Source organism: Vicugna pacos, chromosome 14 (genome assembly GCF_048564905.1).
Source record: "Vicugna pacos chromosome 14, VicPac4, whole genome shotgun sequence".
Lineage (NCBI taxonomy): Eukaryota > Metazoa > Chordata > Mammalia > Artiodactyla > Camelidae > Vicugna > Vicugna pacos.
The window spans coordinates 14,972,786-15,107,429 of NC_133000.1; the positions used below are offsets into that span (position 1 = coordinate 14,972,786).

The 134,644-nt window shown below is 38.3% G+C and overlaps 2 protein-coding genes across 2 annotated transcripts; both read left to right on the plus strand.

Annotated features, from left to right (window-relative positions):
* Nucleotides 1–12,291: 12,291 nt before the first annotated feature.
* KPNA3 (karyopherin subunit alpha 3) lies at nucleotides 12,292–92,274 on the plus strand. The gene is made up of 17 exons (XM_072976212.1): nucleotides 12,292–12,774; nucleotides 47,203–47,247; nucleotides 60,373–60,462; nucleotides 60,649–60,678; nucleotides 60,765–60,817; nucleotides 60,954–61,049; nucleotides 63,892–63,977; nucleotides 70,281–70,367; nucleotides 70,734–70,903; nucleotides 72,202–72,246; nucleotides 83,103–83,234; nucleotides 84,194–84,322; nucleotides 86,533–86,637; nucleotides 86,732–86,803; nucleotides 86,971–87,133; nucleotides 89,180–89,274; nucleotides 89,693–92,274. Exons 1-17 carry the CDS (start codon nucleotides 12,706–12,708, stop codon nucleotides 89,789–89,791), a joined length of 1,566 nt encoding a protein of 521 aa, XP_072832313.1. The 5' UTR covers nucleotides 12,292–12,705; the 3' UTR covers nucleotides 89,792–92,274.
* Nucleotides 92,275–98,869: 6,595 nt separating this feature from the next.
* Nucleotides 98,870–121,669, plus strand: EBPL (EBP like). Its single transcript, XM_015244280.3, has 4 exons — nucleotides 98,870–99,054; nucleotides 114,260–114,329; nucleotides 115,772–115,910; nucleotides 117,255–121,669. The coding sequence occupies exons 1-4, from the start codon at nucleotides 98,884–98,886 to the stop codon at nucleotides 117,493–117,495; spliced, it is 621 nt and encodes a 206-aa protein (XP_015099766.2). The 5' UTR covers nucleotides 98,870–98,883; the 3' UTR covers nucleotides 117,496–121,669.
* Nucleotides 121,670–134,644: the final 12,975 nt, after the last annotated feature.

Here is a 134,644-nt window from a genome sequence, read left to right on the forward strand (position 1 = left end):
TTTTCTGGGAATTTCCTGGAAGGCATCTTGGTCTTGTTGTGGGGAAGGTCAGGTCTGCCAGTTAGGAGCTGAGAGACCTTGGACAAATCGCTTAACCTCTCTGATCCTTAGTTTCTGCACCTAAGAGAATAGGAGAGAGAATTTTAAAAATTTTAATGTTTTTAAGTGGGAAAATGGAACTATCTACCTCACAGGATTATTGTAAGCTTTAAATAAGATAATATATGCAAATTACTTACTACATTGCATGAAGTAACATACATAAGCCATGTGAAGTGTTCCATAAACCAAGCTTCAAAACAAACAAAATCCTGAAATTTACATTTAGAATGGCTAAAATATTTTCCTGTAAACCAGTTTGGAAGGAAATCTTTTCAAAACGTTTCCCCCACCCTACCTTGTGTAACGGTGTGTTCTGAATTCAATTTAGCTCTTTCCTCATGACTCAGGGTCCTTGTTTTGAACGTGAGTGACTGCACTGACCAGGAACACAGGCATGACCTCAGTCAGGGTGATGATGATCTTGGTTTTTCTGTCATCCCCCCTCTCACCCCTCTCCCCGACTAGCACTCCCACAGCCTTCTCTTCATACTTCCATAATAGCTCTTACCACACAGAGGCAAAAATATCTATTTACCCAGCTTCTTGGCCTCAGACCTTCTTTTTTGGGGCAGAGGCCAGGTCCTCAGTGAACGTTTGCTGTTGAATAAAGATCTCCCCAGGCCCCACTTAAAGGGTTGGGTGTCAGGAACTCAGAAGCACAACTTGTGTTCATTCATTCAGATACTTTAAAACGCCTTCATGTTCTCAGCCAAGTGCTAAAAAGCACTGCTCTGTTTTATCTTTTAAAGATAGCCAAGGACAGAAATTACATCCCTCCTTAGAATCTTGTGATGGTTTTTAATTATTACAGGGCCAAGAAGTTATTTAGCCTTCTGGTAAATTTTAAACCCATTCTGGCTTCTTTGGCCCTTTGTTTTGGTTCTTTGTTCTGCTTTCATTGGCAGCAAGGACATTGGAGCCAGACAGCCCTGGATTGAAACACTGATCTACAGTGTGGTGGTTGTTGGACTCTGGGCAAGTCACTTCAAGACTCTGCTTCTCAGTTTCCAAATCTGTATGTTGGGGTAATAACACTCAGTCTGCAGAATTACTGTGTGTATGCAGATGGCAGGAAAGGTATTTCCAGAAGTCCTTTTAGGGAGGAGTTTTAATTTCCTCTGCTTTGATAATCCCAGCAGGGTCAGGGGGGCTCCCTAAGTAATATTAGATGTCTGTGAGCTAGACTTCCAGGAGCATGGCCTGTTAACAGTTGGGCATTTTACTCTGCAAAGCACAGAAGTGAGCAGGACACCAAGCTGCTTTGTATAGCCAAGACTGGTGGATCTCTTCTCAACAACCATCCTCTTCCACCCTTTGTCTTTGCTGCCAGAACCCACTTCCCAACTCCAGAGACTAAAAATGCTAATATTTGTTACTACGAGTCTATAACTTTTCCCTACTAGATGAGTTTAAAGATAAATCTTCTGAGATATTTCTGAGAAACGTTTCCCTTTCTGATTTAGGGTGGGAGGCAGGGGATGTAAAGAGAAATGTTTCTCTTCCTACCTTTAGATGTAGTTATCTGCAGGTATAATTCCTGGAGCTCTGGCAGCCATCTTGTGACCATGAAGGACAACTCTGAAGATGAAAATCCACAGAGGTAAGGCAGAAAGCACCAGTTGGGTGCTTAATGACATCGTTGTGCCTCTGAATTAACTAAACCTGGAAAAGATACCTTCAGAGATGATAAGCCTTATTGTTATAAGCTATATTTACTTGCATATTCTGTTACATGTTACTCTATTATACGTTCAATATAAAATTGAGGAGGCTAAGCCTGGGAGGTGGGAGGAAAAGGAGGAGACATAATGGTAGCACAGCAGAAGAGGACATCAGAGAAAAGCCACTTCTGTTGAAGATTTTTGACTTGGATGTGCAGTGTAGAACTCTGTTGCACTCCTCTGGGGAGGAATCAGCACATCCCACGTTGCTTGCAAATACTTTTAGTGCTAATGAATTGCTCTGTGGTACTTGAGGAAGGGTTGAAATCTACATCAAGAATGGTGCCTGATGAAAACAGAGACTTTCCTGGGAATAGCAGTACCTCTAGGTTATGTAAGGGTTAGAGATCCTATCTGTCAAGCATCTAGAATGATGCCTAGAATTTAGGAGATACGCAATAAATGATAGATGCCATTATTACCTCATATTACCCATGTTATTATCTCAGTTCCTGAGTTGTAGCCAGAAGAGAGGCAGAAAGTAGATGTTCATGGGTGGGGCTGTGACTGGGGGCAGACCCAGTAGTAGGCTTGGAGAAGAAGCTCTGTGATGAAGGCTGTATAAAGACAGCAAGGAGCTGAGCATCACTTGGCAGCAGCCCTGGCAGGTGAGCAGGGAAGTCCATCAGAGCTACCATGACCCTACAGGTGGGGCAATAGGCTGGATTCAGAGGCTAGAGGGAGAGGGAAATGGGGAGTTGTTGTTCAATGGGTATAAAGTTTCAGTCATGCAGGATGAAGAAGTTGGGGAGATCTGTTGCACAGCAAGGTACAAGTAACACTACTGTACACTGAAAAATGGTTAAGGTGGTAAATTTCATCTTATATGTTTCTTACCATGATTTTTAAAAAGGGGAGGATCCCAGTTACTAAAACTAAGGCCCATAATCAGAACAGGCTCAAGAGAAGCCTGATAATTGTTTGGAGAGAGGCTTCCAGAGTTTCCCCTGGTTAGAAAAGACCTGGTCCTGGATCTCAGGTTGAGGCTCAAGAGTGGCATAATCCTATATTGTGTGCATGTGTGCATCTATGTATCTCCTTATCTTAACCTATCAAAAGGGCCTTGAGTGTCAACCTAATTTATCCTGACAGCTATGTGGAGCCTTCAAAGCTAGGGACTTGCTTTGGACAATGGGGTATGAAAGGACATAGTGTAGACACCATTTGAACTGAGGGTTTAGGGGCTATTGTGGATGCTTCCACCTACTTTCTTGCTTTTTTCTGTTCTGCCACAGGAATGGCATGTCTCAAATAGGAGTTGGTCCTGCAGCCTTGGTCCCAGAATGTGAAAACATGGAGCAGAAGCAGAGCCTTCACCGATGCGATGGCAGACGTGATGGCAGAGCAAGGAACATTTGTTGTTACAAGCCACTGGGAGCAGGAAGTCCATCCTTACTATGGTAAAGCTGACTACTAAATCTGGACTATCGCCCATTGCCAATACGCAGAATCAGGAAAAATAATAATATATCATTGTTGTTTTAAGCCACTACACGTTAGGGTCCTTAAAAGGTAAGAATAGACAGGAATATCCTGTAAAGAAGGGATGTCAGCTTGATTCAAGGCAGAGTAGAAAGAGAGAAGGTAAATTTGAGAAATTTAAAGGAGTATATTTGAACTCTTTCAATCACTAATGGTAGAACTTAAGCAAAAAATAAACTCTGTTGGCTAAAGGCACTGAAAAGGGTTTAGGAGTCAAATAATGTCACAGGGTTGTTTCCATTTCTTGACTCTACCTTCTCTTCGTTGAGTTGGTACCCTGAACTCCATACGATGAATTCCAGCACCCTGGAGTACAGCATCTCTAGGCTTATGTCTTCCCAGGTTCAAGTTCAGTAGAAAGAGAGCTTCTTTTCTGATCTTGCCTACAAAAGTCCTGAGATTCACTCTGAATAGATTGGCTGAGGTTATAGGCCACCCCTGAGACCGTCCGTAGGTTGGGTAGAGAGGTCAGTGGCTGCACAAAAGGGTGTACTGGTTATGGGTCTTTCTGTTTAAAACTCTAACAGATTTCTTAAAGGGGGAATTTATTCATTCACAAAAGAAAAGAAAGAAAAAGAAAGAGAAAGAAAGAAATTAAGAGAGAAAGAAAGGAAGGAAGGAAGAGAGAGAGAGAGGAAGGAAGAGAGAGAGAGAGGAAGGAAGGAAGGAAAGAAGGAAGGAAGGAAGGAAGGAAGGAAGGAAGGAAGGAAGGAAGGAAGGAAGGAAGGAAGATTGAAAGATCCACGGACTATTCCAGCTTTAAGTGCAGTTTGATTTAGAGCTAAAAGAATGAGACCAGGATTCACCTCTTGACTTTTCAAAATTACTGCCAGCTGAGATACTCTTCCTACTAGGGATTTTGAAAACCAAGGAGCAGAGGGTTTGATGACAATAATAGGCTCCAATCAAATGTTTGGGGTTCTTTTTAGCTGATTTCTGCAAACAACCATAGCTATAAGATATTCGTCTTGGTCTACAATCGTAGGTTTGTGTGTAGTAAGGGATTGGTGTTTGTGTAAGTTCGTCATTGTTCCAACTGCCCACAGAGGCAAGAGTGTGAAATGAATCCAGGTTGCCCAAGCTTAGATCCTGGCTCTCACAGTGATCAGCTGTGTGACTGGCTGAGTCATTTTTACTCCCCTGTGCCTCCATTAACATGTGTGTAAAATGGGAAACGATATTATCTACCTACTTTGTAGGGTCGTTAATAACACAAGTGAATCACTTAAACAGTGCTTAGAACATGGTAAGTGCTCAATGTTAGTAGTCATTATTCTCATTTCTACAGTAAACAAATGACTATTAATGAAGACAGTTTTTCAGAATTATGGCTATTTCATATGGCAGGGCTTGGCTTGGTTCAGATTTTTCTCTTGGCAGTGAGTGACTAGAAGAGAATCTGCTCATATTGTGGATCAGAAAATATTCTTACAGTATTTTTCTATGTATTTTTAAAAACTTTTTTGGGGGGAGTTCATTAGGTTTTTTTTTTATTATTATTATTATTATTATTATTATTATTATTATTATTATTATTATTATTATTATTATTATTATTATTATTACTATTTTAAAGGAGGTACTGGCAGTTGAGCCCAGGACCTCATGCATGCTAAGCATGCACTCTATCACTTGAGCTATACCCTCCCCCTTTCTATGTATTTTCAATGTATTCATCTGCCCCAGCCACGTTCCCATCAGTTACTGACCTATAATCTTCCAAGAGAGATAACTCCCTTCATTGTTCTTCTTTGATATGAAAGAAAACCTAAGCAAAGCTCAACTAAAGTTGAAGGAGAAACAAACTAAAGGCTTCTTTAATTAGTCTATTTTGCAACCCAGCTTTGAATGTAAGGACATAGTATTGTTCTCTGTCTTATCGTCTCCTTGCATAATCTTGCTTCTCCTTTTTTTTCGTTGAGAAGCTTAGAAAAACCGGAATTTCCAAGTAAGTGTGATGTTAGCAATTCATATCATGATGAGTTGTAAGTTACTCATAGCTTCTCCTGGTTATTTTTGTTTGGGTTGTTTTGTGTAGTTGTGGTTGATAGAACAATTGTCCTGTGAGTCTGGAATTATCTTGGCTCTGGCTGCTCGCATTCCTAACTGTAATGTGTCCCTCTGTGAGAGTGGCGGGGATTAAGCTCTGCGGGCACATTGTCCATGGCTGGCTCTCTCAGTTTCGGATGCTGTTATACAAGGCTCCATATTGATCTGAAAGTGGGGAGAGTGGGTGGGGCTGGAGAGACGCTTAGATAAATTGAAGCACTTTCAAAAGTGCTGGAATGTGCAACTTGCATGGATTTTATCCCCAAGCTAAAGGGTGATGGGGAGAGGGGAGTGGGAATTTTGTCTCATTTGCTCTGCAAGCCAGACTTAGATCACCAATAGACTTCCTGTTCAAATGCAAACATTTGCTTAACATGTTCTTGAATTAAATTTTAGGGATGGTTTGGGAATCAGAAATCTCCTGGGTCAATTTACAGGTTTCATCAGTTACCCACGTCTTAGGTTTCTCCAGGGCAATTCAACTTCTTTTTCTCCTATAGAATTTTGATGTCATAAGTAAGGAAACAAAAATAGGAATGTCTTATGATGTTTTTAAATTGTTGATTTAATTTAATCTTTTTGACTAGCCAGCAAGATTTATTGAGTCCTCATGGAATGAAGAAGATTTGAATTTGAGTCTCAACAGCTTGGATTTTTTTATCCCTAAGCATTAATAATCATAGTTTTATTAAGCAATCAAAATGTGCTGGCCATTAACTGACTATAGGTATAGGTATTTCTAGCTCTACTTTATAATTTAAATAACTGAAGTTTTGAAGGTTTAAGAACTTCCTAGTAAAAGATGGGAATTGAACACAGATCTGTCTGTTGCTAACTAAATCTGTGTTCGTTCTAAGGCAGTGCTGTGCCATGGAGCTTTCTGTGATAGCTGTTCTGTATCATTGTGGTCCAAAATGGTAGCCACAATATTGGTGGCTATTGAGCCCTTAAAATGAGACTAGTGTAACTGAGGAAATCAGTTTTTAATTTTATTTAATTTTAATTAATCTTAATTTAAATTTTATAGCCACATGGGGCTACTAGCTGCACAGCTGTAGGATATCATATTGTCTGGTCTATAAATGCTCAAGCTACTGTAATCTCATGCACAGTAGATCTGGATATCGAAGAGAGCAAATGTGAACAAGTAGTTGGAGAAAAAAATAACCTTTTATCCAAAGCAAAGTCATTTAAATTGCAATATTTAAAGGGAGATAGACTTCAAAGTTAAGAGACTCAAAATTTAGGTAGGAAAAACTTCTTTTGGAAAACTTCTATTGTATATTTTACTTAGGGATTATGAATGTATTGGTAGTGTTAAGGGACATAGCAATTTGAAAACCTGGGAAAAATTTTTGCCTAGAACTATATTCTTACTGAAAGACCCAGTTCTCTAGGCATTTTCCAATCTAGAGAATCACAAATTCCCCAATTAATAGAAACATAGGAGTATGTTTACAGTCAAAGTAATTAACCAAGCTTTTTTGATTTCTTTTTTCAGGTGTCTCCTGCCTCCAGTTATCCTGTTTTCCATGAGTGGTTTTAGAGCTGAATATTTACAAATGAGAGCCTTTAATGCTCAATATTAATAAACAGATTACATCTCCTACAAAGAGTGATATGCAAACAAAACATAGATGCTTACTTAATAGAACTCTACATGGTAACCCCCCTTTTGTCTGACCTCTGGACTTAAACGATTTGTCTGGCTGGGTCGTCTCCTAGCTCTGCTGACTGGACTGTAAATTCTCTTTTCAGTAGAGACTAACTTTTCACACTTGTTTAATTTGTTTCTTGGTAACCAGTCTAGAGACTTTTCTTTTTTTCTTTTTAATTGACTATAACTTCACTGTCCTGTGGAAACACTTTTCTTTCTACTAGATCAAGGGGGTGTCTCCATACATTGTGGGCCAGAACAGGGCTGTATCTGCTGCTACTAACTGTCACGGGTTATGAGATGGTTGTGCTCCTGGGCACAGCTATTTCCAGTGCTGATGCCCCCTCAAGGAGGAACGCTCCTAGGAGAGCAGTTTTGCTTTCCTTGACCCCAGGACTGTATCTGTTCTTTGGGGAAGCTGGAGGTCTTCATCAGCATTCTCCCTTTGCTCTTGCTGGCATCACAGAACCTCGTTTGGCCTTGGAACCATAGCTTGGAGCTCCACATGCCCAAGAGAGATGGAGATGATTATTCCAACCATGCAGGGTTCTCAGGAGGGTAAGAGGTGATGTATATAAATGCCTGGCATGTAGTTGCTTTTCAGTAAATGAGAACTCATGATTTTAGATTTCTTTGCCACCAAACTTTTTACGAGTAGTGCTAGGTAGTTGGATTGATGAAGTTAAATGTCATTTTCTGCAATTTTCTATATTTGCTTTTTGCTTCCAGCACAAGCTGCAGCAATATGAAACAGTAGGTAAGTTCTTCTGAAGATCAGAGAAAGATATCAGTCCCGATTGGAAAGAGTAACAGCTAATATTAATATAGCAATTTCAAAGCTCTTCTGCATTCATTTTAGAACTCAATTCCCATAAAAACCCAATGATTCAGAATCCTCATTTGTAAATGAGAAGATGCTTCAGGGAAGGTAAGTGGCTTGCCTGGCTTGCTCTGATAGGAAGTCAGCCTTACTGTCTGAGTTTTTAGATTCTGAAATTCCCGCCACTGTACCATGCTGGGAAAGCTTCATGGAGAAGGCAACCTCTTGGGCTGAGTCTTTAAAAACGGACCGATTTCGACAGGCAGAGATAGGTCTGGGCCTCCTAGGTAAATCAGAAAGCAAAGATATGCTGTTGGTGGAAATGTAATTTGCTGTAGCCACTATAGAAAATAGTATAGAGATTCCTTTAAAAAACTGAAACTAGAGCTGCCATATGATCCAGCAATCCCACTCCTGGGCATATGCAGCCCAATGTTCATAGCAGCACTGTTTACAATAACCAAGATATGGAAGCAACCTAAATGTCAATCAATAGATGATCAGATAAAAGATGTGGTATATATACACAATGGAATACTACTCAGCCATAAAAAAGAATGAAATAATGTCATTTGCAGCAACATGAATGGACCTAGAGATTATCATACTAAGTGAAGTAAGCCAAAAAGAGAAAGACAAATACAATATGGTATCCTTTTTATGTGGAATCTAAAATATGGTACAAATTAACTTATTTATAAAACACAGACTCCTAGACATAAAGAACAAACTTATGGTTACCAAAGGGGAAAGGTAAGGGGAGGGACAAATTAGGAATTTGGGATTAGCAGATACAAACTACTGTATATAAAATAGATCAACTACAAGGTGCTACTGTATAGTACAGGGAACTGCATTCAATATCCTCTAATAAACCATTATGGAAAAAATACGAAAAAATATGTATATCTGAATCACTTTCCTGTACACCAGAAACTAACACAACATTGTAAAGCAACTATACTTCAACAGAAAAAAAAAAGAAATCAATCTGTTAGTATAAAACAAGATGATAAAAGATCCAAACGTATCTGCCATAACAATAGCAAATATGCAAATAGCATATATTCATATCAGTTAGAGTCCAAAAAAAAATGATGTGAAGGCTGGAAAGGTTAAGGCATACTACTTGGGAAATAGGTGAGTGAAACATGTTAGCTGAAGCACAAGTTATGCGTAGGTGAGTCAGAAAAGAGAGACATGTACTGCAGTGTGGCTGGATCCCACATGATCTTAATCACTAGACTGAGGAGTTCAGAAATGATTTGACAGACAACGGCAGAGGGGGAGGAGTGTACTGGATTATGGGAGAAGAGGTAAAATCAGGAAGATCTGGAGAAGTGAGTCAGAGTGTTGTGGAGAGGATGGAGGAGGCAGAGGATCCGGTTAGGAGGTGTTGAGGTAGACTTGTGGGTGGCATGGGAAGAAGAGTCAGATTCAAGAAGTACTGAATGGCGAATTAACATGGTGAGGGAGTTGAAAGAGGCAGGGATTAAAGATGGTTCTTAGCTTTGAGTGGAGTCCCTGAAAGAATGGTTATGCCATTAACAGAGTCAGTGAATTTGCAAAAGGAGCTGACCTAGGGGGAAAATCATGAATTCCTTTTTGGATCTGTTGTGTTTGTGTTGCCTTCTGTCTCTTGTCACCTGACTGTCCACTGGGAAGGTGGGTGGTGAGTCAGAGGAAGAAGAGTTTGATTGACCACCCAGGCAAAGGGCCCTTCCTTCCTGTCTCTGCCCTGCTCCCTACTCCCCTGCCCCTTAATGTAAGTGCCTGATGAATACAATGCTTGGTAGATGGTGGACAAAGTATGTTTGGAAAAGAAATTCATTTAAAAGAAGAGTTGTCAGAAGTTTCAGAGTAAAGACAAATCTAGAGTGAGGGAAAGGAAATGGTGGCTAACAGTGAGATACACCAAATTTGAGTCACTGGAGATAGTTATTTCCCAGAAATCAAGGACTTCAAAGCGTGGTGGGGCTTTCAAATGGTAGAAACCTGGTTCAGTTTAGAATGTGGAGTGACACTGGGGCCAGGGTAACAGATGTGTGGATGTTGAAGTCACCAAGGATAATGGCAAAGAGTAAAACTGACTAAGTTAGACCAGGGAAAGAAGGGACCCTGCTCTGGATGCTACCCTTTACAAGACCTCACTCTGGCTTTCTTCTGCTGCACCCAAGGGAAGTCCATGGGGCCAGTGTTCATGCTCACTGAAATCTGTGCTCCTAGACACAGCTCTGGGTTCCAGGGCCCTGGCATTCCCTGCTCAAATGACCAAGCCTGCTTCCAGGGTCTTCCCAGGCCTCTTTCCTGGGTCTGTCCTGGGGATACACCTGATTCCACTAATTTGCACACTCTAGGCCTGAGCAGTGGCCAGGGGGCATCTCTTGAGGTGAGAAAGGGGATGTGAATAGAGCTTTGGAGTGAGTGGCAGGACTTGAACATCGTAGGTAGGAGTATGCATGCATGTTTTCAGGGTGTGTTCCAGTGTGAGGAAGAGCCAGGACATGAAAGAGAAGGGGAACATAAAGTGGGCTAGGGGCTGGCTTGCATCCTTCTTTGCACAGCCACATTCTAAAGCAGAAGTCAAGAACACAGGAAATTTACATTCAAACCCAGACTTCCAGGTTGTAAAGAAAGTGCATTTGTCAATGTCAAAGGTTAGAATATATTTTAAGTTTGTAAACTTGATTTGTAACTTTTAAATTTTAGATAAGTGTTATGTGGACCTCTGCCCTCATATGTTAGGATCTTAGGAATCAGCAAGTTGTAAGGATCTCCCTGCTGTGAGCCTTGACACCCACCACACTTTGGAGGTGATAACTTATTTTATTGTCTGTGTGTTCTGATAGACACAAAGTTGTGTGGAGGCAGGAACCAGGTTGTCTTGTTTACAAATATATCCCAGTGTTAGCGCAACAACTAACACATGGTATGTGCTCACTAAATATGTCTAAAACTCTAAAATGATGACTTACACGATTGATGACAGCAAGTAGGGTGAAGAAGAGAGGTGGAAAGGTATAAAGTAGCCTAAACAGAGAAGGCCTTGCTAAGTTGTTACAGAGATTGAGCAATAGCATGAAAGTTTCTCTTCAATTAGGGAGAGTGGTAGACATGCAACTTCTATCGCCTTAGGAACAAGAGTTGAAGTAATCTATTTATTCATTCTAAGCTTTAGGTGTTTTTTTTTTTCCTGTCAAATGGGTGGTTGGACTAGGATCACATAACGTGAGGGCCTGCAGTTCTTAAGTGACTAACTGCCTAAAGTGCATTAAAAAACATGAATCGACATTTAAGGAAAAAGACATGAAGGAAAAAGAACCCAGCTGTTTGGCTTCCCTTGAAAACTTGGAGCTTTAGCTAGACTGGCCCATAGTCGGATATAGCGACAGTGGCATGAAACCTTTAAATGAGCCTGTTTACTGACAGGCTCACCCACCCCTCACCAAAATGTCCTGGACATAGCCTGGCCATCAAAGGCTTCTAAATTAATGACCCCTGGACCTCGGATTCTCTATAAAACTAATGTTTTCTTTAATCTCTTTATGGTTATATTTCTCCCAACCTTTAAATGACCTGTGTCATTTGAATTGTACTATAACATCTCATGTATCTGCCATAGATTCTGAAACTAAGTTATTTCACATACATTCAAAGAAGCCCATTTGCTCCAGAAGGCAACTATCAGGGTTACGGATCCAAATTTCCCTTAATCATTTCTACGATGACCCTAAAGGGAGAGGCTATACTCTGGAGCGTTTGTGGGCCAGGACTTGACTACTTCCTGAAAGCTAAGAAGATTATGTGTCGAAGTGGAACAAGAAGCACAGCGGGTACAGAAATGCCAAATCTGCCAGAGTGCAGGTCACAGAACCGGGTTTGGGAGGATGAGAAGGAAACGGACGCTACAGAGCTAATCTGTTCAGGTGTTTCTTGAGTATTCATGACGTGCCAGGCACTGTATTAATAGAGGTATTCAGCATTAGAACCCACCACTGTCCCTACTTGGAGCTAATTTCGGTGCAGTAAGCCAGGTATAACACATACATAAACACATATATCACATACATATATATGTACATGTCAGGTGGAAATAAATGTTAATTATAATACCAAAGCAGAGCAAAGGAATAGCGAATGAGGGTGGCTACTATTTCAGGAGACCCTCTAAAGAGGCAATGGAGCAAACCACAAAGCTTGCATCCGTTTCTAATTTTCTAGGCTATGCGAAGCGAGCTGCTCCTCCCAGGGAGCCCCGCCCCCTCCTCCCAATAGGGCGCAAGGTGCCTTCTCCGGGGAAGCCCCTCCCACTCCCCGCCCAGAGGCGGCCTTGGGGGCGGAGCCTCGAACTGCGCAGAAAGCCGCGCGCTTAGGGTTCCCGGCATCCTCCTGGTTCTGTCAAGAGCAGGAGTTACCCCTGCTAGAGAGTGGCATGCTGGGAACTGTAGTTTCCGCCTGCAGCTCCGCGTCTCGAGGCCAGTAAAATCCGCTAAGTCGCTTTATTGCTGCCACAGGACTTGTAGCCCTGAGGGGTTGTGGGGAGGCTTTGCTAGGAAGGGGCGGGGGTCATCCCGAGAACCACAGGGCACATCTAGCCAGGCGAGCGTCCAGGCCGGAGGCCGCCTCCGGTCACGTGACGCCAGCCTCCTCAGGCGCGCGCGGCTCTTCAGGGTTCCCGCCCCATCCCGCCAGTCTGTCGGCCTGCACCTCCCCCGGCGCTGCTGCCACCTCGCGCTCGGAGGCGTCACGGAACGTGCTCGCCTATCCCCCTCCCCCTCCTTTCCCCTCCCGCCCTCCTCTACCTCCCCCTCCCGCGCCGAGACTCGCCGCCGCCGCAGCCGCAGGAGTAGCCGCTGCCGGAGCCGCGCGCAGCCATGGCCGAGAACCCCGGCTTGGAGAACCACCGCATCAAGAGCTTTAAGAATAAGGGCCGAGATGTGGAAGTGAGTGTGCTTCCGCGGCTGGGGCCCGCCCGGCTCGCCCGCCTGGCCGCGCCGGCCCTGAGGCGGCGGGGAGGGGCAGGGGGCCGGCGCCGGGCTGGTTCTCGCCGGCTCGCGGTGGGTCGGAGTTGGCCGCCGCCTCCAGTCACCGCGGCCCGGGGCTGGGCGGAGCGGGCGGCGGGACGCGGGCCGGGCTGCCGCCGCCCTCCGGAGCTGCCGACGCAGAGACCGGGAAATGCCGGGGTTTTCGGCCCCGTCACGCGGGCGCGGCCTGCTGTCGGCGAGGAAGGGATGTGGAGCTGAGGCGGGGTCCGTGGGCCGGGGCCTCGCGGGCCAGGGATGCTGCCGCCCTGGGTTGTCGACCGCCCCGCGGAGGGGGCGGCCGCGGCTCGCGCCCGCTACCTATGCAGCCTCCCGCCCGGCTCAGCCCCCTCAGTGCCTCCCGCGCTGCCGCACATGGAGCCTCGGCTCTGCCGGTCCCCGCGCCTACCTTCTGCGAGCCGGGCCCAAGCGGGCGGTGGCGGCCCGCAGAGGGGGGTGGGGACCAGCCGGGTAACTGACTTGTTTGAGGGTGGTGGATGGGGGAGGGTAGGATGCGCCAGGACCATTTTCTTATATTCCAGCGCTGTTCTCTGGACCAGTCCTGCTGAGCTGTTACAGCTCATACTCTTGTTACTGCTGGCATTTGGAGCAAACCGAAGGTGGACAATAGTTTACCATCTATTGTGTTGAGGCTTTGGAAGAGACGTTGTTCCTACCTCCGCTCGCAGGATGTGTTTTCTTAGCCTTTTCTTGTAGTGGTGGTGTGCATAGGGTAATCATTTTCTTTGACATGTTTTACTGGAATAAATTGGATACATAGGTTCATACGGCCTTGTGTGTATCTCTTGCTCTAAGCTGGTAGAATTTCCAAGTGGTTGCAAAACTGTAAACATTCATCGTGGTCAGTCAGTTCGTTGCTACTCAGCATGTTGCCATTGTCTCGTTAAGGTGACATTAGCAGGTACTATTTGCAAACTCGGCTTATCCTGGCAGCGCTAGAGGTCTCTCTGCAGCTACTAAAAGCAATGTAGTATAATGCACAAACTTCACTGAGAGTCTGACCTCTGGATTTGTTAGGAGGAAAGTGTTTTCAAGTCCACAGCCTCCTTTTCTAATACTAGGTGACATGATTTGCTGTTTTGTCATTCTTGCTAAGGGGGCCAGTGTGACTAAGAAGTGTGCATTTTATCCTGTCTAAAAGAGAAAAGGTGGTGGGGAATATATACCATTCAGCGTTCTGTTTTGTAGAAAAAGATGAAATTCAGGCCATGTTTCGTTAAATACCATTTGGAAAACATTAAATACCAATTGGAAAAAAACCTAAGGAAATACTGTGGAATTCCCATTTGATTGAGACAAATAAAGGTCATCTATTTCTGTCCTGAAGAAATGGTTAAATTTCTTCTGTGAGAAATATTTATAAGCAAGGGTGAAACTTAGAAATAGCAACAAGAAATTTTGGAACTGCCTCTTGTTATTGGTCCACTTGATGATAGGAGTTAATTTTGAACTTTTCCCATCAGTGATTGTTCTTGAAGCTTACTCCCTATTATAAAGCAAAACTAAATGTAGTTTGAAAAATACCCATATTTGTATAGAAGAACTAACATTCTTTCCCCTATTGGATATTGATACAGGTTTTTGGCTTATTATTTGCCTCTGCTGTGTTCTGGGAGCTCTGTGGTACCTATTAAGGACTCTTGCACATAATACACACATAGTAAATATATGGTGATAATCAGAATATAATCAATGACTTCTAGATGCCTGAAAAAGATGCATGGTTGCTAAGCCTTTCAGGCTGAAAATATTGGTCACAACATTACAATTCCCAGGATACACGAAGGTAACAAAAGCATGAAATAGCAAACATTTAAATGGTGGTTCCATGTGGCAGACACTATACTAAGAGCTTCATGATACCTCTTTTAATCCTAATGACAGCTTTATGAGCTAGGTGTAGCATTATCCCCACTTTACAGGAGGAAAGTATTTTAGATGAGGAAATTCACAAGTGCTTATACAGCCTGCACAAGGTCATGGAGTGGGTATGAGCATTCATTCATTAGTTGTCTATTGGGTATCTAACAATGTTCAGTCTTTGCCTCAAGGAGTTTATCTTCACAGTTCAGCAGGAGTGACGGAAAAGTAAACTGTTAGTTATGATGCAGTACATCCCTAAGGGTATCCTCAGAAAGCATGAGAAGATACTGACTTGGAGCTGAGCGTTCAAGGGAGATGTTCTGTTTGATTCCTAGTCGATGAATGGGAGTGAGTTGATCCTGAAGGATGAAAGAAAGTTGGCCAGGGAAAGGGAGAGGGCAAGGAAGGGGCATTCCAGACGTGAGGGAGCAGTAATTGAAGAGTCCTGAGAGAATGCAGTAGGACTGCTAGAGAGGGATGCTAGAAATGTGACTAAAGGGTGAGCTGGGGTCAAGTCTGATCAGGTGCCTTTATTGTGGAATTTGGTATGAGTAGACACCCTATCTAATTTAGTCTTATCCATTAGAAACCATATTACACTAGAGACTTATGTTGCAGCCTAGCTCTGTGCCTAAGTAGTAGTGATTATCAGGCAATTTCAGAAACAATGAGGTGTACTTTGATGAGGTATCATTCCTACCTTTCCACATATAGGATAGATACAAGATAAAATATATTGTAAATTATATAGCCACCTGATACACAAATAAGATGCCAAGTGCTAGAATAAAATACATATTTCCTAAAGAAAGTAAAAGTGTGAAGTTATACCAGGGAATTGTGAATAGGAAGAAGATTGAAGAAGAAAGTAGTTTCATGGTCAGTTCAGTAGGAAATCACTTTGCAAAAGAAAGATTGGTGAATTTTATAGGAAGTATGTACTAAACTTGAACAGGGCATAAGAGCAATTAGTAACTAAAGATCTAGGTAAAAAAGAAGAGATTAAAAAGTGAAGAGATGAGAATTCTGAGAGTATTTCTGTGGCAGAGTTCCTTAGAAACTTCTTGATGAGGAAATCTGAAGGGATTTATTTCCAGCGTAGAGTTAGAAGGTGTAACATGATTACAGCAATGGAAAAAAGTGACTGGTAATAGTATCTAGAATTAATTCTAGAGGAATAGTGCTGTTATTCATATGCAAGGAGGAATTTTCCCAACAATTGAGACTTTGAGTGGTCCTAACATGGAATGAAGATTTGAACCTCCTCTTCCTTTCTCTTCCTCTTCTCTGTAAAGCTCACAGGAGAGAAGGAGATAAAGATTGTCCTGAGGTTTACAGATGGAGATGGGGAGGGAGTGATTATCACAGACCACACTATAGGGCTTGGCTGAGGGGAATGGATTTTGTGGCTAAAACTAGAAAATACATAGTGAAGAGGAAACTCTTAATTCTTTTATTTGAGGTGGAATGTGTATTTTAATACCAGACCTTATGTAAGGCATTGGTTCTTAGACTTTTTTCCTTTTTGAAAAAGTATTTAAAACTTTTCAAATATACTTATGGAAGAGTGCACAAAACAGAAATGATCCACTTAGTGAATACTTATAAATCAGACATGTAGGTAACTGCCATCCAGTCAACTTTTCTTTTTCTTGCTCCTGTATACTTCAAGGATGTGACATTTTCATCAGTGACAATAACTAATTACTATTTAAAAATTTTTAACATTTATTGAATATTTACAATGTACCTCTACCAAGTACGTTATATGGATTATTTAGCTAGTCTTCATAATCCCATGAAGTATGTATTATTACCCACATTTACTGCTGAGGAAACTTGAAGCCTACAATTCTTAAGTAGCTAGCCCTAAGTCCTAGGGTGGCTTAAGTGGCAGAGCCTAGACTGGTAGTGAAGCAACATGACGCCAAAGCCAGAACTCTTGCTCCCTGTGCTTTACTGTCTTTTCACCTAGTAGTGCCTGAGACTTGACTTACATCGTGCACATCTGGAAGTTAATTAATGGGGAAAATATTTAAGAAATTTTGACTATCAAAGAAATTCTTATTTTGATATTTTAAAGCCTTGCTAATAAAAACTTTTGACATCTTATTTATCATTTGATTTATTTGCTGTTTGTTTTTTCACTCTTGCAAAATTTCCTTATTAGTAAGAAGCCAGTTAATTGGTTTCACTGAAAAATAACCACTCATATCCTTGGCCTTAACACTTAAACTTTATGCTTCAGTTTCTAACACTAGGGATAAAAATCTTCTCATCCACAAATTCATCTAGCACTACCAAAGTTGCTTCTCTCTCTCTCTCTGGAACCTCTGTTGGTAAGAGGTCCTACCTGAACGTTCAAGATTAAAACCTTTTCCTTGACTTTGATTCCCTTCTTCCCTTTCTTCACTTTTCTGTGTTAATCATCTGATATTTTTACCTATGTTACCAACCTTACCACCCTGCCCTAATTTAGGCCTTTGTCATTGTCACTTATACAAGTATGACAGTGCACTTGGTTTCCCTATAACTTCCCTCCCCAGTGAATCTTACAGATTGATCTTCCTGAAATCTTTTTGTGTTATTCCTGGCAAATCATCCCATTGCCTTGAGGATAAAATTAAAAGTCCTTAGCAATGCCATACATAATTTCACAAAAGACTCTGCCTTTTCTATCTCATCTACCACTTTTCCCTCTATTTTCTGTATATTTTATATTGTCATCCATGATAAAACACCTGAGATGGTGGGATAACCAATCCATTTCCTTTCTGTGCCTTTGTAAATGCTGTTCTCCTGTATACTTTTGCTGTTTTGTGGGGCTCACTCTGGCAAACTCTTTCTTCACTCAGACTCATTCATGTATTTGTGGAACACCACGATTATAATTCTGCTGCATCATGTCATTATAGTTCAAAAAACCCTTCAAAAATTCTCCACAGGGTCTTTCCTGACTAATAACATACTCAGTACTATCAATTCCTATTTTTTAACTTCTCTCTAATGCTTTTCCAAGTGAATTTTTCTTTGCCTCTTTGAGGTAAATTGCTGTGATGTACAGCAAATTCTGAGTATATAGCAGCTGTTAAAGTATGTGTTCCCTATCCAGAAGCCCACTGAGGGTAGGGACCTTGGGCTGTGATGGGTCATTTAGTGACTAGTATATAGCATTTAATAAATATTTAAGGGACTGAATGATATAATTGAAAACACTCTACATTTGGGAATGAAAGGTATAATATTATCCTAAAATGTTAATAATTTCTTTTGTTGTTGACTTTATGGCGCTGAAACTTGCCTGACCTCCTTTGACAATCTGTTTTGGTATAACGTATTTCTGTAACATGAACTAATTCAGACTTGAATGATGAAAAGGAATGATGTTAGTTCATGCAAAATTCATGTTGGTTTCATATTTGATTTTTACCAGCACATTAATCGTTTAGCCCTCCCAAGTAACAGCAGTTGAACACAAGCAGTTGAAGTGCAGAAACACAGTTGAACGTAAGCAAGCACAGGAGTACACGTCTTGGCTCCATTTAACTAATACTCTGTCTTAAAGGTGCTTCTTGCCCCAACCATATTGATATATTTCCCTCTTTCTTCCTAATTTTGCAGAATATGAAGTTTTTCAGGAATCTATATGTCATATAGCAGATATACTATATCTTTTCTTGAATTCACCAATGTGGCATATGATCTCTCCTGGTCCTTCTACTTCATTGATTTACTCCTTTTTGGTTGGCTTTGCCAACCCTTCTTTCTGTCCATTGAGTATAGTCATGTCTTGGGATTCTGTCTGCTGCTCACTTCTCTATAGACTTTTTCTTGCCGGATATCAGCAATTCCCTTAGTTTTAGCCATCATTTCAGTGTGAGGAACTTAAATCTGTTTTAATCATCTGGTGGAAATTAATCACGTGAGCATCACATCAGCTTCTCAAGCTCAGAGTGTTTAAAGCTATGTCCTGTCTTTGTTTTTTTCTTTTTTCTGTTTATGGCATCATCACTCTCGCTGTGACCTGAACTTGAAACTTGAGAGGCTTCTTGGACTCCTTCCTCATCTTCCACATTCAGTCAGATGCCAGTCATGTAGCTTGAATCTCTGCTGTCTCTGGATTTGGGCCCTGCCTCTCTATTCCACTGCCTCCAGCCTACTTGCAGCCTTATATTTATCACCTAGTAGTTTAAAAGTTGCCTCCAAATTGTGTTCTTTCTCCAATTCTTGAGATTTTTCAGTGAGGCTGTACCTGATTATTTCTCCAGGTTTTGTGTCCATCCCTCACACACCTCACCTCTGGCTCTTTAAGCTCTAGCGACACTGAACTTCTTATATGCTTATACGTAATCTGGAATCCCTCCCTCCCTTGCTTGCCAGTGCTATTTCTATTCTCAGGGCTACCCTGCTGACTGGAATATCCTTCCCTGCCTCCTGTTGCCTGACTAATTCCTACCCCTCTTAAATACTCAACTCTCAGTTTAGCTCTTCTGAGAAATCTTTCTGAATCCTTCCTCATCCTTCTAGATTGAGTTAGGAACATTTCTTTGCTCATTGTAGCTATGATAATATATTTTAATTATATTTTACCTGTTCCTCATATATATACCTCCATTGTCTACTTCTTAGTACAGTGGCTGAAACAAAAAGGACACTATAATATTTCTTCAGTGAGTACATCTGTTCTAAGTACCACTGGCACAGTAATTTTCCTATGGTATGTTTTTTAACTGAACCTTTTAATCTTTTAGTGTCTTTTCTTACTGCTTCCCTAATCAAGTCTAAACTTTTTATTCTGATAGGTAAAATACTGGGAGATTAAGACACATGCATAGTGAAATAATTTTTAACAGTTTCTTAGACATTATGACAATTAACTCCTGAAGACTTAAGGCTACCTCTCTAAAAAATAAGAATGCATTCTTAAATACCACATCACCCCAACACAATTAATCATTTCCTAATAGTATCTAATGTAGTCCACATTTAAATTACCTTTTTTAAAATTTAATTTTTTTTGCATTTGGTTGTTAGAACCATGATTACAGAAGATCTGATCACATTTGGTTATGTTTCTTAAGTCTCCTTTAATCTAGAACAGGTTCCTCCTACCATTTTTTATGTATTGTGGTAAATATACAGAACATAAAATTTTGACCATTTTAAGTGTACAGTTCTGTGGCATTAAGTACATTCACACTGTTGTGTAACCATCCCCACTATCCATCTCCAGAATTTTTCATCTTCCTCAACTGAAACTGTGTCCCCATTAAACAATAACTGCATTCCTCAATCTCCCCAGTCCCTGGCAACCTCTCTTCTTTCTGTCTTAATGAATTTGACAATTTAGGAACTTCATATAAGTAGAATGACACAGTGTTTTTCCTTTTGTGACTGACTTTTTTTCACTCTGGTAACATCTTCAAGATTTATCCATGTTCCAGCTTATGTCAAAATTTACTTCCTTTTAATGGCTGAATAATATTCCAGTGTATGGATATACCACATTTGGTTTACCCTTTCATCCACTGACGAATCCTTGGGTTGCTTCCACCTTTTGGCCATTTTCCCCCACCATTTTTTAAATGACATTAATTTGTTGAAGAAGTCATGTCAGGTTTCTTATATTAAACCACATGAAACTGTCATTTTTGAGGTTCAGAACAGCTAAATATCATCAGTTTCATATGGTTCAACCTATTAGAATGTCCTAATTACTGAATTTGTCCTTCTTTGTGGTGTTGCTTAACTTTTTCCTCCTATTTCTTAGCAACCTCTGGATTTTCTGTAAACTGGAGGTTGATTTTGAAGGCTTATCTTTAGTTTAAGCATTTTTTGATAAAGAAAAAAAAACTTCAGTTGGTGATGCTTTGTGCTTCAGAATATATCCTAATAGTGATGATAAGCTTGATCAGATGGTTCAGATGATAAAGAGTAGTTTCATGTCATGATGTCATAAGTTACTACATTTGGTGAAATGAATTTTGGTTGTTTAGATGAAATGTGATAAAAGCTTGAATAACATTTGAAGTGAAAAAGTCACTTGATTTCCTGGGACCCAGAAATGGAGTTAGAGAATATATCTAGAAAATCTAATTTCAGAGTCAGTGACATTCTTTTTCCATGATTGACAGCACTCCTAATTTGACTTTTTGTTTTTTTAGCATAAGATTTGTCTATCTGCACATTTCCAAGTCTCTATTCCTTTACTCTGAAAGTAAAGCAATATTAAACATGTAAGGAGAATGTAGCTATACTTTGTGGCAGTTTTGCCATTAAGAAAAATTTTGTCACAGCTTAGGATACCAACATTAACAATTAAAATATGGTAAAATAAATCGTGAACGTATTACTTGGAATTAATCTTTCTGAACTGTTGTGTTTTCTGGGTTATAAGTTTATTTGTTTATGTACTATTTTTTTTTTTCATTTTGGAATGCCAGTGTTTCTGAATATGCCTACTACATGTCTCGCCTTCTTAAAGAGAATATAGTTTAGTTGTTCTCTTGGTTTTTAAGAATCACCATTATGCATATGGCTATCAGTTGTTACTTTTATGTAAGTGATGCCTTCAACTTCTTAGGTTTGTCAGAAAATTTTGGCCTTAATTTCTATGCTTGTGGAGTTTTGCTTATAATTTTTTTTTTTTTTTGGCCTGTCCTTCCCATGCTCTTAGTCTGTCAGCTTTCTTTTTGTTATTGTCAGCACGTTTACCTGTAGTAGCTCTTCTATTCCCTTTTAATTTGTTGTTTCATATGCAGTTTATATCCTAGTGACTTGGATAACAGATTTATTGAACATTTATCTAGCATTTGCTATGGGCCAGGCAGGCATTGTTCATTCCAAATATTATAAATATGAATAATACTGTCCTTGCTTTAAGGAAGTTCAAGTTGATGGGAGAGACTGATACATAAGCATATACTTAGTATACAGTATTAAGTTCTAAGATATAGGTCCATAATTTGCAAAGTACTTTGAGTGCATGGAGAAAGGGAGTGACTGTATCTGCGGGAACTGAGTAAGATTACACAGAAGATCACACTTGAGCTAGGTCTTGAAGGAGTGGGAGTTTGCCAAGACAAAAAGAAAAATAATATGAATAACAGTGACTGTCACGGAGTGTTAAAGGCATGGCGTGTTCAAGCAACAGTTGATATGGTAACCATACACGTATTCCCCCTTCTTTTGGAAATAGCATTCTGATTTGGCCTTTGGAAGCTACTCTTCTGCCATTGGATACCTCTTGGTGGGATTTTTAATCTAAATGCTCTGGCCTCCTTTGCTAAATTAAAGTGCTTCACCCTTTCTGGATAACACAAAAAAGGCTAATCAAATGCTGTCCCCTGGCATTTAAATCTTGAGTGAGCTGACACTGCAACCTAAGTGATTCATCCTGGCAGAAATACTGTGAAGAAAAATTTCATTAATTCCTGCTACCGAGATCCATGGTTGCTTTCATCCTGATTTTTTCATAGATCTGATTCTTTAGCTTTTCCTTTGGTTCTCTGAATTGCTCTGTATTTTTCCAGTAAATTCTCCTGCCCACCCCTCTTTGCTTCTTAAGTTAACTCATTTGTTTCTATTGTTTGCAACATAACTCTAATTTAAGGTGATAATTGTCCTGGTTTGCTTAGGACTGGGGGAGTTCTCAGGACACAGGACTTTGTTCAAACCAGGAAAGTCCTGGGCAAACCTTAAACCAGGCTCTATTCTAACTGAAACAGTTCAGGAATAAGGATAATGAGTTTTGGGAGCCAAATATTCAGATGGAAATATCCAGTATGCAGCTGAAAATAATGTGTGCAGAACTAGCTTGCTTCAGTTACTTCACTCAGCAGTTATCTGAATTCTGAGCTAAGTGTGAGAGATAAAACAGTGAAAGTAATGATAACCAATAATTGCTGAGTACTTACTATGTCCAAGGTACTCTGCTTAAAAGAGTAATCTTAAATAATCCTTACAAAGTTGCCATTATACAGATGAAGAAAATGAATTAAATAATTTGCTTAAGAACATACAACTAGTAAGAGGCAAAACTGGCATTCAGTCCTAGGTTTCCTGCTGTAAAAACTTGTGCCTTTAGTAACCATTCTCCTACTCTGCCCCAGGGCCCTGCTCAAGGAAGACTAGTACGGAAATGATGTAAAAACAAACAAATAATTATTATAATGGAATTAGTAGAGAGTACAGTGGGCACATAGGGAAAGTGCATAGGTGAATCGGGAAAGGCTTCAAGGAATTGATTGTGCTTAAGCTAAAACTAGAAAAATATTTAGTTATTTCTTTGATAGTAAATCTTGGGTGGGCCTGGAAGTAAGAAATAGCATCATATGTTCTGGGGGAACCAAATTCACTCAGTATCTTTTACAGGTGGAGTGATTAGAGAGTTGGAAAAGATAGGCAGGGATCAGATTGTGAAAAAGCTCTCCTGTGGGGAAAATTTGAAATTGGGAAGTGGATTTCATGCATTGAGAACTGTTGCTTTGGTTGCGCTATAGGAGATGGATTGGTGAAGGTGGGAAGGAGCTTGGGAGGAACAGTTAGAAAACTCTCAGGGATGTCAGAGATAGGTAGGTGGCATTCAGGTCCAAAGGCAGGACATTATTAGGACTATTTACTTGGTGTATTTTATCTTTTAGGACAGAGGTTAGCAATCTTTTTCTGCAAAGGGCCACAATAGTTTTAAAAGCCTAAATATTTTAGGCTTTGAGGGCCTTACTGCTTATATCACAACTATTCAGCTCTGCTGTGAGCATTAAAGCAGCCATAGACAACAGGCAAACAAATAAAACTTATTTACAAAATCGGGTGGAGGGCTAGATTTGGCTCGTAGGCCCTAGTTTGCCTACCGCTGTTCTAGAATGATGCATCAATGGTGAAGTTTTAGAAAATAGCTCAAGCAGTGATTGGAGTGTTTAAGATGGTAGTATAGAATTATCTTATAGGGATAAGAGGAAGAGAGGACTAGGGGAGGAAAGAATCCCAGGAACGACATCATTTTAGGGCACTAAAGAAAATCCCCTGAAGAATGTGTCTGTAGGAACCTTACAGCATAGTGGTAGGTCAGAACTTTAGTGGAGAAGAGCTTCCTGAAGGAGGGATAATAGTTGTGTATCAAATGCTACAGAGGAGAGAGGTATGATGAGGGATGAAACAGTGAAAGTAATGAAATAAGCTGTTCATTGTAGTTGGAGGCCACTGATAAGGGGAAAACCCAGAGAGAGGTGGGGGCTGGGAGCTAGATTATGGTGGGGTAGGGAGTGAGTTGGAGTTGACGTAGATAGGATCAGGCAGTAAAAACTCAGTTTAAAAATTTGGTAGCCATGGGAAGGAGGGATCACAGCTGAGTTTGAGGAGGAAGTAGCGTTAAAGAAGGCTTTTTGCTTGTTATTTGTTGAGATTCGTGGGACTAACTACTGTGTGTTGGCTAAATTGAAGAAACTAGAGCATATGAGACTTAACCTGGCTAGAAAAGGAATGAATGATTGAGTCTGGTGTAGTGGGGAGCTGTTAGCCAGGTGAGGTAAGACATGAACACTGTGGTTGGGTTTTGAAGCAGCCTCAGTTGGAAAGGACTTAGAGAAGTACAGACAGAAGTGAGGATGGGCTGCAGTGGGGTAGGGAAACTGGAACAGATTATGCCTGATGATGGCCTCTGTTTTCTTTAGTTACCTCCAGAGAATAAAGGGTCTAAGAGAGGTGATACTGGAAGAAAAGGTGTTTAGGGGAATGTAAAATATCTAGAAATGAAGACCCAGCTGAGATTAGTACAGCCGTCCCTTGGTGTTGGTGGGAGATTGGTTCCAGGAGCCCCCTTGGATACCAGAATCTGTGGGTACTCAAGTCCTTTTTGTAAAATGGCATATATAGTAAATGAATACAGTTGGCCCTTCGAATCCAGGGATGTAGAGGACCAGCAGTACTGTAGTAGTATTTTGGTAACAGCTGTGAATAATTTTCAATTGATTGTTATCAGATTTAGCTAAGAATGCATTCTAGATTATAGTTAGAATTGTTAGTTGAGACAAATATAAAGAAATCATACCTAGTTCAATCATAAAAAAAAAATTTGAACTAGCAAGATGTAGAACTTGAATCCAGACCCTTTTTCCCACAGATGTAGAAACTAAAGGCATAGAGAAGTAGTGAATGTGGTCCACTCACCTAGTTGCTAACCAGGTTTTCTGATTTCAGTACTTGGATAACACAACACACTTAAAAGCAAAAACTATATTTTAGAAACCTTTGAAACATACAATAGTAGAGAGAATAATGTATCAAACTCCTGGGTACCATTTTAAAACAGTTTTAATTTTTAGCCAGTGTTGTTTCATTTGTATCCCTACCCACTTTTACCCTTCTCTGGAATGTTTTGAAGCAAATTACAGACATCCTGTCTTATATGTCAATATTTTAACATGTATGTCTAAGAGGTAAGTCTGATTCTGACACCAGTTCCATTGTGAGGGTTTTTTCCTCACACCAAGCAATTCTCCCACATCAGCTAGGTGCCCTACAATTCAACTAAATTCTGACACTGTGGAGATAGCGTCATAAAATCTACAGGTTAAGGGTTCAGTTCTATAAGACTGCCCCCTACCCCCACCCTCACCCCTGCACGCCTCTAAGCAACTGGCCATAAACCTCCTCGAGTTGGATTAATTTGGCTCAACGAACCCAGAGAAACATGTTACTTACTAGATTACTGGCTTATTATAAAAGTATACAACTCAGGAGCAGTCTGATGGAAGAGATTCATAGGACAAGGTGTGTGGGAAAGGAGTGGAGCTTCCATCCTCTCTCAGAGCGCACTAGTCTCCAATAATCCATATATTCACTAGCCCGGAACTGACCTTTCAAGTTTTTATGAAAGCGTGATTGATTAAATTATTGGCCACTGGTGTTAGAACTCAATCTCCAGCTCCACTGCTCTCCCTGGAGGTTGAGGGGTAGGGCTGAAAGTTCCAACCCTCTAATGACAGATCTGGTTCTCCTGACGGCCAGCCCCCAATCTTAGGTTACCTGAGGCTGTCAAAGGAGGGTTATTAACATAACAAAAGACACCTTTCCTGCTCTCCACACTTAGGAAGTTACCAAGGTTTTAGGAGTTCTGTACCTGGAACAGTGGATAAAGACCAACTATGTATTTCATATTGTAAATCACAGTGTCATAGTAAGACATATAATATTATTATACTTTAAAAACCCCAAATAATAATTGTCATATTAAATACGCAGTTAAAAACACTTGATATGAAATTTCAAAGTAATAGTACTCACTATTATACCGCACATTTGTAACCGAAAGGAGCCTTCTTGTCCAAGGTTAGAATGTGACATAGTAAATAGTATTTTTAATTTTTCCCTCTCTACTCTCTAAGAAAAGAAATAAAGAAATAATCCTATCTCCCTCAAAATATGTTGATAACATGTAGTTAATTTTTAACTTCCAAAGATAGTATACAAATTATTATAGAATGAGGAGAATTTATGGAAATAAAGGCTTATTCATATTTATAATATTTTGATAGTGATTTTTTTCCACTTTTTAAAATGAAAATGACTAATGAATGCTACATATTATAAGAAAGATGTTAAAACACTTTGTGTCTCTTGAACAGCTTGATATATTCAGTTTGTTACCTTGACTAAAAAAACACAACAAAAAGTTTTCTTATTAACTAGGTGACCTGAAAAGGAGGATCATGTTCACTAAATATCAGGCTATCGGTAGAGATGCATGCACACCTATGCATACCTAACCTAGAAGCTGGGTGTTACACAGTATTAATCTGTGTAGCAGAGAGCCATGGACTATATACAGTTGGTATCTTTTTGTAAATTGGAACCAGTTTTGATAACTTGAATCTAGTTCCATGAATATCATATATATGTATCTTGGTTTTGGAATAATTTATAATTAGGAACACTGATTGAAGCTTTTTTTTTTCTTTTTAACTTTGCAAAGTAACTTTTTAATAACTTAGGCCACCTGGTGTTTTAAACAGAAACATAGGCTAGAACACTCCCTCACACCATATACAAAAATCAACTCAAAATGGATTAAAGACTTAAACATAAGACAAGATACAATAAACCTCCTAGAGGAAAACATAGGCAAAACATTATCTGACATACATTTCAAAAATTTTCTCCTAGAAGAAATAAAAGCAAGAATAAACAAATGGGACCTAATGAAACTTACAAGCTTCTGCAGAGCAAAGGAAACCAGAAATAAAACAAGAAGAAAACCTACGGAATGGGAGAAAATTTTTGCAAGTGAAACCGACAAAGGCTTGATCTCCAAAATATATAAGCAGCTCATACGACTCAATAAGAAAAAAATAAACAACCCAATCCAAAAATGGGCAGAAGACCTAAACAAGCAATTCTCCAAGGAAGACATACAAATGATCAATAAGCACATGAAAAAATGCTCAGTATCACTAATTATCAGAGAAATGCAAATCAAAACTATAATGAGGTATCACCTCACACCAGTCAGAATGGCCGTCATTCAAAAATCCAAAAATGACAAATGCTGGAGAGGCTGTGGAGAAAGGGGAACCCTCCTACACTGCTGGTGGGAATGCAGTTTGGTGCAGCCACTATGGAAAACAGTGTGGCGATTCCTCAAAAGACTAGGAATAGACTTACCATATGACCCAGGAATCCCACTCCTGGGCTTGTACCCAGAAGGAAATCTACTTCAGGATGACACCTGCACCCCAATGTTCATAGCAGCATTATTTACAATAGACAAGATGTGGAAACAGCCTAAATGTCCATCAACAGGTGACTGGATAAAGAAGATGTGGTATATTTATACAATGGAATACTACTCAGCCATAAAAACCGACAACATAATGCCATTTGCAGCAACATGGATGCTCCTAGAGAATGTCATTCTAAGTGAAGTAAGCCAGAAAGAGAAAGAAAAATACCATATGAGATCGCTCATATGTGGAATCTAAAAAACAAAAACAAACAAACAAACAAAAACAAAGCATAAATACAGGACAGAAATAGACTCATGGACAGAGAATACAGACTTGTGGTTACCGGGGGGGGGGGGGCGGGGTAGAGGGTGGGAAGGGATAGACTGGGATTTCAAAATTGTAGAACAGATAAACAAGATTACACTGTATAGCACAGGGAAATATACACAAAATGTTATGATAAATCACAGAGAAAAAAATGTGACAATGAGTGTGTATATGTCCATGAATGATTGAAAAATTGTGCTGAACACTGGAATTTGACACAACACTGTAAAATGATTATGAATCAATAAAAATGTAAAAAAAAATAAAAATAAATAAAAAATAAACAGAAACATAGAAAGTGGATAGAGTATTTTGGAAATAGTGCTGCATAACATTAATTTGTGTACTAATTCATATTGGAAGTTAATTATCTATTAACTTACTAGTTTTACTTCTGTTTATTCTATTTGCTATTATTTAAAAGTTAAATATATTTTAAAGGGAAAGAGAAGATAAAATATAAATCATGATTCTAAATAAAATTTCAGATGTATTCACAAATTTTATGGAGAAAGTTCATAAACTGGTAATTCTTAATTCAGATTTACTCTTGTATGAAAATAAATTCTCATTGGCTAAAATCCTTTCATAGGAGTGACAGTAATTTAAAATGCTTCCTCAGTCCCCTTGGACAATATAAAGTTACTGTTATGGACTATGACTGGTAGCAGCAGTGTGTTTTTCAGTTATGTGTTGAGATTTGGGAACATTGTTTTTGATTGGAATAAAGGAATTGACACTTGGTTGTTAGAGTTCTATAATTGTTGGACATTTGCTTTTGTTTTCTAAGTTTTATGAATGTGAGACTAATACAAACAAACATTTTTGTGTATCCTTTTGCAACTCTGGGAAAATGGAATATTTAAGGAGTTGAATTAATGAAATTTTGGAATACAGAGGGAGAAAGTTCATGTGATTATGGTAAAGTACAAATAGCATTGTTACTGAGTGACTCACTGCAAGTTCAGATTTAACATTAATTGTGCAAACTACCTTTTTTTGATATTGTGGAGCATAGGGTAATAAAAATGAATGAAATGAGATCCCTGCCTTCAAGGGGGATTTAATCTAATAGAGTAAATAATACAGCTATAGGTAATGATAAGACAATATGATAGTTTGATAAAAGTAAAGGTGGTTTGGGAATTCCAGCCTTAAAGATTTGACAAAGGTTTATTGTGGAGATAACATGAAGTAGGAATGTTTCAAGGTTTGAACAAGATGTGTAGGTTAGTTATATATATATATAGCAGAAATAATTTTTTTTCTTAAGCTAATTGCTTGATAACAGTGTATGAACGACCTTCCCTCTAGTTTGTTGCAGTGACCCAGAGCATTAGCACAAGGATCTCTTAGATCACTGTTTCTCATCTGGTATGCAGCCCTCAGGGTGGCCCGCCAGGGATCTGAGTGGTGGAGCCCTTGAGATTTTGGCCCTTAATGTCAGTGTGCTGTACAAATATTTTCGTGTGTGGCCTATGATCTGACAGAAGTTGGAAAGCACTATTTTACACTACTTGATAATTCTCTTCTTGTAATCAGCTCTTTAGTATATTGTTTAGCTTTTGTGAAAAACAGCTAGAATATTTTCATAATAAGAACACATTCTGGATAAACTGTATTGGGTACCAGTGCAGACAGAATTTTCTACTAAATTAGACATTAGCTCCATGCACTGGAGGTTTTTCACTCCACTACCAGGGAAAAACTGGGCCCTACCAGGTTTTTCCAATTTAATTCTAAGGTTTTGTATTTGTGAACATGATGGCATTTAGTGAGGATATGATGTTTGGGGTCATGGCTAAACTTTAAATATAACATGACCAAAATATCCCTCCATATGCTTTTCTTGTGGTGCTGGACCTGTTTCTGAGAAAACTACGCTTCTTAGGAGGACAGGTATTTGAGAGGAAGGGAAGTTGACCAAATATACTTACGTTAGGGACAAGCTTGACAGGAAGTCCAGAGCTGCCTCCCGAAAAGGGCAGAAAAAGGAGAAGGAAGCGGAAGAGAAACTTAAAGTTCTGAGTTTATAACTGGAAAGAAACCAGACATCTGGACACCCAGGTCAAGGTGTTACAGGAGGGTCCTATTAGTGACTGCCACCAAGTGTTGCATATAGCTATAGATTTTGAGGGGCTAGTGTGGCTTGAAATAACCCTTTCCCTGAGGGTTTGAAGAGGAGAAATTTGAGTCCCAACTCTCTTAAATCAGTGAAAGTGTCTCAGATGACTGTAGCAAAGGGATAGTTTTGGTACTACAAACTTTCAGAGGATGGCTACCTTTTGTTTTGTTTCGTTTTTTGTTAGTGAAATAGAAGATACCTGGTGTCCTCGGGTATTTTAGGAATCTTAAGAAAAGATCTAGCGTCTTCCTGCTCTTCTTGTCAGTTCTTCTGCCTAGTAAACTTTAGTAATGTCAGTTTGGCTATGTAACAGTACTGTAAATAAAATCACTTTTACATAAAATAAATAAGCACAGTATTAAATAAGTGTCATATGAACATTATTATAAGTTTTATTTATAACACTGGTAAGAGTTAGTTATTGACTGCTTACAAATTTTTTTAACTACAGGGAATATGTATCAACTGCTACAGTGGTGATAAGAAACACCAGTCTGGTGCACAGAACAGTTTTTAGTAGGAGAAAAAAATTAGAATGTTATGGTAGTTATACATTATAGAAAAATTAATTTTTGAAACAAATTAATTTAGGAAGGGTTTTAAATAATTTGAGTACTTTTCAGTAGAATAACGAACCTGTTTTAAATTACAGGGATAATATACACAACTGATAGAATAAATTCAAAGGAGAAAATGAGACATGTCACCCTTACCACCTCTCTTTCTGCAAGTAATAACTGCTTTTAATAAATTTTGTTGAGGTATATTTATCCATTTTAAGTGTTTAACTTGATGAGTTTTGACAAATAATTACTCCCTTGTAACCACAATCACAATTAAGATGTAGAATATTTATTTCCCCTCAAAGTTCCCCCATGTCCCTTTGCAGTCAGTTCTCCCTTTCCCCCAGCTCCAGGCAAACACTAATCTGCTTTCTGCCACTATAGATTAGATTGCCTTTTCAACAATTTTATGTAATATAATCACAATATGTACTCCTTTGGGTTTGGTTTCATTTTGTTTACTATAACATGTAACATTAATATTGTTTTGTTTATACTTTGAGTTCATTCTTTTTAATTGCTGATCCATATTCCATTGTGTGAATATGTCACAATTTATTTATCCATTCACTTGTTATTGGATATATGGGTTCTGGCCAGTTTGGGGCACTTATGTGTAAGACTGCTATGATACTTGTTTACAAGCTTGTGTGGGGGGCGGGTGCGTGTGTGCGTGTGTGTGTGTGTGTGTTTCCTTTGATAAATACCTGGGAGTAAAATGGCTGGATTACACGGTGAGTTTGTCTTTAAATTTGTAAGAGACTTTGAAACTCTTCTCCAATGTGGTTGTAGCATTTTACATTTCCATCAGCAGTATGTGAATTCCAGTTGCTCCACATCCTCACCAGTATTGGCAGTCTTTTGAATTTTTGTCATTTTAGTGAGCGTGTAGTGGTGTCTTGTTATGGTTTTAGTTTGCACTTTTCTCCTGTGTTTCCTTCTGGAATTTGTTAGTTTCAGCTATTACACTTAGGTTTATAATTCATTTTGGATTAGTATTTGTGTATACTTTTAGATAGGGGTTGATGTTCATCTAGAACTCATTGAATAACCTTGGTACTTTTGTTGAAAATCAGTTGATTGTATATGTTTGGGTCTGTTTCTGAACTCCATTCAGTTTTATTGATATGTATGTCTATTCCTATGCCATTATCTCACTGTCTACTGCTGTAACTTTATTGAAATCAGCTTATGTAAATCTTCTAACTTTGTCCCTTCTTTCAAGATTGTTTTGGCTACATAACAGACACTTGTAGATCATTCACTCAGCAACAGCAGAATACACATTCTTCTCAAGTTCACATGGAACATTCCACACGTTATGGAACATATGTAGAATGTTTATATATTATGAAAATTCTAGGATAGTTCATATGTTTGGTCATAAAATAAGTCTCAATATATTAAAAAATATTAAAATCGCATTAAATATGTTCTCTGACCACAGTGTAATAAAATTAGAAATCAATAACAAAGGAATTTAGGAAATTCCACAAATAACATAGAAATTAAGCAACACATTTCTCAATAACAAGTGGGTCAAAGAAATCACAAGGGAATTAGAGAACACTTTGAGATGAATGGAAATGAAAACACAACATATCAAGACTTCCTGAATGAAGCTAAAGCAGTGCTCAGGAAATTTATAGCTGTAAATGCTTATATTGAAAAAAGAAGTATAAACTAAACTTAAAGCAAGCAGAAGGAAGGAGAGGAAGGAAATCACAAAAATTAGATCCAGTGTAAATAAAACAGAACAGAGAAACAATAGAGAAAATCAATGAAACCAGAAGTTATTTCTTTTAAAGTAGCAACAAAATTGGCAAACCTTTAGCTATACTGCTGAAAAAAAGAAGACTCAAATGACCTTACAGAAATAAAACATAATAAGGGAATACTGTGAACAGTTATAAGCCAGCAAATTATATAACTGAGATGAAATGGAGAAATTTCTAGAAAGACACAGATTATCAAAACTAACTCAAGAGGAAATAGAAAATCTGAATAGACTTGCAGCAAGTAAAGAGATTGAATTCATAATCATAAAACTTCCCACAAAGAAAAGCCCAGGACCATAAGGCTTCACTGGTGAATTCTCCCAAATGTAGTGTATCCATTCAATGGAATGCTATTCAGCAACAAAAAAAAGTACTGAAATATGCTACAACATAAATTAATCTCAAAATCATTATGCTAAGTAAAGAAGCCAAGACAAAAAAAAAAAAAGGCCACATACTATGATTCCTTTTAAATGAAATGTCCAGGCAGTAAGATTCATAGATACAGAAAGTAGATTTGTGATTGCCAGGGACTGTGGAGTAGGGGTAGGGGAATGAATGACAAAGGACATGTGGCTTCTTATAGGAAAATGTTCTAAAATTAGATAATGGTGATGGTGGCACAACTCTGAATATACTGAAACCTGTTAAACTTACACTTCAAAGAAGTGAATTTTATGATATGTGAATTATATCTGAATAAAGCTGTTATTATAGAAGAAGGTAAATTATGCCTAATACTAGCACAAATTACCTTACCTACTGAAGGCATTTTCAGAATGGAAAAGTGTGTGTAATAAGAGTAACATGGAGTTCTGTCTTTCAATAATAGTGTAGTACCAGACTGAGTTACTGGACAATTAAAAGCTCTGGACAAAATATATTAAATATTTCACTTAAAGGTATTAGAAAGTGATCAGAAGTAGGCAGAAACTGGAGGGGAGCCTATTCTTAAAACATAACTATCTGATGAAGTTTGTGAGTTAGTGTCTGAGGATCACTCTGTAATCCTCTCGCTTCTTGGGGCAGGATACTGCAGCCTTATTGGCTTGAAGTATGAGTACAGAGTTCCAGGATGACAAAACAGCTGGAAACTTAGGTGGAAATCCTGGAAGATCAAGGGCTATAAAAAGAGTGAGTCCTGCATTTTCCAATAAAGACATACAGGTGGCCAATAGGCACATGAAACAATGCTCAATATCACTCTTAAGTTATCAGAGAAATACAAATCAAAACTACAATGAGGTGTCACTTCACACCAGTCAGAATGACCATCATTAAAAAGTCCACAAACGATAATGCTGCAGGGAGTGTGGAGAAAAGTGAACCTTCCCACATTGTTGGTGGGAATATGATTTGGTGCAGTCATTATGGAGGACAGGATAGATGTTCCTTGAAAACTAAAAATAGACTTACCATATGATCCAGCAATCCCATTCCTGGGCATATATCTGGAGGGAACTCAAAAAGATACATGCACCCCAGTGTTCATAGAGCACTGTTTATAGTAGCCAAGACATAGAAGCAACCCAAATGTCCATTGACAGATGACTAGATAAAGAAGCTGTGGTGTATTTATACAATGGAATACTATTCAGCCATAAAAAGAATAATATTATGCTATTTGCAGCAACATGGTTGGACCTAGAGATTATCATACTAAGTGAAGTAAGTCAGACAGAGAAAGACAAATATCATACAATACCACACAAATGGACTTATTTACAAAACAGAAATACATGGAAAACAAGCTTATGGTTACCAAAGGGGAAAGGTTGAGGGAGGGATAAATTAGGAGTTTGGGGTTAGCAGATACAAGCTACTATATATAAAACAGATCAACAACAAGATGCTACTGTATAGCACAGGGAACTATATTCAATATTTTGTAATAGCCTATAATGAAAAAGAATATGAAAAAGAATATACATATATATGTATAACTGAATCACTATGCTGTACACCAGAATCTAATACAACATTATAAATCAGCTATATCTCAATTAAAAAAAAAAAAGAATGTCCTAAAGTTTGCATGTAAGATCTGCCCGAATGCTTGGCAATCTGCTGTACTATGCATGTGCAGTGCGTGCACACACACACACACACATGCTGGGCTATTTAATGGAAATTGAGTAGTAGGACATTAATTCTACATAGATTGTTTTAAGGTAGTTTCAAATTGTAATCCCTAGTGAGAAAACTAATAAAATGAAAAATAGCAAATCTAAAAGGCTAGTAGAGCAATCAAACAGAATACTTAAACAATTTGATTAACCTAAAAGAAGGCAGGCAAGTGGGAATAGAGGAACACAGAAAATAGATTGAGACAGTAGAAAACAAAAATAGCACAGCAAATGCCTAACTTCAGCTACACAATTACATTAAATATAAATGGACTAAAGTACTCCAACTAAAAGTCAGAAATTATTAGACTGGATTAAGCAGGACCCAACTGTATACTATCCACAAGAACTGTATTTTATATACAAAGATGCGAACAGTTTAAAAGTAGAAAGATGAAAAATAGTAATAGAAGTATGTACATTTTAGACCTTGATTTACATGTATGTATAAGTTAAATATATATGCTATTGGTACTCACATTGAAACTTCATGAGTTAATAAGTCACAAGTTTGAATGAATTGTTTGTATAGGTATACCTACCTCACTTTGTACAGTAAATAATCCTATTCGGTAGACATTCATTAAGGACCTGTTATTGCACATACTTTCACTTGAAATAATAAGGAAGATAGATCATGGTATCTTCATTTCTTAGAAAAGGAATCTGGGGTTCAGTGAGTTTCAGTAATATGTCCAGGATCACGTAACAAGTTGGTGACAAAGCCATTCATGCACTCTTTCCATTGCATCACCCTTGCTTTAATACCTAATAAGGTACATAGAAATTTTTTTTTTACCAGTTTGAATCATATTCTCTAAGGCTTATTTTTTTAAAGCAGCTTTGTTGAGGTATAATTAACATACAATAAACTGTACATATTTAAAGTGCACATTTGATAAGTTTTGACACATACAGTCATGAACCCATCACCACAGTCAAGATAATGAACATACTCATAATGTGCAACAATTCTCCTTCCTCTATTTTGGGTGGCATTCTTCTTGCATTAAATTATTTCATGGTATTGCTCAAAAATTTTAAATTCTTGAGACATGAAAATCAATCTTCTAGTCCTATCTTTCCAGCCTTCTTGTGTCTTAAAGGAATACCATTGCAGAGTTATTTGTAAAGTGAAAAATCTCACTCTCCTCAATTTTAAAAAATTCTAGTTGATATTTAGGACTACAGGTGCAATGAAAATTTGTTTGCAATGGAATTAGAATAGACGTTTTTGAGGAATTGAAACAAGTTTCAATTTTTTGATATTAGGTTTACTAGTAAACTCCATCCTCTGTGATATTTTTTAAACTATAGCTAGCAGACCGGTGATACTTGGTAGGGAAGGAGGTTTTGAGTTCCCTACTCATTCTTAATTTCCCATACTTAATAAGACCTTTTAAGTCAAAATAATGTTTATCTTCCAGACATGATAAAATTCAAATAACAAATTTAACATAATGTTCTGATTTTTAAATTCTAAGTTGTTTGCTTTTTAATTACTACTAGAAAAAGGCTAAATATTTCAAATTTTGGACAGTCCCTCTAGCACAGGAAAAGGACAGGAAAGTCCTTTTACCCCAGATTCATAATTCAAAATTATAAGGCAATGAGGAAATAAATCTATTATAGGTAATGTACAGATACCAAAAATACAGTCTTAAATCTCCTAAGAAATTCAGTAATACAGATATCAGAGAAAGACTATAAAATAATATTTTTAAACGATTGAATCATTTAAAGAAGGAATCAGAAACATGAGGGAAATATGCAGAAGTAGATCAGGCATATTTGAAAAGGACTTAATATAGCTAGAAATGAAAAATAAAATCATTGACATGAAATACTCTGGACAGAAGTGAAGGATTTAATAATGGAAATGCTGATAACAACCTGTAGAAAAGGGAAATGAACATAGATAACTACCTACTTTGTGATGCAAACTGTGCCTGGTACTTTTGTTAGTGTTTATCTCATGTAATCTTCATAACCACTTTTTGAGGTGGTTTAATGTCTTACGTTTAAAGAGTACTGTTTTCTACAGATAGGGTAAAAACAGGTGAAGCGAAATCAGTGAGGAAACTGATGAACTCAGTTTTGAATACGCCAAGGAACTGATGAGGTATTTGGGGAGGTGATCTAGGAGACACTCCAGCTCAGGAGAGAGGTCTAGGCTTAAAGTTTTAAGCTGCTTAAATTCCCAAGGTTGTTGGATGTGGAATATACCAAAATCTGTTTATTTACAAATACAGTGATTTACTTAAAGGATGCTGGCTAAAGGGAGCTACAGATGAAGGGATGATTCAAGTCTGACATCTGAAATTTACTGTCCATGTTGAGTGCTTTTCCTTCTCAGAAACTAAACCTCCTTACAGATACTCCCTTCCTGCCCCCATCATACATTTTATTCATTTCTCATGGGTAGCAGCTTAAAAAATATAGTTATGCACGTAAACTGTCATCAGCTGGTGAGGATAATCCCTTTACCTTCAGTTTAAAATAATTTGATATTTTCTTGTGGGGCTTATCCTTGAATGAGGTCTTCACATATGAGTAGTAGTACTGTTTTAACAGTTTATCAATCAAAAGTAATGGTTTATTCATCTGTGGTACTGGCATAAAAAGGCATGTAGATCAATGGAATAGAATTAAGAGTATAGTAAAAAAACTTTTACATTTACAACCAATTGATTTTCAACAGGGTGTCAAAATAATTCAACAGGGGGAAGTTGTCTTATTATCAAAAAGGTGTTGGGACAACTGAACTGGATATCCTCATGTAAAGGAATGAACTTAGGCTCAAACTATGTAAAATTAACTCAAAATGGAACAAAAACCTAAATGTAAGGGCTACCATACAGGAAACTCCAGGAGAAAACAAAAGTAGGTATAAATCTTTGTGACCTTGTCTTGGGCAATAGTTTCTTAGTGACATCAAAAATACAACCAACCACATAAAAAATAGATAAACTGGACTTCATTAGAATATATATTTGCTTCAAAGGAGATCATCAAGAAAGTGAAAAGAAGTCCACAGGATGAAAGAAAGTATTTGCAAATCATGTTTGATAAGGGACTTGTATCTAGAATATATAAAAGATTCTTAAAACTCAATAATAAAAAGACAACCTGATTCAAAAATAGGCAATGGATTTAAATGGACATTTCTCAGAAAAAAAAATACACAGATGGCCAATAAGCGCATGAAAAGATACTAAACATCAACAGTCACAATGTGATGCTACTTCATGAAGCCTCTTGCACGGGTGTTGAGATAGGATGAAAGGAGAGGAGGATGTTTGAGGATACAGTTTACTGGGGATGGGACTGAGGAGGAAATTTGAATCTGCATAATAGGAAGTTGAGGGAATTGCTACTATTTAATTGTCTCTGTTTTCTTAATAAATACAAGGCCTGGTTTTCTGTGGAGAGGAAGGAGGATATGGAAAAAGAGGCTTGAGAGCAGTAGCTTTTTGTACAAAATCTATCCTGAGAAGACTGGGACGATTTCCAAATAGCAAGCACTGAGAGCCTAACGGCGATTAGAGACCTAGAATAAATAGATAATGCCCATATTGGAGGTTGAGGGGTTTTGCTTGCTTGTTTGTTTTTGTTTGGTTTTTCTCTTGTAGCACTTAGCAGCTCCGCTCTTGGAGTGAGAATTGAAATGACCCGGGGTTAGCTTTTTACTGGGGCAACAAGATACAAGTTTGAGGGGCAGAGGTGTTGAGGTATGAGGACTATGTAAGAAAGGAGAAAAACAGGAAAGGGTTAATAAATTGGGAGAGAATCAACGAGCTAAGGGACTAAAGTAATCTTTGTGGATCTAGGTCAGTCTTTCGAATGGCTAATTAATGGGAAATTGTCTAATGCCTTAATTGGATCTAGGGAGTTTTGCTGCTAGGGTCAAAGAGTCTTCAAATTAGAGAACACTGTACATAGTATTTAAGAGAAAGCCTACCCATTTCATATTAAAATTTGAGTATTTCATAGTTTTTGAATGAAATGTAAAACCCCAAAATTTATCCCAATTGGACTGGCACATCTGTGGCTGGTTCTTAATGAAAGGATTGCTAGAAACTTAGAAAATAAGAACCCTAGTCTGCACCTGGCCAGCTTTGTGAACTGGGCTGTTTGAAGGGTTGTTGAAGACACCAAGGATATTATCAAGACTTGGTTTGGACAGGAAAACTAAGCCAACTGCTAGAGTCTTCAGTGATTATAAGGGTGCTGGTGATAAATGAGAGTAGGTACAAGGTGATACGGTTAAATGGTATAAGCCTTTTCCATAGCTGGGTAAAAGCAGCAGTCTTGAACTGGTATAGAGGTAGATGTGACTTTGACCCTGACACGTGGACTATGGCAGCGTCATTAATGATGATGAAAACAGCTAATGTTCACTGAGAACTTCCTGTGCCAGACACTGTCTCTGTTGTAAACATTTACCATGAATTTGACTCATTTGTTGCAATAATCCTATGAGGCATTGTTATCATAATTTTTCATTAAAGAAGCTGAGATGCCAGTAACATTCCCAAAATATCAGTAAGTTTGTGTGGGAGGAGCCAGGATTTAAACCTATACCAAAGCTGATGTTTCTAACCACTGTGTTTGGCATTATAAGGTAGCATACTAATGTAATTTGTCTAATATGGATGTATTCAATGTGCGTTAAATAATTTACGTAAGTACCTTAGAGGAAAATTGTTCAGCATAATTTTGAATGCCTTCTACTTTAGTGATAATTGTGTTTTATATTTTATGTGAGTGTTAACCTAGAGCAATGGTTGAGAATGTTCCTGGACCAGCAGCATCAATATCCGATATCACCTAGGATCTTGTTGGAAACAAATTCTTAACCCTTACCCCAGACCTGCTGCTTAAGAAACTCTGGGAGTGGAGCCCAGCAGTCTGTGTTTTAACAAACCAGATTATTCTGATGCAGGCTAAAATTTTGAGAACTACTAACCTAGAGCAAAGTGTAGCATGAGAAGGTGAATGAGAGTTTTAAATTAGACACTGGAGTGCTGTTGAGATTGCCATTGTTTTCTGGATCACTCTGAGGATTGAAATCTGATGGGGAATTATAGGCATCAGTTTATGCTTTGTATGACTGCAGCTTGGTATGTTGATGCTACTGGGCACAAAGTGAGATGGCAAAATGTCAGTGGATTACTACTGTTGACAACTCAGAATGCATGGTGGAATATCAGTTGTGTTCTTTCCTCTCCTTTAAACACGAAAAATTATATATTATCTATACAAAAATAGGTAATGTAGATAGAAGTTTTGAAGCAGCAATAGAACAAGTATCCGTGAATCCAATATTCAGTTTAAGAACTAGAACAAAACCTACCCCTATGATTCCATCCCTAGCTTCCTACCAAAAGTAATCCACTGTTGGATGTGTAAATTATTACTTTGCTTTTCTAAATTTACTGTACATGTCTGTATCCTGAAATGACATGGTTTTTCGTTTTACTTGCTTGTTTTTTTTATAATTTGAAAAATTTGTACTGTATTTGTAACAAAAATTTTTTTCAACTTGTTTCGTTCATGTAATGTTACATTTCTTGATTTATTCATGTAGCTGTAGTTTAATCATCCACGTTGTGCTGAGTAATGACTGTCTCACAATTCATGTATTCTCCTTTTAATGAATATTTGAGTTGCTTTCAATATTTTTGTTTTTGCTTTTTGCTATTACAAACCAATGATGTCAGAAGCCACTTATATATATCTTACAGTACATATATGCAAGAGTTTCTGTAGGAGTTATACTTGGAGTAGAATTGTGTCCATAGATATTTTTCAGCTTTACCAGATGTTGCCAATTTTTTTTCCCCAAATATGGTTGGACAAACAGACATTTCACCAGTTGCTCTGCATCTTTATGAACACTTGGTGATGTTATACCTACTAATGCTTTGGCAACCTTAAGTGCAAAATGGTATCTGGGTGTGGTCTTAATTTGAATTTTCTTGATTACTAAGGCTGACCACCTTTTCTTGTTGGCTGTTATTGTTTTATCTTCTATGAAATGCCTTTTCCTGTCTTTCTCCTGTTTTTTCTGTTTTTGTTTCTTATTGATGTGTGAGTACTTTATATATTCTGGTTATTTATTACTCATACTTCAAGTATCCTTCCAGTTTGGCTTGTCTTTTCACACTCTCTGTGGCATCTTTCAAAGTATAGAAATTCTAAATTTTAATGGAGTTTTTCTTTTCGTTTTAGCATTTTGTGTCCTCTCTCTTCACTAAGGGATCATAAAGATTTTTTTTTAAAGTTTAAAGTATTGCTTTAAACTTTAAACTTTAAACTTTTGTAAGTTTTCAAACCACTTGGAATTGATTTTTGTGTAGGGTGATATAGTAGGTATCCAGTTTCTTTCTTTCTTTTTTTTTTTTTTTGGCACGTGGATAATTACTTGGTCTTTTTTCCCAGCGGTCTGCAATGCTATCTCTATCATATCAAGTTTCCATTTGTGTTTGGGTTTATTTTGGGGCTCTGTTCTATTGGTGAATTTATTTTCTACTTTAATCTTTATATATTTTATTATGTATCTTTAAAAGTAATTTTTAAAATTACAGCTAAACATAATTAATAGTAGTAACTTACTATTAAATATCGAGTGTTCAGATTTCCCCAGTGTTCTTTTACATGTAGTACACACACACACACACACACACACACACACGCGCCAATCTATGTGTAAAACACATTATAGTTTATTTGGATCAGTATCTAAATAAGGTCCGTATATTGTGATTGATTGATATGTCTTTAAATCCTTTTTAATCTATAGGCTCCTATGCCATCCCAAGCCAGTCATCCTTCTCCCCTTCTTTTTTGCCTTGTAGCTTGTTTTTGCTAGAGAAGTGGGGATTTTATTCTGAATTTTGATGGCTGCAACCTCATGGTGTTTAGTATGTCCTGTTCACTGCATATCCTGTAAATTGGTTGTTAAATGTAGAGGCTTGGTATGCTTTATTCATTTATTTTCCAAGAGTGGTTTGTATGTGGTATTATATGCATTAAAAAATTTTTTTTGAAGTATAGTCAGTTTACAATGTTGTTTCAATTTCTGGAGTATGTATAATGTTTTAGTCATGCATGTACATACATATTCCTTTTCATATTCTTTTTCATTATAGGCAATTAGATGGTATTGAATATAGTCACCTGTGCTATACAATATAAACTTGTTGTTTATCTATTTTATGTATAGTAGTTAGTGTCTGCAAATCTTGAACTCCCTTTTTATCCCTTCCCCACCCTCTATCCCCTCTGGTAACCCAGACTGTTTTCTATATGTGTGAATCTGTTTCTGTTTTGTAAATAAGTTCATTTGTGTATGTGTGTGTGTGTGTGTGTGTTTGTGTGTTTTAGATTCCACATATAAATATCATATGGTATTTTTTTTTCTCTTTCTGGCTTACTTCACTTAAAATGATGATCTCCAGTTCCATCCATGTTGCTGCAAATGGCATTATTTCATTCTTTTTATGGCTGAATGATATTCCATTGTATAAATATACCACAGCTTCTTTATCCAGTCATCTTTCAGTGGACATTTAGGTTGCTTCCGTGTCTTGGCTATTGTAAACAGTGCTGCTATGAACATTGGGGTGCATGTATCTTTTAGAATTAGAATTCCTTCCGGATATGTGCCCAGGATTAGGATTGCTGGATCATATGGTAAGTCTGTTTTTAGTTTTTTGAGGAATCTCCATACCGTTTTCCATGACTGCACCAAACTACATTCCCATTCTCTGACAATTAGCAATATTGAATGTTTTCATGTGCCTATTGTCCATTTGTATGTCTTCATTGGAGAATTGCTTGTTTAGGTTTTCTGCCCATTTTTGGATTTTTGTTGTTGTTGTTGTTGTTATTAAGTTGTATGAGCTGTTTATATATTCTGGAAATTAAGCCCTTGTCAGTTGCATTATTTGCAGATATTTTTCTCCCATTCTGTAGGTTGTCTTTTTGTTGTGCTTATGGTTTCCTTTGTTGTACAAAAGCTTATGAGTTTAATTTGGTCCCACTTGTTAATTTTTGCTTTTGCTTCTGTTGCCTGGTTAGACTGCCCTAGGAGAACATTGCTAAGATTTATGTCAGGAAATGTTTTGCTTGTGTTTTCTTCTAAGAGGTTTATAGTGTCTTGAATTATGTTTAAGTCTTTAAGCCATTTTAAGTTTATTTTTGTATTGGATATGGTATTATATGCTTAAAAATTTTTATTGAGATATAATTTGCACACATTTTCACGTCTTCTCAATGGTTTTTAGTAAATTCATACTAAACATAAGAATTGTGCAACCATTACCACATCCAATTTTTAAATATCTTCATTACCACAAAAAGAAACTTTATGCCCTATTATGTGCATTATTTAAGTTGGTTGTAACTTCTTCCTCTCCTTCTCGGTATCTGATGTAAAGTATACCCTGTTTTTACAAGTTTTTTTTTTTTAATGAACTTTATTTTCAGATAATTGTCAATTCACATGAAGTTGTAAAACATAATACAAAGAGACCTTGTACTCAGTTTCCCCCAGTGGTAACATCTTGCATCATTATAGTAAAATATTAATATTTATACAGTCAAGATATAAAACATGTCCTTCATCACAGGAAACTCTCCTGTTGCCATTTTGTAGCCATGCTTACTTCCTCGCATCCCGCCCCCTCCTCAACCCCTGGCAACTACTCATCTCTTCTTTATTTCTATAATTTTGTTATTTCAAGAATATTATATAAATGGAATGACATGGTATATAACCTTTGGGGATTGGCTTTTTTTTTTCTCTCAGCATAATCTCTGGAGATTCTTCCAAGTTGTTGCTTGTATCAATAGTTCATTCCTTTTTATGTTGAGTAGCATTCCATGGTATGGATGTACCACAATTTGTTTAAACTGTGAAGGATATCTGGGTTGCTTCCAGCTTTGGGCTATTATGAATGAAACATTTGTGTACAGGTTTCTTGTGAACATAAGTTTTTATTTCTCTGGGATAAATGTCCAGAAGTAAAGTTGCTAAAACTCTATGGTATTTGCATGTTTAGATTTTTAAGAAAGTTTTCCAGATACCATTTTACATTCCCAGCAGCCATGTATGAGTTTCTGCACATCTTTATCAGCATTTGGTGTTGTCACAGTTGTTTAATTTTACTTTTCTGACAGATGTGTAGTAATAACTCATTTGGTTTTTATTTGCATTTCTCTAATGGCTAATACTGTTGAACATCATTTCATGTGCTTATTTGCCATTTGCATGTCCTCTTTGATGAAATGTCTCTTCATTTTTTTTGTCCATTTTCTGATTAGTTAATTCTTCTAATATGGAGCTTTTCTTTGAAAGTTCTCTATATATTCTAGATACTAGTCCTTTATCATATTTATGTATGGTTTGCAATTTTTTCCCCAGTGTCTAGCTTGTCTTTTCATCCTCTTCACATGGGAGCTTTCTCAGAGCAAAAATTTTAAACCTTTGATAAGGTCCAGTTTACCAAGTTATTCCTTGTATGTATCATACTTTTAGGGGTAAGTCTAAGAATTCTCTGCCTATTTTCAAATCCCAAAGGTTTTTTTCTTAATTTTTTCCTACAAGTTTTATGGTTTTACATTAAATGTGATCTATTTTGTGTCTTTTTTTGTGTAAGGTATGAGTCTTAAGTTGAGGGTCATACATTTGTCTGTCAATACCTAGCTGAACAGTACCATTTGTTGAAAAGCTGTCTTTCCTCTATTGAATTGCTTTCACACCTTTGTCCAAAATCAATAGAGCATATTTGTTTAGGTCTATTTTGGGTTCTCTGTTTTGTTCCATTAATCAGTGTATATATTCCTCCACCATCACACAGTGTTTGTTACTGTAACTATATAATAACAAATCTTAAAGTTGGGTGGACTGATTCCTCCTACTTTATTTTTTTTTTCAAAATTATTTTAGTTATTCTAATTTCTTTGACTTTCTATTTAAACTTTGGAGTAGTTGTTTTTGTTTGTTTGTTTTTTGGTTTTTGTTTTGTATCTACAAAAACTATTACAGGGTTTTGAGAGGAATTGTGTTAAACCTGTATGTCATTGTGGGGAGAACTGACATCAAGTTGAGTCTACTAATCCATAAACACAGTGCCTCTCCAATTTTTTGATCTCTGAATTCCTTCATCAGTGTTGTATCATTTTCAACATATTTGCCCTCTACATGTACTGTTAGGTTCATACCTAAGTATTTATTTTTTGAGAGATTATAAATTATATCGTCTGTATTTTTAATTTCAGTGCCCGTGTGTTCATTGCTAATACATAGACATGCAAATTGATTTTTGTATTTTTATCTTTTATCCTGTGACCTTGTTGAACTCACTTACTAGATCTACCTTATAAATCATTAGATTTTCTTCTTATTTGGCCTGATGTCCAGAGGCATTTTCCCTTCCCTTCCCTTCCCTCCCCTTTCTTCCCCTCCTTTCCCTTTTCTCCTTCTTTTTTTTTTTGAAATCCATTAGTCTTACTAATGTATCTTAGTATTGGTTTTTCTGGGTTGATTTCCTGGGTTTTTGGTATGCTCTTTCAGTATTTCATTTCAAGTCTGTTAGTTTCAGGATTTTTTTCCCTTTAATTATAGATTTTAATATTTGCTCTGTTTCAGTGCAACATGCTGCTCCTATGTCTTATGGCATAGAATTTGACCCTAATCCTTTTCTGTTGTTCATTTTATAATAGGTTTTCCTAAACTTTTTGGAGCAAGGGATCGATCAGGATAGCTTTTCTAGCTTTACCACTCTAGATCCCTTCTTAGTTGTTTTTTTTTTTTAACAGAGTGACTAGGGTGTGTGTGTGTGTGTGTGTGTGTGTGTGTGTGTGTGTGTGTGTATTCCTATTTCCTGAGATCTGGTTCTGTTTCACTAAACCACTTTCATCTGGATCCTCTCTTTCCTTTGCTGTTCTCTTGGAATTCTCCCAGAAATTTCTTTTCAGTTGTAGAGAGTCTACTCTCATCATATCTTAACAATGTGGGCATGTGCAAAAAGATCCCTTCCATTTGGAAATTTTACTACCCATGAGTTATATTATAATAAAATAATAAAACAAGCTTTAGACAGAATTCGCTATTTATACAAACATGTATTAGCAAGCAGTCAAAAAGTCATACAGCTTGTTTTGTGGGTTTAACCCTTTTAGACTCCAAACTACCACCTTGCAGTAAAACTTCAACCCTAAGCAGATATCACAAAGATCTGACTAGGATTAGGGGACAGAATCCTCGAAGGTGGGGTAGGACACAGGATCAAAGGGAAGCTTAGCCTCAAAAACTTCTCTGAAGACAGACTGCAGGGTTTGCCAGATTCTTAAACTGCAAACAGGTGAGAATCAAGGCACCTAGTTAATCAGTGTATCTTGAACAATTCTATTTCAGCAATAAAAAATTATTTCCAGCATCTGTTATACTAGTTAACAAACCAGTGTCTAAATTCAGATGTTGATATTGGAAGCACTAACTAATTGAGAGCAAACTCATGATTTGGGTGCTTCAAATGCTAACCCTCTCTGAGGTGTAGATTCCTAATTTAGAGTACTTAAGAGGTTAGCTCACCACCTCTATCCATGCTGAAGTAGTATTTTAATAGGAATTGCAGCGTGGCAGTAACTTGATCATATTTTGGAGGGAATAGGCTGCCTGGGTCTTTTTTGTTATGTATTATCTTACAACAATTTATAAACAGTTAAGTGTCGTAGTTATTGCAGTAAAACATTTTTTCTTTTTAGTTCCAGTAACAATTGGATTAGATGCCCATATAGGCAGATTTTTAACAGTAGTGCAATTCTGATCTTCAAGTGAAGAAAGACAAAGCTCTACAGAATGATCAAATAGCAAAAGAATCATTAAATAAAATAATAGCATACTGGATGTGGCAGTGTATTAAAATTATAATATACCATGACATGTAGCCTTTATGAGCCTCTATTCTGAAAATGTAAGCATTTACCATACTTACATATGTAATAAAATAATCCATCATACCAGTATGTCAAGGGGAGAAGGGATATCTAGTCATTTCAGTAATTCCTGTTGAGACACTCCGGATAGATTCTCTTATTAAACTTAGAAGGATACTTCTTTACCTTTTGATGAAAAGTATCTATCCCAAACTTACTTTTATTTTTATGTGATTTTTAAGGCTATGACAAAGAGTCACTTTTTTAAAAAAATGAGTCATTTGAGATAGAATACACTGATGGCAGGCATCAGAGATCAGCTCTGGCTGACTTAAGCAAAACCATAATTTATTGGAAAAACATGGGGAAGTTCATAGAATGAGTAGGGACACCAGTTAATTGGGAATACAAGTCCAGGACATAGGCACAATTCACTGTCTTGTCCAAATACTCCCTTTAGAAGTTAATGTGCCCTTTTTTTTCATTCCATCTTACTCAAGGTTCAGAGTTATAGGAGAGAGTTCTGTTGGCAAAGTTTGAGTCTTAATGCTAGGAGAGAGTGAGATTCCATCAAGACTGTACACAGTGGAGAATATATTAGATCCTTGAAGAAACCTGAGGGTAGTTCAGAAAGGAGAATGGATCCGAGGCAGCCATGCTTCACCTCCCACTCCTCACAGAACTAATCAACAGATACCCAGTAAAATAGACAGGAGTTCTGGCTTTTTAACCTCCTGTAGTTCATCATTTAAAGTCTAAAACTGATTAATACTTAAGAATGCAATCTAAAAACATTTTTAATCTTAAATGCCTAAGACCTTAATTTATATAGCAGTATCAATATTTAGATATTTATGAATTTTTGGTTTTTCTTTTCAGACAATGCGAAGACACAGAAATGAAGTGACAGTTGAACTACGAAAGGTAAGAGTGATTTGTGTTTAATAAAAAGTAATTGGATTTTTCTGAAGTTAAAATTTTATATAACTCGAGTAATGAAAATACTATGGCAAATCAGTGGTCATCCCTAAAACTACACAGCATAAAACTGTATTATTAAATAGTTTATAATGGCATAGACTTATAATAGGTTCCATTTATTGAAGTACCAGGTACTGTATGAAGTTACTTGATCACTGTCACTGAAATTTTCACAACATCTGTTGTAGTTCAGATGTTTTCTTAATATCCTCTTTCTATGGGCTATGTGCTGGACAGAATTCCTCCACCTTCCTTATACAAAAGGTATATACATAACTTGTTAAAGATGTTTTAGAAAAATAAAAGTAGAATTGCCTTATATCTTTTTTTTAATTTTTAAAAACTGAAGTACAGTCATTTACAATGTGTCAATCTCTAGTGTACAGCACAGTGTCTCAGTAAATGCATATATTCATTTACATTTTTTCCATTAGAGATTACTGCAAGATATTGAACATAATTCCCTCTGCTATACAGAAGAAACTTTTTTTAAAAATCTGTTTTTATATATAGTGGCTAACATTTGTAAATCCTAAACTCCCAAATTTATCCCTTCCCACCCACTTTCACCGGTAACTGTAAGATTGTGTACTAAAGTCTGTGAGTCTCTTTCTGTTTGTAGATGAATTCATAGTGTCCTAGAATTGCCTTATATCTTACCAATTGAATGCAACTGCTGTTAAAATTTATTTTATTTTCTTCGATTATTTTTGAATTATCTTCATCAGATTGTGTTTTCATACAAGCACATTTTAAGCAAATTTTAACTGTCGTTGAAGAAAGTATGCATAATAAATTCTGTCTATTTACATGTACATTTAAAAAAATAGATTTGAAACTTATTTCTAAATCTTAGTGTTTGTCTTGGATTAGATCCTTTTCTTGATCTGATTTACTCGTGAAACTCATATATTAAATTACTGCCTTGAAACCTTTCAGTTTTAGAGAGAAGGAAGGTCTTGATTCTGAAAGTACACATACTCTCAGTGAGTCATTAGAATTAAATAAACCTGTGCATTTATTTACTCAATAAGTATTTATTTAATACCCACTTTGTGTCAGGAATTTTTGTTCAGCATCGATGATATACTCATTGGTATAGTATATAGTTCCTGAAATCTTCTGTAACCCTCTCCCCCATTTTTATTGAATTTAAAAAATACTTGCTAATGCCTGTGTTCTTTCAACTCCTTAATTTCTTCATGAATACTTACAGATGAATAGCAGTGATTTGGCAATCATATTTCAAGTTTTTTCAGATCCTTAGGTCATTTGGACCGCAGAAGTGAACTAAGCCTTAGCTTAATGAAGTGAGTAAGGTGAGCTCCTTGCCAGTCTTAGCACTTTGGACTTAGCTTTTTTTTTTCCCCCCTTTTTAACTTTTTGTTAACATACAACATACATGCAAAAAAGTCAATACAACTTAAGTGTATAGCTTAATGAATTTTCACAAAGTAAACACATCTGTGTAACCAGCTCCTATATCAAGAAAGAAAACATTACCTGTATCCCAAGTTCCCTTCTCAGGTGCATCTGTCCCCTAAAGGTAACCATTATCCTGATTTCTAACACTGTAGATTATTTTGCACATTTTGCACTTTATGTAGACTGGTGTGTGTCCTTTTGTGCCTGGTTTTTCATTCATCATGTGAAGATCATTCTCTTTGTTAGAGGCAGTAGGAATAAAATTGGAAGCAAGTAATTATTCTTTTTTTTTTTTTTGTCATCTCTTTATGAAGTACATATGAAGAAATACACCAGCAACCCCCAGATCCCCAGTAAAATCCGCTTTACTTTCCCTTAACTTTTTGTGCTTGGAATACAACTCTAAAACTTTTGTATTGATCCTGGTATTTTTCAGAACCTTCCCCTGTTTTAAGTTGTTTAGCCCTTCTGATATGCTTATAAATCTAAGCTATTCACTTATATTTATATTTGGTGATTTGTTCCTTACAAAGTTGTGCTGACTTCTATTTAATTTATAGAGTTAAAATTTTTTGCTTGTCAGAGTACATCTTTTTAAATACTCATCTTGATTACCTTAGAGACCTTTCATCTCATCTTTTTTTTTCTCCTTCTGGATAACATTATTTCCTTTCTAATTACTCTGATTAATTCTTGAAAATCTTTGTAGGAGGATCTAAATGAAATTAACTAAAGAAATCTTAAGCAATTCCTTATTTCACACTTAAGAATTCCCTGAGTAAATAGCAGAAAGTGAACCCTTCCTGAAACAAAGCCTAAACATTAGACAAAACTTAATTGATTTTAATGCGAGTTTACAGAAGTGTGGAGAGCCCTTCAAGAGAAGATTCCTCCATTCTTTATAGTCAGAGTGTCTGCCTCTGATTCCAGCCTTGCTATCTGTACTGCTCCTTTGAGGAGAAAATCACAGCATTGTTATTACTGACATTGAGATTCTTGAAAACACAAGAATAGAGAACTAGTCCCCAGTGTTTCTTAGATGAGCTCTACCTCTTTCTATTAGATGGTAACCTTCTAACATGAAGATAGTAATCACACTTCCCCCAACCTCTCGCCTCATCCCAGGTCTCTCTCCCAGCCCACCTGAAAATACCTACTCAAATTCTCGACATGCAGTTGGTACTCATTAAATGCTCAAATCCAAGAATTTAATTGAATTATAATAGCTTAAAATTCTTCTTAAATTTAAATCATTTATTGAAATTTTAAGAAAAACATTTTAGATATAGAACATTGCTACTCAAAAGTCCTGATATGTGACAAGTTAAGGAGCTTGTGTCAAAATATTAAACAAGACACTACTTTCTTTACTGAGAAGATCTTTCTCCCTAAGTAAATAAATGATGGAACTAAATGGTGTGTTTAGTTTCACAGTTGGTTTCTAGCACAAACTCCTTATCTTGTAACAAACTTGTAACAGTTCAAGGACTTCTGGCCAATCTAATAATCATACTTAATGATGCTGATACTAATCTATCAAAATTGAAGGTGAGATCTAGTTATTAATATATACTGCTTTACTGGCCTCAAATTCTTTTTGTTTGAATTCTCTTTTCTTCCTTTACCTCCTTGATTTCTTGCTTTCTTATTTAATTAGGCCCTTATGCATTCATACTTATGCAGAAGTCTAAACTTCTGTTTTATATCATGCTGTAAACAGAGTTACATAGGAATTAAATAACTTGCCTAAAGTCATACAGCTGAAAAATGTCAGAGCTGAGCTCTTAACCATTATGTTATGATGCCTCATACATTTACAGTGGTAAATGTTTAACTGAATAATGCTTCATAAATTGAAAATCAGTCCAAAACCTGTCACTGGCATTTATAACTTTGACACATTTATATTATATTCTCTTGATGATTGATCAGTCATATATGCCATAGGGCTTTACTGTCATTAGATCTGGGGTTACAGCAAGTCAAGTTCTTACATAAAGAAAAACACCACCAGAATGCCCTGTTGGACAGATCAGACTAGTTGTTTGACTTTTTAGTAAAATATCTCTTTTTTAAAATATCCTGAATTCCCCATGTTAACAAGCTAAAGAAGAAAAATCATATGATCATATCAGTTGATGCTGAAAAAGCATTTCATACCCTTTCTTGATAAAATTTTCAAAAAATTATACATAGAAGGGAAAATTACCTAGAGTTGATGAACAGCATCTGCCAAAAACCCATAGCTAACATCTTATTTAATTGTGAAAAACGAAATGCTTCTCTCCTAAATCTGGGAACAAGACAAGGATGTCCATTCTCACCACTCTTATTTAACATTAGTGCTGAAAGTTCTAACCAGTGCCATAAGTCAAGAAAAAGAACTAAAAGATTGGTTTGGAACAGAAGAAATAAACTGTCCCTATTTGCAGATGACGTGATAATCTATGTAAAAAATGCTGAAGAATCTACAAGAAAAAAGCTTCTAGAACTAGTAAGTGATTTCAGCAAGATCACACATAAAAGTCAGTCACTTATAAATGCTAATAATGAGCTTTCAGCAACCAAAATTAAAAGCACGATACCACTCATTGGTCACTCCAAAGAAAATAAAATGCATTGGTATATTTTAACAAAACATGTATAGAATCTATATGCTGAATATTATAAAATGCTGATGAGAGAAATCAAGTAAGACTTAAGTAAAGGGAGAAACATGCACTGTGGTCATGGATTAGAAGACTTAATATAGTAAAGATATCTATTCTCAAATTTATCTATTGTTACCAAAATCTCACCAAGGTTCTTTGTAGACATAGACAGTCTTATTCTAAAATGTATATGGAAAGGCACAGGCTCTGCAAGAGCTAAAGCAAATCCTGACAAAAAATAAAATAGGAGTCATTGCTCTTTCCAATATTAAAGCTAATGGAATAGCTAGGATAATGAATACTGTCTGGTATTAGCAGAAGGATAGATCTGTGGGACAGAAGACAGAATTCAGAAATAAACCCACACGAAAACACCCAAATGATTTTTAGCAAAGGTGCAAAACTAATTCAATGGAGGAAGGATAGTCTTTTCAACAAATGGTACTAGAACATCCATATGCAAAACAAAGGGAAAAAAATAACCTCAACCTAAGTTTCACATCTTATACAAAACACAAAATGGATTCTAGACTCAAATGTGCAGCATAAAACTTTGAGGAAAAAATGGAGGCAACTGACCAGGATCTAGAGCCAAAGAGTTCTTATACTTCACCATAAACTTGTAATTCATAAAAGGAAAATCAACCATAGCAAATTAAAAAATACTGCTTTGTGAAAGCCCATGTGAATAGGATGAAAATATAAGCTAGAAACTGGGAGAAAACCATATATCCATTATAGGACTAGTATCTAGCATATGTAATAAACTCTTAAAGCTCCACAGTGAAAAAACAAACAATCCAACTAGAAAATGGGCAAAAGATATAAAGAGACATTTCATTGAAGGAGATAATACAGTTGGTAATGATGATGATTAATGCATCATTAGCCATCAGGGAAATATGGATTGAAACCAACTAAGCATATATCAGGACAGCTTAAATAAAAAATAGTGATAATGAGATTGGGGTATAGCGCAGTGATAGAGCACATACTTAGCATACATGAGATCCTGGGTTCAATCCCTAGTACTTCCAAAAAGAAAAAGAAAAAAAAATTGTAAAAAAAAAAAAAAAGCAGTAACACCAAATACTGATGAGGATGCAGAGAAACTGAATCACTCATATGTTGCTGGTGGGAATGTAAAATGGTACAGTCAGTCTGGAAAACATGTAACTAGTATATGTATCACCAGCCACACTCCTAAGCATTTACCCAGAGATAAGAAAATGGGTGTTCATACAAAACCTATACACAGATGTTGATAAAAACTTTATTTTATAATAGCTGAAACCTGGAAACAACCTGATGTCCTTTAGAGGGCAAATGGTTAAACTATGGTATATTCATGAAATACCACCTAGCTATAAAAAGGAACTATATTGATAGGAGCAACAGCTTGTATGAATTTCCAGAGAATTATGCTGGGCAAAAAAAGCTCGTAAAAAAGATTATATATTGTATAATTCCATTTAGAGAGTATTTTTGAAATGATAAAATTTTAGAAATGGAGGGAGAACAGATTAATGGTTGCCAGGGGTTTAGTTGGAGCAGGCAAGTGAGAGGGAGATGGTTTGCTTATAAAAGAGCACCAGGGGGGCATCTCCTGGTTTTAGAACTTTTCAGTATCCTGACTATAATGGTGGATACAAGAACCTATACAGGTGTTAAAATTGTATAGAACTAAATACACATAAACACACATACAGTGAATGCAAATAAGACCTAACATCTGAATAAGATCAGTGAATTGTGTCAGTGTTACTGTCCTGGTTGTGATGTTATACTATAATGTTGCAAAATGATACCATGGGGTGGTATTCTGGGCAAAGTGTATAAGGGACTTCTGCATTATTTCTTAAAACTGCATGCAGATTTACAGTTATCTCAATAAAAGTTTCCATTTAAAAAAACCCTGGATTGGTAAATTAGAGTCCAAGAAAAGCAGCCATTTGATAAGATCAGCTCAGTGTTCCTGCGGGAAAAGTAATTTGTGTTAGGTTGTCAGATTTTTACCTGATTGATGAACAAGTAATACTTTGGTGGGTTTTTTTTCTTTTAATTTTCAAAGTATGACAAACTGAGCAGACTGCTCCAAATGTAAATATAACATATAAAACTCATGGGATGAATATTCATGTAACCACCCAGCAGTAGTGTCTCTTCATAAATGTTAATATTGAGGGGAAAGTCTCTCTTTTGAGCATTTTTTTCTACCTCTTTACAAGCATTTAGACACAGCCAGAATTGGGCTACTTCTTAGAAGAAGCAAGCCATTGAATATCTTTAAGAAATAAAAATCTGTAGCCACAACCTGGGTTCAAATCTTAACTGATATTTCCTAGGTATATAATTTAATTTAGCCAGATTCTCTGTGTCCCCATTTACTTATCTGTAAAATAAAGATTTAAATTTTACAGGAACTAAAACTAGATAAAGATTTAAGACAATGAAGATATTGCTGGGTAAAAACAGATTTAATTATTTCAGGTTTGAAATGTGGCTGGTAAATAATTATCTATCTTTTTCATAATATTTAAAAGAAGTAACTGCTGACATCAGTTCCACAAATTTAGTATAGAATTGCAAGCCACTTTTTCTAAGATGAAATGAAAAAGAAGAATTTCAGGATATAAGATTAATAATACAGAATTTATTAACTCAAAAAAATTAGGTTAAGTCATAAGAAATTGCCCATAATTAACCTTTTTGATATACAGAGTGGCAATTCCATGTGGTTCAACCAATTATCAGAAAACAGAAGATCTAAAAAGCGTTAAGTATATGCACAGGTTAATAGATTAATAATGGATTTCTAAAGGAACTTTAAAAATGGATCTAATCTATGTGTGTGTTTGTAGATGAGATAGATGTTGAAACCAGGCTAGTTCCCATATCCTCTGAGCTCCCCTCCCACTTGACAAAAGAGAAAGATACCTTCTCTGGATGCTGAACTTGTGAATTATCTAGGAGGGTAAAAATCTCTAAATTATCAATTACAAGTTGAAGTTACTGGTTTTGATGAAGCCTCCTTTAATGATTAATCAAATCACCAGAAACCTACCCAAAGACTGATTATCTTTCCTTGGCTAGTAAATTAATTTTATTAAGAGTAAAAAGTATAACTTTCATGCCCTATTTGGGACTATGTTAGGATGTTTTCAATTCAAATGCAAAGGTTGTTACTTAATTTTTGATAAAAGAAACATTTACTAAGAAGCTATAATAACAGTTAACTTGTATGCACCTAATAACATATGTCCAAATAGATATAAAGCCAAAATTGACAGAATTACAGGGAGAAATTTGTCAAAGACATAATCATTGTGGGAGGTATTTTAGTCAACAATAAACACCCAATTAATAGGAGATTAAAAGGTGGATAATTTAATTTCCATATATTATCTAATGAACACATATAAAACCCCACACAAATTTGAAAATTGGTTTTGTAATAGTATAAAGCCATATTTGTTGCACCGTATATTGTATACACTCCATAATGAACTCAAAGAGATATCTTAGGATATTCTAAAATTTTTGACAAAAACACAGTGACAACTTAACATTTCAGATACCACAGAATTATTAGACCTTGAGATAGTTCACAATTTAAACATTAGATTGCACTGTCTTTTTCAATCACATATTTTGTCTGAGTGAAATAAATTTTTTTTCTTTTCATTTCTATGTTTCTACTTCAAAGTACTATTTGTTGTTTGGACCTAACTACTCAATAAAGGAAACTAGTATTATCTTTTGCCTACACTATGAACTGAGAAAATTTGGGAAACTCTGGAATAAAGCATATGTCAGCTAATTTCAGAGTGTTGTACAAACTGTGTTCTATTATCACAATAAAATTAAATTACAAATCAGTGAGTAAGGCAGTTACAAAAACCTTAAAATTGTGAAAAGAAAAAAGTAAGCGCTTCTAAATACCTTGGGCATCAAGAAATGCTAATGGAAATTAATAATGCCAAGATATGATCAATAGGAAGATATTGCATGTCAGAACCTGTGGAATACAGTTGAAGTGATATTTTACAAGAGAACTTTATAGCAAGTAGAGAGAAAGGAATATAAAAGACATTAACTCATATATAGCATAGGTTTCAAAATATTAGTACATGACTTAGTCTTTGCTCCATGATGAACCACTCCAAAACTAAGTGTCTTAACACCACAGCCATTTTATTCAGCTAACAATTCTTTGAGTTGGCAAAGTGATTCTTCTGGTCTGGGCCAGTTCTCTCTCTGCTGGGCTCCATCATTCATCTCTAGTCAGTTGGTGGGTTAGCTGGTGACTGGATGAGCTAAGATGGTTTCACATGTTCCAGCTGAGACTTTGGTTGTCCTTCATATAGCGTCATCCTTGAGCAGACTTACTTAGAGTTGTTCACATGGTAGTTCTCTAATTGTAAGAGCAACAAGAGAGGACACGCTCGGTTGTGTAGGTACTTTTCAAGTCCATTTACTTAATGTCCCATTGCCAAAGCAAGTCACACAGCCAACCTAGAATAAGTGCAGGACCCAGCTATCCAGGGGCATGGATATGGAAAAGGGAATTATAGCCATTTTTGCAAACAATCAACCACAATTTGAATGTGAGCAATTTTATGCCAATAAATTTGAAAACTTAGGTGAATTTTAAAATAATGAAAGAAATTATATCAGTAGCTAAAAATTTAACCTCTCCCACCCCCTGAAAAGAAAAGGTAACCTTACAGATGGAACTCTGGCAAACATTCAAGGAACAGATAATTTCAGCCTAATTAAATGATTTCAGAGAAGGTAAAGAGGGAACACTTAACCAGCTCATTTTAGGAGCTAGCAAACCATGACACCAAGAACCAGACCAGGACAGCATGAGAAAAGATGCTTATAAGCTAGTTTCATTTATAAACATAGGTGAAAAAAATCCCCAATAAAATATTAGTAAATAATCCAGTAATGAATATATATATGTGTATGTATATTTATTTTTTAATTCCAAGAAAGGTTTATCCCAGGACTTACAAGGTTCTGAGTTTAACATTAGAAAATCAATTAATTTACCACATTTATAGATGAAATGGGAAAGTTATATGCCTGTTTCAATAGATGCAAAAAAACACACAATTTAATAAAATTCAGCACCTATTTGCAGCTTAAAAAGATTTTTTTTTAATTTAGCAAATTAGGATTAGAAAGGAGCTTCCTTACCAAAAAAAAGACAGCAAACATAGCATATAATGACAAAATGCTATTCCTGGATTGGGTGTCTGTGTATAGAGGAGGTTTTAGTTGTGTTTTTGCTTTGTATTCCTTTTAAGCCTGAAATACGTGGGAGAGTAGGAGGAATGGAGGGAGTAAGATCTCTAAAAGGCCTTTGGAAGCTTGATTATTCAGGCTTTGGAATAGTTAGAGGGAGCAGAGCATGAAAATAGAATAGGATCAGGGTTAGAATAATTTTTGTTTTATCTTTTTTAACTCTGCTGAAACTTTTTAAATGGATTAAATTCTAAGAGATGCTAAAAGTTATTATATGATATAATAGATTTTAAGATTAACTGTTACAGATCACAAACTACAAAGCATAGTTTTTTTTTTTTAATTTGGAAACAATTTCAAACTTGCAGCTTGAGATTCAGAGTTGCAAGAATAGTACAAGAAAAACCATACACTTTTCACTCAGCACCCAGCTTCCTTGATTCTTAGCATTTTTTGATAGTTGTCTTATTCTCACTGTCTCTCTGATTTTTACATATATGTAACTATATATATAGTTTTATACACACACACACATGCACACACACACACACACACACACACACTTTTTCCCTTGAACCAGTGAAGCTGCAGCATGGTGCCCCTTATATACCCTTATATCTCACAAAAACGTATAACTTCCTATGTAATCTTAGTGCATTTGTCAAGTTCACATGGGTAGATTTCTACTATCCAAATCCATAGACTCCATTCATGTTTTGCCAGTTTTTCCCAATAATGTCCTTTAAAATTCAAGACCTGATCTAGGATTAGACATTACAATTAGTAGTCATGTTTTTTAAGTCTCCTTCAATCCAACAGTTCCTCAGTTGTTACCTTTCATGACTGTATTTCTAAAGAGTACAGAGTGGTTTTTTAATAGAATGACTGATTTGGATTTGTCTGACTTTTCTCAGTTTGTTGTTATTATTACTACTACTACGACTACTACTACTACTACTACTACTATTATTTTAGTCCAGAATACCACAAAAGTGATATTGTTTTCTCAGTACATCAGAGCAAAAGTCACAAAATGTTAATTTTTCCTTTACTCTTGATGGTAACCTTTGCCACTTGGTCAAGATTCTGTCTGCCAAGTTTTCCCAATATAAATCATTAAGTATTTTGTGGGAAGCCTCTTGAGGCTATAAAATATCAATGCATGGATTTTAATATATGTGGAATGCATAATTTAAAAATACTGTAGAATTAATTATTTAAGTAGTTACTAAAGAAGTATACTGTGCTATAATTGGAAATTGGTAATCTCCTAAGGATTAGCATGTATATAAGTATCAGTTTGTTTAAACATGCTTGCTTATACATAGTACAAAAGTAAATGTCATGCAGATAAGCCACTAAGCTTCAGATACATATTTCTAGCTTTAACTTTCTATTTGATCTGAATTATAACATTAATTTTCATACATCATCAGTAACTTTCTATTATAATCAAACACTTCTATAAATATTGTATTGAGGACTAGATAGTAAACCCTTGGAAATTTTACACCAAAAAGGATCTTGAATTGCCAAAGCATTACTGAAGAGAAAGAAAGAAAGACTGGAGGAATAACTCTCCCAGACTTCAGACAATGCTATAGAGCTACAGTCATCAAGACAGCATGGTATTGGTACAAAAACAGACATATAGACCAATGGAACAGAATAGATAGCCCAGAAATGAACCCACAAACTTTTGGTCAACTAATCTTTGACCAAGAAAGCAAGATTATACAATGGAATAAAGACAGTCTCTTTAGCAAATGGTGTTGGGAAGACTGGACAGCAACATGTAAAACAATGAAGCTAGAACACTCCCTTATACCATACACAAAAATCAGCTCAAGATGGATCAAAGACTTAAACATAAGACAAGATACAATAAACCTCCTAGAGGAAAATATAGGCAAAACATTATCTGACATACATCTCAAAAATTTTCTCCTAGAAGAAATAAAAGCAAGAAAAATGAAGCAAGTGAAACCGACAAAGTCTTGATCTCCAGAATATATAAGCAGCTCATACGAATTAATCAGAAAAAAACCAAACAACCCAATCCAAAAATGGACAAAAGACCTAAACAAGCAATTCTCCAAGGAAGACATACAAATGATCAATAAGCACATGAAAAAATGCTCAGTATCACTAATTATCAGAGAAATGCAAATCAAAACTACAATGAGGTATCACCTCACACCAATCAGAATTGCCATCATTCAAAAATCCACAAATGACAAATGCTGGAGAAGCTGTGGAGAAAGGGGAACCCTCCTATGCTGCTGGTGGGAATGCAGTTTGATGTAGCCATTGTGGAAAACAGTGTGGAGATTCCTCAAAAAACTAGGAATAGACTTACCGTATGGCCCAGGAATCCTATTCCTGGGCTTATATCCAGAAGGAACCCTACTTCAGGATGACACCTGCACCCCAGTGTTCATAGCAGCACTATTTACAATAGCCAAGACATGGAAACAGCCTAAATATCCATCAACAGATGACTGGATAAAGAAGAGGTGATATGTTTATACAATGGAATACTACTCAGCCATAAAAACCAACAACATAACGCCATTTGCAGCAACATGAATGTTCCTGGAGAATGTCATTCTAAGTGAAGTAAGCCAGAAAGAGAAAGAGAAATACCATATGAGATTGCTCATATGTGGAATCTAAAAAACAAAACAAAAAACAGAAACAAAAACAAAAAGCATAAATACAAAACACAAAGAGACTCATAGACATAGAATACAAACTTGTGGTTGCCAAGGGGGCAGAGGATGGGAAGGGATAGACGGGATTTCAAAATTGTAGAACAGATAAACAAGATTATACTGTATAGCACAGGGAAATATACACAAGATCTTATGGTAGCTCACAGAGAAAAAAATGTGACAATGAATATATATATGTTCATGTATAACTGAAAATTGTGCTCTACACTGGAATTTGACACAACATTGTAAAATGATTATAAATCAGTAAAAAATGTTTAAAAAAAGGATCTTAGAAATCATTTAGTCTTTTATCTAATTTATTTTGACTTAATTCTATAAACAAACTAAAACCTTAGAGAAAATTGTAATTTATCCAGTTATATATTATGTGAAAAGGCCCAAGTTGCCACTACAAAGAGTTGAAATCCCGTAAAATGTAGAAATATTTTTGTTAGTAGAGAATTCTTGTTGTAAAAGCCAGATAGCAAGAGTTTAAATCTGAGATAATGGCAAGTAGATGGCATTTATGCTAATGAATTCCCATTCTCCACACTCCCAACAAACGTACAGACCTTAACATTTGAACAGTGAACTTTTTCTCATTAACCTGACTTCTTAATGAATTGCTTTAGGCTACCAATAGCAATAAGTTGATGAAAGCTAGCATACTAGTTGAAATATATTTGTTAGACTTTTGTAATAATAATAATGTATCCCCAAATTTAAATCTTCACTGCAGATTAGGAGGCACAGTATTAGTCAAAACAGTTGGTGCTTAATAAATTGAGTGTGTGTGTGTGTGTGTGTGTATGAAAGGTGGTCTTTAAACCAGTTAATTTTGTTACCATATCCAGAATGTGGCCTGTCATTGGTTTGCAGCATACACACTTAATTCATATTATCCTTAGGTAGAGATTTAATGTTTGTTTCACAATTGCATGATAAAACTGAAATAATTTTAATAGATTTTTGACTAATAGTAACCTTCATGACTTCTTAACCACTTGTTGATTGCCTTTCAGAACAAAAGAGATGAACATTTACTGAAAAAAAGAAATGTTCCCCAAGAAGAAAGTTTAGAAGATTCAGATGTTGATGCTGATTTTAAAGCAGTAAGTTGCCATGTTCTTATAAAGTGTTTTTAAAATATTTTTTATAACAACGGGAGAACTTCATTTTTAGTCTAAGACCAATTTTACAATAATTAAAGTATATTAACTCTTAACTTTAGTAGACTATTTAATAAGTATAATTTTGCTATTAAACTCTTTGCTGAACTATTTTTTTTTCTTTTTAAGCAAAATGTAACACTAGAAGCTATATTGCAGGTATGTTGTTAATTTAATAGCCTCATTTCGAAGTATTTTGAAATTGATTTATTTTTAATTTCTGAAATTTACATTTGGTGTTGCAGAATGCCACAAGTGATAACCCAGTGGTCCAGTTGAGTGCTGTCCAGGCTGCAAGGTAAATACTAATTTGTTCAGAGAAAGAATTATGTCACACCTAGGGAGTCTTAGCTGATGGTCTAGAAGTAGTGCATTGTTATTTCTGTTCACAGTTTGAACATTGTAGCAGTTAATTTCTTATATTTCTTTTCTAGAAAGCTACTATCCAGTGACAGAAACCCCCCAATTGATGACCTAATAAAATCTGGGATTTTACCAATTCTAGTCAAATGTCTAGAAAGGGATGATAAGTAAGTATGAATTTGACTTCCTGTTCAGTTTTTCAGCTAACTGAAAATTAGTGATTGTTAACTTAACCAATGGGTTCAGTTTGGTTTTGCATTTATTACATTTCTCATTTGTCATGCATTTTAATGTAATTTCCTTATTCTCTGATCATACTCAGCAGAGCTAGAGTTTCTCTTTTTAGTTTATGAAGTGTGTGTATATTTTCTAGGAAAATTTTAGCTTATTTATTGTCTATTATAACTTATCTCAAATATTTATAGTCTTTATTTGCTAGTTGTTTTTTTAAGTAATATTTTAAAACAACCCAAATAGTGTTTGAGTCACTCTTTGCTTATGCGTCTATATATAGATTATCCTCATGACTTGAGTCAACATGAATGGCTTCCAGAACTGAGTAGCTCTTTCTTACCCTGGGAGTATTCCAGCTAATTCACTGATACTCTACAAAGTCTTTAACAGAACTCTAACTGTGATTAGTTATCTAACATCATGCTTTTTATTTGTGATAGGCTAAAAGTAAGAGGGCAGATTATAATTTTCCAAAATAGAAAGGGGAAAACACCACTTGATATCTTTTGAGGTACTGGCCCCATTTCTGTTAGTGTTTAGAGATATCTCAATGTGCTATATCTTAAACCTCATCAGTTTGGATTAACTGATGAGAATATAAGTTTGAAGTCCAAGATATATTAAAACAAAGGCTAATGTTGCATTTAAGGCACATTTAGACTAAAACTTGGAATATTTTGTTAAATGTCTATGGGATTTTCATTTAACTAGATAAAAATAGTGGTATATAAATGCTGCCACTGAGGGTTCTTATTATTTAAAAATAACTTTCTTCTGCTTCCATGGTGTTCCATAACCATCCCTCCAAAAGCCCTTACCACGTTTTTATACTATCATATATATTTCCTGTAACATGATTTATTTAAGTAAAAATAACTGTTATTTCAGTTCTTAAAAAAAGTTATATGTACCTCGGCCTTTAGGGCATTCTTTGTTTTTGGTCTGCTTTTCTTTCTTCTCCTTTTTTTTTTAACTTTCCAGTCTTTGGCATAGACTCATTTGTGTGGGTATGTCTGTGAAATACAGCATATATACAGAAGAGTATATGAAAATATGTACAGAACTGTGTAACTACCACCCAAAGTAAAAATAGAAAATTGTCAGTAGTTTTGATCTGACTTGATGGATTTGTCATGGAAAATTGTGTTATAATATAAAAGACCATAGACTTTGGAGCCAAATAGACTTGGTTTAAATTCAGGGTTTGCTGTGGACCAAACCCAGGTAGTTTCTAAGCCGCAAATACCTCATCTATAAAATTTGGGTGGTTGTGAGGAATGAAAATAATATATATAAAACACTACACAATACCAAGTTTATAATAAATGTTCATTTATTGTTTACTTGCTGCATTCATTATTTATTTTTTCTCTATCTTCTCTCTCTTTTTTCAAATGACATCTTAGAAGACTCCTTGGCTTTGTAATTGTACTTTTTACATCTTTGTTTTCTCATTTAAGACCTTCATTTTCAGTATTTTGCCAAACCACCTAGCATAACCTAAAAACCCTTTCTTCTTCCAGTCAGGGACAACATACACTGTCTCATCTTTGCTCATATCATCCTTTTATTTCTCCTCTGCCCTGATACCCTCTTATTTTGCCAAAATTCATCATGTAGTTCTTGTCTGCTCCTCTGTTCTCCCTTCTGTGCCATCTTTTTAACCTCACCACCTGCTGTATTGCTGACATTTATTCACCATAAAACCTTGTCCTTCTTGTATCTCTCTAACCTTTTGATATTAACAACCTCACTCTCTTTCTTTGATATTTATAGTTTCTTCTAAGTCCCTAACCTGAATCTTCTTGTTTTTTGCTCTCTATTACCTCTTCCCCCTTTGGTATTCTATTTAAAGGAATTTATGTTTTTCAGCTATATCCTAATTTAATAAATATAATTTCCTTTTAACAGATTTTTTCTACATCAGTCTTTAACATTTTTTAATCTGTTCTGCACACCATGCACTCCAATTTTATTTTCTTTACTTTTCAGTGGCACTCTATACTTAGTATATCTATAGAATAAATTTCAAGTTCTGAAACCTGAGATTTGAGTCCTGCCCCCCTCCACAACTCACACACTTAGATAACCTACCTTTCCAGTTGCATCCCATATTATATTTTTGCATATCTTCTTGGCTTCAGCTCTCTTGACCTCTTCCTAGTCTGTACACATCATGATTATCCCACCCATGATACTTTTATTTGTATTTCTAGCTATCAGTGCCTTTTTTTCTTTATTATTCTTTGAAAAGCTAGTTCAGTTTTCACTTTCTTTGTGAGGTCTTCCATCACTATTCCAAATTACAATGATCTTATTCTTTCAGCAAAATTATGAAGCCTTGTAATATCTCCAGTGTTTAAAGCAGATGGTGTGGTGGAATCAGAGCTTTAAGACCAGTCTAGAAGTTGTGGCAATGATTCAGATGAGATGGTGAGGGCCTCAGCTAGCACAGTGATATTAGGGTTGGTGCTATAAATATAATGAATATTTATGAGGTAAAATTGACATGACCTATTAATTAGATGTCTGTGGGAGAGGAAGGAGTCAAGGAAAATAAAGACTGACTGAATGTTGCAACTATTGATGGACATAAAGAAGTTGGTTTATATTGACTGACTTTGAGACCCAGTGGTGGACTTTGAGACATTCAGGTGTAGATGTCCAACATGGGACACAGCAAAGTGAAACTCAAAGACAAGGTAAAGGATAATCTATGGGTCATAAATGTAAATGGTAGTTATGTGTCTAAAGATTTTTTATTGTTCTTTACAGTCCTTCATTACAGTTTGAAGCTGCTTGGGCATTAACTAATATAGCATCAGGAACTTCTGCACAGACTCAAGCTGTTGTACAGTCTAGTAAGTACATTAACTTCCTTACTCGTTGGGCCTTTTTTGTTAAGGAAGGAAGTGGAGTTTTAGTGTAAAGTTTTATCTTACAACATTTTTAAGCTTGTGACTATTATAAGTTACTTTTGATAGTTGATATCTTTACCATAACTATCATTAATCTATCATTAAATAACTTTAATTGTGGTTACTAAAAAGTAAATAAGAGTTTTTTCTTTTTGGGTAGAGATCATCTCCTAATAATTTAAATTTTTTTGTTTCTGGTACCTCCAAGGTGCTGAGTAGCTTAGGCCTTTTAGCTTGTAACATAAATATTTTTAAAATTTTGCCTACCTTAAGATGGGCTATTAGTGTGTTGACCCAATCTGACAAAAGCTCTTTGAAAGATGTCACCAGGTAGTCTGAAGTGTGGCACTTAACAGACTTTAGGTGGTACTCAAGATGATGCTAAATAGTAAATGATATAGCAATAAGTTACATTGAATCAGGGAGTGAGAATACTGTTCTCTTCCTCTTTTGTTTTAGATATTTCAGTGATGTCAGGGAGAAGATTTCCAGTTAGATATTGATTGTAACAAAAGTGGAACAGATTTCTAGACTAGGGCTTTCAGTAGAGATTAGTGGGTATAATTTAATAACAGTTTTTTGTTTTCATTTAAAGTTTTTGATTATTTTCTATATGTGGTAAGTGATACTGGGATTCTATTTACAGAAGGGATAAAATGAGTTAAAATACAAATATGAGTCGATTGAAACCCTCATATATTGCTGATGAGAATGTAAAATATTGCAGCCTTTCTGAAAAACAGTCTATTGAAAGGTTAACCATAGAGTTATCATATGACCCAGCAGTTCCCCTACTATGTAGAACCAAGAGATATGAAAAACAGAAAGCCTTGTACAGAAATGTTTGCAACAATGTTACTCATAATATTCCCCAAATAGGAATAACCCCAGTATCCATTAGCTGATGAGTAGATAACAAAATGTAGTATACTATGGAATATGATTCAGCAATAAAAAAATGAAATTTTTAAAAATAAAAAGAATGAAATACTGATATGTGCTACAACATGGATGAACTTCAGAAACATTATGCTAAGTGAAAGAATCTAAACAAAAAAAACACATACTATACGATTTCATTTATATGAAAATGTCCAGAATAGGAAAATCTCGAGGACTGAAAGCAGAGTAAATGGTTGCCTAGGGCTGGGAGTGGGTAGTAGTACTGTTCTGGGTATGAGATTTCTTTTCGGGGTGATGGAAATGTTGTAAAATTAGATTGTGGTGATGACCACACAGCTCTGTACAAATACTAAAAATCATTGAATTATACACTTTAACAGATAAATTATATTGCATATAAATTATATTTCAATAAAGTGGTTAAAAAGTGAGTCAATTTTAATTTAAATGTTAAATAAATAATACAGGTAGTGCATAGATACAGCTAAAAATCCCAGAGGTAGTATACAATTGACTGAAATTTAAGAGAAAATGATCTAACTTATGCTTAGTTTCCTACTGGAATCAGTATGATACCAGTGTTTTAGAATTTGAGTTAACGTGTAAGTTATGTAAAGAGTAAGCATTATAATGATATATTATTGTGAAATATAAAGTAGGCCTGATATGAGAATAATCAGTTCTTTAATTAATCTCATGTCAGTGATTGGGATCACATTGACTGAAGTATTATATTCTAAGTTTACATGTAACATTCAGGGTAGAAACTTTTATTTAATACATTTTAGATAGAATTTCATGCTGCTGTTTTCTTCTAATAGCACAATAGCAACTTTTAGACACTGTCAGTAGGTCTGTTACTTGAGTATTACTAGAAGAAAATACTAAAGTTTATTATTCTTAGGGTAAATGTATTTGCCACATTTATCATTTAATGAACTATATTGGGCAACTGTAGTGCTCCAGGCTCTGTATGTTTTATCAGTTTATTTAGGCTGAAATGTGTAAACTCATCACTTGCAGTATAAATCGTTTTTCTTTTCTTTTTTTTTTTTTTTTACATTTTTATTGATTCATAATCATTTTACAGTGTTGTGTCAAATTCCAGTGTTCAGCACAATTTTTCAGTCATTCATGGACATATACACACTCATTGTCACATTTTTTTCTCTGTGATTTATCATAACATTTTGTGTATATTTCCCTGTGCTATACAGTGTAATCTTGTTTATCTGTTCTACAATTTTGAAATCCCAGTCTATCCCTTCCCACCCTCTACCCCGCCCCCCCCCCCCGGTAACCACAAGTCTGTATTCTCTATCCATGAGTCTATTTCTGTCCTGTATTTATGCTTTGTTTTTGTTTGTTTGTTTGTTTTTGTTTTTTAGATTCCACATATGAGCGATCTCATATGATATTTTTCTTTCTCTTTCTGGCTTACTTCACTTAGAATGACATTCTCTAGGAGCATCCATGTTGCTGCAAATGGCATTATGTTGTCGGTTTTTATGGCTGAGTAGTATTCCATTGTATAAATATACCACATCTTCTTTATCCAGTCACCTGTTGATGGACATTTAGGCTGTTTCCACATCTTGTCTATTGTAAATAATGCTGCTATGAACATTGGGGTGCAGGTGTCATCCTGAAGTAGATTTCCTTCTGGGTACAAGCCCAGGAGTGGGATTCCTGGGTCATATGGTAAGTCTATTCCTAGTCTTTTGAGGAATCGCCACACTGTTTTCCATAGTGGCTGCACCAAACTGCATTCCCACCAGCAGTGTAGGAGGGTTCCCCTTTCTCCACAGCCTCTCCAGCATTTGTCATTTTTGGATTTTTGAATGACGGCCATTCTGACTGGTGTGAGGTGATACCTCATTATAGTTTTGATTTGCATTTCTCTGATAATTAGTGATATTGAACATTTTTTCATGTGTTTTTTGATCATTTGTATGTCTTCCTTGGAGAATTGCTTGTTTAGGTCTTCTGCCCATTTTTGGATTGGGTTGTTTATTTTTTTCTTATTGAGTCGTATGAGCTGCTTATATATTTTGGAGATCAAGCCTTTGTCGGTTTCACTTGCAAAAATTTTCTCCCATTCCGTAGGTTTTCTTCTTGTTTTATTTCTGGTTTCCTTAGCTCTGCAGAAGCTTGTAAGTTTCATTAGGTCCCATTTGTTTATTCTTGCTTTTATTTCTTCTAGGAGAAAATTTTTGAAATGTATGTCAGATAATGTTTTGCCTATGTTTTCCTCTAGGAGGTTTATTGTATCTTGTCTTATGTTTAAGTCTTTAATCCATTTTGAGTTGATTTTTGTATATGGTGTAAGGGTGTGTTCTAGCTTCATTGTTTTACATGCTGCTGTCCAGTTTTCCCAACACCATTTGCTGAAGAGACTGTCTTTATTCCATTGTATATTCTTGCCTCCTTTGTCGAAGTTGAGTTGACCAAAAGTTTGTGGGTTCATTTCTGGGCTCTCTATTCTGTTCCATTGGTCTATATGTCTGTTTTGGTACCAATACCATGCTGTCTTGATGACTGTAGCTCTATAGTATTGTCTGAAGTCTGGGAGAGTTATTCCTCCAGCCTCTTTCTTTCTCTTCAGTAATGCTTTAGCAATTCTAGGTCTTTGATGGTTCCATATAAATTTTATTATGATTTGTTCTAGTTCTGTGAAATATGTCCTGGGTAATTGGATAGGGATTGCATTAAATCTGTAGATTGCCTTGGGCAGTGTGACCATTTTAACAATATTGATTCTTCCAATCCAAGAGCATGGAATATCTTTCCATTTTTTAAAGTCTTCTTTAATTTCCTTCATCAATGGTTTATAGTTTTCTGTGTATAATTCTTTCGCCTCCTTGGTTAGATTTATTCCCAGATATTTTATTACTTTGGGTGCTATTTTAAAGGGGATTGTTTCTTTACTTTCTTTCTCTGTTGATTTATCGTTAGTGTAAAGAAAGGCAACTGATTTTTGAACATTAATTTTGTAACCTGCTACCTTGCTGAATTCTTCGATCAGCTCTAGTAGCTTTTTTGTGGACCTTTTAGGGTTTTCTATATATAGTAACATGTCGTCAGCATATAATGACACTTTTACCTCTTCTTTTCCAATTTGGATCCCTTTTATTTCTTTCTCTTGCCTGATTGCTGTGGCTAGGACTTCCAGGACTATGTTGAATAGGAGTGGTGATAGTGGGCATCCTTGTCTTGTCCCAGATTTTAGTGGGAAGCTTTTGAGTTTTTCACGGTTGAGAACTATGCTGGCTGTAGGTTTGTCATATATAGCTTTTATGATGTTGAGATATGTTCCCTCTATACCCACTTTGGCGAGAGTTTTTATCATAAATGGGTATTGAATTTTATCAAATGCTTTTTCTGCATCGATTGAGATGATCATGTGGTTTTTGTCCTTTCTCTTGTTGATGTGATGTATTACATTGATTGATTTGCGTAAGTTGAACCAGCCTTGTGTCCCTGGGAAGAACCCCACTTGGTCATGATGTATAATCTTTTTTATGTGTTGTTGGATTCTATTTGCTAAAATTTTGGTGAGGATTTTGGCGTCTATGTTCATCAGTGATATTGGCCTATAATTCTCTTTTTTTGTAGTGTCTTTGCCTGGTTTTGGTATCAGGGTGATGGTGGCTTCATAGAATGAGTTTGGGAGTATTCCCTCCTTTTCAATCGTCTGGAAGAGTTTGAGAAGGACTGGTATGAGTTCTTCTTTGTATGTTTGGTAGAATTCCCCGGTGAAGCCATCTGGTCCTGGACTTTTATTTGTAGGGAGGTTTTTAATTGCTATTTCTATTTCCTTCCTAGTGATCGGATTGTTCAAGTGTTCAGTTTCTTCTTGATTCAGTTTTGGTGGACAGTATGTTTCCAGAAACTTGTCCATCTCCTCTAGGTTATCCAGTTTGGTTCCATATAGTTTTTCATAGTATTCTCGTATGATATTCTGTATTTCTATTTTGTTTGTTGTAATTTCTCCATTTTCCTTTCTTATTTTGCTAATTTGTGCTCTCTCTTTTTTCTTCTTTGTGAGTTTGACCAGAGGTTTGTCGATTTTATTTACTTTTTCAAAAAACCAGCTTTTGGTTTGGTTGATTTTTTCTATGGTCTTGTTAATCTCTATTGTATTTAATTCCTCTCTGATCTTTATTATTTCCTTCCTTCTGCTGCTTTTTGGAGCTTTTTGTTCTTCTTTTTCTAATTGATTTAGGTGGTGGGTTAACTTGTTTATTTGAGATTGTTCTTCTTTTTTGAGAAAGGCCTGTATCGCTATAAACTTCCCTCTTAGCACTGCCTTTGCTGTGTCCCATAGGTTTTCAGTGGTTGTGCTTTCATTATCATTTGTCTCAAGGTATTTTTTAATTTCAGCTTTGATTTCCTCATTGATCCATTGTTTTTTCAATAACATATTGTTTAATCTCCATGCTTTTCTTTTTTTCTCCTTTGTTTCTCTGTTGTTGATTTCCAGTTTCATGGCATTGTGGTCAGTAAAGATGCTTGAGATAATTTCTATCTTCTTAAATTTGTTGAGGTTTCTTTTGTGTCCAAGTACATGATCGATCCTGGAAAATGTTCCATGTGCACTTGAAAAGAATGTATATTCTATTTTTTGGGGGTGTAAAGCTCTGAAAATATCCACCAAATCTAGTTTTTCTATTGTAGTATTTAATTTCTCTGTTGCCTTGTTTATTTTCTGTCTGGAAGATCTGTCTAGTGATGTTAATGCAGTGTTAAAATCTCCAACTATGATTGTATTCCCATCAATATCCCCCTTTATCTCTGTTAGTAATTCTTGTATGTACTTAGGTGCTCCTATATTGGGTGCATATATGTTAACGAGTGTAATATCTTCATCTTGTATCACTCCTTTAATCATTATAAAATGTCCTTCTTTATCTTTCTTTATGGCCTTTGTTTTAAAGTCTATTTTGTCTGAAATCAGTACTGCAACACCTGCTTTTTTGGCTTTTCCATTTGCATGGAATATCCTTTTCCATCCTTTCACTCTCAATCTATATGTGTCCTTCTCCCTAAAGTGGGTCTCTTGTATGCAGCATAGTGAAGGTTCTTGCTTTATTATCCACTCTGCCACTCTATGTCTTTTGACTGGAGCATTTAGTCCATTAACATTTACAGTAATTAATGATAGATGTGTGTTTATTGCCATTTTGAACTTATCTTTGCAGTTGAATTGGTATATCCTCTTTGTTCCTTTCTTCTTCCTTTTGTGGTTTGGTAATTTTCCTTTGTATTATCATGGATTTTATTTAATTTTTGTGACTCCCTTGTAAATTTTTGACTTGTATAAATCGTTTTTCTTTATCGTAGATGCCGTACCTCTTTTTCTGAGACTTCTCCATTCACCACATCAGAATGTTTGTGAACAAGCAGTATGGGCTTTGGGAAACATTATAGGTAAGTTGCATTTAGGTTTGAAAAGATTCCAATTAAGTATCTCAGTTAACTTTTTTCCTACATTGGCATAGCCATTACACACTATGTTTCCTCTAATTTTAACATGGCTTGACTGTCTTTTTGCCTCATAAATACTAATGTAAGATATGGTACCTTTTTGAAATGGATATGCAATTTGCTATCAGGATTGGTAGGTTAAATTTGTGTTCCCCAAATCAAAATCTGGAGAAACAGCAGCCCTTGATGCCCTTGACTAATGGTGAGGAAACATAGAACATCAGTGTCCCAACATGAGTCATTGCATACATTTCAGACTTTCTCATCCTGAATGTAATTTTTTTTTAAATACAATTTTCATTTCTGTAGGTGATGGTCCTCAATGTAGAGATTATGTCATATCACTGGGAGTTGTCAAACCTCTTCTGTCCTTCATCAATCCCTCCATTCCCATCACCTTCCTTCGGAACGTCACATGGGTCATTGTCAATCTCTGCAGGAATAAAGACCCCCCACCGCCTATGGAGACAGTTCAGGAGGTAAATGAAGAATTGCAAAGGCCAGATGGTATATTTTCCCTATGTTTATGCTTTAGATTTTCATGTACAGGGAATGAAATAATGCATATTCTGATTTCATTGCAGGTATGAGATTTTTTTAAGTAGCATATCATATTTAATTTTTGATTCCTGTGAAATGAAAGTTGAGATTCTTGGGGCACCTAAAAGAATGTCAGTCCACACTAACTCTTATTTTTAAACGACTATGTTCATAAAAGGAAAACTGAAAAATACAAAAGAAAAAAATAAAATCTCGAAAGTTTTATTACTACCTTGCACTGTTGGTTTAGCACTAAAAAAATAAGGGACTGCTATAGATAAAAGTAGTGTACTTATATGCAAATATTCTTAAGTGATTTTGCGTTAAGTCCAATTGAAATTTCTCTTGATCCCTGACAAAATTCATGTTCTCAATATGATGGCACTGAACGGGTTATTTATTCTTATGCTTTTAATAATTGTCAACTTATATCTTATTAGCTTATCAATATGTTCTCAATATGCTTTGTGTTAAATCTGCTAATTAAAACAAAGTAAAATCTTGTCTGTTTATGCTAATTTGTAAACGGGTCTGAATATTTTAAGTTTTTAAAAGTCTTATGTAATCTTTAATCATTTAAACATTTCTGTGTAGAGAAATGTTGACTGTGAATCTTTAAGCTTTTTAATTGACATCTTTCACCATCTTCTGCCACCTCTTGCTCTTATGGAAAGGGTACTTAGTGATTCCCCCCCCTTTCACCCCCTTCTTCCTGATTTTAAAAAAGATCTGTAATATCTTGAGTGCAGCAAACTTTATACTTTGTACTTGTCATAATTTTTTTTTGACTAAATCTAAGGTCAAAAATTTTAATTTGACTCAAGTAATTTATTAATTAAAATCTTATTTTTTACTTTAAACAGGTAGGTGAGACAATGATGGCAGTTTTAAGAATAGCTTTTTAAAAATAGTTATACTATATGCTTGTATCTCCATTCTTTCCAGTTAACATTGTATATCATAAAGAAGATTATTGAAAACAAATGTTTTCCTTTAAGGTACATTAATCTCTTCTAGATTTATCTGGATATTTTAGACATCTGAAGTGTATTTTTGGTTTTTCAGATTGAACTTAATCAGATTTTCATTTTCCTAATACAAATTCAAACAAAATTAATGTTACTTTTCTTGCCCTGCAAATAGTATTTACTGCTTTTTAAAAAATCACAGTTAATCATTTTTACAAAGACATATTCATCAACTCTAGTGTTACTTGTTGTTTATCTTCTTTCCTCAGATTTTGCCAGCATTATGTGTCCTCATATACCATACAGACATAAACGTAAGTAAAACAAGCTTTGATTTGGGATTTTGCCCTTGATGGCACTGAACGGGTTGTTTATTCTTATGCTTTTAATAATTGTCAACTTATATCTTATTAGCTTATCAAGCTTCCACAATATATATGTAGTTTTCAGAAATAGGATAAAGGTTAAATTAAGTTTATTATCTTAAATCAGACAACAAAAATGTTAACTTTAGAGAAATTATCACATAGGTAGTTAGTTTAGTCATTTGTATCATTATTATTAGTGTTTTTAAGTGTTAATATTTATAAAGTGGTAAAGCACCTTAATTTTTAAAAAATCTTATTTGATTCTTATAATACATAGGCTACATATTAGTGTCCCCATTTTAAAGAATAAGAAATTGAGCCTTAGGGAAAGATGAAGTGACTTACCCAAAGTTGTAGAGCTTGTAAGGGTCAAAGTTGGTATTTAAAACAGATCTTCTGATGACAGATCTTGTTTAATTTCTGTGAAACTACACTGCCTGCCATGCCACTGCCTTTTGAGATACAGTATTGAAGGATATCAGGTATAGTTTTAAATGCAAAGGCATTTTTGGATAATCTGTTCTTACATGGGATTTAGTTAAACATTTAGTATATGTATTCTGGCAAACTTTGTTATTGGGCAATCTAAAAATTCTCCTAATGTAGCAAGCAAGGCTAAATGTTATTCTTCTACAGAGTAAAACAGTGGATAAGTTTCCGTGAATTTAGAATTAATTCTGGTGTTGATCTAGCATTGATTTGGCTTCTCATGTTCTAACTAAGATCTCTTTCTGATTTGTTGTATGTTTGTGTTTTTATAATCCTATCTTTGTCTACACACATACATAATGTGTGTGTATGTGTGTCAGAATTATGTGTAATTTATCATTGGGATGAAGAAAATACATCATCGCTAACATTTCTAAAGAGGCAATATAGTTATATAAACTTTGAACCACACATTTCCCTAGTTAATTTTAGGCCTTAGGCTCTTAGAGAAGAATCTTTTAAAGGTAACTAAAGTAACTTTTTATTTGTGATGTGTTAGTCTAAACTGTCATAGAAATTCAGTGAAATCTGTTTAGTTAATATACTGTTCTATTTCCAAAATGGATATAAAAGGGGCTTATCAAAAGATATAAGATAATAAATATCTTAAAAGAAAGGAGGAAGAGGCAAATTATTTTTTAAAACATATTTGTTGCTTTTGAATGCTAAAGTTAGTCCTAAGCTTTCTGAGAGCTATGATTAAAGGGGAAATAAGCAAAATACCTGATATTTCCATTAAGGCTTTTCCCCTAGGACATTATGGAATTGATTATAGGTGAAATAAAAGCTTCTAGCATCTATTGGTCATATTTATTTGAAAACTAGAGGTATTAGAGTGACAAAGTACTATAGTAATAAGTATATCTATCAGGTTTAACAAACACAGATTATTCCACATAAACCAGAATTGTGCCAAGAATTGTAGGCTCAAAGGTGAAGAAGACATGGAGGCTCTGCCCTCTAAGACCTAAACATTAGAAGCAGATAAAAAGAGTGAAAGGAGGGAACTTTTGTCAATGACTTGGTGTGCTGAAATTGTTTCTATAATCTCTTTTATCTTACAAGCTCCCTTATATGTTTTGTTGTCCTATTTTATAAGTAAGGAGATTGAAACTCAGTAAAGTAAAAGAACCTAAGTAAACTCATACAATGAATAAGAGCCATAGCTGAGAATTGTATGCTCTTTCATACTATGATCACATAAACACACAATGTGGTTTGCAAATAATCAAGAAAAGTAAAATAGGAAAATGACCAAAATGCTAGAATTATGAAAGCACATATTCTCTCTGGCAACCAGAATGCTTCACTAAAAAGGTAACATTTGAAATAATCATTATAATAAGGAGAAGGATGGTTGTGGAGTGGTGATAGAGGTGGCAGGGATGAGTATGTTCATAGCTGGCATTTATTAAGGGTTTAAAATATAGAATGAGTAGGATTTTGTCAGGTTAAAAAAGTCATTTCAAGTATATAAGGAAAGATACTAAGGACTCAAGAGAATACATGGAGGGTTGTGGAGAATATGGGTAGTTAATACCCCCAACACCCTTGCTGGGGAGTTAAGCTGCAGGATTTTGAATCCTGTGTTAAGGAGTTTGGGCTTTATCTTTTAATCAGTGCGGAGTCATTGAAGATTTTTAAATAGAGGAGTGATGTGCTTATGTGTGTTATAGTCAGATAACTTGGACGAGGTAAGGAAGGTCTGGAACGGGGAAAGTTTGAATGTAGGCTGGCCTATTATGCTATCATAGTAGGTTTAAGGAAGTTGATGAAGGCATGAACTTGAAGCAGTTAGGGGAGATAAAGTGAGTAGAACTTCAAGAGGAAAGGATCAAAAAGAAGGAGAAATAAAAGTTACTTTGGTTTCTACTTTGGCAATCTATATGGGTGAAAATGCCATGAACCATCATCATCAGGAGTCAAACAAAAGGATGAGACTGGTCTAGGAAGATGATGAGGTTGTTGTAGGACAGACAATTGATTCTGATTTACTTGCTGTTCATGCGTAGTAATGTTTTTAAGAAAGAAAAGGCAATACAGATTTGAGATTTATCAGTATTTAAGGGATTCCTGAAAATATGGACATTGAGTAAGATTCATAAGAAGGGCTAAAAATTGAATTCTGTGGAATTCTCTGCATTTGAGCAGTGGCAGCAAGGGAAAAAGAACCAGCCAAGGACCAACTGCTTTTTTCAAGAAGAAAGAAGGAAGCATAACTTACAAAGCAAAGATTAGGGAAAAAAGTAAGGCAGAGATTCAGCAGGTTCTAGATCATACAGAGTCTTGTATACCACCTGAAGATCTTGTAGTTGTTAGGGAACCAAAGAATAATGGTCTGATTTTGTATTATGGATTGATAGTTCATTCCACTGAGTGGAGTGTAGATTTTAGAGGAAAGTGGAGTTGAGAAGACAGATCAGTGATAATTTTGTGATATGGATGAGAGAAAATTAGGACCAGTACTAGAGCTTAGACATTAGGAATAAAAAGACTAGGGAAGACTCGAGAAATGTTTAGATGATAAATTTGCTGGTTTTGATGTGCGTGGTGCGAGAAAAGAGGAGATGGGAATAATACCTGGCTTTCTCACTTGGATCTTAGGGTAGGACACAACCAAAAACAGGAATAGCAGCAAGGAGAGACACAGAACAGCAGGAATGACTTCATTTATCAGACAGTGACTAGTGAGACTGATGGAGAAATGGGGTTGGAGTCTGGAGAGAATTAGGTAGCTTCTGGACTTTAATATGCCTTTGTGACATTAAAAAAAAAATTAAGTATTGACCCCAAGTAGTAGAGAAAAAGTCTGGACTGATTCAGGTCAATCTGTGTTCATTTGCTTTCTAGTTATTGTGCTTCTTGAAGTGCAGTTGTGATTCCGTAGCATTTGATTTACCTATCCTTTTTGAAGTTGTTCATCCATGGCTTGACATGCCCAGGCAGTGTTGAGTGTTACCCAACATTTGATACAAATCTACCTTATTTTGCTCCTGGTACAAATGAAATTAGTCAGTTGTAGCAGATTGGTTATGTGCTAAGACTTGATTGTTAGTGATACTCGGTGATAAATGTTTCGGGGTCCCCCAAACCACCCTCAAGTTCAGTAAATTGCTGGAGGGAATCACTGAAAAAGCTTTTACACTCATGCTTAAAATTTATTACAGCAAAAGACACTGGGTATCCTACAAGTTAATTCAATTCTGACACTATCTACCTACCTGAAGATAGTGTCAAATCCTACACTCAAGATCTGGTGCTCAGTCCCACATGAAAGCCCCTCCTTCCCCCTACCCACTGCCCCACTTCAAATGCCAGTCACAAGCCCAGGTTGTCACCTCTTCTTCTGACCAACTAGCTATAGACTAGAGGTTTCCAAGACCCTTTCCTTGAGTTCAGTTAATTTGCTAGAGTAGTTCAGAGAACTCAGAGAAACAGTTACATTTACCAGCTTTTTAAAGGAAATGATAAAGGATACAGATGAAAGCCAGATGAAGAGATACATAGAGCAAGGGCTGGGAGGGTCCAAAACAAAGAAACTTTTATCCTCTTGAAATTAGGGTGTTTCACCCTCCTGGTGTGGATGTGTTCACCAGCCTGGAAGTTTGTCAACCCCCAACTGTTGGGATTTTATGGATGTTTTCAAATGTAGCCATGACCAATTATTAACTCCACTTCTAGCCTCTCTTCCTTCTCCAGAGTTTGAAGGGCAGGGCTGCAAATTCCAAGGGTCTAATCATGGCTTCTGGTAACCAGTCTTCATCCAGGAGGCCATCCAGAGTTGCCTCATTAGAGCAAAAGATGATCTTAATGCTCTTATCACTTAGGAAATTACAAGGGTTTAGGAGCCCTGTGTCACGGATAGGGTCAAAGACCAAATATTGGAGCAAGAAATGATCTTAGTGTTCTTATCACTTAGCAATTTGTAAGGGTTTAGAGCCCTATGCTAGAAACTGGGGCAGAGACCACTATATTTCTTATTTCACAACATTAAAATCAACAAAACCAAAAGGCACATAGGGCAGAGTTTAGGAGAAACCTGGTGCAAGTTTCCAATTGTCTTCTCCGAGTAGATTGGTAAGGACAGTGCTTTATTCTCCCAGCAATCATGTATGGCGAAATAAATATTACCAACCAGAAAGCTCCTGAACTTTGGTGTCCAGGGTTTCTGTTGAGGGGTCAGTCACATAAGCTTGGACAGCTTGCATGCTTATTTTTAACTGCTCGATCTCTGTCCCCTCCCAGAAGTCAAATTGATAGAGTGTGGCTCAAGGCCCTAGTCAAACAAAAAGATATTTACCACGGAATCACATTGTTAGCATAAGCTGTCTGTCTGGTCCAAGATCTAAGGAATGCAGTGTTATCAGGCAGGATTATCCAAGGGCTCAGAGGTTATCTTGAAGGAGCTGATCAAGGGCCTATCCTTTGCAATGTGTAGGATCTGAGCACACCAAACATATAAAGATTAATTGTAAGTATATAGTAACTTGGTTCAGCTCTAGTTGTCTCTAAAGCATGTGTGAAGTTAACATTCCATAGACATTCCACAGACATCTATCTTCTAGGAAGTGTTATACATGTTAATTGCAGTTTTCAGTAGGGGTGCCTAACAGCACATTATTTGTTAGCATATTTACTGGAGGTGATAAAAATCAGTAAAGCTCTTTGAGCTGAGTATGTTCTTGTTGGAAGGCTTTGGGTTGCTAGAGATTTTCCTTTGATTCATATGATGCCAATTTTCAAGGAGTTTGTTAGTTCAAAACCTTGACCTTCTGAGCTATCTATCTTTTGCATGTGTGTATGTGTCTCCTACTGTGTATTTAGAGATCAGCTTTCTACCATTCATCAATTGTCTGGAATATTTCTCAAGTAAAAAGTTTTAACACTTTGTAGCAGAGAAAAACAGACATGAATAGTGAAAAATAAAGTAACTCAGGATTGCTGAAGACTTCATTGGCACATGATTAATCTGATTATTAGCTGGAAGGAAAAGAGTATACTCGGACTGTTAGTGGCTATAAAAGCCACATAGTTTAGCATAAAATCTAGAAAAAGGGAAACCAAGAAAAAAGAATAGTAGAGGGGGAAGGTGTGACATAGGAGAATCAGCTTAGATGGGAAAAGGCAGCAAAAGGTAAAATTACAAACATCAGATATTGAGTAACTGTTAGCCTGATAACAGAGATGAGGAAAGCAAACTGATAAAAATAGAAGGAACTAGAATAGCCTGATAATCTTGTGCTGTGAATTTCAACATTTTAAAACTTTTTTAAAGTGACATTTTTCAGTGAAGGCCCAATATATTATAAAACAAAAGTAAAAAGACTTTAAGAGTCTGTAATTTCAGGGGGCCTGAGGCCTACCTGTAGCTTACTTTCCTCCATCAGCCTTTCAGTTGTTCTCATGGAGATCCCACCAAAAACCACTAACTGATCTCAGCTTAGAAACCTTAAATATTTTATTTTTCTAGGCTCCTGTATATTAGTTAGGAAAAAAAAAAAGATTCTCTGCTAGTAATTAGAGGCTATGTAATGGAAAAACAGTTACGTTTCATTTAGTGGCCTCCTAAAACCTCCCAGACCAAAGCACCCAGTATCATTCTGCACGGTATTCCATTTTGTGGACATGATTTATTCAAACACACTATTTTGGGTAGGCATTTAGGCTGTTTCCTGAATTCTGAAAATACAAATAATGGAGCAGGAAGTAATCTTGTGTATCTTCATATTATTGGAGATATACTTCAGGGTGAATTCCTGGAAACAGGATTGCTAGGTCAGAGAGGGAGCATATTGTAGTTTTTTGTTACATACTGCCAAATTCCCTGCCATAGGGGCTGTGCCATTTTGCATTTCCAGCAGCAACATACAAAAGTGACTTTCTCCATAGCCTTGCCAATAGAATGTGTTGTCACATTTTTAATTTTTGCTAGTCTATGAGAAAATGTATCTCATTTGTAATATATGTTTTACCTTTTTGAGTGAAGTTGAACATGATTTCATATGTTGAAGAGCCATTTTTATACTTTTGCAAATAGCCTGTTCATATCTATTGCTCATTTTTCTGTCAGAGTTCTGGTCTTTTTTCCCTTAGCTTTTAAGATCTCTTTATGTATTATGGATATTAACTCTTTATTTGTGATATATATTTAAAATATTTTCCTAATTTGTCTTTTGGCTTTTCTTTGGCTTTGATATATTGAGTTATAAGTTTTTGGTTTTTGGTTTTGGGTTTTTTTTTTAATGTTAAGGAAATATCCATAAAATTCTGTTTTGAGTGTTGATGTCAAGAAGGGGTGTTGGAATTTTTTATTGTGTATGAAGACAATCTTGTGATTTTTCTCCTTAAATCCATTAATATGACATACATTGATATTCCTAAAATTGAACTGTCCTTGCATTCCTTGAATAATCCCACTGATCATCATGTATTATTTTCTTGATGTAGTGTGGTATCACTAATAATTTATTTAGAATTTTTACATCACTATTCATATAAGTGATACTGGTTTGCAATTTTATTCTTTATGCTATCTTTATTTGGTATTAATATTATATGTTTATTGCATTTTGAAAGTTTAAATATTAACATTATGCTTCATTTATTTTGTAAGCTCTGGAACAATTTATATAGCATGGAGTCTGTCTGATCTTTGAATATTTGGTAGTTTGCCCCTTGAAACCTTTTGGGTCTTGATACTTTGTGGGATTAGTTCCTTGATAATTTTCTGTTTTTGCTATGTAAATTGGCTTGTTTAAGCTGTCTCTGTGGGGTCAGTTTTTTGTTAACTGTTGTTATAAGAAGTTGCTCATTTCACCTAGGTTTTCAGCTTTGCTTGCATGTAAGTATGCAAAGTTGTCTCTATGTGTTTGTTTTGTTTGTTTTTAATTTATTGTTTCAAGGGTCATTTTCTTCATCATTTCTTATTTTGTACATTTGTGTTCTCTGCACCACTTTCTTTAATTATGTTAGCTGGGACTTCTTTCCATTTCAGTTTTTCAACGAACCAGGATTCCAGTTTATTAATTAGATCTGTGATTTTTCTGTTCTTTACCTCATTACTTTCTACTTTTGTATTTATTGGGGTGTTTTTGTCTTGTTTTACTTTTTTTTGGTTTGCTCTGTTCTTTTTCTAGTTTTTTATTTGGGATTTCTTTTCAGTCTTTTAAGTTCTATTGTATTCTATTGTATACATCTTTAAGGCTATGAACTTGTCTTTGAATACTGCTTTGAATAAATCCTGTAGATTCTGATATATGATGTTTTTATTATAACTTTCTAGAAAATTTTTTGTATTTTCTTTTTCATCCAAGAGTTGTTTGATATAAGGCTCTTAAATTTCCATATGGAAAGCCTTTTAATATTTATTTTATTTTTATCTAGTATTTTATTTATTATCTAATATTTTATTTATATTTATAAAATATTTTACATTATATCTAATTTTATTGTCTTATAATAGTTTTATAATTTCTGCTTTATATGCTTGATATTTCTTTGGACCTAATAATATTTTTGTTCTCCATATACAAGTTACAAGCTAAATTATCTACTATCGAGGTTTAAATTTCAATGTATATTCATAAAATCTATGTCCTCATTTTTTGTCTACTTGACCTCTCATACTGACAGTAGTGTGTGAAAAAAATCTATATCAGTATATTTCTTTTTCTTGCACCTTTTTAGTTTCTCCTTTGTAGTGGTGTTTGCAGAGTTACTTGGTGAATAGATGTTTATAACAGTTATATATTCATTGTAAATTGTGAATTTTACAAAGTAGCTTTCTTTGTTCTTTGTAGTACTTTGTAGACTGAATTCTGCTGGTCTGCCAACAGGACAGAAGTCTCTGCTTTCTTATCATTTACTTGGTACACTTTTGCTTGTACCTTTATATTTAGCCTTTCTGAATGACTTTGTTTTAGGTGTGTCGCTTATATACAGCATAGAGTTGGGTTTTGTTTTGGGAACCAGTTTGAAAATCTTTTTCTTATTATAGGTGAGTTAAGCCCATTCAAATTGTTCGATACATTTGGTTTCAACTCTGTCCTATTATTTTATTATGATTTCTGTGTGTTTTATTTTCTACTTAGTGTTCTTTCTTTTCTTCTTTTAAAATTTCTATTGGTATTTGGGAAGGTTTATTTTTGTTCTAATGTTATTTTTATACTTAAACCTTTTATAATGCCCTTTACTTTTTTACCATCTGGTTTGAGAGGTTTGATGGTATTCTTTGACTCCTATCTTTACCCACACAGCAAGTGATGAGCTTATTCTATTTTCTCTCTTCTCTGACCTCATCTTCCCATTTTTGAGTCTAGGTTTGTGTCTTTTGCCTAGTTTGGAAAGTTTTCTGCAATCATCTCTTCAAATGTTTTTTCAGCTTCACCTCTCTTTCTGGGACCGTAATGATACAAATGTTAGATCTTTTGTTACCATCCCTATACGTTCTTGCAATCACCTCCCCCCCACCCCCCGCCGTTGGATGATTTATACTGATCTGTCTTTGAGTTTGTTGATTTTTCTTCCTCTCTCCATTCTGCTACTGAGTCAGTCCTTCCAGTGAGTTTTAAATTTGGGGTACTGAGTTTTTTTGTTTTAAATTCCATTTGGTTCTTCTTTATGTCTCCTGTTTCTTTGCTGAGACCTCCAATATTTTATTTGTTTCAAATGTGTTCATAATACCTTGCTGAAGTATTTTTATGACAGTTACTTTTAAATCCTTGTCAGATAATTCCAATATCTGCATCATTTCAGCATTGGCATCTGTTGACTGTCTTTTCCTTTTTCAGTCGTGATGTTCCTGGTTCTTAATATGAGTTATTTTTGGCTGTATCCTGCACATTTGGGGTATTATATTATGAAGCTCTGATTTCTGTTTAAATCTTATTACCTGTTACTGCACGTGGGCACGTGGGTAGTAGACAAGCCTTGCTCACACACACAGCATCTGCAAACACCCTCCAGGAGGGAGGCCTTCCTGCGGGTGGGGGATGGTCCTTGGGTGCAGCTTTCAGGCATAGCTTCTGTCCTCCCATTTTGAAGTTGCAATATTTCTATTTTTCCAGAACATGTAACATTTATAAATTATTCTTCTGCTTGTATCTTCACATTTGTACTAGTCTTTGATCTACAATGAAATATTTCCTCACTTATCTTTTAGTTGAATGAAGCTCATCCTCTAGTAAAGGTGTCAGCAGATTTTTCTGTAAAGGACGAACAGTAAATATTGTAGGATTTGGGGGCTGCATAGTCTCTGTCCCACAGCTGTGGAGCAGCTTTACTGGGATGTGTTACTTTAAGCTTTCTCCTCTCCTCTCCGCTCTGGTCTCACATAGACTTAGGGCAAGAGGTCCATACAAAAGCTAGAATTCAGTTTTTTATCTTCTTAAAATTTGAAATGTATAGTATTCTCGTAGTCCTAGTGATGTGGAAGGTGTGGGCTATATGTTGTTTTATTTGCTCTTCTTATTCATCTATATGGTTTTTTGAAGGATGCATGAAGGGATTTGAATTCAGGTGGCTGCTGTTACTTTAGAGCAACAGAATGTCTTTAATTTGAATACTCTACTAGGAAACATCTCTGGATTTCACATGAGATCAGACCTGTGGTTACATTCCTCAGTAAAGACACCAAGGAAAAATACACACAAGCTCTTTGACTTTGAATGAGTCAACAAACCTGAGCTTGTTTTGGGGTTTTTTCTATTATTTGCAAAATTAGATGGGTGTAAGGCATGGTTTATACTACATGCTCTTCATTTAGGGACATTTTTCAAGGACTTTGCAAATAATTAACTTTTTTTCAAAGTTAAAATGCCAAATCATTTTTTAACCTATTTACTTTAATAGTCTGAAAAATTAATTAAACATGCTAATAAACATGTCTGAAATCACCAGCATAGATAGATGATCTTTCTGGTCTCTTCTAGACTTGAAGCCACATGAAATATTGATCTGCTGATCTCATTCTATATATAAAGTGTTTACTTGTGATTATTGGGTATGCAATTTGTGGTAGGAGGGAGAATTACTTTCTGCCTGTTTTAAATTTATCTACTTAATATATAAATGTGGAAGTTGGGATAGAAGTTGTCCCAGACTTCTGTGTCTCATTTTTGTGAAGAGTGACCTGACGTAGCCATTGAGAAAGTTTTATCTAGCACTTAATAGATTTATCAGCCAAGCAAGCTAAAGCCACCAAGCTAAAGCATAAAATTTCATAATTTTTATGTCACCATCCCATAAGTGTGTTACGTATTTTAAGCATTCAAACAAATACATAAAAAGTGTTCATCCTTTTTTACTTCCTGTAGATTCTTGTAGATACGGTTTGGGCACTGTCCTATCTGACAGATGGAGGTAACGAGCAGATACAGATGGTTATTGATTCAGGGGTTGTGCCATTTCTTGTGCCCCTTCTGAGCCACCAAGAAGTGAAAGTTCAAGTAAGTATTTAGGCTTTTTTTTTTTTACTTGTATAAAATTGTATTTGCTATAACCAGTTAACTTGTACAACCAGGCTGCAGTTGTGTCTATATGCACATATCTTCAATATTTCTTCTGCTGTTTTACTGAAGCTGATATTGTGGGTTTCCAGATCTTTATCTCATCCAGATTCCTTGCTGAGTTTCAGACTCATATAGCCAGTTGTTCTTGAATCCTTAGACATATCCTGTAAGAACTCCTTCAAGCACTCCATTCTCATTTCAACCAGATAGAAATGGAACATCTCATCTTCTCCCACACACTTGCTCCCCTTCCTACGTCCCCTCTCAGTGGACAGAAGAGTCCAAGCCAGGAACCCTAACTCCTCCTTTTATTTCCCCTCCATTACAAACCCTGTCAGTCTTTATTATATAGCTTTCAAATCTGTTTTCTTCTCATATCTAGAGCCCCTGGTTTACTTCAAGATTCATTTTCTTTTCTCCAGATAATTGCAACAGTTTCCTAACTGCATTTCCTCCTCTCTCTCTAGGTTCTCCTAATTAGGGGTAGGTGGCTGATAAATCTGTTCATCCCACTTCTGCCAAAGTGACTTCTAGATAGAAATGTGTGCCCATTCCAGGCCTTTATTAAAATCTTTCTGTGGTACCAATTTAGTAATAGATAAAAATAGCTGTTAAAAATGGACCTTTACATTTTTTTACTTTAATTTCCCTTTATTTTTAAGTCTTTTTTCCCAATAATTTTCCACTCAATTTTTCCACAGTTCCAATTTTCACAAGACTGTTGATTAAAATTCAGAACTGCTTCTAAATTCTGCAGAATGCTTTGTGTAAGAATGCAGTAAATGTTAATCATGCACCCCTTGCATTTTTACATTTTCTCAGGATTAGAGAAAAACATAGCATCAGTTTCATCATAAACAGATACATTTATGGAAAACATTTTATCCCCACCCCAGACAGCAGCACTCAGAGCGGTTGGCAACATAGTGACGGGTACCGATGAGCAGACCCAGGTTGTTCTCAACTGCGATGTCCTGTCACACTTCCCGAATCTCTTATCACACCCAAAAGAGAAGATAAATAAGGTAAGGCACATAACAGCCTCATCCCTGCATTTCTTTCTTTTTGTATGTCTTATTTTTAACTGCCTCCTTGTTTCTATCGCTACTTGTTTGTGATTCTCTTCAAAATCACTGCAGTTAAGATGAGAATTATTTTGAATCGCCCCTGCAGTTACTTTGTTACAACTGCTTGCTGTAAGTGCTTCCATGATCATCACATATTAAAAATTATTTTTATATTAACTAGTGTTTTTATTTCAGTAGATTGAGCAGTAGCAACAATCAGTAAATTAGTAGCCACTGTGTGAGAGTGCATACAAAATTTTCCTTTGGGTGACTGGTACCTGTTTTTTGGGAGGAGGGCTGCTATCTTTTATAAAAAAATGGAGAGATCATAATTTAATCTCCCTACAAAATTAGGTTGGACATAATACAGTGCCTAAATTAAAGGATCATTAAAATTGCTTTTTAAAAAGATTTTTAAGCTTGAGATGTAAACTTACTGTTAAATATGTGCTTAAGTTCAGTCTTCATGTCAGGCTTATTTCACATTGCATAATGTTTTCAAGATTCATCCATGTTGGAGCACATATCAGAACTTCATTCCTTTTTATGGCTGAATAAATATTACACTGTGCATATATACCACATTTTGTTCATTCATTCATTCATTGATGGACAGTTGGACTGTTTCTCCCTTTTGGCTATTGTGAATAATGCTGCTATGAACTTTGGTGTACAAGTGTCTGAGTCTCTGCTTTCAATTCCTTTGGGTATATATCTATGAGTAAAACTTTCACGTCATATGGTAATTCCATATTAGCTTTTTGAGGAACTGCCAAACTCTTTTTCCATAGTGGCTGCACCATTTTACATTCCCACAAGTGATGTATTTGGGTTCCACTTCCTTGTTTGTTTTGTTTTGTTTTTTATAGCTACCCTAGTGCTGTGAAGTGGTGTTTCATGGTTTCAATTTGCATTAATTTAATCTAGTTTCATCTACTGAAATACTGCCATCCCCAAACCAGCAGAACTGATCATTTCTTCTGTGTCATAACTATATTTATATAATTGCTTGACTATAATTTGACAATTGGATTCTTATAGAAAAGTATGCTGTCAGAAATCACATTTATAGGTACTTTTGTTCCAATGAAGGGAAAGAAGCCAGTGCCTTTTAGACTCTAGGCCAGTTATTTTTACTGTAGAAATTCCAATAACATAGGTGATTTTTACAGCTAAACGTATTCTGTAATTGGAAGCAGAGCAGAGAAGTGAGGAAGCTGGACAGAGTGGGTAGAGACAAGGTCTGGCCTGTGATCCGAGATGCTCTGTGAAAATATCATGGGGCAAAGGAAAAGGGTTCATATGGATACCTGCTCGGCTTCGGCAAGTAGGTAGTTGGCTTCAGAAGTTTTTCACTTTGAGTATTTGTGCTGTTTGCTTCTTGGTTACATTATGGTTCCTTGGAGGTGTAAGTTACCAAGTCATTTTTTTCTTTTACCCTCAACATTTTAGTTTGAAAATTTTCAAACCTACAAGAAATATGCAAAAATAGTGTAGTGAATACCCATATACTCTAAACACCAATTCACCAGCCATTAACATCCTACCACAATGGGATGGCAAAATAAATTTACAATCTTGAGGAAGAGGACATACACTGACACAATTTAAAATTGCAATAAACCTATTTGTTTGTGACATAAATCCTTTAAGGTTACAATAAAATTTGTTATATAGACCATCCTAGACTAGTTAGAAGCTGAATTTCTAAAAATATCTTGCAAGTAAATATTTTTACAATAAAACAATTCACCTTTCAGAAGCAGTTTTAACAAAGTATTAAGAAATTCAGTCTTCTATTTATTTCTGTCGTCTGTCTTTTAGAGGGAACTCATGCACCAAGAACGTAAGCTCCATGAATAAAGATCTTTTGTCTGTTTTGTTCACTGCCATATCACCATTGTCTAAAATAGTGCCTAGCCTGCAGTCCTAGGCGTCTGTATTATTGAAGGGATAAGTGCTAGTTAATGGGCCCAGATATTAGGTATGGAAGTTTCATTATATGCTTAAAATGGGAGGTTCTGTATAACCTAATTGCCTTTTAGATGCATTTCCCTTAATGCAACTGAGATGATTTTGTTATTGTATATATAAAGTACATTAAAATAAAAATATAAACACATTAAAGATATTCAAATAAAAGGGCCTTTTATTTTGTTCAATTCTAGGAAGCAGTGTGGTTCCTTTCTAACATTACAGCAGGCAACCAGCAACAAGTTCAAGCTGTAATAGATGCTGGATTAATCCCTATGATTATTCATCAACTTGCTAAGGTCAGTCATATTATGAGTTCATGTCTGCTAATACATTGTAACTAAGACTTCTTGGACAAAAAATTCATTTTAACATTTGTTTTTTAACCTTCAGGGTGACTTTGGAACACAAAAAGAAGCTGCTTGGGCAATTAGTAACTTAACGATAAGTGGCAGAAAAGATCAAGTGAGTTTGGAAAAAAACTATTATAATCGTTCATATTGCAAAGTATATACTACTCTGTTAGGTTTAGAAGTCGCTGATTGTTTTTAGAACCTGTACTTTTTTTTTTTTTTGAGGGGAGTGGGGGGAAGATAATTATGTAAGAGTATTTCTTTTCTTTTGTTTTCTAGGTTGAATACCTTGTACAGCAAAATGTAATACCACCATTCTGTAATTTACTGTCAGTAAAAGATTCTCAAGTTGTTCAAGTGGTTCTAGATGGTCTGAAAAACATTCTGATAATGGCTGGTGACGAAGCAAGCACAATAGCTGAAATAATAGAAGAATGTGGAGGTAAGGGGGTTGATGGAAGAAAAACAGTTGAGCACTGAAACTCTGAAACGTTAGTTCCTTTAAAGACAGCTAATTAGAAAGAAAACTGTCTGGTTACATTGTTATTAACATCATTAGAGGATGTTGCTAGCTGTATTAGTATTCCAAGAAGATTTTCCAGAAAATAACTGGTTGTGAAAGTCACTCCATAACCGTCCTAGAGATTCACATTGCTCTTTAGGAAGCACACATTCCTCTTTAAGTCACATTGCATGAGAGCAAATGAAAAGCTCTGAAAAACCACTGTCGTAAAGAAACTTAAAAGCTTTGTTTAATTCAGCATTTCTCAAACTCTTTGACAGTGAAACATTTTTTTTCATGTTATACCTATTATCACATGATTCTGTGGCCCTCACTTTATGAAATCTGATTCCATGTTGCTAGAGAAGGTTAATGATTTCAGAGTCACCTAGATATTTTGTTTCAGTATTATGATTGCTAGAACTGCATGCTAAAGTTACTACTAGAGCAGTTACTTTGAAATGTTGATGAGAACAGTGATTTGAAATACTAAATCATTATTTTCTCTGGTAATGACATATGAAGCATATATTTTATAATTCTGTTTTTAGAGGTGCCTGTACGTACTAAACTGCCCAAACCTTAAATTAACTTATCCTAATGCCATGTTTTATTTTTTATGTTTTGATGATTAATTTGTACGATTATACTACCCAGTTTATTTTTTTAAGAGAAAACAAATGTGATAACATCATAGAATATTCAGCCTGGAAATATTTTCTTAATAACAAGAGGAAAATAGAAATGTTAAGGGGTCTTGTCCATGGTCAGAGAAGTAATAGAAGCATGATTAAAATCCTGGACTTCGTCCTACTATTAATTCTCTGTTCATTTTGTTTTTAAGATATTTTACTTTTGAAGATAATTTGAAATTAGCATTGTAGTCTGTACAGGACAACTTGACCCAGAAAGTTTGAGCTACTTTGAAGAATTGGTACTCTTCAACTTTTTATCAATATAGTTGCTTCTGTCTATGAGAGAAATACTTAATAACTAGGATACATATTTACTTAGATTTTATTATTTATAAAGCACTTTACATCCATTATCCCATTTTTCTCATTTGTATATTACTGTATAAAAAAGTAAAGTATTTCAAAAGAACCTAGCAAAAAAGACATTACAAGGAAGAATGCTTATTGTTAAGGATTTAATAGACCTGTGCATCTGATACATAAAGTAAATATATTGGGAATATAAATAAAGGCATTCTGGGAGGGGGAGGATATTGCTCAGTGGTTAAGAGTACATGCTTAGCATGCATGAGGTCCTGGGTTCAGTCGCCAGTACCTCCATTAAAATGACTAAATAAATAAACCTAATTACCTTCCCCCCAAAACAAAAGCAAAACCCCCCACAAACAAGATAAATAAAATGCAAAGAAAGAAAGGCATCCTACAGTTACTGTTCTGAAAAAATATTTCCCAAGTTCACGGTGGCTATAGGAGATAAACACCCTATTCATTTTTTAAAAAGAAATTACTTCAAAATTTAAAGTTTTGTCTTCTATTTATATCAATCATTAAGTTTCTGAAATTTTATTTTAGTAGCTATGTAAAAATAATAACATTTGGAAAACAAAGAGAAAGATAAAAATTACTATATGCAATAGTCTGGTTATCATTAAAGCAGCCTGGGGAAATTTGGGTTCTAGTTCTGTCACTTACTTGTCGCATAACCTGAAATAAATCCCCTTACATCTCTGTGCCACAGCTTCCTCATCTGTCAAATGGAGTTTTTAGGTATTTTTTAAACTGCCTGCCTCAAGGACCAGGGTGTACCTCAAGGGCTTCTAAAGAGAAAGAAATCAGTGGGAGCTGCTCTCCAACCAGAGCAGCTCACATTTTTATCTATTTTTTAGATAAACTATCATCTTTGGAGGGTGGTGGGAGAGTGTTCTGAGTTCCTTAGTATTTTCCATGATTAAAATGAACATAGTTTTGATTAGTATGTGCATAAGTATTTTGATTATTTTATTTTTATCAGGTTTGGAGAAAATTGAAGTTTTACAGCAACACGAAAATGAAGACATATATAAATTAGCATTTGAAATCATAGATCAGTATTTCTCTGGTGATGATGTAAGTATATGTTAAAGTATGGTATGTCTGCATTTACATTAAAATCTATACATAAAGTAAGTTCACTAAGAATCTTCCTTTTATCATTAATGTGACTTAAGTTTATATTGTATTTCTGTCACCTTGTTGCTTCTATAATTTGTTAAATGGGAAGAAATAGTAATTGTAGAAATGGTATCTGTTCAAATAGGTGAAATAAATCTACAGATACAGGAACTTAAGAATGGGGTAATTTTTATATGTTTGTTCAGTTTTAAATTGTTAAATTTCTTAATATCATTCTTATTGACTTACTTAAATGTTTTTAGGTGATAAGAGCATTCATACAGAATTCTCTCCTAAGAAGTAAATCAATTCTGCTTACACTGTAATGTATAGTATCTTAACATAATAAGGATTTTTTTCTTACTTCTTACAGATTGATGAAGATCCTAGCCTCATTCCTGAAGCAACACAAGGAGGTACTTACAATTTTGATCCAACAGCCAACCTTCAAACAAAAGAATTTAATTTTTAAGTTCCATTGAGTGCAGCATCTTTCCCACATTCAACATGAAGCACCACCAGATGGCTACCAAATGACAAGAACAACAGCTACAAAAGGCTCCAAAACATACATGCCTCTTTGTTTCGATGCTTCTAAAGCAAGCCATGTCTCAGTCACTTTGCAGTTGCCAAAAGCCACTATCACATGGACTGTAAATGCATATGCATGATTTCCTAAACTGTTTTAGAATTCTCCTTAACAGTCTCAACTACCCCAATTTTCCCTGTTCCCTGGTGCCACCCGCTGACAGCTGCAGTCTCCAGTTTAGAATATTCCATGGTGGTGGCATTGTCAGCTGCCCACTTGATACTCCTTTGGAAAATGGTGCGCTGTGGATCAAGACACTTTGGTATGACGCATACACACGTTGGAAGACTTTAAAGAGGTGCAGTCTGATCTGAGCCTCCATCATTGTCCTCCACAAACATTTTCATACTCTATGTGGAAGAATAGATTTTAAAGTACAAGCCAAATGATTTTCATTGGTGGAACTGACACACACACAAAAGTAACTTAAAAAAAGAAACTTGGTTATTGATTAAACAGATAAGTTAAAAAACAAAAACTGTACTTCATCTACCAGTAATTGATGTGTTTATTATCTGCCTCAGAAGCCAGGGTTGGAGGAAGAACTTTAGTTATGGATGGTAATGCTTTCGCCATTATACCTAATTTTGAGAACAGCAAGCCCTATTTGACCACTCACTTCAGCCTGTGTGTTCCTGCTGTTTTGAAGTAATCAAATGCTGTGCATGGTATTTTACCTGAGCTGCAACCTGTTACGGACTTGAACTTCTGTTTAAGTTGAAAGCAAGAGTCCCTGACTATAAAGAAATAAACAAATAAAAACAAAAAATACAAAGGTCTGAAGTACCCATTGGTGATATTAAAAAAGAAAATCTTGCTTTCAGCTTTCAGGAGTTAATATTTTTCGTTTTAAATTGATAATTGGATATGGTTGATTTATATTGGGTTTAAACTGTGGAGCTTTCATGTTTACTGTAATTTAGTCTTAAAATATTTTTTACTTAGTAACCAGTGCTTTTGATAATGTGGTTGGCAACAAACCAGCAACTATTTAGAAGCGTCATAAAACTTCCTTCTTTGAGTATTGGAAAGTTCATCCAGATCCTACTCGAAAAGTATATTCATATATTAAAAGATTCAGACAAGGATCTGCGTAGAGGAATAATCTGCAGTTATTTAACATAAACCTGATTTGCAGTGATCTTTAAGTAATTCTGCAAAATCTGGTATCACTATGTAAAGTCATTGCTTTTGGAAAATTGTCTGACCCAGTTAGTTATTAATGAAAGAATATGGATTTGAAAATTTTTAAACTGAATAATTTGTGCTGTCACGGAAATGGTTTTGTTGCTGTTGTTTACTGGGTATAATTTCCCAATGCATTGATGTGAAGGGATAGAAAATCTAAACTAATTTAGTTATGCGGTGGGAGGGGGGTTGTATTTACTGTGATGAAGATGAGACAGATGCCATCAGAGCTTTGTGGATCAGCAGGGGTGTTTTCACTGATAAACAACACATAGCAGGTGTGCATTCATTACAAATATATGTATCTGCCAAGGTGGAGCCACTTTAAAGAGTGAGTTTTGTCTTGTATCTAAAGTGGATACAAGCGTATGTTTAAACTGCAAGATTTTTACTTGCTAGAGAATCTGTTTTAATATAGTGGTTTGGCCTCTGATTATTTATAGGTTTTATAAATTTTAGAATCAATTTCTCTTTAAGGTGGCTCAGATTTTTCAACTCTTGTGCACATAAAATTGAGTTGAAGTTCATTGTGCCTTTTTTTCTTTATCCAAATTTTGAGTTAAAGCTTCATATGGATAACTGCATCCTGTTCAGATACTGTAGTCTAAATTTTCAAGACTGTGTGGTGTTCACTAAAAGTAGGAATAACAAAGTCAAAGCTAATTAAGGTCACAAACTTCAGTGAAACCCTTAAAGTCCAAATCTTCTTGATATTGTGAATCGTACCCCTTCCAGTTTAGTTTCTTCTGGACTCTCCATACTTACTGACAGTTACCTTTTAAATTTTGCACACATTGAGATAAAATTGGGCCTCTTCTGTGCCGATTCCTATTTCCTCTTGTGTTTTAAGTGCAAACTAACATAAGTGAACATTAGCATCAAGTAGTGCAGACATATGTATGCATTTGCTTGATTCAATTTGTTGTGACCTTATCAGTTTGGAATTGGAATTGCACCATTTCGTAGATAAAGGAAACTAAGTATATTGCTGCACTTTTAAGTTTTCAAAACAGTGTTGAAAAATTGCATTGTTTTTATTTTTTTTAAACTCAGTTTAAAAAGACTAAAACGTTCTTTCAAAAGAGGCATCTAAATGTGTTCCTAATTTTGTATATGGGCTTAGGTTTTGTAACCAATAAAAAGCTGCTATCAAATACGATAAAACATTGAAGAACTTATTTCTGAAAGTATCTTAATTTGCTCATTTTGTTTTCTATGTGGTTAAATTTGGAATTATTTTCCAAACATTAGCCACAATGGAGGTGAATCATAAATTATTCTTGCATTGTATTTTAATATCTCCTTTCCACCGTAACAAACCAGGATGACCAATAACAATGCTAGATTTAAGAGTATCTTGTCACAAATAAGTACCAAAATCTGTGCTAATTTCCTAAACTGCCGTAACAAAGTACCACAAACCAGATGGCTTAAAACAATAGAAACTTCTTGTTAAACAGTTCTGGAGGCTAAAAGTCTGAAGTCAAGGTGATGGCTGGGACATGTTCTCTCTAGGGGAGGATCCTTGTCTCTTCCTTCTCCTGGTCATTATCAGCATACCTTGGCATTCCTCAGCTTGTAGCTACATCACTCCAACCTCTGCCTTCATCATCACATGGTGTTCTCTCTACGTATCTCAGGTTTAAATACCATAACTCAGAGAAAGGCCATTTGAGAAGGTAGGGTAATTATGACTTTCATGAAGCAAAAATTCAAACTTAATTCCTGTCTAATCCTTGAAAACAAGAACTATGGAAGATAGTAATTGAAATAAACCTAACAATTTTAACCTGTTAGAAGTTCTGGATCTAAATGAAATCTTGAATTAATTAGAAGAACAAAGGAGCAGCTGAACTTTTTAGTATACAAATATTTTTACATTTGTGTATTGCCACTTCAAATTATTTTTGAAAGAACTCGGTGTGTAAGTAAATAAATTGTAGTACTGCTATATAATCTTGCCATAATTTTCCTTCAGACCAGTTGTCCTTTTCAGGAGATTAATTACTTAATTATTGCAAGTAAAAATTTGTAAATGTCAGTGGTCTTACAGTGATAGTTATGAATTTTCTTAACCCTAGTTGAACCGAAGATTTTAATTAAATCTACTTGGAGACAGAAAATATAATTTCTGTATATTACACCATAAGTCTTAAGGCATATAGCTCTCTACAACCCACCAGTCATCTGTCGAAAGTTTAAGAGAATATTTTTCATATAAATGTTGTACTTTGTTAAATAACTGAAAAACTGTGGGTAGAATGATTCTCAGAAACATTATGTGTACCTGTATTCAGTTGACCCATAAACAACATGGGTTTGAACTACGTGGGTCCACTTATACAGGGAATTTTTTTCAATAGCAAACAACACAGTACTACATGAACCGAGGTTGGCTGAACCTGTGGATGCGCAACAGCTGACCCGGAGGAACTGCTGTGTGCAGAGACTGCGTATGTGGAGGGCTGACTGTGAATTATAGGCAGAGTTTTGAATGTGCAGAGGGGTCAGTGCCCCACCCCTACGTTGTTCAAGGGTCAACTGTATGTAGATGGGCTCAGTACTCTGATCAAGAGAAAGTGTTTAGTAAAAGGGTTGTGGGATGCAGCCTGTTCACATCCTTGGCCTCTTTATTTGCCCATGAAATTCCTCAACTAACTTTAACCTAAGTCAGGGTTTCTCAAACCCTTCAGTATTGACATTTTAGGCTGGGTAATTCTTTGTTGTGGGAGGCTGTCCTGCGTGTTGTAAGGTGTTCAGTAGCATCCATAGGCTCTGCCCACTGTGGGTAGCACCTCTCTACTCAGTCAGGACCACCAAAAATGTCTCAAGACACTGCCATCTATTTCCTGGGGACCAAAACTGCCCCAAGTGTGAACCATTGAACTAAATCAGTTCCTGTAGGAAACTTCTCCGCTCAAATGAGACAGCCTAAATCATGCCTTTTTGTTCTATGAATGGTCTCAGGCATTTTTTTTTCAGATGCATAAGATAAAAAGAGGAGACCAAAATGTGCCTTTTCCCCCTTCTCACTTTTAAGAGAAATTGGAGCTAGAACTAACTACATTTCCCCAATCACCCGTGGGAACTCCTGGTGGTACTGAGTGCATCTACTGCAAAGGACTGAGAAGCAGGGATATGGAGTAACTATTCTCTTAAATGTATCATGTGGCTAAAAGTTGTATGAAACAACTAAATGCGTTGATTGCCCTTTGTCTTCTCAACACTGCCCTGTAGCAGTGTTTTCCAAACATTTTTAGTTGAAGATCTTGACATTCTCTGGGAAAGCTGGGGGTGGACCACAAAAATCACAGCATAGTTGGAAAAACATTTGAAGCATTCTGAGAGACAGGCCTCATCAGGAAACTTACAAGTTTATTAAAAATGATTAAAAGCAGGGGATCTATGTATGGCTGAGCTGTGCTGTAAAGGATGTGTTCCTTGCGGGGAATTTCTTCTACAGTATCCCTCTTGCCAACCCTAAAGACCTACTATCTACCTTGAGTAATTCTCTTTTTTCAAGCTGTGGTCCCCAAAGATAAATGGGGGCCTTGTGCCAAGGAATGCATGAAGCTGGAAGAGAAACCAGGCACATCTCAAGGACAGTGGTTTTACTTGATGGTAAGTAAAACAGTTTTATGATGATAGAAGCCTACGTGTAGGGAGTAAAGAACACATTTTGCATAACATTTTAAAGATAAAGTCGGTTTTTGAGGCAGGCTATTTTATGGACACATTCCTGCAGGAGGAACGTGGAGTCAGAAGAGTCTGAGAAGTGAGTGATGTGGCACTTACTCCACGTGAGCCTTTCCACTTGTTGAGAAGCTTGATTGTTACCCAGTCTTTTCTTAATACGGAATAGAAGTCACCACTCTTAAATGACCATCATTATAAATTAACTGTTCTCGATTCCAGGTAGACTTTTAGTCCCAGATGGCAGAAGAGACATCTGCTTTTATCAGCTTCCTTAGCCTGAACACCCTATGCCTTTTAGCCATCCTGCTTGTAAAGTCTTTCCTGGACCTGGTTCCTGTCAGCGTCATGCATTCCAAGGACCTCACTAATGGAGTGCGGTGTGGCTAGTTTCTAGGTACCATGGAATGGCAGCATTCCTTAATCTGGATATTTAATTCTGTTAATGTTTTACCAGCTTCATCATAATTAGATTTGTGATTAACTAACAGCTTCAGTTCCTTTGTCTTCAGGTCTCTTTGACCTAGTGTTTAGGCATTTACACTTTTCAAACCTAAATAGAAGAATTTGTGAATTTCATATTATTGATTTCAGCCAGTTTTCTTCATAAGAACAGATTCTGTGTATATATCCTTTCCATGTCTTCAGTCTTTTATGAGTAAGAATTTTGACCAAGCCTTTAGAAACATTCAAATAGTTCTTGAGCACTCTTCCCATGCCAGCTGGGGCACACGATACACACACACACACACACACACACACACACACACACACAGGAATAAAAGTAAAAGTTACAACAAATGCTAGAAAAAAAAGATATCTATACAATGATATGCAACAGAATTGGCCTAGTTAGGAAGATGAGTTCTGACTAAGTACCAGCTACTGGTATGAGCACTTGAGAAGTACCAACTAGCCCCCAACAACTCTGTGGTGAAGTTTTTATCAGGCAGAGAGAGGTTAAGTTTTCCCAAAAGTACATAGCCGATAGTAGTGAAGAAAAAGCAGGAGTTGATTGGGCAGATTCACTGGAAAAGCTTTACTGGCAGAGGAAACAGTACATACAAAGTTGGAAGCAGCAGGGGAGTTCAAGGGAGTGAGAGAAAGTAGAGCTGCAGCCCAGATGACAGTTGGGAGGAGGACTACCAGGGACAGGGGAGGGGCTAAAGAGAGGCAGGTGTCAGACCCCACGCCTGCAAGGCATATAAGGAAATTTTGGTATTCTAAGAGCAATGGTAAATCATCATTAAGCAAAACAGATAGGAGAATCGTGTTTAATAGCAATCACTGGCTGGTAAGTTGAGGACAGGAAATGTACTTTGGGTTTAGTGATGTGTACAGGCAAAAATAGTGTGATGCATTAAGGTAAGAGATGGTGAACAGCTTGGTCCATGAAGTCATGTGACCAAGAGATACTCAGCAGCTAAAATAGACAAGAGCTGGTGATGCCTTAGATCTGGAGTTTGGGGATGATTTCTGTGTTTCTGGTTTGCTGTAACTGCTGAATGGAGGTAACATAAGATAGCAAACATTGGTGGAGACTCAGACATAGTGAGTAAAAGGTGATGGGTTCAGTTTGGGTTGTGTTGAGTGAAGACATCCAAATGACCATCAAGTAGGGCAGTTGAAAATACTGGTTTGGAGCTCAAAGGAGCGGGCCGGGCTACAAATTTGAATCCTCTGCCTATTTTGTTGGTTATTAAAGCAGGGAATGAGGGTGAGACTGCCTGGGTCCAGCATTTGGAGTAAGAACAGGGATTAGGACTGAGTGTTGTGGAGTTCCAGCATTCAGAGGGCACCTAGAGAAGGGTGAGCTTGTAAAGAAAACAAGATATGGCCAGGGTGGTGGGAAGAAAACCCTGTGCGTTTTCTCAGAAAACCAAGGGAAAAGAGATTTCAGTGCCCAGTGATGCTGCTGACAGGTCAAGCAAGGTAAGGACGGGAAATGTCCTTTGGTTAGTGATGCAGAGGTCACTGGTCACCTTGGTGAGAGCTGTACCACCGCGGTACTGAGGGTGGAAACAGGATCAGTGGGAAGGACTGACGAGCAGAATATGAAGACAGGAAATCTCAGTTTCTTAGGTTTCTATTTTGCCTAGAAGGGGAACAGGGCAGGAGAGTCACTAAAGAGTGGTACGGGGCAATCGATGGGGAAATCTAGTTGAGGAAGACATTGAATACACAAGAGAAGAACAAAGAGTGATCATCTATTTTCTAACTTACAGGAGAGAATCCAAAGCATAGGTGGCAGGATTGGACACACTTACTTCTTCAGCCAACAGTTATTTAATTGAGCAACCAGTATATGCCAAACTCTAACAGGTGCCAGGGATACGGCAGTAACCAAGCCAGACACAACCCATGGCCTTGTGGAGCTCATATTCTAGTGGCAAGAGATTAGCAATACATGTCTAAATAAGTAATTTCATCTGGTGTTAACTACTATACAAAAAGTGACATAGGGAGTAACTAGGGGAGAAAGTTTTTGAACTTGTGTTCAGTGCCAGAAATCATTGTTTCAACTGTGTAAAATACACATAATATTTACCATCTTAAACATTTGCAAGTGTATAGTTCAATAGAGTTAAATATATTCATACTGTTGTGCAACCATGCTCCAGAACTTCAACTTGCAAAATTGAAACTCAATAGCAGTTGAACAACTTGCCTTTTCTCCCAACTGCCAGCTCCTGGCAATCACCATTCTATTTTCTGTCTCTAGGAAAATAGTTACCTCATTTAAAGGGAACCATGCGGTCTTTTACTTTTGTGACTGACTTAATTCACTCAGCATAATGTCCTCAAGGTTCATCCATGTTGTCGCATATCAGGATTTCCTTCCTTTATATGGCTGAATAATATTCCGTTGTATGTATGTAACACCTTTCAAAACAATGAACAATTGAATATTTTTTTAGTATATGCACCCTAGTGATACATAGTATAAGTATATATTTTTAAATAATTCATTTTTTATCTGAAATTTATCATGGTGTCCAATATTTTATCTGGCTACCCAAAATTGAAGGCACAGACTTGATCAGTGTGGGTTACAATCACTTTTAACTCTGATTCCTTTCTCCAGTGCTAAGTCTCTAAGAAACGGAGCCCTATGTAAGGGAGAGGGGGAGAAGGTTAAAATCAAGCAAACAAAAAGATGCTAGCAAAACTAGAGAGAACAGGTTAACATGGTGATCTAGATGAAGTGGCACTTCATTTGAGGAGAGCTATAAAGTGGTCCTTTGGGCGTTGGTTCCAGAAGCCCCGGTGTATACTCAACTCCTCAGACGCTCAAATCCCAGTTGGCCCTCCCTATCCGCGGGTGCCAAACCCACGAGAACGGACGGCCGACTGTAGTTGTCCATTAAGACCTCAGAGTGCAGGATCGAAAAGCAAAGGCTTTGGTTTCACCCAGTTACTGGGCCTCAGCCCAGTCTCCGAGAGTCCTTGTACGAGTTATTTAATGTGAACCTGTTTTCACATTTGTAAAACAGGAAAACACTGACCTCCTAGGGTTGTCGTGATGTTAGATAACACAGCGCAGGTGAAAGCACCTAGTACCAAGCCGAAGGGGTCTCTTGCTCCTCTCCCCCATGCTTTTGCTGCTATTCTGGATTTTTAAGAAACAGAGTAAGAGTAAACCACGAGGGCTTTAAAAAGCCTACTGGGGACTGAAAATGCCATTGGCCCGAATCTCTCCTGCAAAACTTGCAAGAGGCTAATTAGAACTTTTTCTCCCTAAAATTCTCCCTGGTCCATTGGCAAAATTTCCGCCATCTGGACTTTATCTTGCGGCTTAAGGTTTTGAACCACGTTAAAACATAAACTGCATCAAAAGATGTGGCCCTATTACCACTTCTTTGGGCGGGGTCAGGGAACAGGTTTGGTCCTGGCAGTTACTCATTCGAGATGCTGAGCACGGTCCTGACTTCAGAAAACCTCCCGGCTCTGAGGGCGGGAAAGACGGGGAGGCGGAGAGGCGGGAGGGGAAGCCTCCCTCCCCCCGCCCCGCCCCCGCCGAGAGCCCCGCCCCGCCCTCCCATTCCCGCTCTCCCAGCCCACGTTCCCAGCATTCCGGGTTGGGTGCAGGAAGCATGCGCGCTGCGGGGGAGCTGGGCGCCGAGGCGGGCGCCTCGCTGCTTCTGTGCGCCGCGCTGCTGGCTGTGGGCTGCGCGCTCGGCCTGCGCCTGGGCCGCGGGCGGGGGGCGGCGGACCGCGGGGCGCTCGCCTGGCTCTGCTTCGACGCCCTGGTGCACTTCGCACTGGTAAGTGCCGTCGCCTCCCACCACCCCTCTTTCCTTTCTGGCTCCAGGGAGTTTCCTGAAAAAGGACTAGGGGACGACTCCATCCCCGCTGGCGGGAAGTCTGCGTGGAGGCCGCGGTGTCCGTGGCCTTTGGCCAGATGCTGCAATTCTCCGAGGTCCCAAGTCCGTGAAAAGAGAGTGCAGTTTCCCTAGTGGTGCCAATTCCTCTACCAAATTAAAAAAACAAAACAAAACAAAAATTGTTACTGTAAGCTGCTGAAGGGCTTTGACTTACTTGATTTTGTAACCTGCACATCAGTGTTGCACATAATTGAGAGTTTTTGAACCCCCAGAGGGAGCAAGGAGAGGTGATGAGGCACGCTAGGGCCAATGCCAAAACCCAAACCCCCCTTGCCCTGATATTATTCATTTATCGAGTGACGACTGTGTGCCAGGCACAGTACTGTGTTTAAAATTTCTGGTCTTCACAAGCATCCCGTAAGCTACTTATTATTGTCACCAGTTTACAGAGGAGAAAACAGACCCTGCAGAGTCGGGTGATTGTACAAATGCCGCACAGCTGGCATGATCCAGTCAATTTTAGTCTGGCTCCAAATCTTGCACTTTATTTCACACCAGGCTTTAGAAAACGTATCCCTAAAACTTCAGCCCCCTTTGTAAATGGCCAGGGGTGTTGTATTTAAGAGATTCCATTGAAAAGCCCTCCTCCCCAGGCACGCACTTTTTTTTTTAAGTTTTTTTTAAAGCTGTATTGAGATATCTTTTTTTGTTGTTGCAAATCTGACCCTGCTTAAATCTAGGCAGACTTATAGCTAATGTGAAGCCAGAGTGTGCAGTCAGTCCAACCGAGGATTTTTCCGGGGGGGGGGCAGGAAATTCCAGAAATTTCCACAAAAGCAAAACTTGAATTTGCTGCACTGAGAACCATTTATTTAGCACTTCCGTTATATTTACAACGATTTACATAGCATTTACATCATATTAGGTATTACAGGTAAGCTAGAGATTATTTAAAATATAGGGGAGGATGTCAGATTATATGCAAATACTACGCCATTTTTATACAAGGGACTTGAGCAGTTGGGGATTTTGGCTTCCCTAGGGCTTGGAAGCAATCCACCATGGATACTGAGGGAGGAATGAAGTGTTGAGAAATCTATAGATGATTATCAGTTGGGTATGTGCATGTACAAGATGTTACTGGAATGATGAAATTCCTTCTTCCCTAGCAGTCAACTTGTGGAGCTAATGAGGGTAAATGTTTCCCTCAACTCCTTTATTTATAGAATTGATTTTTAAGCTATCATTGAACACAAGGTGTCCCAAAGAACGGAGGCAAATACAAGATTGCTAAGACCACTTCAAGAAAATTGTGTTAAATTTTAGACTTACAAAAATATAAAAACATCAAGGCAGACCCAAACATCCACAACCTTGTTTAAAGTTGTCTACTTTTCAAGCACAAACCATGACAAGTGACACCATAGATAGCTCTATACCTTGAGGTGTAGACCCATGTGTGGAATCACTGCTCCTCTCTCCACCTTCCTTGTTCTGAAGGGAATGCGCCACCCCCCCTAAAAGCCCCATCTTGTGCCATTTACCTGTCCCAACTGCAAAACTTCCCATTATTTGAATGCACCATACTTTAGTTCTTTAATTCTAGAATGCATATTTTTCCCCACACATTGGAACAATCAATGACGTAACCATTGTGTGTTATTTTACTGATATTTTACGTCTCTGAGATGTATCTTAACAACTGATGATGAAATATAAATAAAACTAGCCCATTTATATAGACTGGTTACATTTGGTATTTACACACAGTGCTTCAACCAGCATCTTTGTACACATACCTTAGAGATTGGTGAGGAGGGCACTTGAATTAAGCTGTTGAGGCCTGCAAGACAATTGCATGTCCATATTATCTTTGGAATTCTTGGGAATTTGTTGAAAGAAAACCCAGAGATGTGACACGAGCAAAGATTGTAACGTAAAGCCTCAAGGAGAACTGAAACCACAACTCACGTGTTGCCGCTAGAACCTGAGCTGCCTCTCCTCACCCTTTTCACTTTACTTCTCAAATAGGAGGAGATGTTTGAGGTCTGTTGGCCACCATCAAATACAGAGCTTTTCTGTTGGACAGAATTTCAAGCCAAGCATTCTCAGAGGTGGTTCAGCTTGCAGAGTGTGGTTACCTGGGGCTGCAGCATTAACCTTCAGTTCAGTTGGCTATGGCCAAGATGAAAGGTCTGGCTGATCTCCCACCTGATGGGAGCCGTGGCAACATGCATGAAGAAATCAGTGGTTGGCTCACCAATCCTCAGAGGTTGCTATGGGCGTTTCACGCACTGGTGCGTCATGGGTTTTCCCCCGTCTGCAATCTGAAGTATTGCATTCTAGGCATGGCCAGACACTGGACACAGGATATAGTATGTCTATGTTTGGGAAACATCTTGATGTCCAGATTGATTAGGACACAAGATTTACATAGGATAAGATTCCAGCATTATCTGTTATGTGCACATATCCAACTGATAAACATCTGTAGACCTGGATGATTATCAAAAACTTTGCTTTCACTTTTCTTTCTCAATACTTCTGTCCTCCCTCAGTATCTGGGGTGGATTGTTTCCAGGCCCCCTAAAAATACCAAAATCCACAAATGCTCAAGTCCTTTATGTAAAGTGGGGGGACAGGCTAGAAAGAGAACTTGAATGACAGTTAAGACAGTTTCATTCTGTGCTAGGAAGCCATTGAAGGGTTTCAGGCAGGGAAGTAGCATGGCCAAAGCAGATCCTTCAAAAGATAATTTGATGGTGGTGCTAAGTCAGAGGCTGTGAGGGGTCTGAGATTTTGCCCTTCTTACAAGTTAAACAAGTTAGGCTGGTTGATTCTCTAAGCCCCACAGGGCAATGCAGTGAGGGCCAGATGATACTTGCACATGCTGTGGGTGCGTAACAGGAGAGGAACCCCCAAAGAGATCCCAGTCAGTGCAGGAATAGGAGACATACATGGAGCATTGTCTCCCAATATGGTGCAGGGTGGATTGGAAAGAATAGTTCAGGGGCAGGAGGTCAGCCAAAAGCAACTGCAGTACCATAGAAGTGAGAAGAAGGAACTGAGCTAAGGTGGAAGTTAAAATGGGAAGGGGAGGTAAATATGAGAGACTTTGCAAAGGGAATTTTATAAGTCAAAATGACTGCTTATACATTGGGGGCAGAGATGATCTTGGAGTTTAGAATCTGGTCGTTGTGGGTACCGTTGATAATGTTAACAAAGACAAGAAGGTCAGATTTTAGAACTATGAATCTGGGGCTCTGGTGTGTAGTTGAGGGGAAATGGCCAGAAGGCAATTAAAAATGTAAGACAATTTGGAGAGACAGAGTCAGGGCAGAGTAGAGTTGGAAATTCCTCGCTGCATTGGAGGAGGCAGCAGGCATTCCTAGGAATGGGTGGTTTCTGAGTAGTGACTGCCGTGACTGATGATTTAATCCTCGTAGAACTGGGTAGTGGCAATGCCCTTTGTTTACCAAGGTAACTCAGGACAGCGCAGGGGCAGGCAAGGGACTCTGGGATCTGTTTAGGATGAGAGGGGCTGAGTGTGTTTGTGAGCAAGAGCTGGTCGAGGGAAGAGCGAAGTGCAGAGACATGTGCCGGCAGCGCTTGGTGGCTGGTGCCCGCCTGGCGCGTGAATTGACCTCGGGCAGAGCTGAGTCTCCCTGATCCCACTTATCCTCTGGTCAGACCCCTCAGCTAGTCACTCCCACACTCTGTCACTGTGGAGCATGAGGTGGGCTTGTCTTCGGGGCGAAGGGCAGCTGTGGAGAACCTGGGCTGCAGCAGTCTCTTGTTCATTCTGCTGTGACCCCCATGGGTAGTCTTTCCTTAAGAAGTCCTGCATAATTCCCTTAATTTGTGTGTTTTGGACATTACCCTTGTCCGTTTAACATCCCCACCTGTTCCTTACCTTCCACGACAGTAACTTCAGCCTCTGATCTTGGGACTTCCTAAAAATTTCTTCCTCCTACTACTTTATCACTAGGTCTGAAGTCACCGTCTGTTACTGTCTCCTGTTTCCCTTTCCTCTTTTGGCATCGTCATCTTCAGTTTTGCTCTAAGATAGATATCCTCTCTGGTAAATGAATTTATAGTCCTCATGCTGTTTGGAAGACCTGGTAAATCACAATTGGTTTAGCTGTATATTAACGGTAAGGCTTTATGATGGTAAATTTTATGTGCCAACTTGACGAGGGACCATGGGGTGCCCAGATATTTTGGCAAACATTATTCTGAGTGTTTGAGGGTGTTTTTGGATGAGGTTAGCATTTAAATTGGTAGAGTAAAGCAGAGTGCCTTCCCTAACGTGGGTGAGCCTCATCCCATTAGGTGAAGACCTGACTGGAACACAAAGACTGACAGTCCCTCAAGTAAGAGAGAATTCCTCCTGCCTGACCACCTTCAGACTGGAACTGCCTTCGGACTTGAACTGAAACAATGGCTTTCCCTGGGTCTTAAGCCTGCCAGCCTTCAGACTAGATCCACACCATTGACTCTCCCTGTTCTCAGGCCTTCGGACTTGGACTAGAAATAACTACATGAGCTTTCTTGGGTCCCCAGATGCTGACTTACCCAGCAGGTCGTGGGACTTGCAAGCCTTCATAATTTCATAAGCCAGTTCCTGATGATAAATCTCTTTAGATAGGTAGACAGACAGACAGACAGACAGACAGACACAGACACACACACACACACACACACACACACACACACACATACATATACAGATACAGATATGGATGTGGATATGATCTCCCATTGGTTCTGTTTCTCTGGAGAACCTTAATACAAACTTAGAAATGGTGCTAAATTAAAAGCCCAAGGAATAGTGCCCATAATGACACTTTGTCCATTGTTTAGGGTGTGGGCAGACAATCCTTGTACTTCTGCAGACCCAAATTCAGTCTGTTTTCTAACATCATGAAGAAAGATGTTACTGAGTCATAGGAATGGCTGGCTACATCACCACATCTCAGAATGACATATATTTATATTGTTCCTCATTTCCACCAAATTTGAGTATCTGGGCACTTATGTCTTGCTGTGCTGCATAGACAGAATGAATGGCCCTCATCCTCCCAGAGCTTGTGGAATAGCAGGGTTTTTCTCTTGTTCATATGGAGAATAATAGTACTAATGTCACTTAAAGTGTGAAATCCATATGAGAAATTTCTTTTGCAAATAAGTGCTAGGAGCTTAGTTTCTCCTAAAAAAAAATTGTTTTGTCTACTCTGATGGCAAGAACAGTATAAATGTTTCTCCTTTTCACTTTGGCTGCTTGGAAGCTTGCAACCACATTAAGCTCTATAATAATGACAAAAGGTGGTGTACACATATATACATTCTTATTGACCCCTGATCCAAATTCTTATGTATGTTTTACTATTCAGTTGAATGGGTTTTTTTTTCTATAATTGACCTAAAATCTTTCATATAAGAAGAAAGTATGTAAATACTTCAAAAAAATGTAATGCAGCTAAAATTTATTTCTTTTGGAATGGAAAGGATATTCTAGGGAAATATCATTTTTACTTTATAACACTAAACACAATTTGTAACTATTTTGTCTTCCTCTGTCTCCAGTACCTGGCATGGTACCTGGTATATAGGAGCTATTCTGAAGTATTTGTTAGTATTGAATGAATGGAAGAATAATTCTATCCTTTTAATTTATAGCAGTTTCAGTTACTTACATTTTAAGCCTCAAATTGCTCAGATATCTAAAATGTCAGTTGTTTTTCTATGTCAGATAGTCTTTTAAGACAAAATTTTTTAAATTTTGTATTTCTATGATCATTGTAAAATATAACATTTACATATTTAAAAAAAGAAAAAGATAAAAATTACTCAGAGAAAATTGTTGTTAATATTCTTAATAGTATTCCAGAATTTATATGAAAATATGTATCCAGATAAATATTTTTGGAAATTCTTTTTACAAAAAGAGGATCATGCTATTCATTCTTTGTTGCTTTTTTCCTTTAACTGTGTTCAGTGACCATCTATATCAGTATTGAACTACCTTATAATTTTAAATAACAGCATAGGATTCCATTATACTTTATATAGGACCTACTTAACCAGTCACTAATTGTTGGACTTACAGGCTCTTTCCTGTTGTTGGCAATTATATAGAATGCTCTCTGGGCATTTTCATGCACTTGTCTCAAATATTTACCCAGGATGAATCCTGAAAGTAGAATTGCTGGCTCAAAGGGAAGCCAGTTTTTAAAGATTCCAGAAAGATGGTACCCAGCAGCAGCTTCCTCACACTCATCCAGTATGAAGTATCAGCTGTGTCAGGTACCTCTTTTGCATACTCTCAAGTCTTCTTGGCCTCATCTGACCCTTGACTGTATACTCTGCTCCTGCCACCACTACAGCAACCAACTCCAGCGTCATTCCAGCCCAATCAGGCAGCACCTACTCCCACCTCCTGCCCCAGGCCCTTTGGCTGTCACTCAGGAGTGAGATCCTGGGGACCCACTCAGCTCCCACACACCATGGGATGAACCTTTGATGGTGTTATTTGGGAGCCACAGGATAAATTCTTCTTCCCTCCTTGCCCAAGATGTACTCCTCAGAGAAACAGTTGTTCATACAATTCTAGAAAAATTCAAGATGGTAGACATCAGTTAGCTTGTTACTAAGCAGCATTACTAAGTTATTAACCCCAGTGATGCTGCCTCATATCTGATTCATCCTCCTTCTCTGTCTCATCTCCCGTTTCCCCTCCTCTGCCTCTTTGGGATAGCAATCCCCATAAAAGTAGTAGAACATAGTATAATGCTTTCTGGGGGGACCCAGGTCAAAAGATCTTTTTCCTTAACAGTTACATACTATTCCATAGCATGGATATACTATAATTGAACCAACCATGCAACCTCTGCTTCATTTGTTCCCTCCCTTCCTTCCTTGAAATTCCACCTTTATCAATGCTTAAAGTCTTTTATATGCATAGATATGATTGGGGATTTTTTTTTTATTGAAGTATAGTCAGTTTACAATGTTGTATCAATTTCTGGTGTCCTGCATAATAGTTCAGTCATGCATATATATATATATATATATATATATATATATATATATATATTCATTTTCACATTCTTTTTCATTATAGGTTACTACAAGATATTGAATATAGTTCCCTGTGCTACACAGTATAAACTTCTTGTTAATCTATTTTATATATAGTAGCTAGGATCTGCAAATCTCAAACTGGGGATTTTTAAAATTTGGTTCTGTTTTATAAATCTTTTGGTTTCAGTTCTGTCTACACTATTTCTTATTATTTTAGCATATAGTGCATTTAATATCTGATAAAGCAAATCTTATTACCCTTTTACAAGCACCTTAAAATGTATTATATATCCTTTCAGATGAACTTTAGATTCATTTTGCCAGTTCTAAAACTTGGTATTTTGATTTAGGATTTTCTTAAATAGATTAATTTGAGATTAAGTAACATCTTTACAATACTGAGTCTCCTTTTCTGAGAACTGAGTGGATCCCAGTTTGTTTAAATCTTCTGTTACAGTCTCTTAAAATTTACTTCTAAATATTTTATATTTTCTTTGCTACTATGAAGCACTTTTCTCCTGTTTTCTGATTCTTGTTGCTGTAAGTGAAAGTTCCTGGGCTGCATGGCTATGTCTATATCGTCACCAGCAACTTGTGTAAATTTTCTTTTTCCACCTCCAGCTATATTGATTTAAAATGTACCCATTTTGTGTGCAGTGTGATGAATTTTGGTGATTGTGTAAAGTTATGTAACCACTATCACTGTAACAGTAGAGAATATTTTCATCACTTTTTGGGAAGTTTTTTCATGTCCAACCCTGATCTCTAGCCCCTGGAAATACTGATCTGAGTTCTTGACATTGAAGTTTTGCTGTTTCTAGAATTTCATATAGCAGGGAGGGGCTAGCTTAGTGGTAGAGCACATGCCTAGCATGCACAAGGTCCTGGGTTCAATCCCCAGCACCTCCATTAAAAATAAACAAACAAACAAATAGACAAACCAACCACCCTAATTACCTCTCCTCCCCCTCAAAACAAAACAAACTAAAAATAATGGTCATATTTCTAAAATTTCATATAAATGAAATCACATGGTCTTTTATTTAGCATAATTTATTGACTAGTATCCTAGTATATGGCTATATCTTAATTTATTTATCCATTTATCAGTTAATGAACATTTGGGTTGTCTCTAGTTTGGGGCTGTCATAAATAATGCTGCTGTGAGTGTCTGCTTACAAGTCTTTGTGCGTATGTTTTTATTTCTCCTGAGTAAATGCCTAGGTTTAGGGATTCTTTCACTAGTGGTTCTGAGTCAGAGGCAGCTCTGCATTAAGAAGCCTGTTTGCTTCCTGGTGGCTCTTCTCTCAGGTCTGCTCCCCTTTCTACTACCTGCTGGCTTTCTCACACTTTACTCTTTTTCTGAGTCCCATAGCATCTACGCGTGCCCATGTGGGTTGAGTTTGGGTTGAACTGAAGACGTGTTGGGTCCTAACCCCCAGGACCTCAAAATGTGGCCTTATTTAGAGATCTGGTCTTAACGAAGGTAATCAAGTTCAACTGAGGTCATTAGGGTGAGTCCTCACCCAATACAACTGGTCTCCTTATAAAAAGGGGACATTTTGACACAGACACACACTCACAGGGAGCACACCATGTGATGATGAAGACAGATCAGCGTGATGCTTCCACAAGCCAGGGGATACCCCATCAAACCCTGAGAAGGTGTGGGGGAGAAGCATGGAATAGATCCTCCCTCACAGCCTCACCCTGCTGATACCTTGATCCTGGACATCCAATCTCCAGATCTGTGAGTCGGTTAATATTGTGATTTTAAGCCATCCAGTTTGTGGTACTTTTTCAGGCAGCCCAACCAAACTAATATCCCGTGCTTCCTGATAACTTGAGTTTACTCATAATGACTTCTCATACATATTAATTTTCAGAATCAAATTGGATTCATTCCATATTTTTCAGTTTGTGTTCCAGAGGGTAAGAATTCCACTGGTATCTGAGTGTGGTGTCTTGGATAGGCTGCTCTGTGGGCTGGCGGCCCACCTGTGTGTTGTGTGCTCTAGAGTCCTGTAACCCCTCCTTGTTGCCACTGATCCTGTGGTCCAATCCCCTGCAGCCAGAGGAGCGGCTGTCGCAGTGTAGAACACAGTTTCCCACAGCTGTCCGGGCCGTGGGGACTGGGACTGGAGGCCCATGCCGGGCACAGCAGGCATCACGACCAGCACGTCCAAAGGGATGCCCAGTACTGCCTGCGGGAAGTGAGGAGGCCACCTTCGTCGAGGAAGGGGCTGTAGGAACCAAGTAGTCCAGTCTCCCCCTTGATACAGGAATTTTACTAATAGCCCAGATAGGCATCAGGTCATCCACCCTTTGCTTGAAAACTTTTAGTTAGTGCTATCTTTCCAAAATGGAATAGCTCTAGTTATAAGAAAATTCTTCCTTATGTTGAGCTAAAATTAGCCTCCTCTGACTCCTGCTCATTGGGCCTAGTTGTGCCCTCTTGTGCACAGACCCAAAGGGGAGTTGAATCCTGTGTCTACACAGCAGCTCCACCTGGTCTCTATGCCTTCCATGGCTTCTCACGGCATGATTTTTTGGCGCTTTCCTGTCTTGTCACTTGTCCTCACACGTGCCACAGGCTGCTTTTCAAGAGCAGAGCTGGTTACTCAGCGCTGTTCCAGAGGAGGTCTGGCCCTTATCCAAGAAGCCCGGGGCAGGGGGGAGGGTATAGCTCAGGTGGCAGAGCGTGTTTAGCAAGCACAAGGTTCAGTCCCAGGCACCTCCTCTAAAAATAAATACATAAATGGGTAAACCTAATTATCTCCCCCTTCAAAAAAAGAAAGTCTTTAAAAAAAAAAAAAAGGCTGGGGCAGAGTGAGAAGGTGGAAAGAATATGGGCTTTGGGATCCAACAGACATGCTGTTGCAGCTGGCTCTGCCACTGGCCACCCGTGAGACCCCTTCCCTGCTGAAAATCCTTTCTGTAAGGCAGAGGGGAAGGAAAGAAGGAAGGCAGGCAGGGAGGGAGGAAGCAAGCTTGCTTTTTCTATCTCAGTTTCCTTACTGTCTTAGTCCTTTCAGGCTGCTATAGCAAAATGCCACAGACCAAATGGCTTCTAGACAGCAGACATTTATTTCTCACGGTCCCAGAGGGTGCACTCTGAGATTGGGGCGCCAGCGTGGTCAGCTGAGGACCCGCTCACTGGCTCCTAGCTGGCTCCTTGTCCTGCGTCCTCACCTGGTGGGCGGGGCTCCGGGTCTCTCTGGAGCCTCTTTAAAAGGCACTGATCCCATTCCTCACGGTCCCACCCAAAGGTCCCACCTCCTAATACCATGTCTTTTAGAAGTAGGATTTCAGCAGAATTTTGGGGTCATATCTATAAAGTAGGAAAATAATATTTTCTTCAAGTGGTTGTTGTGAGGGCTAAATAAAACTTTATAATTGAGGGCAGTGGTTCTCAAACTTGACTGCACAGGAATCAACTGGGCACCTGTTTACAGTGCAGACCCTGACTCCGTGGTTTGGGGTGGGGTCACAGAATCGGCCCTTGTCACAGGCTCCCAGGGTGCCCATGCTGTGGTGGGTGGACCACATTTGAATAGCAGGGATGTGGGACCTCTGGCACAGGGCCTGGCATTTAGCAGAGTTCAGTCAGGGTTCACTCTGCCTCTGTCCCTTTTGTGACCCCCTCCTTGCCATCCTCCTTATGTGGACTAACTTTTCATTTTCCTCCCATCCCTGTGTAATAGTGGGATCATACACATGTCCAATTAAGATGAGCCTTGAAAGATTTCAAATCTCTTATCTGAGAAGCAGCAACTGTCTCAGCAGAGAAGGGTATATTCTTAAAAAGGGAGAGATGTTTTTCAAGTCCTAAATCAAACACTAAGCTGCCATGTTGTAGGAACAATAGAGCTTGTGTGGCTGTTTGATACCCAAAGTTCTGAAAGGACCAGCAGGCCCATTGTTAATATTAGGCGACAGCCCATCTGCTGGGGCAGGTTCCATCAAACAGAAGTCGTCGTGTCATTAAGTGGACGACAGCTGGGCGGCATAGATGCGTGAAGTCACTAAAGCCTTGTCATCGAGGTGCCCTCGGAGGCTGAAGCAGCTGATCCTTCCAGAAACAATGATGTAGACTGTTACCATGACATGGAAAATCAAGTCTGATTAGGCTGAGATTTTGTGAGTCAGATTAGGAAATGCTAATACATTTTGACAGGGTTTACATACTTGATTCTATTCTTACTCGGCTTTATTCTCTCACAATTAATGAACATTGCACTGTTTTTCTGGTTCTTCATTCAATGCACTTAAAAAAAAAAGAACCTTGCAAATACATTTAAATACAAATTCAGCCTTTACAAATACAAACCCAAATGACAAAAAATAAAATATGTGTTCTTCTTTTATTTCTAAAAAGCCTTTTTGCTGCTAAATTTTTCTTTAAGGGTGAAATGAGTAAATTGGGCATTCCTTAAAGTGGTCATTGAGTGAAATGGTCATTGAATTATAGGTAACAGAAGCTTGCCCAGATCAAGCTTTTTTTTTTTTTTTTTGGCTTGCAGCTGTCTTAAAGTCTATAGAATACGTTGTTAAAATTACATTTCTGAAACACCTTAAGTGAAAAAATGATACTGGCCTTAGTTACTTAATTTATTTGCCGTGATACATTTTAGCTTTTAAGCTCAAAATCTTTTAGCATGTTGTTAGCAACTCACTTAGATACGTATAGTTCAATTGTATTTGAGAGCATCCAATGTAAACTTTCCTATGTTTTTTAAAGCAAAATTCCTGATACAAAGAACTTAAAAATTTTAAATTCTGGCGAGGACCTGGGCGAGCTGAGCCTCAGGCTCACGACTGTGGTCCAGGGGCCCCGCTCGTGTGTTAGAAGCGTGAAGGCAGAGGGCCTCTGGGACCCCGGGGTCCTGAAATGCTAGGGGCAACAGTTGTCTTGCCAAGCTGCTAGGTATCTTTTTAAAATCAAGTTTTTCTATGAAAAGTTTCAACAAACAGAGAGAGAATGGTGTAATGAGCTGGTTTGGCGTTTTCAAATTTTGCTGCACTTGCTTCACTGGTCACTTTTTTCTTCTCCTCCCTCCTTCCCCCCTTTTTCCTCCCCTTCTCCCTCCCTTCTTTTTTCTTGTGTTATTGCTGAAGTATTTTAAAGGGAATGCAGACACCCTGTCATTTCCCCCTCTGCCCAGAGTAAGTCTGTCTCTAAAAATTCAGATTATGCTTGTTAAGGGCATTTGTATGCCCCTCAGACGATCGTAGGAATGACAGAAGCTCAGGAATTCTTGAAGACATCTTCCTGCCTGGCCAGTCGGGGGGGTCTGTCCTGGTGGTCGCCACAAGCTTGGCCTTCCCATGGCTGATGGGCACTGGCAGGCATAGAACCCACAACACATGCCCACTGGAAACGCTGGGGCTCAAACAGGCCCTGACCCCACACCCTCCCCGGGGCCCCCTCCCCGCACACCGGACCCTGTGCTGACAGGCACTCCCACCCGGGCCACTGCTCATGGGCCTCTTCAGTGTGGTCAGCGGACCAAGGTCTGCGTTCAGGGCTTCCAGTCAGTAGGGGACACTCTGTCAAAAGGTGAAGATGTACGAATGTATGTATGACTGTGCTTGGCAAATAGTAACTAATGTTTTCAGTGACTTTGATCTTAGGCCTCTGTTTGCTTAGAAGAGATCTGGTTCAGAAGCCCCCAAAGAATCTTTAGGCCCAGAAGAGCTGGTCTCATTCTGAAGATGGGCGGCTGCCTCCTGCCTCTGCCTGGCTCAGCTTTGCATTGAGTCTGTTACTGGTGGAGATTCAACTGCAGGTAGCGCAGCCTACAGTGCTGGACCTGCGGCTGTCAATCCACGTTTCTCACCGAGTCTTCTTGTAGGATAAGGGAGGCCAATCTTAGCATCACAGAACCTTCCAGAGATGGACCATCGGTTCCCTAGAACCCCTGCTCACCACTTTTCACTGTGTTCTTTTCCTGGCTTTTATCTGAATGTTCTTCCTGTGGTGGGACACACCAGGGCTCGGTGGTGTAGGGAAGGATCGCAAGCCTTAGAGCTGTCTTGGGGAAGAATTGAATAGTTGCCAATGCTAACGGTACATGGCCTACTTTATGAAGTAAAGCCAAGTGTTTGCGCATTTCTTTGGCTCCCTTTTTACATAAAGCACAAGGGCAGGGTCCCTGTGAAGAACCAGTACACCATCCAGGTCTACACTGGCCCACCAGACCTGCCCCAGGTCTATTTCTTCTATCAAACAAGAGCATTTTCTCCATGTAGTGAATGTTTTACCCAAAGACCTTTGCAAACCATGTGTCCGGACCCATTTCATCTCTGTTATATCAAGGGAAAATCTGAGGACAAAGAAACTAGGAGACCCGACCAACACTACATGATTCAAAGATAGCTGTGCAAAGCTTGGAGGTGCAGCCTAGAATTGTCTTATCAAAGCTCACCATCCATGTAATCTGTGTAAATTGTGTTAATCACACAAAGTCCTGCAGCTGAGCTTTGCTAGTGGGAGAGACCGACAGGGAAATAAACCATTATCATGCATTCTGGTGAGTGAGTGATAGAATTGTGTCCTGGTCTAGAGGGAGCACCAAGGAGAGGAGTCATTGGGGTTTTAAAGACTGAAGAGGAGTTTGTCAAGCGATGAGAGAGTGGAGGCAGGCAAGATTGGCTGCAGACCCCTTGTTCCCATGATGGATTGTCAGATCTTGCTCTAGGAGTCCTATGATAGTGGCCCCTACTTAGGGATTTCCCGTAAGAAAGGTACCCTCCCTGTACCAGGAAGAAAAGAATGTTCTTACCGCTGGGGACTGGAGGTCAGTGCTGAAATGGTCCTGTACAAACAAACCAGCTAAAATACTCTCCCATTACTTTCCCTCATATGTAGTCACTGTCTCACAATTTACTGTCCTTAGCCCAAGCCCCCTTGTCTCGTCACATCCCTGCAATTTATTGTCTTTGTGTAAAAGGGGATATGAGTTTTGGGGCCTGTACGCTAATTCAGGTCTTCATTTTCCCTTCAGAGACTCCCGTGTCCATGTAAACATAATAAATAAAATGAGTAAAGCTTTTCTCCTGTTAAATCTACGTCAGTTAATTTGTAGGCCAGCTGCAGAACCTAAGAGGGCAGAAGGACGTTTTTCCTCCCCTACGCTATCAAAACCTGGAAGGAGGAAGGGGGAGGGGAAGCAGTGTAAATTAGATCCTAATTTTTCAGGATGGGCAGTTAACTGACAATGTCTGAAGATACAGCAGTGTAAGCGTATCATGAGTTACAGTTGCCGGAGCTTCAGACAGAACTGGTAGAAAGCAGCGGCCTCTGGGGAGATGAACTAGAAGTCAGCTTAGGGATCAGGCAGGGACACAGGTTTGATGTCACAAAAGTGGTTTTGGTAAAAAGAAATGAGGGGGAAAAAGCTGTACTGACCAGCAACAAAATCTGTTCAAAGGAGCAACATAACAATCAGATACCCCTGTGAAGTCTAGTTAATTAGTTTTGGAAATTTTAGGCAAAGAACTATTTCAGTGATGGGGAAATACTAAGCATAATTACAGATACTTCATTACCTGAAATTTCAAAGGTAGCCTGTAAGCATTTTTAATTTTCCTAAATTTCCCCTCATTCAGGAAAATGTTCAACCCTGATAGAGATATTTGAATGCCACTTCTGTTAAGAAAGATCTTGGATTTTTTGGGAGGGGGATGAGACAAAATGAATTGCTGTGAGGTACTTTCCAAAGGTGTAAAATCCCTGGAATAATCCGGAATTTAGCTTATAATATCTAAGCGCTTCCCTGTGCAGTATTTTCAAATTATTTTTTCCCCATCAGACATACCTCTGATTTTACAGTATCAATCATTGCAAACTAGCACATATTATAAAAACATGCGGTTTGGAAATACCCATTTTCACAGTCAGGGAACCAGGCTCCTGGATCCCCACACCAGCGCTGAGGCTGCAGACTGGGATGTGGACTCCTGGGGTGCAGGGGTGCTGACGTGCACTCAGGTGCATCTGTGGTGCCTTCCTGTGGCTGTGATGCTAAATTAGAGCATGTTTTTGTCTTCTTCTCTCCAGGAAGGCCCTTTTGTCTACTTGTCTTTGGTAGGAAACATCGCAGATTCTGACGCCTTGATTGCTTCGTTGTGTAAGTAATTTTAAATGTTTGCATTTTGCCATGTTTGAGGGGATTCATTGCAAGTGTGGCTATCAATTAAACGAGTACTTGTACCCCATATTGTGTGATTCTATTTACATGAATTAAAGAATGAATGAGTGGGGTTATTTTTGTGAACATCTAAACATCCACTGATCTCTTAGTTCCTAAAGCATTGACCTTTTACTTGCGGTATTTTCTTAAGTTTTGGGTGCACTGTGTGGTACATTTCACCTGTTGAATGTATGTTTAAATTTAGAGAGAAAGCTTTTACTTTCACCGTTACGTGGTTCTAGTTGGGTCCATGGCTGGCCGTAGGCTAAGGACACGCCGGACGGCTCCCCCTGGTCTGTGGGTTGCGTCTGGCCTTTCACAGAATCTCCCCTCAGCGTGTGTCTGTGTGTTATCTCATTAAATAGCTAATCCTGTTTACTGGCCTGTCCTTTCTGTCGGGACAGTCTTTCATCAGAACCCTTTGTCCCTGGTCCCAGAGGGATCCTAACTCTAGCCATTAAGAAACTAGACCTTTGTGCTGCTCAGACCCATCAGATCACATAGATAATTTTTGACCATTCGTACCTTTTCTAAGTAATGTGGGAGCAGTATTTAAAGGGAGAAAAGAGGTGGGGACTTTGGGGTTTTTTTCCTGTGGTTATTTGAGATCTTAGGACCAGCACATATTACTTTAATAAAAAAAGAAAGAGAGAGAGAGAGTCCAGCTGTAAAAAGACTTTCTGGCCTCGTGGTACTTTTATAAGAAACCATCCAGATAATGGGGTCAGGAAAGATTTCTTAGGGCATGCCCACTCCCCCCGGTCAGCACAATTGAGGCTCTTGTGGTGTCTGTTGTTAGTTCCGGCTCCTGTAGCAGGACTGAAATGCCCTCTTTGTCCATTCTGGATTTATTTTGTCATCCAGGCTATATTGTTCCCCTCCCTGCTGCCCCCTCAGCACTTAATTTCTCTTTGATTATTCATAAACACATCTTTAAAAAAAAAACACTTTCTTAATAATAATTTTCCCATATCTGACATATACTTACAGACTTTGTATTGAAATTTTGAAGTAAGGAATTATAATGCATTTACCAAGATAATTGTAAAAGATTGTCTTTGCAAAATCCATGTTGAATTAATTTAGAATTCTGCTTATGATGAAAAGGGAGGAGGTAAAAAGGGCCCATATGTAAAAGCACTGTGGAAACTGCAAATTATTTTTCAAATACAACACGATATTGTTGTTGTTACCTGTGTCAGGTGGCAAAGGTGTTTTTGTCTCAGGGCTTTTCCTGCTTCCACTAAGGCATGTTGATGACTATAGAGAGAGCGGCAGTTGCTCTTTATCTCCTCCTCGGGATGGGGGGGAATGGTCATTTCCATTGAATGTCATAAAAATGATTGCCAAACACGTAACAAAATGTATCTTGTTTTTAGGGAAAGAATACAGCAAAGCTGATGCAAGATGGCTCTATTTTGATCCAACTATTGTGTCTTTGGAAATTACGACTGTTGTCCTGGATGGGTGTCTGGCATTGGTCCTCATTTATGCCATCATCAAAGAGAAATGTTATAGGTAAGTGCGCTTTCTCCTATCCTGATGAAAAGAGGAGAAACATTAGCTGTCCCAATGCCAGAGTGACATTTGGAGAAGATAATGACCACAGTTCTTTGTTAGACGAAAAGTAGGGTAGAAACAAAAATTGTCTGATATAAGGACCATGGTACTACCAGGATCATTTCAGATGGTTCAAAATTTAAAAAAAAAATGAGAACTACAATTATAGTGAAAGTTTCAGTGCTATATAGGCAAGCACAGTGTTAACAACATTGGATGCTTTGCTACCAATGTTTTGGAGAATAAAGGGTAATATTTCCATCCTCCCCCCAATATTTCCATCCACCCCAAATCATTCCAGGAAAATCTTTTCCAATTTTTCACCTGACACAAAGACAAATCTCTTATGTAATTCTGTGCTAGACATGCAAGATAAATAAGAGATCTTTTCACAAGCAGGATGTGGAGGGCGTGAGGAAGGCAGAGAGTGGGGAGAGGAAGGAGGAAGGTGGCAGGTTAACCATCCATCCATCCATCAGACTCTGAAACTTTGAGCTCTGCTTCCTCCCTCCCTTCCCCTCCTCTCCTTCTTAGGGACAAAATGACCTGGGACAAATAGATTGCTATCCTGGGGATGATTCCCTAAAACAATGTCAAGTAGGCACAGTGACATTCAATTTTCCACCCTCTTGTTTCGAAGAAGAAGTCTTAATGGAAAGCTTCATGAAATTTCAGATTTGGAAGAGACCTCAGGGTCATTTAATCCTCTTTCTCTCACCCAGTTTTACATAGAGAGTTGGCAGAAAAAAATTAAATTTCTCTTTGGTGTCTCTGACTTTATGATCTCGGTTGTAGATTTCCTACATGTGCCTATTTGTTTATTATTTCAAACATTTATAACATGTGTATTGTTTACTTACTATGTGCTGGGCGCAGTGCTGATTCCTTTATCTGTGTGTCTCATTTTAATCTCCACAGTATTATTCGAGGAAGGGACTCAAATTATCCCTTTTACAACGGGTGAAATTGTGGCTCATAGAGAGATTCCCATCTTTACTGGGTCAGATGTGACCTCACTAAATCTTCTGACGAATAGGACAGGATACCCAAGAGACCTAATTTAATTCTGAGAACAGTCTTCTAGAAAGCGTAGTATTGCTTTTCTAAGGAAGGCATGGGTCTTCCTTAATTATCAACTTGCACCAGCAGAGGAGCACTACACAACACCTGGGGCCCACGTTCAGGGAGGGTTTCTGCTGTGGAAGACTGTGTTGATGCTGCCATTAAAGGAAAGATGTCATGATTTGGTGCCAAACTGTGTCAAGCTGACAGTTTCAGCCGTTGTCTCTTTCTCTCTAACAGGCATTTCATACAGATTACCCTGTGCGTGTGTGAGTTGTATGGCGGGTGGATGACCTTCTGCCCAGACTGGCTTATGGGAAGCCCCAACCTCAATACCAACAGTCGGCTCTACTTTTGGGTCTACCTGGTATTTTTCAATGGTGTGTGGGTTCTGATCCCGGGACTGTTACTGTGGCAGTCATGGGAGGAACTCAAGAAAATGCATCACAGAGGAACCAATTCAGGCAAAAAGTTCCAGTAAATTTTTAAAATCATCTTGCTTTATGAGCCAGAATGAGTCAAACCTGTTTGTTTTGACAAAAATGTAACACATTCCGGTCTACACTTTCTTTTTATATTGTTCTTGAACAGCCTAATTGATTTCAGTTAAATCAATTTCAGATTGATTGTAAGGTGGCAAGTTTTTGTTGTTGTTTTTTTTTCCAATTAAATGGTGATATAGGGAACAGAATACATTTTAATATATAATAATAACACATTTAATTATACATTTTTACAGCTAGCATTGTTCTACATTAATAAATTTTCATGAAATGCCATAGAGCAGGTTATATTATTTTTTTATTCCAAAGAACAGGTTGTTGCTTCAACTTTTGATCTTCCCACCAGTCTTTTGGTTACTAAAGTGAAATCAGAAACAAAATTCTGTTTTGCATTTGCATTTTACCAAATTTGTGAAGCCAACCAAAAATGATAATAGAGGAATTTGTAAGTGAGCTTCAAGAAGAAAAAAAATGGAAGAACATACTCTCTAAAAAGGATACAAAAAATTGGAAAAGTTTGACTACATTAAAAGTAAGTACTTCAGTTCATCAAAATCCAACATTAGGAGAGTGAAAAAGGAAGCCAGAAGGTAGAAGATATTTGTAGTACATTTCACTGACAAAAGATTTATCCCAGTGGGTAAATCAAGTAGAAAAAGATATGCAGTCTAATAAAAAAAAGTTGACAAAATATTTGAATAAATACTTCACAAACGAGAAGGGAATTTGGAAAATGATAATTAAGGTCACAATAAGATGTAGCTACACACCAATCAAAATGGCTAAAAATAAAGAGACTGACAGTGAAGAGTGCTGGTGAAGATGTGGAGCAGCTGGAACTCTCATACAGTGCTTGTAGACTGTAAAGAGGAAACCTGCTTTGAAATAACTTAAACTGAACACATGCATGCCCTAAAACCTAGCCGTCTGACTCTTAGGTATGCTTCCCAAAAGTGCTTACCGTGTGTACCAGAATGGCAGCATTATTCGTAATAGCCCCAAACCAGAAACAACCTAAATGAATAAATTGTGGTATAAACATACAATGGACTACTTTACAATGAAAATCACAGGAATGAAAATTAACAACCTACTTCTGCCTATGACTGCATGGATGAATATCACAGACTTATAAATGAAGGAAGCCAGACTAAACTGATACATATTGTATGAATTCATTTATGTAATGTCCCAAAACAGATAAAACTACGGTGTCAGAAATCAGGATAGAGGTTGCCTTTGGGAAACCTTCGTCATGGGGAGAAGTCATGAAGGGGCTTCTGAGATGCTGGTAATGTGCTGGTTTTTTTTCATTTGAGCAGTGGTTACAATTTGTGATAATTCATTCAGCTGGATCTTTATGAATGGTGTGCTTTCCTCTATATTTGTTATACTTCGATTTTTAAAGTTTATTTGTAAAGATTCCTGGTATGAAGACCTGAAACATGTCTCCAAGTGGGTCCTGATGAAGAGGACGCTGTGTCCTTGGCAAAAGATTTATTACATCTCAGGCTGTGTCTAACAGTGTCCCCCACGTGGGCTGAAGGCAGGATGCCAGAGAGAGTTTATAAAAGCCTTTCTATGAGGGATTACCTAGTTGTTTCCAGTATTTTGCTCTCTGCTGATCTGGCTCAATCCAAGGGTAAACAGTAGAGAAAAATGGATGGGCCGCATGTCCTGCAGACGGTCCTGAAAACATGATTTCTCTCAATTGAGTTTTTGCTGAGTATTGGATGGGAAAGAAGTGGAGATTATAGACTCTGAAAGGAACTTGGAAGACAGATACACTACTGACAAGTAAGGACAGATCTAAATGTTTTAACCATTAAGTGAGTTGGGAGAAGTGTTGGTGTCCCCTTATGAAAGCCTAACAGGTCACTGTGAACAGAAGCCCATCTCCCTGTGACAGGGAGGCAGGGGCAAGGTGAGAGAGGTCACACTGTATTTCATTAGTTCTAAGATAGGTGTCTTCTACACCCATGATGACATTTAGAAAGTTAGAATGCGTTTTTACAGTTGATGTGTCATAGTTGAGTTGACGGTGTTTTCTCTTTCAAAAACGTGATGCAGCTTATATTTGACAGCATCTTCTAAACAGGTACTACCTTCAGTGTTTCCTAGGAGCCAGCCATAGAAGGCATATTTTGATGGGTATATAAAATGATTTGCAATAAGTTATGAATTGCTTATATTGAAGGGAACTAGGTTCCTACAAACCGTCCGTCCCTCCCCAGTGTTGTTTACACTGTAAATTTCCTTCGCAAACTCTTCCTTTCCAGATAACGTTAAGGCAAGTATCAATATGAACTATCTAAAATCAGAGTCTAAGTGATGTTTTCTTGTATTTAATGATGTTGGCTCTACAGCTCCTGAAGTGCTAGCCTGGGGGCTCCAGGAAAAGTCTACAGACTACAATATGAAATGGTGACATAAAGCTTCGTCCAAAAAACGCTTGATGGAAACCAAAATGCAAGAAGCTTGGAAGAGAATCCTTAGTTTTCTTTCTTTTCAAATTGTTCTTAAAATCCATGAACCTTTGTTTGTTATGAAAGCTGGAGTTTGGATCTAAAAATAACTAATTTATGGTGAGAATAATTGGGCAAAGCCTTGAATGAGAAAGGTTAACTGTTAAGGTTAAGATTGCTGTCCTTAATTTTAATAAAATGCCCTTGAGGTTATAGGGAGGGGAGGGCCTGGCAGGACTGAGCTAACTGAGAGGCAGGCCTCCTCCCCGAGCTGCCCTTTTAGAATCTCTACATCCTCTCGCCACTTTCCCCACTTCCTTGACCCCCTGGCAGTCAAGACCTAACAAAATCTGTATCCTACCACCCTTCACTGTGGGAAGCAGATCACATCCATTAATTAACATTAAGGTGCAACTAACTGAGAGTGGTTTGAGGTATTATCCTTCCCAAATGTATTTATTTGTATTAAAAAGTGTATTATATAAATGCTACATGTCTGTTGCTGAAAAATGGAAAATCCAGATAAGCAAAAAGAAAAAACTAATAATTACCCCAGTATCATCAGACAGAACTGCTATTACAAATGTAATTTCCACTTCCCAAGCTGGTGTCTGTGCACGTATCAACATTTGGGGGAGATTTTTAACATCTGAAGGAGGATTTAACCTCTCCCCTTCCTCCCTCTCTCCCTTGCCCCAGATTTATCATCCAAAAAGTAGCCGATCTGCATGAACACACACAACTGACTGGATAGCATTACAGAACACGCCCCCATTCTTGAGAAACTCATGCACTTACAGGGAAGTAGCATTATCATTTATTTTTGGAGACCAGTTTCCTTACATGTTTATGTCTATACAGATCAAGTTGACATCTTAAAATATTGGATTGGCCACCTCCCAGCTCTTCCAGGGAGAGATCAAGTGTGCGGAGCATGTTTCAGTGTTACGTTTTAGGTGTTTAATCCCTTCCCCTCCAGAAGCCTACCCTCGGTCCCCTGGCTGTCAGGAGGGGAGGGCTCTGAATTCTTGCAGTCCTTGTCTGTGTCACTTAAGTCGCCCTGTATTGTTTTTATTTTTGACATCCACCTTCCCAACTGCACGGGGGTCCCGCAAGGCCACACTTAGAATCCTAGAATCATGTATTGTTTAGAGGGGCCTTCAACAGGTCCAGTTCATACACCAAGAGACAGAGGCTCAGCGGGGTTAGATAACTTGCCCAAGGCCACAGAGCTTTTCAGCGAACTAGAACCTAGTGAATTGAAAGTGCTCTTTCTAGTCCAACAGTGTTAGACGTGTTCCCGGGACCTACAAGCTGTGAAAATTACTCCGTTTTCTGGATTTTTTTTTAATGGTTAAAAAAATTTAACTTCAGGGTATTTCTGATCATCTGGGTCCGTTCATTGTATTTGAATAGCCTCTCAATTTCATTGTTTTGATTTTGAGTTTTGTTTTGTCCTGTTAGTATTTTTCACTGGTTGGACCAAGTGGTTGGGTGACAACAGTTAACTTTAATGCAGTGGCTTTTCCAGGGGGAGGGGTGACAAAAGTGGAGGACACGCTCTCAGGGTTCCCCACTTTTTCTAATTTGAGCATCACTCCAGCACAGCACACTACCTCTTGTTCTCCACAAATGTATTTGTTGATGATGCATTTTAGTTAAAAATAAATTGAACATTCTGTCTGGGCCTCTCATTTCTGATTCACCGTGTTGTAGAGTAACCGTGAAACAGGTTTTTGGCATTTCGTGGTTACATTTTGGAAGTCGGACTGATTTCAGTCCCCGGGGGTGGGATCCTCACTAAGAACTGGAAGCAAGAAGCGGGCTTCATTAAGATTCAGTGTCTGTCCGGAAGTCGGCCCACAAATATTCATGCTCCCTTTAACAGTGACATCTGGTGGCCCTGGGGTAACAGGACAGTAAATGAGTGGCTGATCTGTGGATCTTGATGAGATGACCTTGTTCTATATAGTAAAACAGTGGCCTGTCACCACAGGAGTCCCTGCTCTTTCCCAGGGAGCCCTGTTTCCTCCCGGGACACACACCCCTCCAGTCACCCCACACCCAGGAAGCACCTGCTGGGGCGCCCTCCTCCCAGCCCCCTGGCTGCCTGGCTGGGAGGAATGGGACTTGCCCTGTTGGGCGCGCGTCAGCCTCAGCCACGTTAGGCCTGGCCTGGATTCTGGTGCTCAAGGGCCAGTGATTTACTGCCTTCCTGGGCAGCAGGTGGCCGGAGTATTTTTAGTGTCTGGGGCCTTTAGGAGAAGGGTTGGCTGAGGGTAGAGGCAGCGGTGAGGACTGGGGGAGTCGGCTCTTCAAGGTTCAAGTTCAAAGTCTCGCATGATGGGATCTGTTTCCTAACCTGTGGGCTTTCAGGTTCTTGGCACATCTCATATCTGTCTGCCCTTGTCCTTTTCTTAGTTTGTAAGCAGGAGCTAGCAAAAGTGAAATCTTTGGGATGCCAAGTTGTTTGGTATCTAGGAAAAAGACAGGGTACCATGAGCTCCCTGCACGTGTTTTCATTCCACTTCAAAGCACCTTCCTGTTCGCTGTATTATCTGATCCTCACGATGATTCCTTGAACCCCGTGGACAGGGATTATCCTCTTCCTTCTACAGAAGAAGAACTCGGGGAAGAAAGGCGAGCATCTGCCCCACGCTTGGGGAACCTGGATCCGGGCTGTGCCTGCTTTGCCACGAAGTGGTGCTGAGGTCGACCCCGCTTCCCCTGCTCATGTGCCATGGCATTCAGGGCAAAATGTTTAACTCCTCAGTCTCCTTATCCCGAAACCGAGAGTAGCGGTACTTGGCGCACACAGTTGTGAGGATGAGCATGTATTAAACACTCCACCCGCTGTTCTTATCTTGTCCAAATAAAAGCTCACACATTTATTTAGATTTGGTTAGGTCTGTGGCCCAGGTTCTGAATATATGACATCCCTGCTGCCTGCGTGTGAGAGATTTACCTCAAAACTGACTAACATACCAGGTGCTCAGGTCTGGAGCAGAAATCCACTGCTGGAAACCGGGGCTTCTGAGCAAGAACAGCAGAGAATAGAAGGTAAACATTAAGGAAAAGAATCTGAAAAGAAAAAAATAAATATGTATGTGTATGTATAACTGAATCACTTTGCTGTACACTTGAAACTAACATTGTAAATCAGCTACACTTCAGTAAAAAATAAAATTAAAAAAAGGTAAACCCAAAGAGGTCTGTGCACCCAGAAGCTTTGTCAGTCCGACCGTCTGAGACTGGGTTTGTGTTACTTTCGCGCTGCGGTTACCTGGTCGGGTAGGTGCTTGTGTGAGTTCTTGTCCTTGGCATCCTTGCGTTTCCTTTCTAAGGAAACATTCTGCTTGTGCTTCAGGGAAGAGGGATTTTCATCAGCGCCTGGATGGAACAGGGAGAGACCTGGAGAAACTGGGCAGGTGAAGTGACCGAGCCTCCTGCATTGAGGGAGCTGGACGCAGCTGTGATTGTGAGTTGCCAACTCCTGTATTTCACCCAGACCAGCTGAGCTGGTTCCTCGGGCTGTCCTCCTGGGGCTGTCCCTACCACGTCCCTACCACGCCCCTACCACATCCGGAGCCAAGCCTGACAAAGGCCTGAGCCTCCAGGTTTCCAGCTGGGGGACAGGTTGCTGTCAGGCTGATCTTAGTTTAAGGTGGGGCTGTCAACAGGCCATGGGTCTGTAGGTCCACTGGGTCCCAGCCTCCATGCTGGACCTTAGAACTGGACCTCTGCCTGCGTGTCTTGTTTAGTTAGCACTTCAGTTTCCCACAGGGATAGAATCTGTCTCAAACCTCAGTCCACCTTCCTATTGGCCCTGAAACTAATCAGAACTCACCAGTGCAGAGGGGCTTGACACACAAGGGACCAGATCCTTTTCCTGTTAGCACCGTGCCCCCTACGGATGCCCAGCACCTACACTGGACAGTGTTGTCAGTGGCTCACTAATCTGAGGTTGTGTTCTGTGTAGAAAGGGTTCGGTGGTCATGATCAAAAGCTAGATACCGTACCCCCGCCCGCCATGTTTTAGCGATTGGCTGTCCCCATCATCATCTTGAGGGTTCTGAGATGCCCCACAGTGGAGAAACCTGTTTAATTCCATTAAACCCGGCATTTCCCAAGCTTGTTGGGCCATGGAACCCTCTTTGTAGGCCAACAGCCCTTCGCAACCTTTAGAACATGTGATTCACAGCCACCTCGGGAGAGCTGTCTCACGAGGCTTAACTCGTGGCTGCCTCCAGCCCAGATGCCATCTGCTTGGACACTGATCCCTCCCGAAAGTGAACCTGAGCTCATCCCGTCACGAGTCAGCCCTCCTGGCCCATCTCCCAGGGCCAATCCCACTCAGCCCTGGCTGTCTGGCCACCTTCCAGTCTGCCTGGCAGCTGAGCCATCGCAGGGCAGCAGGGAGAGGATTCCCTGTGTCTTCGAACTGCCCCTGCCGCCTTCACCGTCCTGACCCAGATCCACACCAGCGGGTACTGCTCACTTGGAGGCCGGGAGCCCACTGGGCAGCCATCTCCTTGCTCTCCCCTGCTTTCCTCCCTTCCAGCTCCTCACCCTGTGCTCCCCAACACCTGGGAGGAGCCTTTTATTAAGTGAACCAGTCCCACACAGCCTCATTCCTGATTTGGAAGACTTCTGAAAATGTATTACCTGATCTTTTTCTTAAATCCAAGCAGGGTGTGGACCACAGCCCTTGAATCTACCTGTTCTTCATCCTTGCTTTCCCTCGTCTTCACATCTTTGGACCCTTCAAGTTTTGGCTGAGTCTCTCCCACCCGCCAGCCCCACTCCAAGCAGAGCCGACAGCAGGAAGGACGGGGCTGCTTTATGACAGGGCTGGGTGCGGTTAAATCCCAAGGGGTCCTGCCCAGCTAAGGTGCATTTCTCCCTCTGCTTCATGTCTTCCTCCTCTCTGCTTTGCTCAACACCATACAGCAGCCTCTGCTTTGAATCCATTCTGAGATCTCTGGCTCTAGAACCCATCGCCTGCGCTTCATTTTTTACTAAAACCTTCCCTCAGCATAGCATCTAATCAGTACATTCACATTACGTTAGGATCAACTAAACACCCCCAAGATGGAAGAGAGTTGTTATGACCAGGGCCTCCTCCTACGAGAATGTGAAACTGGGAAACCAAGGAATCAAAGGATTCTAATATGCAATTTCACACAACTTAAAACCAAGAAGTAGCCATTGTCACTGTGTTCTCCCCCTCCACATCCTGGAGTGCATACCCTGCTGGCGCAGTCACGTTTATATTGGACTGTCTTCAGTAAAAAAGGCCAAGCATATGCTAAGTATCATCTTCTGTCGCCCACCACACTTCTGTGGTTGGAGGTTCTTTTCCTTAGCTCACAAATGAGTAAAGACTCGAGCTCTTTGTCTGGTTTGCACTTGGGATACCATCCCTGAACATGACTTTATAAACCTGTGCAGTCTTGGTGTAAAACTGTGGATGAGTAGTTTCCAACATCCAGTGCTTGTATTAGTCACCAGCACTGAGGAGAGAACACAACCTTCTCCGCGGCACGCAGCAGTAAGCATTCCTCTTCAGAGCTCTGTGGGTCATCCGGGATCTGGCTGATCCTGGCTGGGCTCCGCTGGCTGGCTTGGCTCAGGCTGTAGCAGCTCAGTGGCTCTGCCTCTCGCTTCAGGTCTGGACCGCCTTGGGAGCTCTGCTCCACATGCCTTTCATCGGATCCTCCTTAGACAGCAGGCTAGTGGAAGCTTGTTCTTCTGATGTCAGTGGCACAGGCAGAACAGGGTACACCCCAGTGTGCAGGCACTTTTCAAGCCCCTGCTTGTATCCATCTACTAACATCTCATTGACAAAGTCATGTGGCCATGCCCATCTTCGACAAGGAAGGACACTCCATTTATGAGGAAGCCATAGCAAGTGTGTGGATGGAGAAAGGAGTGAAGAACTGGGGCCAGTGATACCACCAGGCTCACCCGTGGCACACAGGAAAGATAAAGGTTTCTTCTGCCAACTGCTGCTAGCAGTGTTTTGTTGCAAAGGTGCAACAGCGAGCTTGGCAGTCCTGGGAAACTTCTGAAGGTTAAACAGCTCACAGGCTCCCTGGGGCCCGAAAACCAGGTGACCACCCTGCTCCATCCAAGTCAGGTTCTGGCGACTTGGATGGGTAGCCCAGGAGCCCAAGTGAGGAGGGAGCAGACAGTGGAAGTGCAGAGAGCAGCACAGCAACCAAAGAACTCTTCCATGGCTAAGCGTGCGAACCTTTATGCTCTGACACATGCCAAGGAGAGCACTGAGGAGGTCAGAGCCCCTGGGACCAGCCAGGGCGAGATCAGCTTCACCCAAGAATCAGGACAGGAGGGAAAACCAAATAGGCAAGGGTGAGATTCTGACCTGAGCCAACAATTAGTCAGGTTTATATGCTTAAATTAACCATGATGTTCTGGTTGCTGTTGCTTTATTTATTTATCATTCAAAATAAAAAATAATACAGATGTCTCATTTAAGTAAAAATAGAGGCTTATCATGGAAGTAAAAACAGAGGCCTATAATGGAAAACAGCAGTTTCCTGCCTCACCCCTACAATCTCCTAATTACTTCTCCCCAGAAGCAGCTGTTTTAGCTGTGTCTTCTGACACTTTCTCTACATTTTTTTCCAGGTTTATGTAGCTATTTCTTGATTTTTCAACTTTAGACATAATCTGTTCTCTTCCTACCTTGGAAAACAAGAATTTAACTCTTACAGCTCCCCTATGCTCCACACACACACGTGTATTTCTCTTCCCCCATCTTCCCAATATAGATATTTCAGTTAAATAAATATTTTAGTGTTTACATTATTATGACTGTGTAAAAACTTTTCACAACTGAGCCATTTGGTGTATTATACACAATTATATTTCCTTTCAGTGCTCAACTTCTTGTTTCCCCAGGAGCCTTTTCTTTAACTGTTTGGCTTTTTTACATACTTGTCAATAATACAACCCTGAACTCTCAGAACTGAGCATTTCACTGACATAGTCAAGTAGATTAATAAACTGCTAGGTCGGTTGGTTGGTTGGTTGGTTTGAGACAGCCTTCTGGGAACCACTGTTTTTCTTGTTCTGAAAATTCCTTTGCTTCCCTCTAGTGGTGAATTCCACATTGCCTGCGTCTCGTGTCTTCATTTTGGTTTATTCTCTTGAGGGAGCATGACTACCAGTAGACTTCTAATAAAAGATGTGTGAGTCCTTGTTTGTCTGAAAATGTCATTATTCTGTTCTCACAATTGATTGACAGTGTGATTGGGTGTAAAATTCTAGGTTGGAAATAATTTTCCCACAGACTGTTTTCTTTTAACTTTTCATTTGGAATAATTTTAGATTTACAGAAAAGTTCCAAAAACATCACAGAATTCTACCTACTGCCTTCACCCGGTGTCCCCTAACGCTACCATCTTACGTAACCACAGCACAGCGATCAAAGCTAAAGAATTAACTATCATGCCCCAAGAAGGGTACAACAGAAAGAAAGAAAAAAACAAAACCTTAAGAAATTAACTTTGGTACACTACTGTTAACAAAATGACGGACTTCAGATGTCACCAGTTTTTCCCAATAATGTCACTTTATTTTTCCAGGATCCAGGCTAGGATCTCACGTTGTGTTTAGCTGCTGAGTCTCCTTAGTCTCCTCCAATCAGGAGCAGGTCCTCAGTCTGTCTTTGTCTTTCATGATCTTAACAGTTTTGAAGAATCCTGGTCTGGTATCGTGTAGAATGTCCCTCAACTTGGATTTGTCTGATGTTTTCTCATGATGAGACAGAGGGCTTGGATGTGGGGCAAGATCGTCACAGGTGACGTGCCCTTCCCAGCACATCCCACCTGGGGTGCATGGTGGTGCTGGGACTTCTCACTGAGGATGTTTATGCCAGGCTTCTCCACTCTAGAATTACTATTTTTCCTTTTATAATTAATAAACATATTGTTAGACATACTTTAAGACTATGCAAATGTCTTATTTATCCTCAGACTTTCACCCACAAATTTTAGCAGCCATTGGTGAATCTTGGCTGCAACAGTTATTACTGTAATGCTCTTAATGGTAATTTTCTATTTCCCTCATTTCTTTCACACTTATTAATGAAACTCTTTTGCAAGATAGAGCTGTCCCTTCTCCTCCACGTATTTAGTCATTCATTTATTTATTTGTTTCAGCATGGACTCATAGTTACTTTATTCTAGCAGCTGTAGTACAATTTTATTGTTCACGTTGCCCTCTGAATGTTGAAGCCTCTACTCAATTATCCTTCAGATTTCACTATTGCTTTAAGTTTAATGCTATTCTGATTCTTTACCTTTCGTATGTGACCGGTTTTTCTTTTTGGGGATGTTCTGAAATTTTACAAAATTGTGCTTTTGTGTTTATCTTTTATCATGCATTTATATCGGGCACGCCATGGACTCTTTCAAGCTGGAAACTTACGTGTTCTGGGAAATGTTCATGCTTTATTTATTTATCTGGTGATTTATCCCCATCACCCACTTTTTCTTTCTTTCTTCTTTTTTTTTTTTTTTTTTGTTTCTGGGACACCATTATTCTGATGCCAAACTTTAGAACTAATCCTCTAGTTTTCTTATGTTTTAATTTCCAATTTTTCATCCTTTATCTTTTTGTTCTACTTTTTAGGAGTTTTTGTTTCTCCTCTATCTTCCAATTTTGTACTGGATTTTTCAGTGTAGATTTCCAAGAGCTCTTTCTTGTTTTATAAATATTTTCATAGCAATCTCTCTTCGTGGATATGATATCTTCTCTTATTTGTAAAGACTTTAATTATTTGGGGGAAGTTTTCTTTTGCTTCCTGCAATGATCTCTTTCCTCTGAGTTGCTTTTTTCCTGTTTGTTTCTCTCTTTCTCTCTCTCTTTCTTTCATGTTGAAGACTTTTTGTCAGATGACCTGTCATCCTTTATTGTCTGTTCATATTTGAGTTAGACGTTGAACAGGATACCCACACCAGGTCCTTTGGGAAGGAAAACATGTACCTTCCCAGTGGAGAGACCCAGCAGTCACCACCTTTACCAAGAGATCAAGTTTTACTTTCCCACTAGTGAGACGGGCAGGCATTGTGTCCTGATGTGATGCAGCATGAAGTAGAGAATTTCACTTGTGTGTCTTGCCAAAAATGTCTAATCTGAATCTAGTTGGACCTTTAGATCTACCATCCACCTGACAGGATTTCCAGGAGATACAGGACAAGTTAAATGATACTAGACCCAATCAGACAAGTCAGATATGAGACCCTCCTTCAATTAAGTGGCCTGGTCCCTTCAAAAAGTCAGCACCATGGGGCAAACAAAAGGAAGGAAGACTTTTCCAGGAAGAAAAATAAAGAGACATAGTGACCAAATACAATGACATTCTAGAGACGAGGAAAATTTGAATATGGACTGAATATTAGAATATATTTGGGTACTATTTTAAATTTTCTTAGGTGTGATATGAATTTGGTTATGTACGAAAAGATTCTTACTCTTTGGATAGAGATACTGAAATATGCTGAGGTAAAATATCGTAATGTCTGCAACTCACTTTCAAATGGTTCAAAAAAACAGTATATGTACACACCTGCACCTAAAGAGAAAGCAAGTGTGTTAAGATGTTAACAACTGCAGAATTTAAGAGGTGGGTATATGGGTGTTTGTCACAGTATTTTTTCTACTTCTCTGTATATTTACATTTTTCTGTAATAAAAATGTAGGTGGAGAAAAAAGGAAGATACCAAAAAGCTGCTAGAAGCTTGTGTGAGCCCTGGGTACATGGGCAGGCAAGGCTCATCAACTGGTGAGGCAATGATTTTATCTGGGGACCTTCAAATGTCCGTGTTGTGTGTCTTCTCTTGGTGGCCGGAGGATCTCCCTGGGAGCTGAATGGGAAAGGGGTCCGAGCAGCCTCATTGGTCATTTCACAGACTTTCCAGGAATTCTCCTGTTTTCATGTATGTCTCACTTCATCCTCAGTGGGGTAACTCCTCAGAGAATACACTGATGGTATCCTCCCCGGGGCAGAGGGCTAGTTGCCTGGCCTGGGTAAAACAGCAAGGAGGCTGAGGGTCTGTCTCTTCATACAGACTTTCCACCAGTTCCATTCCCAGCCCCACCTCAGAGCTCCCTAATATCCCAAGTCCTGAGATCCCCTGGGGTTCGGTGCAGAAGGGCCTGCTTATCTCTGTGAGGCTGTGTAGGGCGTGGTTTCTGGGCCACACCTCTGCAGAGGTTCAAATTCTGCTATGTGACCTGGGGCAAGTTGTTTAACCTCTCTTTGCCTCATCTCCATAATCAGGGTACAAACTTGAGCGTTGTTGGGGGATTATATGAATTAATACAGCTTCAACACTTAGATGGGTACCCGGCACAGAGTAAGTCCTTTGACTACACACGTACATCCCAGCTCCCACCAACTTAGGTTTCCACTTTCCCTGGCCTGTGAGGTCACTCTCCTTCTTTCATAATTTTAGTGCAGTCTCAAGCCTGCTATTCTCCCTTCTGCTTTCTTTGTCCTTGTGGGCCTTGGCCTTTTTTTTCTTTTTTAATCCCTTTACTGTCTGTCCACTGAGGTTGAGGAGATAGGAGGGTTACATGTAAGTGTGCATTCCACATTCAACCACAAGTCTCAACGACTTTGTCTCTCTTCGCCCTTCCTAAAGTCCCCATTCAGGTAGTGTGTTCATCATACTGCAGCTAAGCTCGTGGAGTGTTGCAGGCAGAGCCTGGGGAGCGAACATCCAGGCTTCTCAGTTAGGTCTGGAACCAGCTCCTGATGTTATATCGAGAACCTGCTGGGTGAGTGTTCCAGGGGCCCCATTCCCAAATCTACTGAGTCATCACCGCTGACTGTGGGGAAGAAAGGGCGGAGGTGGGGCCGCCCAGAATCTTGTGTAAGAACCTCGTGACCCATGGCTGTGGCAGAACCAAACAGCCAGCAGGCTTCTCGCTGGGGCTTGGCTGGGTTCATTCGCCCAGTTGGTGAGGAACAGAGCTCGTGTTCCAGTCAGTTGTGACCAACTTCAAGGCCAGACTCCAAGCCGGTGTGCACCAGCCGAGTGCGACTAGACAGCACCCTCTGAGCAACGGGTGGGGTTGCATCTCCATCTTGGTAGCAATCCTCTTAATGGAAGAATGTTCATAACCCTGAAAATCTTTATAGACACTTCTTTGTATCTTTCATATTTCCCGTCCAGGCGAAGCCAACACTTAATGCCACACGAAATTGAAATTTATGGAATTCAAAAAAAGAATAAAAATTGCAAAATGATACGGTGTCATGTTCATAATCCAGAGATAATTTATAGTCATGACGCCTCCTTTTATTGGAAGAATTGGGAATGCTTTTATGAGAATTAATTAGTTTAGGTTTGTAATTTCATGCTTGAAGTAGGCTGCAAAAGTACCCATGTGATCCAGGTTGCTGGAGGGGGAGCAGGGTGAGGGAGAAGGATTCATTATTAGGTTTATAGCTTGAAATCTGAGGCGGAACAATGCCATTTCTCACAGAAAATATTTAAATACTTAACAATCCGTAGCCACATAGCCAAATTTCCTTGGGGATGAATATTTCAGAGGAATGGCAATCAGGACAAAGAGGTAAAAATAAAAGACTCATTTTTTTTTCCTTTCTAAAATTGTTTTGTTTTTTTCCTGAGCTGCTGCTTTTACGAGCCGTGTGGGAAAGGCACATAGGGTCACACTTCAGCGCACCGAGACTCTCCACGACTTCAGAGGCAATTATACGTTCCCGGAATTCTGCGGCAGGTGAGAGCTGCGGGTCGTACTGAACTTGCGTTCATTGTTCCTAATTAAGTGCCCTCCAGAATCTTCTAGGAGGCCTTCGGGTTGACCCTTCGCCCATGTCTTCTTGTTTCTTTTCTTTTCTTCCCTTCCGTCCCCTCCCCTCCTCTTTTCTTTCTAATGGCTGTACTGGGGATTGAACCCAGCATCTGTGCATGCTGGGCATGCGCTCTACCGCTGAGCGCTACCCTCCCCCCTTGCCCACGTGTTCTTACTGCTCGTGGGTGCAACCCGGAGCTCACAGAGCCGGGCCGGTGGGACCTGTTGGGGAAATATAATATTAAAAACAAATCTCCTACCAACCCAGAAAACCTTCTCCACAAAGGTAGGAGAGAAAGAAAACAGTTTTATTACTGAATAAGCGTTAAACAAGAATGCGATGTGTGCATCGCAGGCAGTCAGCCAAGAGACCACTAAGACAGCGGGGAATCTCAGCCGCGCAGACGCAGCCCCTTACTGTACGAGGTAATGACTAGTCGTCACGCCGCAGGACTTGAAGGCGCCCTTTGTCACACAGAGGTCATCCTGTATTGGCCTGGTAATTGGGGTCACCATCTGTGTTAGCTAATTGGCTTTAACCTAAAGAAAAACAAACTTTTGTCTTTATGACGGGAGGTAGTTTTGCAACTTGGAGGGAGGCTCCCACCTTCCCTCAGAGATGGGAGACAGGGTCCTGTCTCCCTTGACGATGGCATTTCAAAGGGATGGCTCCCAGGTCCTTGAGAAAGACATTCCTGAGTCCTAAAGCTGGCAAGAGGCTGATTGAGCTTTTTAAAAGATTTACATACGTTTCAAAGCGACAGAGGGAAGGAATTAGAGTTATGTTTTCTAAAATGACTGCTCTAAGAAGAGGGAGGGAGGAGAAACCTCTTCCCTTCTTTTCAACAGGGAGAGTTAAGCCTCTTATTTTTAGTTTGTATTTGCCCTTTCTGCCCCAAGAGATGGCAGCAGAGGTTGACGCCTCCACCTCCGCTCACTCAGGGACTCTTCCATCTTCACCCGAGTGCAGCCTAAACAGCCCCCTCCTTCCTCGACCCACCTGCATCTGTCTGTCTGCGGGGCTGGGTCTTAGGCGGAAGGGAGCGGCGCCCCACCGCCCACCGTGTTGCGCTGCGTCATGTGGGTTCTGAGGAAAGTACGAGGTGACCTCACCTCCCCACCTGACCTTGAGTTCTAAAGCCTCAAGGACCAGAAGGCAGGCAAGGTCCCGGCTCACCGGGGACCTTGCTGGGGGTGGGGCCCTGGACGCAGCTGCCCCCAGCCCTGGAGGGAGGAGGCGAGTGTGGAGATCTATGAGGACCCACAAGTGAAACCCCCAAACGCAGCAGGACCAGACCAAAACCCAGCTCCTCCGGTTCTTACTTTCACCAAAGGGATTGCTTCTGAGCAAGACGGGAAAGAGAAACGTCTTAAAAATCAATGAGTCAGAAACTGAGAAATTCAACTCCATATGCAAAGGGGTAATCAGTTCTCCAACGTGGAACAAATCTGACTGTATACAGTGTTCACAGAAGGAAAAAAACGGGTTCGTTTATATACAAGAAGGAGATAGACAAGTGCCGCTCTGCATTGACAGCCATGTCCTCCCTGGCACCTCCGCACCCTCTCACTCCCTCTCATGAGTTAACAGGAAGCTGATGGATCTGAAACTGTGGGGGAATTGGAAAATACTTCTCCAGTTAGGAGAGCACCTTTTAAAAATCAAAATAAAACTGAAGGCACGATTTGTTTTTTCCTAAGGCCCCCGTGCTGGAGCTCTGTGATATAACTACGTGTGTACACGTGTGGGTCCATGTATGCATATCTCTGAGCAGAAGAGCAGGAGGGAAGCCCTCCATCTGCCCCACCCTGTCCCCGGTGGGCTCTGGCCTGCCTCGGAGGGGGAGGCAAAGGCTGAGGCGGTCCTCCTGGCCACTGAGTGCCCTGCCCTGTGTTTGGCAGTGGCCAGGGTGGTGGAATTCCCAGAAGCACCAGTGTTGACCTGTTGCCTCTCTTGCTCCCGACAGGCAAGACTAGCTCCCCCGTGGTTTTCAGGGAAGATTCTAAAAGAGGACGGTGATCCACCCTCCCTCCAGAGCCTAGAGTGAGAGCAGAAGGAGGGATGGGAGCCCTGGAGAGGGCAAGGCCAGACCACTGCCTGGGCACCGCGAAGCATCCTCGTCTCCTCCCAGGCACTGGCTCTGGGCTCTGCACCTGCTCTCACTGGTGGTCTTGGGGGGCTCAGCCTTTCCCAGAGCCCTGGCGGGGGTGGGGTCCCGCACCTGCACCACACCCACCTGTGGCAGCCCCTCCACACTCTCCTCTCGGGCACTTCTTGGCCCTGTGTCCCCGCTTCACACCCCTCTCTCCTACACAGACTGAAAGTCAGGTACTTCTGAGCATGATGTAGTCTAGAAAGAGTGTGTATGACTTTTTGCTGTTGTTTTTACAGCAGAGGATGCCCAAAGTGTAGGTTTGTGCTGCCATTTTGATTCCAAAGCCAATGCACCTCTTGGTGTTCTCATGTCTTGGACATGTTTATTCTGGACATTTCAGAGGACCTGGGGACTCCCTGCCCTCATTGACTTGAACTTGACATGGTTCTTAGGACATTTTGCTTTGCTGTCCTTCTTCCCAAATCTTATCTGAGGATGATGATGAAAGGAGACTCCCTGAGGATAATTAAGACTGAGCACATCTGCCTTCCAGGATCTGGGGCGGTCAGCTCACACTCAGAGCTACCCGCTGCCTTCCTGGTCCACTTTGTCCTGTCCAGCAAGGAGCACACACTTGGAGCTGGGCAAGAGCATGGTTCGTCCCGGTGTCGGGGGAAGACCCACCCGGCTGAAGCGGGAGATTGTTGAGAGGA

What these genes read in the sequence shown, in the direction of transcription:
- KPNA3 (XM_072976212.1), top strand. Translation starts at nt 12,706, where the DNA reads ATGGCCGAGAACCCCGGCTTGGAGAACCACCGCATCAAGAGCTTTAAG. An exon ending in ATAAGGGCCGAGATGTGGAA is followed by an intron (nt 12,775 to 47,202) that starts GTGAGTGTGCTT and finishes TTTTCTTTTCAG; the next exon opens with ACAATGCGAAGACACAGAAA. An exon ending in TTGATGCTGATTTTAAAGCA is followed by an intron (nt 60,463 to 60,648) that starts GTAAGTTGCCAT and finishes TTTCTTTTTAAG; the next exon opens with CAAAATGTAACACTAGAAGC.
- EBPL (XM_015244280.3), top strand. Translation starts at nt 98,884, where the DNA reads ATGCGCGCTGCGGGGGAGCTGGGCGCCGAGGCGGGCGCCTCGCTGCTT. An exon ending in CGCCTTGATTGCTTCGTTGT is followed by an intron (nt 114,330 to 115,771) that starts GTAAGTAATTTT and finishes TCTTGTTTTTAG; the next exon opens with GGAAAGAATACAGCAAAGCT. An exon ending in ATCAAAGAGAAATGTTATAG is followed by an intron (nt 115,911 to 117,254) that starts GTAAGTGCGCTT and finishes TCTCTCTAACAG; the next exon opens with GCATTTCATACAGATTACCC.